The 144,179-nt window shown below is 45.4% G+C and overlaps 1 protein-coding gene across 1 annotated transcript; it reads right to left on the reverse strand.

Annotated features, from left to right (window-relative positions):
• Positions 1–16,701: 16,701 nt before the first annotated feature.
• STK33 (serine/threonine kinase 33) lies at positions 16,702–109,245 on the reverse strand (the record flags this gene model as incomplete). The annotated part of the gene is made up of 13 exons (XM_082270455.1): positions 109,235–109,245; positions 56,417–56,533; positions 48,484–48,597; positions 45,539–45,643; positions 44,601–44,739; positions 43,320–43,408; positions 42,362–42,449; positions 40,085–40,160; positions 30,090–30,202; positions 27,201–27,286; positions 25,930–26,154; positions 23,160–23,243; positions 16,702–16,998 (listed from the first exon to the last, which is right to left on the reverse strand). The coding sequence occupies exons 2-13, from the start codon at positions 56,531–56,533 to the stop codon at positions 16,702–16,704; spliced, it is 1,533 nt and encodes a 510-aa protein (XP_082126581.1). The 5' UTR covers positions 109,235–109,245.
• Between the last annotated feature and the right edge of the window lie 34,934 nt (positions 109,246–144,179).

Here is a 144,179-nt window from a genome sequence, read left to right on the forward strand (position 1 = left end):
ACTGGTAGGTGGCACAGATGAGGTACTGATGGGCATTGGTAGGTGGCACTGGTGGGCACTCAGGAGGCACTGAGGCAGGACTGATAGGTGGCACTGATGGCCGCTGATAGGCAGCACTGATAGGTGGCATGATGGTGAGGCACAGATGGGCACTGGTAGGTGGCACTGATAGGTGGCACAGATGATGAGGTTCTGATGCGCATTGGAAGGTGGCACTGGTGGGCACTAAGGGCAGCACTGAGGCAGGACTGATAGGTGGCACAATGATGAGGCACTTATGGGCACTGGTAGGTGGCACTGATAGGTGGCACAGATGAGGTACTGATGGGCATTGGTAGGTGGCACTGATGGGCACTCAGGCAGCACTGAGGCAGGACTGATAGGTGGCACTGATAGGCAGCACTGATAGGTGGTACGATGATGAGGCACTGATGGGCACTTGTAGGTGGCACTGGTGGGCACTGATGAGGCTGCAGTGACTCTCTGAGTGCAGGGCCAATGTCCCATTTACACTAGCCAGTAATCGGCTTTTCTTTTTTTTCGTGAGGGAAAGAAAAGTCGATGACCGACTTCTGTTTACATCACGTGATCAGCAGTCATTGGCTGACAGCTGATCACATTAGACATGTGCAGTTAGTTTGATTGCGAATAAATATTCGAAGATTTGGATACATCCGAATACCCGAATTGCAGTATAAACAAAGTTTACTGAATGCTCCGAATAACGAAATGAAATTCCTCAGAATTTCGGAAATTCTAATTGAAATTCAAATAGAATTTTAGATGGAATTCCAGTCGAATTCGAACTGTAAAAATATTTCTGAAATCAAAGTCTGTGCGTGTTATTGGAGGAGCATTTGGAAATAATTGCTGTTTTTTGTTACGACAAAGAAGGTTTAAAGAGTCATTGTAATCATTTGATGTAGAATTTTCTTTTGTTTGTTCACTTTGCCACATTTAAATCGGAAAGAAAAAAATCCAAAAAGTTTCAACCGATTCAAAATGTATCCATTGGAATGTTTTAAATGGAAAAAAATGAATAAAATCGGAAGAAGATTCAAAAAAGACATAAAACAAATTCCTAATATGAATACTGAATATGAATTGAACGAATCAACCAAATCTAAACCAAACAAATTTTTTTTCGTCATGCACAGGTCAAGATCAAGATTTGTAAGGGGCTGGAATCGATGGACTCACCGATCACCCACGCCCCACAGGGCGCACAGGCAGCACATGCACGGGAAGATGTATGTGGATACCACCCCCCCCACCCCCCCCCCCCCCCCGAAAGTTTAGGTCTGCGCTATAGCTGTCTTTCGGCTATAGAGCGGGTGCGAAGGGGTTAATATTTAATAAAATATTGGTATCAATTCTAGTAACAATGTAGTGTATTAGTAACAATGTTGCTTTTTTGCCTTTTGGCTAAGGTCAAGTGTAGTATCTGTTCTTATCAGTGTCCAGTAGGGGGCGCTCCACCGTCATTCTGGCTGGGATGTCTGGCTGCAAAGTATTCCTGCTGGTATAATGGCGATCTTGAGAGACCTTCCTCATGGCAAGGAATCCGAATTGAGCGCCCCCTGGGGGTGAGGGTCAGTAACACTTCCCCAGTGTGGAGGAACCTGAGGGACCCAGTGCCTCCTGATTTTAGCAGTGTTGGCCAGGGAACAGGGAGGCAGAGAGCCTGTAGGTGCCCCCAGGAGTGGAGCCCCAAGGGTGATCCTGGTATCACTATGGGTTTAGGACCCCACTGTGAAAAAAGGCACAACACGACCCCCGCGCTATTTTTTTCTTTCTTTATTTTTTCAATACCTGGGGGCAAGCAATTGCATCCACGAGTCATATTAACCACTTGAGGACCAGAACTATTTCTGACATTTGTTGCTTACAAGTTAAAATCAATATTTTTTGCTAGAAAATTACTTAGAACCCCCAATTATTATTATTATATATATATATTTTTAAGCAAAGGCTCTGGAGAATAAAATGGCGGTTGTTGCAATATTTCATGTCACACACAGCAGTCTTTTAAAACGCAATATTTTGGTAAAAAATACACTTCACTGAATTTAAAAAAAAAACTAAACAGTAAAGTTAGCCCAATTATTTGTATAATGTAAAAGATGTTATGCTTAGTAAATGGATACCCAACATGTTACGCTTTAAAATTGCGCACGCTCGTGGAATGGCGACAAACTACGATACTTAAAAATCTCCATAGGCAATGCTTTAAAAATATTAACGGTTACCAGTTTAGATTTACAGAGGAGGTCTTTTTCTAGAATTATTGCTCTCACTCTACCATATGCGGCGATACCTCACATGTGTGATTTGAACGCTGTTTACATTTGTGGACGCGACTACATTTTCTTTGGCGCGTGAGCCTGAAAAAAAACTGATGATTTTTATTGCTGTGAGAAGGAATGTAAACATCCCCTGTGACAGTAATAGGCAGTGACAGGTACTCTTTATGGAGGGATCGGGGGGGAATGTGACAGTAATAGGAGTGACAGGTACTCTTTATGGAGGGATCGGGGGGGGAATGTGACAGTAATAGGAGTGACAGGTACTCTTTATGGAGGGATCGGGGGAATGTGACAGTAATAGGAGTGACAGGTACTCTTTATGGAGGGATCGGGGAGGAATGTGACAGTAATAGGAGTGACAGGTACTCTTTATGGAGGGATCGGGGGAGGAATGTGACAGTAATAGGAGTGACAGGTACTCTTTATGGAGGGATCGGGGGAATGTGACAGTAATAGGAGTGACAGGTACTCTTTATGGAGGGATCGGGGAGGAATGTGACAGTAATATGCAGTGACAGGTACTCTTTATGGAGGGATCGGGGGGAATGTGACAGTAATAGGCAGTGACAGGTACTCTTTATGGAGGGATCGGGGGGAATGTGACAGTAATAGGCAGTGACAGGTACTCTTTATGGAGGGATCGGGAGGAATGTGACAGTAATAGGCAGTGACAGGTACTCTTTATGGAGGGATTGGGGGGAATGTGACAGTAATAGGAGTGACAGGTACTCTTTATGGAGGGATCGGGGGGAATGTGACAGTAATACGAGTGACAGGTACTCTTTATGGAGGGATCGGGGGGAATGTGACAGTAATAGGCAGTGACAGGTATTCTTTATGGAGGGATCGGGGGGAATGTGACAGTAATAGGCAGTGACAGGTACTCTTTATGGAGGGATCGGGGAGGAATGTGACAGTAATATGCAGTGACAGGTACTCTTTATGGAGGGATCGGGGGGAATGTGACAGTAATAGGCAGTGACAGGTACTCTTTATGGAGGGATCGGGGGGAATGTGACAGTAATAGGCAGTGACAGGTACTCTTTATGGAGGGATCGGGGGGAATGTGACAGTAATAGGCAGTGACAGGTACTCTTTATGGAGGGATCGGGGGGAATGTGACAGTAATAGGCAGTGACAGGTACTCTTTATGGAGGGATCGGGGGGGAATGTGACAGTGACAGGTCCTCTTTATGGAGGGATCGGGGGGAATGTGACAGTAATAGCAGTGACAGGTACTCTTTATGGAGGGATCGGGGGGAATGTGACAGTAATAGCAGTGACAGGTACTCTTTATGGAGGGATCAGGGGGAATGTGACAGTAATATGCAGTGACAGGTACTCTTTATGGAGGGATCGGGGAGGAATGTGACAGTAATATGCAGTGACAGGTACTCTTTATGGAGGGATCGGGGGGAATGTGACAGTAATAGGAGTGACAGGTACTCTTTATGGAGAGATCGGGGAGGAATGTGACAGTAATAGGCAGTGACAGGTACTCTTTATGGAGGGATCGGGGGGAATGTGACAGTAATAGGAGTGACAGGTACTCTTTATGGAGAGATCGGGGGGGAATGTGACAGTAATAGGCAGTGACAGGTCCTCTTTATGGAGGGATCGGGGGGAATGTGACAGTAATAGCAGTGACAGGTACTCTTTATGGAGGGATCGGGGGGAATGTGACAGTAATAGCAGTGACAGGTACTCTTTATGGAAGGATCGGGGGGAATGTGACAGTAATAGGAGTGACAGGTACTCTTTATGGAGAGATCGGGGGGAATGTGACAGTAATAGCAGTGACAGGTACTCTTTATGGAGGGATCGGGGGGAATGTGACAGCAATAGGAAGTGACAGGTCCTCTTTATGGAGGGATCGGGGGTCTAAAATACCCCAAACCCCTCCACTGCACTTCAAAGTATTCAAAACGCCAAAATAGGCATTTTTGAATACTTTGAGTTTTTTTTTTAAATTGGAAGTGACGCTGTGGCGTCGCCTTCGGTTCATTACATTGGAGACCCGATCAAAGCCAATTCTGGCTTTGTTCAGGTCTCCGGCCAGCCGGTGCATGGGCTGGCTGGTCGTTCAGGTCTCCCAGTGGGACAGGAGACCCTGGCAGAGCGGCGGAAAGCAGCAGGAGGAAGGGACGTCCCCTCCTGCTGCTTGGGATAATGGCTGAGCAGCTGCTTAGCTGCATTGGTTGTTATCATCTGAAAGCTGTCCACTCTAAATAACGGCACAGGGGTGATGCCTCTAGCTGCAGGCATCACCCCGGTACAACCACTTCTTATGTACGGGTACCTGATTTTGCGGGAAGTGGTAATTGTGATTTTTTTCTTTATAAATTAAATTTTTGCTGCAGCAGGTTCTATACAGAGTACAGATGTGCCACTTTACAGACAGACTAAGGGGACCCCCAGGCACTATTTTTAAAGAAATTTTTCATTTTTATTGTTGCAATTAAAGCATAACTAAAATCACTGCTCCTGAAAAGCGGTAACCCCGAGCCACACTTGGGGTTACCCTGTAGTTAAATTTACATTGTCCCTACAATCCCCCCAATGTCATTCCGCTGTGTCCTCCGGCCGATGCTGGCATCCGTCTTCCGAGTTCCCTTCCCTGCGAGCACCGCAAAGCAGGGGGGGCGGAACCAGGTGGGAAATTAATAAAAAAGTACACAAAACAGCGATGACGTTCAGCTCCCAGGAGTCAATGCAAGCAGGAAGTGACTGCGCGGGCAGCCGCAGAGGGAGGAAGTGGAAGAAAGGTAAGTATATTTTATTCAATAACAAGGTAAGTAATTGAAAAAAATAATTGGGACTATTCATTTTGATTTTCAGCAAGCGGATGGCCCAAAGTGGTTTTTGAGGCCGGATCTCCGCTTTAAGGTAGCGCAGTGCTGATTCTGAATAGCAAAGAATGCCCCGGTCATGAAGGGGGTAACATTTTCTGGAGGTTACATGGTTAATAAAATATCAGTAACCATTTTAGTAACCATGTTGTGAATTAGTAACACTGTAGCGATTTTGACCCTTTGAGGTCAGACTTCGCGGAGTTGCATCGCTATCTCGTAAAAATTCGAAGGCCTAAAAATAACGTGACGTGGAAAGCTCCGCAGACCAATTTTTGTGAAATTACTAGAAATAAACTTAATAACAAAAGAAGAGCGCGGTATTAATTTAAGATAAAAGCGTCTAAGTCCGTTATCTGGATACCGCTAATCCTTTATGCAATAAAAAAAAAAAGAAGAGATTTCCAACTCGCGGTATCTGCGCGGCAGCGGCGGCTCCCCCTCGCCTTCTCATTAATTTAAAGTCAATAATAATGGTTTTCCACTATTGATTATACATAAGTCTTTTGTCTCTCCGTAATGAACTTTTGGCGGAGTCGCTCCCCAAACTATTATTTCAACCTCGTAAAACGGCAGATTTGACAATTGGCGCGGGCGGCTGATAGAGGCGGTAGGGTTATCCTTAATAGCTTTTTGTTTACCTGAGCTCTTGTCATTTACGGGGTTTTTGTTCGCCGCGTTAAACCGTCGCAGATTCGTCCTGAGGAAAATCTCCCAGTGGAATTGTAATCTCCTGTGAATGGGGTTTATAATTCTTCACCTGATTTTTTTTTTTTTTTTTTTAATTTTAGTGTTTTTCAAAATTAGAGAGAAAAAAAAGAATTTGAAGACTTTTCTCCCCAGTTTTGAAGGAGTTTGCAAACGCAGATGGAAATTGTTATAATAAAAAGAATAAATAATTGGGGTTCCCATCCCCCGACTAATTCCTATCCTCCATCGACCATTTTAGTTATAATCCCCTCAGCACTCACTTGTGTCTTTTCCATTGCTTAGCGTTTTGATTTCCCTGCAGTAGTTTGTGTCTTAGCCCCTCCCACAATGGGGAGGTTTCCTGCAGTAATTTGTGTCTTTGCCCATCCCCCAATAGTAATATTTTCCTGCAGTAGTTTGGGTCTCTGCCCCTCCCACAATGGGGAGATTTCCTGCAGTAGTTTGTGCCTCTGCCCCTCCCACAATGCCGATATTTCTTAGAAGTAGTTTGGGTCTCTGCCCCCCCCCCCCCACAATGGTGAGATTTCCTGCAGTAGTTTGTGTCTCTGCCCCTCCCACAATGGTGATATTTCCCGCAGTAGTTTGTCTCTGCCCCTCCCACAATGGGGAAATTTCTTGCAGTAGTTTGTGTCTCTCCCCCTAATACAATGGGCAGATTTCCCACAGTATTTTGTGTCTCTGCCCCTCCCACAATGGTGATATTTCCTGGCAGCAGTTAATGTCTATGCCCCTCCCCCAATGGTAAAATTTTATTGCAGTAGTTTGTGTCTGCCCCTCCCACAATGGGGAGATTTCCCAGCAGTAGTTTGTGTCTCTGCCCCTCCCACAATGGGGAGATTTCCCAGCAGTAGTTTGTGTCTCTGCCCCTCCCACAATGGGGAGATTTCCCAGCAGTAGTTTGTGTCTCTGCCCCTCCAACAATAGGGAAGATCTCCCCACACTAGGTGAGGAAATCTAATCCCTGGATTTCCTGAGAAATATATGAATTCTTATGTCGCTCTTTTTTTTTACCATCATTTTGGGTGGTGCTGCCCTTTAAATCCTGTCCAGATTCTCAGCTGTATAAAGGGGGATGGTGCACTTAGTCTCAGGCAGTGAGGGGTTAATGGAGAATTTGAGTTAATCCTTGCAGTGGGTCTCTGCGATTTCCTCTCCATGAACACGCCATCTTCCATGACAATGATTTGCGGACGCAGCAAACATTTTTTTTTTTCTTGTCGCAGACTCTACACGCATTAGAAATAAAGGCGTCCCCGCAGTGGTGCAGCCGGTTACACATAAAGTCTTTTTCTGCTCTCTCCCGGCTCTTGTCAGTGGCAGCAATTACCTGTCTAGTGGCGTCCCGGGGGGCCGCATCCAGCGTCGCCCCATTAACCGCTGTCGTCTCAAATTACGACAAGGTTTATTCCCCCGCAGGTAGCCTGCGTGCGCCGTGTTCACTGGGAAATGCTGCAACATTGTTCTTCGTTTAGGATTCAATACCGGGACGAGTTCCCGGCTACAATCCAGACAATGAAAAAAAAAATCTGAAGCGGTTATAATGGCCGAGTTTGGGAGGTCGAAGCTCCGACCAGCGCGTTTCTTCCGGGTCAATGTGGCCATAAGTAGTGCAATAAGTGAAGTAATCAATACGCTATACCACTGGCATGGTGTGCAGGACACACAGACACTGAGATATCAGTCACAACATTGGTGTACTTCATAGTGGGCCCAATCAAAGACCACCAAAGGGTGGCGAGAGCAACTAGGGGAGATCTCATGTCCCTAAAAGTTCCCCAAAAAATGTTTGAGTGGTTTTTAGGGGGTGCAACGAGCTTATAATGGCTCCTTGGGGTGAAAGGTAAGGAAGCTCCTTACACCTATACTGGACCTGCTGTTGTGACAAAAAACTTCCCCTTATTGACACTCGAAATAAAGAAAAACAAAACAAAAAATGAAGAAAAAAACAAAATAATTGGAAAAAAAACAAAATAAATATATATAATAATGAAAATAAATAAACTATTCTAAATATACAAAAACCCCAGACCCTCCAAATAAAGAAAAAAAAATTATATATATATATATATATATATATATATATATATATATATATATATATAGAATCTAAATATATAAAAACCCAGACGCTCTAAATGAAGAAAAATTAAACAAAAATAAATATATAGAAAAATTAAATAAACAAATCTAAATATGCAAAAACCCCAGATCCTCTAAATAAAGAAAAACAATATATATATATATATATATATATATATATATATATATATATATATATATATATATATATATATATATATACATATATAAATAAATGAAAATAAACTCATCAAAATAAAGAAAAACAAAACAAAGAAATGATATATGGAAAAATAAAAATAAATAACTCAGAAAAACTCAGACCTTCTAAAGAAAAACAAAACAAAGAAATTATATATATATATATATAGAAAAAAAAAAAATAAACCAATCTACATATACAAAAACCCTAGATCCTCTAAATAAATATAAACCAAAATAAATATATATAAAATGAAAATAAATAAAATTGGCGTACTAAATTGTGGGCTCATACAAAGACCACGAAGGGTGGCGAGAGCAAATAGGAGAGGTCTCATGTCCCTAAAAGTTCCCCAAAAAATGTTTGGGTTGTTTTTAGGGGGTGCAATGAGCTTATAATGGCTCCTTGGGGTGAAGGGTATGGAAGCTCCTTTCACCTATCCTGGACCTGCTGCTGTGACAAAAAAACTTCCCCTTATTGGCTTCAATAAAGGAAATAAACAAAGAAAACAAAATAAAAACCTATGAAAATGGAAAAAAAATAAACTAGACTCATTTAAATGCATAAAAACTCCAGACCATCTAAATAAGGAAAAAAAAAAACAGACCCTAAATGAAGAAAAAGACAAAACTAAATATATATAAAAATAAATAAACTAATCTAAATATACAAAAATCCCAGACCCCTCTAAATAAAGAAAAACTAGATAGATAGATAGATAGATAGATAGATAGATATAGATAGATAGATAGATAGATAGATAGATAGATAGATAGATAGATAGATAGATAGATAGATAGATAGATAGATAGATAGATAGATAGATAGATAGATAGATAGATAGATAGATAGATAGATAGATAGATAGATAGATAGATAGATAGATAGATAGATAGATAGATAGATAGATAGATAGATAGATAGATAGATAGATAGATAGATAGATAGATAGATAGATAGATAGATAGATAGATAGATAGATAAGATAGATAGATAGATAGATAGATAGATAGATAGATAGATAGATAGATAGATAGATAGATAGATAGATAGATAGATAGATAGATAGATAGATAGATAGATAGATAGATAGATAGATAGATAGATAGATAGATAGATAGATAGATAGATAGATAGATAGATAGATAGATAGATAGATAGATAGATAGATAGATAGATAGATAGATAGATAGATAGATAGATAGATAGATAGATAGATAGATAGATAGATAGATAGATAGATAGATAGATAGATAGATAGATAGATAGATAGATAGATAGATAGATAGATAGATAGATAGATAGATAGATAGATAGATAGATAGATAGATAGATAGATAGATAGATAGATAGATAGAGTCCTCTAAATATAGAAAAAACCCAGACCCTCTAAAAACAGAAAAATAAATATATAGAAAATTAAAAATAAATAAACGAATCTAAATATACAATATACAAAAATCCCAGACTCTCTAAAGAAAGACAAACAAAAATAAATACATAAAAAATGAAAATAATAAAATTGGTGTACTCCATTGTGGGCCCCCATACAAAGACCACCAAGGGTCGCGAGAGCAAATAGAAGAGGTCTCAGGGATGGGCTGGATGTTTGAGTCGAGCGTAAGTTCGTGTTCTTTGCCGAACACACAGACAACCGGGGCGTTCGGCAGCAAGTTCGCCTGCCGATGAACGCCCCATTATGCACTGGACAATTGCAGTGCAATAATTGCTTGTGATTGGCAAAAGCATGCACCTAACCTGTGTGCTTTGGCCAATCACAAAACAATGTCCTGTCAGAGCCATGATTGGTCAAAGGCAGGGTGCCTTTACTATACAAGGCTTCTGCTTACACGGCAGCGGTGTATAGTGTGTGATAATAGGGGTTAGGCAGGTAGTTAGTGGATAGTGAGTTGAGTTAGATTAGTGCAGTCAGTGTAGTGTAAAGGCTTATATTCCACTTTTATAATGTATGGATATGTTGTAGTCCTGGGTCCCATCTCTGTGCTCCCCAAGTTTTGTACCCCTGTCACTTATAGTTCGGGAGCAGTGCCATGCCAAGCTGACCAAGATTTCCCATAGACTCCAATGTTAAATACAGGGAGCAGTGCCATGCCAAGCTGACCTAGATTTCCCGTAGACGCCAATGAGTACTGAAAGCTGAAAATTGGTCTAGGCAGGAAGGGGGTGAAAGTGCCCTGTATTTAAGTGGTTAAGGGGAACCCTATGACAGAATTTAAAAAAATATGGCATGGGGTCCCCCCCCCCCCAAAAAAAAATCTATACCAGGCCCTTTGGGTCTGGCACAGTTTTAAGGGGAACTCCACGCCAAAAAAAAAGGTGTGGGGTCCCTCCCCAAAATCCATACCAGACCCTTATCTGAGCATGCAGCCTGGCAGGCCAGGGTGGGGGTGGACGATGAGCAAGTGCCCCCCTTCCTGAACTATACCAGACCGCTTGCCCTCAAAATGCGGAGGGTGCTTTGGGGTGCCAGAGAGTTCTTTGCCATGAGGTGCCATGTTGAACTTCCAGTGACCAGTATGAGAGAGTGAGAGCGATAACACCAAATTTACCCACACCTGCTCCCCATTCACACCTGAGACCTTGTAACACTAACGAGTCACATGACACTGGGGAGGGAAAATGGCGAATTGGGCCCAATTTGGATATTGTCACTTAGGGGTGTACTCACTTTTGTTGCCAGCGGTTTAGACATTAATGGCTGTGTGCTGAGTTATTTTGAGGGGACAGCAAATTTACACTGTTATACAAGCTGTACACTCACTACTTTACATTGTAGCAAAGTGTCATTTCTTCAGTGTTGTCACATGAAAAGATAGAATAAAATATTTACAAAAATGTGAGGGGTGTACTTACTTTTGTGAGATACTGTACATTCCTTGACAGCCGTTGTCATCTTCTCCCCAGCTGCCGGGTTTTCAGCCTCTTGATTGGCAGGTAGGAGATGATGTCACCCTGACATAGGCCTAGGAGTCAGTCACTCCAGTACAGCCCAGTGTGCCGGGAATGCACTCTGAGATGCGCATGCACAGCTCAGTGTACATTCAACAGAAAACTGCGAGCAGGTAAGTGTGTATTATTGTAGAAGAGACGTAGCAAGTTTCTTCTGCAATAAAGAGATACCTGCGCGGCGGAGGCCACTAGATGGAGCTAGGGATCAAAGAAAAAATAAAAACATAGTTCCTGTTATCATCAGCGCCATCTAGTGGCCTTAAAGTAGAATGAAACCCAATTTATTTTTTATGATCCCCAGCTCCATCTAGTGGCCATATTATGGTATCTTCCGGAATGACCCTATTTTTATAAACGAATAACATTCGACCTGGGGAGAAAATAGACTAATAACATTCGATTTTGCTCGATTTGCACAGAACAAATGTACCAGCTTTTCACTTTTTAAAAAAATTAAAAATTCATAGTTTAATGTATTGCTTTCTTTTTATTATCCATTCAACAGGCTGGGGGTGGGGTGGTGACACCACGGCGTGCTTTAATTTTAAGCAAAAAAAGTGAGGCTGTCATGCCGATCCATGGATTCACGCTGGAACAAAAATGAGCACATCGGCTGTCCTGGCGCGTGATTCCATGCCTGTCCCCGATACCGAGGGATGAGGATGACAGCCACAGATTTCCGTCCTTCAGACGGGCGCCGTTGGTGCGGCGTGAATTTGCTTGCGATTATTTCCATCCAGTAATTAGCATTGTTGTGATGCAGCGATTGTCCCCTCCGTCACAGAAATCACATCTTATTTAGAAGACGGCTCAAGGTAAGGCGATGTAGCCGCAGCTGCACCCCCCACCCCTCCCCTCCCCCAATCACGCGGCATTAATATTGTATTAGACAATAGAGATCACTTCTTCATCCTTAATTGGTACTTACATTTTTTTCCTCTGATGAAATTACTGATTGATTTGAAGTTTAAATGAACTCATTTATTATAATTGCGGAAGTCCTGAATACAAAGTAGTTTAAAATAAGGAACGTCACGGCGAGATTGATGGTCCTGCCGCGGAAAAAATGCCATATGTCTTTCCCCGACGGCTCTTAAATTGCGGGAGGAATTAAAAATATAAAAAGAAGTGAAAATCATCTTCATTTAGGTGACGGGACGAGGGGGGGAGACGCGGATAAATATAAACGGCGCCAGCAATCCCAAACGTGACCTTTACTGCTGCCAAAGAATGTCAGATTTGACGCCACGATAAAAGACCGTCATCAGTGAAAGATCAAAATAAGAATTGTTGCAAATTTCCCCACAGGGGGATTTATCCCTCACTTCCTGTCTGGACAGGAAGTGATAGAAAATCTCTTGGATGGGGTCACAGAGAAAAACACATTTTCAGTAGAGTCGGGGGAGGAGATCAGGAACTTCTCTCTGGCTTTTATTTCCATCTGTGTAACTGCTGAGGAGATTTCTTCTGACTTCCTGTCAGGACAGGAAGTCATGAAAATATCTTTAGTAGAGGCAAAAAACACATTTTTATCAGAGTGGGGAAGGTTTAGAATGTGGGGAAATATTTTTTATTTTTTTTGCTGTGCCTTCCTGGTGACAACTGGTCCTTCCATTTCTTGTATTATGGTGTGACAAGGACAGGAAGTGAGAGAAAATCTCCTCATTGGGGGAGGGGAAGGGTCCATAATAGCAGCCATGAATTTCTTACTGTATAGGTTTCACTTTAGGACTTTGAACACAGGAGATACGATCTGAAAAAATACAGCTGACAACATTTTTAGAATGCATTTTCTACATCCAGCTCCTCCCACTGCCACTGATCCCCACCCCCGTCATAATGACAGCCAGGTATTGCTTTGTATTAAACAGCAGCTGTCAAAATGCAGCCACTTATGTGAAAAATGACACTTCTAGATAGTCTACAAGTGTCATCACATAAATACAATGTAACGATGGATTGTTACATTTTATTTACGGTTTCATTCATTTGTAGATCAAAGGTTTGATCTTTAATCTGTGGGTGAAATCACTTAAAGAAACCTTACAACTATATAAAAAAAAGCCTTTTAGTAATTAAATGTAATTTTCCTCTAACCTCTTTTTGACACTGATCAACCCTAATTAAATCCCTCCTCCCTAAAGCTATTACCAGGCCCAGATCTAGGGGAGTGTTTGGGTGTGTTGTGCTCCCCCCCCCCCCCCCCCCCTAGTCTCTAAGAGTACATCCACTGATCCATGAGGCAGTCTGATGGGAACAATTATTGTAAGGGGGCTCTGATGAGGACAGTTGATGTAAGGGGGGCTCTGATGGGGACAGTTGATGTAAGGGGGGCTCTGATGGGGACAGTTGATGTAAGGGAGGCTCTGATAGGGACAGTTAATGTAAGGGGGGCTTTGATGGGGACAGTTGATGTAAGGGAGGCTCTGATAAGGACAGTTGATGTAAGGGGGGCTCTGATGGGGACAGTTGATGTAAGGGAGGCTCTGATAAGGACAGTTGATGTAAGGGGGGCTCTGATGGGGACAGTTGATGTAAGGGGGGGCTCTGCTGGGGACAGTTGATGTAAGGGGTCTCTGATGGGGACAGTTGATGTAAGGGGGCTCTGTTGAGGATAGTTGATGTAAGGGGGGCTCTGATGAGGACAATTGATGCAAGGGGGGGCTCTGATAGGAACAGTTGATGTAAGAGGGGCTCTGATGAAGACAGTTGATATGGGAAGGGCTCTGATGAGGATAGTTGATGTAAGGGGGGCTCTGATAAGGACAGTTGATGTAAGGGGGGCTCTAATGGGGACAGTTGATGTAAGAGGGGACTCTGATGAGGATAGTTGATGTAAGAGGGGCTCTGATAGGTACAGTTGCTGTAAGGGGGGCTCTGATAGGGACAGTTGATGTAAGGGGGGCTCTGATGGGGACAGTTGATGTAAGGGGGGCTCTGATGGGGACAGTTGATGTAAGAGGGGCTCCGATGGGGACAGTTGATGTAAGGGGGGCTCTGATTGGGACAGTTGCTGTAAGGGGGTTCTGATGAGGGCAGTTGATATGGGAAGGGCTCTGATGAGGATCGTTGATGTAAGAGGGGCTCTGATAGGGACAGTTGATGTAAGGGGGGCATTCTGACAGGGACAGTTGATGTAAGAGGTATTCTGATGAAGACCCCTGATGTAAGGGGGGACACTGTAAGTAACACTTGATATAAGGAGGCACAGGGTCTGTTTAATCATCCTAATCTAATGACAACCCAATACACACTACTGTTCTCTGTTCATTCCTGCACCACCTCTGTCTGTCAGATGTTATTTGCTGGTTGTGGCTCATGGTATATAAGTGCGTGGAGTGAATGGGGAATACTGGTTTTCTGCTTCTCTGTCACACATTATGCCCCCTGACTTTATTTACTGCACCCCTATATTAGATAAAGCTAGATCTGTCCCTGGCTTTTACTTTTCTGATTTTATATATTTGTTTTTATTCTTTATATTTTTTTATTTTCATGCCTTTTGCTTGATTATATTTTTAATGCCGCATAAAAAGAAAGTGTTCAAAATAATGAAAAAATGTCTTTTTTTCATTTGCAAAAAACTTTGGCATACAAAAAATGTGACTAATTAGAGAATAAAAGCGTATATTTTTTATTTACAGTAAAACTACATTTTGAAAAACTAACACCAGTTAAAATAGATTTTTTTTCTTTTATCTTTTTTTTTTTTAGAGTTCAAAAAAAAAAAAAAAGTTTTGCAAGACAATACTGCGAATAGAAAGCACAAAAAAAAAAAAAAAAAAAAAAGCCAAAACTATTAGGCCTCATTCACATGGACATATTTAAAGTGATTGTAAAACTTTAATAATTATTTTATTAAAATAAAAACATGTTATACTTACCTGCTCTGTAATGGTTTTGCACAGAGCACCCCTGATCCTCCTCTTCTCAGTGCTTCTGGCTCCTCCTCCTTGCCGAGTGCCCCCATAAGAAGAAGCTTCCTATGGAGGCACTCGTGTGGGCTCGCTCCTGAGCCCCTCTATCTTTGTCCATAGACACAGACAGCAGGGCTTGGCCCCATCCCCTGCGTAGCAGAATTAGATTGACAGTAGCAGGAGCCAATGGCTATTGATCGGCCCTGTGAGGGGGGGGGGAAGAGCAGAGAGCCATTGCTCTCTGGCACAGCACTGGATCGTGATGGTGCTCAGGTAAGTATAAAGGGGGGCTGGGGGGATCCCAGTCACAGAAGGTTTTTTACCGTAATGCATAGAAAGGTTTTACAAACAAACACTTTAAGCGTACACCCAAGGGAGGGTCATATTTGCCAGCACGGGATGCCCATGTGTGCTCCCAATTTGATATCTGTGTGGGTATAGGTCCATCGAACGCAAAGTGTGAATTCTGGGAGACGCATGCGCACAGATGTCAGATTGGCAGCAGCAGGCACTGCGTCACAATTGACATGAATGGGACTGCCTACACCTGTACTGGCAAACATTGGCCCTCACATGGGTGTACAGATGTCCCCACCCCCTGAGCTTTTAATGCGTCCGGTGGCTTCAGTGACCAATAAGAGAAGCTCAGAAGACCAGAGCGGCTTGCCTGAGATTGACTTTCACAAGAAAAGGAGATCCACATATATCTTCAGTTGCCTCTCTCTTAACTTTTCATCAGCTTGACACGTCATGACCTTCGATGACGTATTAATTTATCATATGGTCAGTCTGAATTTCCCAGGTTTGTCTGGATATGCTGGGACTTGTAGTACCCAGAGAGTTATTACGCTGCTGTGTGCCACTGACCATCCCTCCACACCCCACCAACAATCCATCTACTCACAAGATGAAATTCTTTAATGGAGATTAAAATCTGGAAACGGCAACATATCATAACATGCAACTGATTGTAACAAGCAGCGGGTCGAAGGTCAAGCGTTTGCTACAAATGGTTAGTAATCAGAACAATGTTTCAGGAGTAGAAGATAAAAAAAACGCGCAGCGCAACTCATTACAATGTGACGTCAATGGGACAGTAATCCAAAAAGTTGAATAACTAATGTCCACCAACCCATTCATAGATTGGTCTGCAAAGGTCCCAAGATGGGAAAAAAAGTGCTAGGGAAGGCCAGAGGGAGGATTTAATTGTGCAGGTTGAACTTTGAATGTAACTTTTTTTGGGGTAAAATTTATTAAACATGATTGCCCTTCACACCAACCTGAAAAAAAAAAAAACAATTAGATATAATAAGTAGAGTGGACTAGTGAATATAGAATTCAGGAGCCATTCAAGCACCTCCCCAATTTTACATTCAACTAGCAAAGCCTCCAAAAGTCAGGCACCCCTGTGATTTCCTAGGCACGTCGGTATCCCCTCCTTTGATAAACTTTTTGGGTTTTCTGGTCCAGAAATTTCTCCAAGGTGCAGTCCTCTTTTTCTGAGACCTTTAGTTAAAGACCTCAACGTTTTCTCTTCAGTTCAGGGGTTGGTTGTCGGACTTGATAACACTTTACGGAGGAGATTGGATGCCATCTCCCGAGTACACTATGTCTTGGGCTAAGCCCCCAATGTTTTTGGCACAACAATAAAATGTTTCAGACTTTCCCTAAAATGTTTTCTTGACCCGTGGTGTGGCTGGTTGTCCCTGGGAGGGTTTCTGGCCCTGGCTGGTGACTGACTGTCCATGGGGGAGTCTCTGGCCCTGGCTGGTGGCCAGCGGTCCCTGGGAGGGTCTCTGGCCCAGGCTGGCGGCTGGTTGTCCTTGGGAGGGTCTCTGGCTGGCGGCCTGGCACGGTTTCTCACTCCGGCTTGTAGACGGGGCTGATCTGTGCAGCAAGGAGTTATCCTGACTGTCCTGCATCCTGCGAGGCTTGTGCTGTGGAGATGTTTTTCTTTCGGCAGGCTGTGGGTGAGGACACAGAACACACTATTAGGATTGGAAACTCTCTCTCTCCCTCCCTCTCCCTCTCTCTCTCTCTCTCCCTCTTTCTCTCCCCCCTCTCTCTCTCTCCCTCTCTCTCTCTCTCCCTCTCTCTCTCTCTCCCTCTCTCTCTCTCTCCCTCTCTCTCTCCCCCCTCTCTCTCTCCCCCCTCTCTCTCCCTCTCTCTCTCGCCCTCTCTCTCTCGCCCTCTCTCTCTCGCCCTCTCTCTCTCGCCCTCTCTCTCTCGCCCTCTCTCTCTCGCCCTTTCCCTCTCTCTCTCTCTCTCTCTCTCTCTCTCTGAGCCCCAGTGCACTGCATTGCCCGGGGGCCTATAAGGCTCTTAAGATGGCACTGGTGGTGACCAGCACAGGAAGTAAGCCCGATCCCAGAAGACCATGAATACTCATACTAGTGAGAGAGACACAGAATGGAGGGAACCCAATACATAGACCAGAATATGGAAACTGGTCTACCGGATCCATGGGAAGGAGGAGGAGCTAGCAAACAATGGTAGACGTTGCCTGGCACAGCTGAAGACGTCCATCTTTCTAGGACACTAGCAAAAAAGCTGAGCCCTGCTGGGAGTAGGAGGGGTTATCCTACACTGGCCTACAATTTTTTTTTTCTACGCTAGTGTCAAAGCCTCCTTTAGATGGCAGTATAACCCAAAAATATATGACTTCATGTGTCCCTCGATGGACGAGAAATAAAAAAATTTGTATATGAGGTATGGTTAGATGCTCCACAAACATAATTTTCACATTTTAGGTTTTCTTTTTAGACATTTAATGGCTAGGAGCAGCAAATACAGACAACAAAGACATTCACCCGGCTGCCTTTAGTGCCATCAGGAGATGCCAGCCCTGAAGAAGAGGAGAGGGGGTTTCCCCTGAAACGTGTTGGCTGTATCTGATGTTCTTACCCATTAAATGTTTAAAAAAGGTCTTTCAAGGCGCTCCTCTGTACACATCCAGGAATTTATCATCTGGCGAGACCTTCTTGGGGATGTCCCACGTGGGTATAAATACAGGCATGTCACATGTAGGTATAACTAATGGGATTTTTGTACTTACTGCGAAATCCATTTTTTTTAGTTCATACACGGACACAGCTCTCTATAAATCATAACTACTGGGACGTCCAAAAGCAGTGCCAAAAGGAAATTGGGGGGTTGATAATATAACCCAAGGTTAAACATAAAAGAGTCCTTAACCAGGACACAGGAGCCCTAACTGGGTCACAGAAGCCCCATCTGAAAAATAAAAGTTTAAAGAAAAACACCCCTCAAGAGGGAACAGCCCCTCTTAAACCGCAGCCTGCAAAACTTTGAGGCCAAAAGAAGCATCCGCAGATGCCAAAGTATCTGCCTTATAGAATTTTGTGAAGGTATGCGCCGACGACCAAGTGGCCGCCTTGCAAACCTGATGACGGAAGGACCAAGAAGCACTCAGTGCCCGAGTAGAATGCACCAGAGAAAGGTGGAACCTGACCTTTAATGGAATAGGCCTGAGTCACCATCTGTCTGATCCATCTGGAGATGGTAGCCGAAGAAGCGGACAGCCCGTTTCTGGGTCCTTCCATAACCACAAAAAGCTAGTCTGACCTCCGAAAGGACTCAGTAGTTGCCAGATAAACCCGAATCGCGCGAACCACATCCAAGGTATGAAAATCTAATTCCTTGGGATGAGCCGGCTTGGGACACAAGGAAGGCAACACAATGTCCTCATTCAAATGGAAGCCAGAGACAACTTTGGGCAGGAATAATGGACAGGGAGAAAGAACCACTTTATCCCTATGGACCACCAAATAGGGACAGCAACAGGATAATGCCGTCAATTCCGATACCCCACGGGGCGAGGTACTAGCCACCAAGAATGTCACGTTCTGGGAGAAAGTAGACAAGAGAATCTCCCCAATATTCCCAAATGGAGGTTTCTGGAGAAACGAAAGCACTAAATTTTAATCCCATGGCGGCAAAAGAGACCGTACAGGTGGAGCCAAATATCGTACCCCCCTGAATGAAGGTACGAACGAAAGAGTGTGTGGCTAGGGGGGTCGCTGAAAGAAGATTGCCAGGGCAGACAACTGGCCCTTGATGGTACTCAAGGCCAACTTCTGATCAACGCCCCCCCCCCCCCAAATCATACCCTTGATGATGTCATTCAGGGTAGCCCCAAACAGGCGATCCCCTTGAAAGGGCAGATCAATGAGAGCTTTCTTACAGGCTTGGTCTGCGGACCAATTCTTAAGCCACAGCACGCGCCTAACCACCACAGCTGAAACATAAATTTTGGACAGCACAGGAGCTGTATCCAAAGTTGCATCACAAATAGCCCATGGACAAACTGATCCACTAAATCAACATAAGCAGCGGGGACCTGCTCATCCCCCTAGGCCCTGTCGCAAAAGCTTGGCCCATTCAGTTAAGGTCTGAGACACCAGGGCTGAGGCAAAGACTGACTGCAAAGCTGACCCAGCCATAGTAAACATGCCACAGCCTGTGCTTGCCTGTCAGCCGGGTCCTTAAAGGACGGAGAGTCCTCTACTAGGATCATGGTTGCTTTATTCAACCTGAAAACAGGAGATCCACTTTTTTAAAAAGGGGACTCCTCAAAAGAGTATTGTACAGCAAAAAATGTGGGGACCACAAATGACAATGACCTCCCTTGTTTGTTCCACCTTACGGCTCCAGATACTCCATATTTATTTATTTCCCCTTTGGAGTTGGGTCGGTACCCTGATAGTATTAATTTCCAGATTGGGTTTTTGCTTTGATGTCGTTTGATATCGTGACTCAAGTTTTTTGAATTAATTTTGCAAATGGTAGAATGTGATGTAATATAACATATGATCATTAATGTATTGTAAAATTACAGCTCCCTGTATGGACAGGACTCCCTGAAGAAGCTACAAGCGAAACGCGTAGCGATCCTTGTGATTGTTTGAGATACCCATGGAACCTAGATACTTTCATCATTTACTACATGCCATATGTACACACTACGGGTATTTCTATAGGCCTCTCCCTTGTATATTAGGAGAGAGCCTGTTTAACATTGGGGAGATGTTGTATATGTTTTTTGTACTGATTTTATGTAATTTTTTAATGATGTCTAAATAAAATGTATTTTTTACATAAACACTTGAGTCTTTTTCTCCGTGGGGCTATGAGTGGCTACCTTTAAAGTCCCATTTCCTTTTTCTGCTTCTTTTACCATTATGCGTTGGGATGTGGAGCCACAATTAATTGAGTCTTGTCTCATATTTTTTGGATGACCACAAAGGGTAAATTTTGGTTGTTCCCATTCCTTACAGGAAAACCTGTCAAAATAAGGCACATAAAGGAAACACCATTGGGAGTACGAGGCGACTTGTGCGCAGCAAATGACACGGCCACATCAGCCGCAGCCTCCATTTTTAAAGCCTCATGCACTGCGGTGATAAGTGCGTCTACCAACGCTTTTTCATTAGCTTCAGCAACCACGGAGGAATCATGTATTGGATGAATCTGGGGGTGCGATATTAGGTCCCCCTGGACGGGCCGCATCCACGACGGCATCAGGCTCAGAGTCAGATGAGACAGACTGAGCAGGGGATGCTTCCACCTGGGCCTTTGCCCACACGCCACTTCCACCCAGGACACTAAGGGCTGCAGGACCCTCGTCAGTGCAACCATGGAAAGCTGGGGTTCTGGGGAACCTGCCACCTCCATGAGGGGGTCAGTGGGGGAGATGTGACCCTGAGGCTCCATAAGGAACAAAACAAACAAAATGACACCACTAAAGGATTTCCTCAGGGCTCAGGGTACCTTTCACCAGAGAGAGAAATAACATGGACCCCCAAAGACTTACCCTACCGACCAGAGGAGCGCTGAGAATTCGAACCAAACATCATCATGAATGCCATTCCTGTTCATATGACCTGGGCACAAGAAAAGGAAACTGAGGAGGAAGAGGAGGAGGTGCTTCGGCATCCCAACAAGGCTTCGGCCGTCTCCATCATCTCCCGGACTAAGGGAAAATGCCCCCCCTGTGACATCATCAGGCCACACAAACATGGTCGCCAATCGGAGACCAGCCAGACTAAGGGAAAAGGGCCACCATCAGCTACAAACGCTGAAGCATGCTGCCTGGATCTTCCCTGCACCCTCTCCAAGGGGACCCCCCCCCCGAAGGTAGGACACACATTGGGGGAGACTCCGCTGCGCACTCTGCACTGGTCTCTGCATTGGGACCCCCCTGCACTATACCCACACTGAAGTAGGGCATGCACCTAGGGGTCTCCTACACTGGGATCACTCCAGACTATCAGGGCAAGACTCACACTATCCCAGGACCCTTAAAGAGTGGGGATAGCGGGGAGAGATACCAGGGGTCTCCGCTGCATTCTTAGCCCTGGGACCCCCACCAGACTCCAGATTCAGACAGGGGGGAAAGGGAGTGGGGGGAAGCCCAGCTCACTGAGGTATTTAAGGATGGAAGTGAACCTGCAGGCAGGTCTGACCGTCCCTAGAGGTCACCCGCGTCCACCCCAAAAAAACTGCAAAAAGGGGAGAGAGGGGACTGTACTTATCCTTCTATGGTGCGGGAAACGCTCCAGACAGAATCCTCGCCACAAAAGTAGGGGAGCTGTTGGCCAAGGGACCGATGGGACTCAGACCCAAGCCCGGTCCTATGTGACCCTGCAAGATGTTTAACTCCCGGGCTATGTCCTGTCCATGAGGCTATGTCTCGACCAACCTAGAGAGTAGCTGCGGTCTGCAGGCACTCGCTGGTTGGGCTGGGGGGACCACTGGATCAAGATAATCCAGCCCGTCGCCCAGCTGTTGATTGTAGATCCCCCGAGGGAAAAAACAAAAAAGATGTAAGGAAGGAGAAAAAATTGCTAGGACCAGAGAGCCCAGTCGGGAGCCGAGGTCCTTACTCCTGACTAGACAGATTAAAACTGATTATCTAGAGCAAAGAGGGGGGTTTATATGCTGACGGCGGCTCATGGGTGTAGCCAGGTGTTTTTTGTTGTGCCTAGTCTTACTCCTGGAGGAGGCAATATAACCCACAAGTTATGATTTATTGAGTGCTGTGTCCATCGATGAACGAAAGAGAAACTGGGATGTTCCATGTGGGTATAAATACTGGAATGTCCCATGTGGGTATAAATACTGGAATGTCCCATGTAGTTATAAATACTGGAATGTCCCATGTGGGTATAAATACTGGAATGTCCCATGTGGGTATAAATACTGGGATGTCCCATGTGGGTATAAATACTGGAATGTCCCATGTGGGTATAAATACTGGAATGTCCCATGTGGGTATAAATACTGGAATGTCCCATGTGGGTATAAATACTGGAATGTCCCATGTGGGTATAAATACTGGAATGTCCCATGTGGGTATAAATGCTGAGATGTTCCATGTAGGTATAAATACTGGGATGTCCCATGTAGGTATAAATACTGGGATGTTCCATGTGGGTATAAATACTGGAATGTCCCATGTGGGTATAAATACTGGAATGTCCCATGTGGGTATAAATGCTGAGATGTTCCATGTAGGTATAAATACTGGGATGTCCCATGTAGGTATAAATACTGGGATGTCCCATGTGGGTATAAATACTGGGATGTCCCATGTAGGTATAAATACTGGGATGTCCCATGTGGGTATAAATACTGGGATGTCCCATGTGGGTATAAATACTGGGATGTCCCATGTGGGTATAAATACTGGGATGTCCCATGTGGGTATAAATACTGGGATGTCCCATGTGGGTATAAATACTCGGATGTCCCATGTTGGTATAAATACTGGGATGTCCCATGTGGGTATAAATGCTGAGATGTTCCATGTGGGTATAAATACTGGGATGTTCCATGTGGGTATAAATACTGGGATGTTCCATGTGGGTATAAATACTGGGATGTCCCATGTGGGTATAAATACTGGGATGTCCCATGTTGGTATAAATACTGGGATGTTCCATGTGGGTATAAATACTGGGATGTGTTCTGGACACAGTAGAACTGAGGAAATCATTTGAATGATCCGTGACTAAGAATGTTCCGGAACCCTGATCTGTCCTCACATCAGATTTTCTTGTTGATAAATTCTACTATCAATGAAGGATTAATGTGCGTTACGTACAGAGCTGGAAGTCTTCAGCCCGGAGTTCTTCTTCACAGACGTTCCGTTGGGCAAAGAACCAGATGGAACTTTCTTACCGACGGCCTGGAAAACAGAAGAAGAATTTTCCATAAAACAGGTAGCAGTGAATTTAAGGAAAATTTGCATAGCAAAGAAATTGGTACATTTGTTTTTGTGTGATTGGTGCAAAATCAAAAGTTCTCTCACTATTTCCTCTACGGGTCAAATGCTATTTATCAGGAAAAAAAAAAACAGTGGTTTGAGAAAATACTGCATTTTGGCCACTAGATGGAGCTGAGGATCACAGAAAATAAGTATTTACTTCCTACTACCTAAGGCACTGTTCTGCCTAGATGCTCCCCCAGACCGTCCAGGATCCATTCTGAAGGACGAATCCAAGAGTCACCGAGACTTCAGCATTTATTTGTTCAGAACAGTGAAGAGAATATCATCAGTCAAGGAGATTACTGGTTCTAATAATGCGGCTCGCATAAAAACACGGCTACCTTCCAATGGGTATCCAGAAGGTGGCTCAAAGCATCAGGAGCGCCGGATCAAATGGTGAAAGAGTCCAAATAACTAATGATTATTAATGAGTATCACATGCAACACGTTTCAGGGGGCAAACTACCCCTTCATCAGGGCCACAAGAAATATCAATGTATTTTTAAATAAAAAATATGGAGATTATAAAAAGCATGAATGTAAGAGAAGGGAATAAATATCAAAAATAATCTAGACAGTATATGTAACCATGAAACTAAATATAATAAATGTTTTTGGAAAAAAAAAAAAAATAAATGTATCTATATGTAACCAAGGAAATAAATATAATAGATGTAACTACACATAATCATAAAAAAAAATGTTCATGGGAATATATATATATAATAAATATATCTTATAATCATGGAAATGTATATAAAGACTATCTATATGTAACCATGAAAATAAATATAACAAAATGTATCTCTATGTAATCATGGGAAAAAATATAATAAATGTATCTAATATGTAATCATTGAAATAAAAATAATAAAATATAACTTCATAATCATGGAAATACATATAATAAATGTATCTATATGTAACCAAGGAAATAATAATAAATGTCTCTATAGGTAACCATGGAAATAAATATAATAGATGTATCTACGCGTAATCATAAAAAAAAAAGTGTTCATGGGAATATATATAATAAATATATCTTTATAATCATGGAAATGTATATAAAGACTATTTATATGTAACCATGAAAATAAATATAACAAAATGTATCTATGTGTAATCATGGGGAAAAAAATAATAAATATATCTTTAGAATCATGGAAATACATATAATAATTGTGTTTATATGTTATAGAAAAAAATATACAAATGTATCTATATGTAACCATGAAAATAAATATAATCAATGTATCTATATGTAATCATGGGAATAAAAATAAATATATCTTTATAATCACGGAAATACATATAATAAATGCGTTTATATGTAATTATTGAAATAAATATACAAATGTATCTATATGCAATCATGGGAAAATATATAATCAATGTATCGATGTGTAATCATTGAAATAAAAATAATAAATATAACTTCATAAATCATGGAAATACATATAATAAATTTATCTATATGTAATTATAGAAATAAATCTACAAATGTATCTCTATGTAATCATGGGAATAAAATTAATAAATATATCTTATAATCATTGACATGTATATAAAAAGACTATTTATATGTAACCATGAAAATAAATATAACAAAATGTATCTCTATGTAATCATGGGAAAAAATAATAAACATATCTTTATAATCATGGAAATAGATATAATTACATATAGACACATTTATTATAGAAATAAATATAGGAATGTATCTATGTGAGATCACAGAAGGAATTACGATCGTGTTGTATTGATAGTTTGGGTCGGGATGATTTTCGGTCATCTGTCATTTCTCTGCGCAGTAATACATCCAAAAACAGCCCAAATGTGCGTTTACGAGCCGTTGCATCGTCGCCATAAAGTCAGAGCGGGACATTTACAGTCCAGTAAAAAGATATTAAAAATGTCTTTTGGATATATAATCCAGTTAAAGGAAATATTAAATTCCCCAATAAGCTGCAGATAACGATAAAACAAAGAGTTTATGGAACAATCAAAGGAAACATGACTTGTATGTTCAATGAGACCCATCCAGAGTGATATCTCCAGATACAGCGAGCAATAAATCTACGGAATGTTCCAGACCATGGATTGTATGGATGGAGTTTGGGGGAGGGGGGGCTCTTCATAAATGTGACAGTGTTCTCTGTACAGCTCCGCAGTATATGTCAGAGCTATATATGATAATAGTGTGTGACTGTGGGGGAGGGGACATTAGAGTGTAAGCTCCTCTGGTACAGAGACTGATGTGACTGTGGGGGAGGGGACATTAGAGTGTAAGCTCTTCTGGTACAGAGACTGATGTGACTGTGGGGGAGGGGACATTAGAGTGTAAGCTCCTCTGGTACAGGAACTGATGTGACTGTGGGGAAGGGGACATTAGAGTGTAAGCTCCTCTGGTACAGAGACTGATGTGACTGTGGGGAAGGGGACATTAGAGTGTAAGCTCCTCTGGTACAGAGACTGATGTGATTGGCTCAGTGATCTCTGTACAGCACTGCGGTATATGTCAGAGCTATAGTGGGGTCCCATTGCACATTTTGGGGTAACAGCATTTCCTGATATAGCGGACAGAAGACAGGGGGCGCTCTATTACCGGTTTTGTTGGTGTAGACGGTTTGCTGCTGCTGCTGTCGGTCTCGGAGGTTCCGTTGCTGCTGATTGGACTGCAGCGATCTTCCGTCGTGTCCAATGGGTTTCTCTGGACCAAGGAAGGGCCATCAGAGTCCCCATCCACATTGTCATCGCTGTCCACGCTGTTCCTCCAAGTCTTCATCATCTGGACGATGTTGGGGGGGCGCTGGATGGTCCCCGTGTTCCCCTGGGAAGGGAAAGTTTTACATATTAAATCAGAAAGAAGCTTCCAACCCCCTGATAGTGGGTGGGATTTTGACAGGGGGGGGTGGGGTGCTCCGGACATCTAGTCATTAGATACAATAGGCCCTTTGAGGGCAGCCAGAATGCTGTTGTGGCCCGCAATGACATTGTGTTTGACACCCCTGTACTCCTCACAGCTCAGACCAGACTCAGATCTCCTTTAAAGAGGAACTCCGGGCACAAAATCTTCCATTTAAATTCATTCCTCTATGGCCACAAATGATCTAAATCCACTCTGTACACAAAATGACTTTACCAATCCGGATATTACAGTGTAAAAGTAGCAGTGACATCATCACTGTGCTGCACAAAGCCAATGCAGAGAGCAGAGCTGTGGGAGGGGCCCAGCAGGCTCCACCCACTACAGAAAACTACTGGAGGGGCAGAGACAAGACCCCTCACCCTGCTCAAGGAGAGAGCTGTGGGAGGGGCCACTACAGAAAACTGCAGGAGAGGGGCGGAGACAAGACCAGTCACCCTGCCCAAGAAGAGAGAGCAGAGCTGTGGGAGGGGCCACTACAGAAAACTGCAGGAGAGGGGCGGAGACAAGACCAGTCACCCTGCCCAAGAAGAGAGAGAAGAGCTGTGGGAGGGGCCCGGCAGGCTCCACCCACTACAGAAAACTACAGGAGAGGGGCATGGACAAGACCAATGCAGATCGCAAGCAATGTCTGTGCGATGCAGCAAACTATATAGCTGAAATCGCATCAGAATGGTGCAGGACCCTTCTTTTTGTTTTCTGCACTGGAATCGGATCGCATTAGTGTTCACACCTATGCGATCCGATTCCTGCACCATTTCACAGTTCGCACTGCGATCTGCCAACCGATCTGGGAGGGGGCAGCACTGAATCGCAGGGTTTCCCACATGGCACCAGTGTGAAGCAGAATACATTTATTACCCCGGACATAAGATTTAAGGAACGGAGGACTGCAGGTCATTGGAGGACCAATGGGAGGTTAGGAAGTATGAAGGGATCGGAAAACTCACCGTGATCCAGGGGTCATCCAGTAATTCATTGGCTGTGATCCGTTCTGCGGGATCCACTCTGAGGAGTTTCTGCAAAACGTCTTTGGCTTTAAAAAAGGAAAAAAATCATAAAATAAATTGACGGCTTCCTCCAACCAAAATCCCATCAGTCCCGAAATCCCAACATTTCCAACCAATCAGAAGCCGAGCAGGAAAACGTTCTGCGGTGTTTACTCCAATAGTCGCTGATCACACAGAATCATTGCGATTCTGCCAGATCACTTGTTTGGGTGCCATTGTTCTTTAATCGCACCCCAAAAGCAACATGATCGGAACCGTGCGGCAAAACGCGCATTTAAAAATCACGCTACGGCCCCATTCGCATATACGCATTTCTCCTCATGCAGCAAACCGCACAGAAAACGCCCGCTTTGCCATTAAATGTGAAAGGCGCCCCAATCACAGGGAGTGGGCGGGTCTTTGCTGTGTGTTTTCTCATGCGACAAACGCACTAAAAACACACAAATAAGCAAGGTTTAAAAAAATGCACCACGCTCTGCCCCAAAAACAGTACAGCAACTTTGTTGGGGGCGTCTGTCCTGTAAAGGGCACAACAAAAATAGGGTGCTATTCCCCCCACTGACACCAATGATGGGGCACTATTCCCCCCACTGACACCAATGATGGGGCACTATTCCTCCCACTGACACCAATGATGGGACACTATTCCTCCCACTGACACCAATGATGGGGCACTATTCCTCCCACTGACACCAATGATGGGGCACTATTCCTTCCACTGACACCAATTACGGGGCACTATTCCTCCCACTGACACCAATGATGGGACACTATTCCTCCCACTGACACCAATGATGGGGCACTATTCCTCCCACTGACACCAATGATGGGGAGCTATTCCTCCCACTGACACCAATGATGGGGCACTATTCCTTCCACTGACACCAATGATGGGGCACTATTCCTCCCACTGACACCAATGATGGAGCACTATTCCTCCCACTGACACCAATGATGGGGCACTATTCCTCCCACTGACACCAATGATGGGACACTATTCCTCCCACTGACACCAATGATGGGGCACTATTCCTCCCACTGACACCAATGATGGGGCACTATTCCTTCCACTGACACCAATTACGGGGCACTATTCCTCCCACTGACACCAATGATGGGACACTATTCCTCCCACTGACACCAATGATGGGACACTATTCCTCCCACTGACACCAATGATGGGGCACTATTCCTCCCACTGACACCAATGATGGAGCACTATTCCTCCCACTGACACCAATGATGGGGCACTATTCCTCCCACTGACACCAATGATGGGGCACTATTCCTCCCACTGACACCAATGATGGGACACTATTCCTCCCACTGACACCAATGATGGGACACTATTCCTCCCACTGACACCAATGATGGGGCACTATTCCTCCCACTGACACCAATGATGGAGCACTATTCCTCCCACTGACACCAATGATGGGGCACTATTCCTCCCACTGACACCAATGATGGGACACTATTCCTCCCACTGACACCAATGATGGGACACTATTCCTCCCACTGACACCAATGATGGGGCACTATTCCTCCCACTGACACCAATGATGGGGCACTATTCCTCCACTGACACCAATGATGGGGGCACTATTCCTCCCACTGACACCAATGATGGGGCACGATTCTTCCCACTGACACCAATGATGGGGCACTATTCCTCCATTCACACCAATGATGGGGGCACTATTCCTCCCACTGACACCAATGATGGGGGCACTATTCTTCCCACTGACACCAATGATGGGGGCACTATTCCTCCCACTGACACCAATGATGGGACACTATTCCTCCCACTGACACCAATGATGGGGCACTATTCCTCCATTGACACCAATGATGGGGCACTATTCCTCCCACTGACACCAATGATGGGGCACCAGGCTGTCGTATGCATGACGTACATTAATGCATGAAAAAAAGTGCATAAAAACCATGCAAACAGAAATGCGAGTTTCCGCTGTGCACAGATGTGATTGGTGCCTACGCTTGTTGCCCAGGAGCTCCCTAAAAATCACGCGTGGGAAGGTGTAGACGAGGTCTGAATGGGGCCTCAATCTGGTTCCACCATAATATTACAATTTGCCTTCAGCAGACACAATGGTGGGAATGAAGCAAAACTGGAGCCGCTGTGAATGGAAACCAATCAGCTTCCAGCTTTCATTTTCAAACCTTATCTGAACAAGCTGAAGACAGAAGCTGATTGGTCGCCATGCAGAGCGGCTCCAGACTTAGTATTGATCCATTCTCTCCTATGAGGATTCTTCATGTAAGCCACAACATATAAGTAAAGTTTATTGCGGGGGGGGGGGGTCGCTGCGTATTCCTGGCGGAGCGCGGTCGCCCCGGCTGGACGCTGATTTGAGGCGATGGGAAGAAAACTTTCAGATAAAAGCAGGAAAGGTTCTTTTGCTGTGAAGTGCGGCGAGCGGCGTGTAATGTCAGGGAACGCGGAACGCACTTAGGAGGAAAAGGCTGCAGACGTCCCCCCGGAAGGTTGTTTGTGCATTAAAGCCGTGACATTTCCCCGCTATGACACGAGATCGCAGCGCCGCTCCGTATTGTAAAGACAAAAGACTAATGCGAGCGATCAATAGCGGAACCTTTCCTAAAGTACGCTTTCATGTACGCCGAACAATGGCGCCTCCCGCCCCGGCGTGCCGGCTGGTAAAAGGCCTTTTATTTCCCCGCGTCGGCTTTTCCCTGGAGCGCGCTCCGCCGCTCCCATTCCCACGGCTATTAAAAGCCTCTTTCTTCAGAGTCGCACGCTGCGCCCGCCCCTCCGACCCAACGCCAAACAATGCGCCCGCCACTTACCAGCGCTGCTGACGCTCTGCCACGCCGTCTGCGGAAACTTCAACTCTCCTCTCTTTATCAACTCGAAAAGTTTCTCCTCCGAGTTCGCCATGAATGGCGGATCTCCGCACAACCTGCAAAGAGAGGGCGTCACACGCTGCCATGGCAACACAGATAAAGGGGAACTCCAACCTGCAAAGAGAGCGCGTCACACGCTGCCATGGCAACACAGATAAAGGGGAACTCCTTCCTGCAAAGAGAGCGCGTCACACGCTGCCATGGCAACACAGATAAAGGGGAACTCCAACCTGCAAAGAGAGCGCGTCACACGCTGCCATGGCAACACAGATAAAGGGGAACTCCAACCTGCAAAGAGAGCGCGTCACACGCTGCCATGGCAACACAAATAAAGGGGAACTCCAACCTGCAAAGAGAGCGCGTCACACGCTGCCATGGCAACACAGATAAAGGGGAACTCCAACCTGCAAAGAGAGCGCGTCACACGCTGCCATAGCAACACAGATAAAGGGGAACTCCTTCCTGCAAAGAGAGCGCGTCACACGCTGCCATGGCAACACAGATAAAGGGGAACTCCAGCCTGCAAAGAGAGCGCGTCACACGCTGCCATGGCAACACAGATAAAGGGGACCCCTAACCTGAAAAGAGAGCGCGTCACACGCTGCCATGGCAACACAGATAAAGGGGAACTCCAACCTGCAAAGAGAGCGCGTCACACGCTGCCATGGCAACACAGATAAAGGGGAACTCCAGCCTGCAAAGAGAGCGCGTCACACGCTGCCATGGCAACACAGATAAAGGGGACCCCTAACCTGAAAAGAGAGGGCGTCACACGCTGCCTTGGCAACACAGATAAAGGGGAACTCCTTCCTGCAAAGAGAGCGCGTCACACGCTGCCATGGCAACACAGATAAAGGGGAACTCCAACCTGCAAAGAGCGCGCGTCACACGCTGCCATGGCAACACAGATAAAGGGGAACTCCAGCCTGCAAAGAGAGCGCGTCACATGCTGCCATGGCAACACAGATAAAGGGGAACTCCAACCTGCGAAGAGAGCGCGTCACACGCTGCCATGGCAACACAGATAAAGGGGAACCCTAACCTGAAAAGAGAGGGCGTCACACGCTGCCATGGCAACACAGATAAAGGGGAACTCCAACCTGCAAAGAGAGCGCGTCACATGCTGCCATGGCAACACAGATAAAGGGGAACTCCAACCTGCATGTTACCGGTCTATAAAGGGGAACTCCAACCTGCATTTTACTAGTCTATAAAGTGGATCTGTTAGGTATGTATTGATTCAGACTTGTAACGTTACTAACAGGGCTCTCCTCTAGGCTGAGATGATGTCATCAGTCTGCTGCAGGCAGGAGGAGGCATTTCCTCAGTCTCCCCTCCCCCAGTGATCAGACTGTACATTGTAACCTTGCCTAGGCTGAAATGATATCAGTCTGCTGCAGACAGGTGGGAGTATTTCCTCAGTCTCTCCTCCCCCAGAGATCAGGCTGTACATTGTAACTTTGTAGAAGGAGGAGGAAGCATTTCCTCAGTCTCCCCTCCCCCAGTGATCAGACTGTACATTATAACCTTGCCTAGCCTAAGATGACCTCATCAGGCTTCTGCAGGCAGGACAAAGCATTTCCGCAGTCCCCTCCCCCCCCCCCCCCCCCCAGAGATCAGACTGTAAATTGTAACTTTGTAGAAAGAGGAGGGGGCATTTCCTCAGTTTCCCCTCCCCCAGTGATCAGACTATACACTAAAACTTTGCCTAGACTGAGATGATGTCATCAGTCTGCTGCAGGTAGGAGGAACCATTTCCTCACTCCCCCAGTGATCAGACTGTACACTGTAACTTTGTAGCAAGTCACAAGGTGAGAGGATGCAGCAGGGGGCTGATCTGAGTCAGACACAGCCCAGAACTGCACAGGCCCCAGGATTTACATGACTTTGCCATCTCTGAGCCGGCCTCTTAGCCCAGGAAGTAGATGGTGGTGCTGGATGATGCCTGAACAAAGATGGTGCCGTCCTTCTGTAGAGAAACCCAGATATCGCTGTCAGGAGGAGCGCCGGGATCTATGTGAGGTGACAAATACCTGGAAGTGTTCAGCCAGACCATAGAGGATTGGAATATTGGCCAGGGCAGCAGGGAAATCCAAACATGTATGGGAAGGCTGGATGTACCCAAGTTGATCAATGAATCGTCTTTGGTGCAGCCAGCCTATCAGATGTCATATGCGATTATTTCTGGCGACTTTTACAGTCACTGGCAATAATCGCTGCGTTCCCTGGGCTCCCCCAGAACCCCCCCCCCCCCCTGCCCGGAGAACACAACGGCTCCGCAGGAGGTATTCCTGCATCAATACTGTCTGTATTGATGGATTCGTTGTGCGATTTTCTTTGGCAGCAGAAAAAAATAAATAAATAAAATCTCTCCCTCTATGGGCGGCTTTACACATTACTGAGAATGCTGCACAGATAGGTCTGGTGACAGCTCCACTTTAGGTGGCCTTGCTGGGAATGTTAGACTGAGACTTCACTTGGCGCATGCTTGAACCCAACGTCTGATGACAGGTTCGATCTGCTGTTACATTTAGTCAGCCAACCAGGGGCTTTGCCTGGACACAGATTCCTCCCTTTCATGCAGGTCATGTGACCCAGCGCCCATGGCTGGGTTCAGGTAAAAATATAGTCTGCTGTGTTTACAACAGCAGACCGCCGTTCTCTCTTCACGGGGAGCGATCGCGGGTGCCCGGCGGTAATCGTGGCCGCCGGCCCCTTGAATCAGCTTCCCCGCTGGCTAATGGGGGCACCAGGATCGCTCCCACCAATCTCCGTACAGGTACGATGATTTGCGCAGCCGAGCCAGCCTGTCACAGTATATCTCCGGTGGGCGGTCGGCAAGTGGTAATTGGTGACAAAATCAAATACAAATACTCATATTAAAAAAGCATCGAATGTAACTATTGTAGACAAGATAACAAAAAGGGATCAAAAATCCCATCAGTGATATTCAATCAGTCCAAAAGTGAACGAATGAATCCTCACACCTCTGTGAAATGATTATCTGTTCCCCATTAGGGACAATCGGACTCCGGATGGATGGATAGATGGATGGATGGAGGGAGTGATGGATGGAGAGGTGATGCATGGAGGGAGGGATGGATGGAGGGGATGGAGGGGATGGAGGGATGATGGATGGATGGATGGATAGATAATTGTCTCTGGATGTATCAAACTTCCAATGTCTCCTCATACATGACACCCGACCACAGGGAACACAAATGACATATCTGGCGCTCTCTGTAAAAACGTTTATTTTCAGCACAAGTATGAAAAGTTCTCACTGACATAATACAGCACTAAGCTGTGCCGGCTGTAATAGACTCAATCTATAAATCCTCCGTCTCACAGCCCTGAGATCAGCGATGGCCGTGGGTAAAGTCAGAGGTCAGCTCCTGCCTCCCAGACGCGTTGCGTCTTCAAAAAGACTTCTTCAGTGGGGCGGACTCTCTGGTGAAACCGGAGTCAAAGCTGCAGGTGAGCTACTAGGAGTCACTGTTGGTGGATTGATTTGGAGCTCCTGTTCCCGAGATAATCATTTCACAGAGGTGTCAGGATTAATTTGTTCACTTTTGGACTGATTGGATATCACTGATGGGATTTTTGATCCCGGTTTGTTTTGGTTTTGTTTTCTGGTCTCCAATAGTTACATTGTATGCTTTTTAGTATGAGTATTTGTAATTGATTTTGTCACCTAATATTAATATTGATTCACATGTCATGTGTAGCAATTGTTGGATATATTACACAGATTGCGCTGTATTTACAGTATCTCACAAAAGTGAGTACACCCCTCACATGTTTGTAAATACCGTATTTATCGGCGTATAACACGCACGTTTTCCTTTTGTTATACGCCGATATAAAAAAAAAGTCCAGAAAGCAGCACCGAGAGGTAGAAGGGGCGGGCGGCATGGAGGAGAAGGAAGGACACGCTGTCATCGGAAGTCCCGCCTCCTATGCCGACGTCAATCATAGGCGCCGGGACTTCCGATGACAGCGCGTCCTTCCTTCTCCTCGGCGCCGCCCGCCCCTTCTACCTCTCGGCGCTGCTTTCTGGACATTTTTAAAAGTGATTTGTATAGTGGCGCTGGTGAGGCTGCAATTATGGGCACTGGTGAGGCTGCATGTATGGGCACTGCACTGGCGAGGCTGCATTTGTGGGCACTGGTAAGACTACATTTAATTTTAAATAAATGTTCTGAATTCAAATCTGTTTATTTTAGATTTCAGCTTTTTTCCTGAAATTTCTGCCCTAAAATTTAGGTTTGTGTTATACGCCGATAAATACAGTATTTTATTCTATCTTGTTCATGTGACAACACTGAAGAAATGAGACTTTGCTACAATGTAAAGTAGTGAGTGTACAGCTTGCAGGTGTGTAAAATTCTGTGTTATCGCTCTCACTCTCTCATACTGGTCACTGGAAGTTCAACATGGCACCTTATAGCAAAGAACTCTCTGAGGATCTGAAAAAAAAGAATTGTTGCTCTACATAAATATGGCCTAGGCTATAAGAAGGTTGCCAAGACCCTGAAATTGAGCTGCAGCACGGTGGTCAGGACCATAAAGCGGTTTAACAGGACAGGATCCAATCAGAACAGGGCTCACCATGGTCCACCAAAGAAGTTGAGTGCCGTGCTCAGCGTCATATCCAGAGGTTGTCTTTACACTCCCATCACCATGCTTGACTGTAGAAAGACACACTTGTCTTTGTACTCCTCACCTGGTTGCCCCCACACACGCCTGACACCATCTGACACCAAATAAGTTTATCTTGGTCTCATCAGACCACAGGAGATGGTTCCAGTAATCCATGTCCTTAGTCTGCTTGTCTTCAGCAAACTGTTTGCAGGCTTTCTTGTCCATCATCTTTAGAAGAGGCTTCCTTCTGGGACGCAGACCAATGCAGACCAATTTGATGCAGTGTGCGGCGTATGGTCTGAGCACTAACAGGCTGACCCCTCCCCCACCCCTTCAACCTCTGCAGCAATGCTGGCAGCACTCATACGTCTATTTCACAAAGACAACCTCTGGATATGACGCTGAGCACGTGCACTCAACTTCATTGGTCAACCATGACGAGGCCTGTTCTGAGTGGGACCTGTCCTGTTAAACTGCTGTATGGTCTTGGCCACCGTGCTGCAGCTCAGTTTCAGGGTCTTGGCAATCTTCTTATAGCCTAGGCCATCTTTATGTAGAGCAACAATTCTTTTTTTCAGATCCTCAGAGAGTTCTTTGCCATGAGGTGCCATGTTGAACTTCCAGTGACCAGTATGAGAGAGTGAGAGCGATAACACCAAATGTAACACACCTGCCCCCCATTCACACCTGAGACCTTGTAACACTAACGAGTCACATGACACCGGGGAGGGAAAATGGCTGATTGGGCCCAATTTGGACATTGTCACTTAGGGATGTACTGACTTTTGTTGCCAGTGGTTTAGACATTAATGGCTGTGTGTTGAGTTAATTTGAGGGGACAGTAAATTTACACTGTTATACAAGCTGTACACTCACTACTTTACATTGTAGCAAAGTGTCATTTCTTCAGTGTTGTCACATGAAAAGATAGAATAAAATATTTACAGTAATGTGAGGGGTGTACTTACTTTTATATATATATATATATATATATATATATATATATATATATATATATATATATATGATATAGATACAGATACATACATATACACATATATATATATATATATATATATATATATATATATATATACACACACATATATCTGTATCTATATCTATATATATATATATATATATATATATATATATATATATATATATATATATATAGAGAGAGAGAGAGAGAGATATAAAAGTACACCCCTCACATGTTTGTAAATATTTTATTCTATCTTTTCATGTGATCTATATATATATATATATATATATATATATATATATATATATATATATATATATATATATATATATATATTTTTTATTAATTGGAGTGAAGTGAAAACACTTACTTAATACAGGCAACAACCAATGTTGTACTACTTTTTAGCATTTTTTGCACTTTGTGGTTACGGTATTGCGTTAAGACACATTATATTAATAATTTAAATCAGAGTTCAGGTAAAAGTCCACTTTAAGTTTGTAAAATTGAAGATTATATTGAATTAACTTAAAACAATCTTCAATATCTCGATCCGACGCGCTCATGGCGCAGCGCCAGCTGACAGCCTGCAGGGGGCCTCCGGCGCGGCTCTGATTAACTTTATTGACTAATAAACGTTTTGAAGAATGTCGGTTTCCGGTAGTCAATTATGACGCTGTTTGAGTGTAACCCAATTTCCCAACTGTCACTGAAGACGCCGTTACATAATGACAGTCATCAAAATGCAAATTTCTTTTTATTTGCTTTGTGCCGACGTATAAAGATATTACAGTCAGAATAATCAGAGTCGCAATTAGTCAAAGGAAGGAGCGCAGAAACGGGCGGCGATTTATGTTTAATTCCCGCGATATGAGCCACATGGAGAAAAAAAAAAAATATCGCTCTTCAGTGACATGTGGCGCATTGAACGCACGTCTCAGGATAATAGACGGGATACGAGGATTACAAAATAACCACTTCTGGACCGGAAAGTTTTTTGTTTTTTTTTTCCACATAAACAGATCTTTCTTTTGGTGGTATGTAATCATCACTGACTTTTTTATTTTTTTGCGCAATAATTAAAAAAAAAAAAAAGACAAAAAAAAATTTTTTAACCACTTTAAGACCGGAAGGATTTACCCCTTTAATGAGCCATTTTTTGCGATTCGGCACTGCATTATTTTAACTGAAACTTGTGCGGTCGTGCGACGCTGCACCCAAATAAAATGTACGTCCTTTTTTCCCCACAAATAGAGCTTTCTTTTGGTGGTATTTGATCACCTCTGCGATTTTTATTTATTGCGCTATAAACAAAAAAAGAGCGACAATTCTGAGAAAAACATTTTTTACTTTCTGCTATAAAACATTCCCAAAAAAATTATTTAAAAAATCGAATTTTTTCATCTTTTTAGGCCAATTTGTATTCTTCTACATATTTTTGGTAAAAAAAAAAAAAAAAAAATCCCAATAAGCGTATTTTGATTGGTTTGCGCAAAAGTTATTGCATCTACAAACTAGGGGAAAGATTTATGTCATTTTTATTTATTTATTTATTTTTACTAGTAATGGCAGCGATCTGCGATTTTTAGGGGGACTTTGGTAAAAAAAAAAAAAATCCCAATAAGCGTATTTTGATTGGTTTGTGCAAAAGTTATCACGTCTAAAAATTAGGGGAAAGATTTATCTCATTTTTATTTATTTATTTTACTAGTGATGGCGGTGATCTGCGATTTTTAGGGGGACTGCGACATTGCGGTGGACAGATTGGACCCCTGACTGACATTTTTGACACTTTTGGGGGGACCAGTGACATTACTACAGTAATCAGCGCTATAAATATGCACTGTTACTGTAATAATGACACTGGCAGGGAAAGGGGTTAACACCAGGGGCGATCAAATGTGTCCCTAGGGGGTGTTTTCTGGGGGGGGAAATGTATTGCTGAATGAATACAGAGATCTGTGTTCCTAAATTGGAGGATCTCTGTGTTCATTGCTGACAGAACAGCGGTGTGCTGGGTTTACAATGGCAGACCGCCGTTCTGTCTCCACGGGGAGCGATCGTGGGTGCTGGACCCGCTGATCAGCTTCAGCTGTGGTAAATTGGCGCACGCGCGCACCCCCGCTAGCGGTCCCACGAAGCGATGTACAGGTACGTCATTTCACAGGACAGAGCCGACCTGCCGCCGTAAAACGATTGTTGTTAAGCTGCTATTGAGGCTAATGGGGGCCCAACCCAGGATGAAGAACTAGACATGTGCAGAGCGAAAAAATGGGTTTCACTTCGATTCGTTATTTACATAAAATGTGTTAAGTTAAATTAATTGAATTCGTTCAATTTGTTTTGTTTGTTCAAATTTGAATCAATTCAAATTTTCCTAATTCAAATTCCATTAGAAATCATTTTTTGTCCATTCAAAATTAAAAATTTGAATGATGGTTATATTCTTTCTATTCCATTATATTCTATCGTTTTTTTTTTATATTCTTTTCTATTATTTTCTATTCAAATTTATTCTATTGGAAATTCGAATTTTAGAAAACAGTTATAATGTTATATACTTTCTATTCTTTTTCTTTATTCTACTCTATTATTTTCTATTTTATTCTATTTTATATTTCTATTCTTTTCAAATTTGTACTATTTGAAATTCAAATTTCGGAAGATGGTTGTATTCTTTCTATTCTATTTTATTGTTTTTGTCTATTCTATTCTAGTCAATTATCTTCTGTTATTTTTTTATTCTATTACAATCTATTTTTTCTATTCTATTCAAACTGATTCTATTTGAATTTTTGGAAATGGTTATATTCGTTCTATACTGTGTTTTTTTAAATTCTATTCTTTGATTTTCTAGTCTATTCTTTTCTATTGTATTCAAATGTATTCTATTTGATAATCACATTTCAGAAGATGGTTTTATTCTATTCTTTTTTTATTCTTTTCCATTTTATTCTTTTTTATTCTATTTAAATTTTCTATTTCAGAAGATAGTTATATTCTATTATTTATTCTATTTATTTATTCTATTTATTTATTCTATTACATCCCTTTATTTTCTATTCCATTTTATTCTGCTCTTTTATTTTCTATTCTATCCCTTTTTTTTCTATTCTATGACACCGCCCCCTACTGACATCACAGACTGGTGCACGCTGGGAATTTTTTTTTTTTTTATTTATACATGTCCCCCAGGGCAGTACCCCATGCCCAGATCACCATATATTTTCTGAAAGCAGAGGCCCTGTAGAATAAAAAGGTGATATTTTTGTTTCAACTGATATATGCGCAACTGTTTATTAAAACGCAAATTTTCTGGAAAAAAAATATAATAAAATGACTTTTAGTGCAAAACGGCACCATATGCTCATCAGTGCCACCGATCAGTGCCGCCTATCAGTGCCCGCTCATCAGTTATCAGTGCCCGCTCATCAGTGCCTGCTCATCAGTGACGCCAATTAGTGCCCATCAGTGCATGCTCATCAGTGCCACCGATCAGTGCATGCTCATTAGAGCCACCTATCAGTGCTGCCTATCAGTGCCCACTCATCAGTTATCAGTGCCCGCTCATCAGTGCCACCTATCCATGCCGCCAATCAGTGCCTGCCCATTAGTGCTGTCTATCAGTGTCCATCAGTGCTGCTCATCAGTGCCCATCCATGCTGCATTAGTGCCACCTCATCATTGCCCATCAGTGAAGGAGAAAAATTTTAGACCAGAAAATAAGAAAAACTTTTTTTTCCAAAATTTTAGGTTTTTTTTAATTTTTTTAGCAAAAAATAAAAAACCCAGTTGTGATTAAATACCACCAATCGAAAGCTTTATCTGTCACAAAAACAAATGATAGAAATGTAGTTTGTGTACAGAGTAGCATGATTGCGCAATTGTCATTCAAAGTGCGACAACGCAGAAAGCTGAAAATTGTCCTGGGCAGGAAGGGGGTGAGGGCCGCCCAGTGTCATTTTATCATTCTGTAATTGTAAGGAAATCTCCTTAGTTGTAGCAGATGTCCCCACTGGAAGATTTTCCCTCACTTCCTGTTCTGGTGACACTGGTCAATAGGACTATTATAGGGGGATCTCCTCAGCAGTATTCCATAACTGATTGGCTGGAGACGGAATGGTGGGCAGGAAAGGGGGTGTGGTCTTCATTGCTGCAAACTCTGAAGGGTTGTCACCCTCCTTTTGGGGGAACCCACAATAGTACGAGGATTCTTTTCCTGCGTATATTTCTCAGCCGTGTATTTGGATTTTTTTGGATAGAATTTATCCGGCGGATCTATAAATAAAGGCGGGGGCCGGCTACTCACAGCATATACATGATGACTCCGATACTCCAAATATCGCACTGCTGCGTGTATTCGTGAGCGTTGATGATCTCTGGAGCTGACGGAGGAAGCAAAAGAAACCAAATATTAATAATACACAAAACACTTATAAATGCTTAAACCGGCAACGCACGCAACCTGCTGATCCCCCGATTTATTCCCCGATGGGGGGAGGGGAGCAGACAGATGTTTGTATGAATTATGTAGCGGCCCTGCGAGTTCCCCCGCTCAGCGCTCCCAGAAACGATGACTGGATAAATATCCCGATGATCGGTGACTTTTTAATTGTTCCGTGTGACTGTGGAAACAGATGGGGCGCGGGGCGGTGCACACCGCGAGCCTCGCTTGTTAAATCTTTGATGTTCTGGATGCTGAGGCTGCAGGAGACATCGAAACCCACCGGATGAATGACACCGGGAGAGACGGTGCAAACTACCTGCCAGCCAGCAGAAATCGCACCACACAGCGACCATCCGAATCAAATCCTAAACATCAACTTCTCCGCTTTTCCCCTTTCAGTCTGTTAAAGGTGAACTCCGAGCATTAAGATTTTCATTTATAATATGATATTCCTCAGTAAAGGACTTCAATCTATTTTGAGTGCAGAAAATGTCTTTGCAAACCCAGATACTTCATTTTAAAAGTAGCAGTGACATCATCACTGTGCTGTGCATAGCCTGAGCCATAAAAGGGGCCCAGCAGGCTCCACCCACTACAGGCCACGTGCAAAAAACTACAGGAGGGGGGTCTTGCACACCTTTAAAATTATGAGCAGTATCAGCCCCACTTTTGTTTTAGAAAAGTGTTGCCAAGAATATGCTCACACAGTTCTATGATCCCCCCCTCCCCCCATTGCTTATAAACATTGATCGGACAGGAGATAGAGAGATACAAAGTAACATTGTTTATAAAACATTGATCAGACGGGAGATGGAGAGATACAAAGTGACATTGTTTATAAACATTGATCAGACAGGATAGAGAGATACAAAGTAACATTGTGTATAAACATTGATCAGACAGGAGATAGAGAGATACAAAGTAACATTGTTTATAAACATTGATCAGACGGGAGATAGAGAGATACAAAGTAACATTGTTTATAAACATTGATCAGACGGGAGATAGAGAGATACAAAGTAACATTGTGTATAAACATTGATCAGACAGGAGATAGAGAGATACAAAGTAACATTGTTTATAAACATTGATCAGACAGGAGATAGAGAGATACAAAGTAACATTGTTTATAAACATTGATCAGACAGGAGATAGAGAGAAACAAAATAAAATTGTTTATAAACATTGATCAGACGGGAGATGGAGAGATACAAAGTAACATTGTTTATAAACATTGATCAGACGGGAGATAGAGAGATACAAAGTAACATTGTGTATAAACATTGATCAGACAGGAGATAGAGAGATACAAAGTAACATTGTTTATAAACATTGATCAGACAGGAGATAGAGAGATACAAAGTAACATTGTTTATAAACATTGATCAGACAGGAGATAGAGAGATACAAAGTAACATTGTTTATAAACATTGATCAGACAGGAGATAGAGAGATACAAAGTAACATTGTTTATAAACATTGATCAGACGGGAGATAGAGAGATACAAAGTAACATTGTTTATAAACATTGATCAGACGGGAGATGGAGAGATACAAAGTAACATTGTTTATAAACATTGATCAGACGGGAGATAGAGAGATACAAAGTAACATTGTTTATAAACATTGCTCAGGCGGGAGATATAGAGATACAAAGTAAGGTTGTTACTTTTGTATCAACTCTGTTTCATTCATCTGCAGATCAAAAGGATGAACTTCTGTTTGCATTCAATGTCGGCTTTAATCACTACAGGAGGGGGTCTTGCACCCATTTTGATTATAAGGAGCAGCATCTGCCCCACTTTCCTTTTAGAGAAGAGGTGCCAACAATATCCTCACACAATTCAATGATACGCCTGCCATCCCCCCCCCCCCCCCCCCATTGTTTATAAACATTGATCAGACGGGAGATGGAGAGATATAAAGTAACATTGTTTATAAACATTGATCAGACAGGAGATAGAGAGAGAGACACAGTAACATTGTTACTTTTGTATCAACTCTGTTTCATTCATCTGCAGATCAAAGGGATGAGCTTCTGTTTGCATACAATGTCGGTTAAAGCAAACTTATACAGTAAAAAAAAAAAAGTTATAGCCTGGGACTTCCCCTGCCCCCAGGGCCCCCATGCAGACTTACCCATGTATTTAGGAGTGCCACACGTGGCCTGCAACATGTTTTCACTGCCAACTCCGCCCTTCTGCACCGCCAAGCCAAAATCCGTCACCTGCCAACAGGAACAGAAAACCAGAGCGGTGTTCATCATTACTATGCACAGCAGTCAGATTATTGATAGCAGAGGTTGATCTACTTTGTGACATCACACGTGGGACCTGCTAATGCCATCCAGCAATGATTGAAAATGTTCTAAGATCAGAAAGTTCAATAATGCCACCTAAATCTGAGTTATTTGTAATCTGCTGCAGCCAGAATATAGAGAGCACCTCACATGGGCGGTAGGTGGATCTGCTCTTTGGAGTCTAGGCTGGGCAACCTCTCTCATATATACAGAGCTGTCATTAGAAATCTCGGGGCCCCCAGATAAAGCTGCTATCCTTATGGGGAGCACTGGAGCATGTAGCGGAGGAGTGCTGCCAATCAGGTGAGCTGAATGCAGAAGCCACCTACCTAACGCACCAATGACTGAGAGAGCATCTGGAACCAGCCCTGACCTTGGTGGGCTGTGGACCCTTAACTAAGCCACAAAGAAGCCCCTGCTGGGACTGGGCCCCCTGCCAACCCAATGTCTGCACTCCCTCTCAGCAGCCAGCAATCTGATTGGAGCTTCAAGGGCCATTATGACGGACAGCTGTGAGGAACATCTAAACCCTGACTCCTTGATACATCTGATTTTTTGTATGTCAGAGACAACAATGAGCCTGCAGGGGGCGTGTCAGAGTTCATTATTACCACTACAAGCTGGTTTTCCTAGATTACCAGATCTAAATAAATTCTGAGGATAGGCATAACATCCAGGTATCCTGGTTTCTCCTTGGAGGCCTTCCCTTTAAAATCTTACAAACAGATCACATGAGTTGGTGACGGCTCCGCGTTGGGGCGGAGCAGAGTAGGAAAGTGCAGACACAGATGTACTGACCTTAATGTTCACCATCATCCCCTCACCCGGCTGGTTCTCGTTACTCTTCACTAAAATGTTCTCCAGTTTGAGGTCTCTGTGGACGATATCTGTGCGGAGACACAAACACCGGGACTGGAATCTTCTGGATCACAGAACAACATACCGTATGGCACTTCAGATTTATCATAAATGAAACATCAGTGTCATCCCCCATGATAGTCAGAATATGAAATCTAACATCTGATAGGACATTACAGACTAAAAACACACATTAGATCCCTTAAACCCCCCCCTCCCCCCATACTGTATGTCTGAAGCTCTCTCTGGCAGAATTCCTGACTCTGTTCCCACCCATGAGGAGTTCTGGGGGTTCCCACTCACCTTTGTATTCCTCTGCTCCCGCAGACTGTTCCTGTTCACCTTTGGTGTTCCAGCTCCTCCAGTTACATTCTTCATAAACAGAACCCAGGGCCCTGTGGTCCTCAGCAGTGAACAGAGCCCAGGGCCCCAGTGTCCTCAGTAGTGAACAGAGCCCAGGGTCCCGGTGTCCTCAGAAGAGAACAGAGCCCAGGACCCCGGTGTGCTCAGCAGTAAACAGAACCCAGGGCCCCTGTGTCATCAGCAATGACTAGAGCATGGGGGCCCCAATGTCCTCAGCATTGACTAGAGCCCAGGGCCCAGAGTTCACAGCAGTGTCTAGAGCCTGGGCCCAATTGTCCTCAGTGGTGAACAGAGCCCAGGGCCCCGGTGTCCTCAGCAGTGAACAGAGCCCAGGGGCCCCAATGTCTTCAGCACTGACTAGAGCCCAGGGGCCCCAATATCCTCAGCATTGACTAGAGCCGGGGGCCCCAACGTCCTCAGCATTGACTAGAGCCGGGGGCCCCAATGTCCTCAGCATTGACTAGAGCCAGGGGCCCCAATGTCCTCAGCATTGACTAGAGCCGGGGGCCCCAATGTCCTCAGCATTGACTAGAGCCCCGGGGCCCACAGCAGTGTCTAGAGCCTGGGCCCAATTGTCCCCAGCAGTGAACAGAGCCGAGGGCCCCTGGGGCCTCATAAGTGAAAAAAGAGTCAAGGGCCTCAGTGTTCACAGCAGTGAATAGAGCCCGAGGCCCCGGTGTCCCCAGCAGTGAATAGAGCCCGAGGCCCCGGTGTCCCCAGCAGTGAATAGAGCCTCATAAGTGAAAAGAGTCCAGGGCCTCAGTGCCCTCAGCAGTTAATAGAGCCCTAGGCCCCGGTGCCCTCAGCAGTTAATAGAGCCCAAGGGAATCTTTACAATATAAAATGATGCACACTTACCTTTCTTGTGCAGGTAGGTGATGGCAGAGGCCAGGCTGTGAATGATGTGTCTTGTTTCCGTCTCTGAAAACTGCTTTCTGCGCAGGAGGATCTTCTGCAGCTCGCCGCCCTCGCAGAGCTCCATCACCAGGTACATCCGCTGCAAAACAAACCGCCAATCCTGGGATAATGTGACAAAGACTGGCGCAGGTGGCACAACCGCATTTACCAACCATGCCACAACATGTGACAGATATAGAAATGTTCTCAGTGTAATGAATGATACCTTCTTGACCACTGGAAATGGGATTATTAGGTCACCTATGTGTCTCCTACCCCCCCCCCCCCCTCCTGTAAAAATGTCCCCTGTGTTAGACTGCCAGCACAGCATAATGCAGAAAAGCCGGAATTCTCACTCTAACTCAGGGTGCTGTGCAGGGAATTGAGGAATTGATATACAAAAAAAAAACACATTCAGCTTACCTGTATGCAGCAGACTGATGACATCATCTCAATTTAGGTAAAGTTACAATGTTGCAGTCTGATCACTGGGGGAGGGGAGACTGAGGAAATGCTTCCTCCTGCCTGCAGCAGACTGATGACATCATCTCAGCCTAGTCACTGATTGGATCTTAAAGGATGGCTTTTTAATTAAAAATGGTGGAGCTGAACAATGATCCTGTTACTGTATATTATAACCAGTCAGGAATTTATTTATGGAAACTTGTAAAGCACAATAACAACCTATTATCGTCATGTGAATTATCTTCAGTTGATACAAGTTTGCAACATTTACTATGTCTGACCAACAGGTGATCCCTGCAGTGGGCGGAGCCAGAGGGAAGAATCGAGAAATAGAGAACACCCAACAATGGATGCTGTAAATCACATTACTAAGCAATGAGGTTTCCCTTCCCCCCTGGAATAAAGACGATTGACAGACAAGTGGAGAGGCTGACCTTGGGGGTCTCGAAGACTTCCTCCAGGTGGATGATATGTTCATGAATGACTCGCTTCAAGATGGAGACTTCACGTTCCAGCAGCATGACAGTGGAGCTTCCGGCCTGGAGAACCAAAATCATCCCTCAGTAATTCTACTCTTCTGCATATTAAATTATCCCTCCAAGAGGAAGAAGATTGGTGGAGGACACGTCTATCTACACTGAGAGAAGGAAGGGGATTGGTGGAGATCAGGTCTATCTACACTGAGAGAAGGAAGGGGATTGGTGGAGATCAGGTCTATCTACACTGAAAGAAGGAAGGGGATTGGTGGAGGACATGGCTAGCTACACTGAGAGAAGGAAGGGGATTGGTGGAGGACATGGCTAGCTACACTGAGAGAAGGAAGGGGATTGGTGGAGGACATGGCTAGCTACACTGAGAGAAGGAAGGGGATTCGTGGAGGACATGGCTAGCTACACTGAGAGAAGGAAGGGGATTGGTGGAGGGCATGGCTAGCTACACTGAGAGAAGGAAGGGGATTGGTGGAGGACATGGATAGCTACACTGAGAGAAGAAGGGGATTGGTGGAGGGCATGGCTAGCTACACTGAGAGAAGGAAGGGGATTCGTGGAGGACATGGCTAGCTACACTGAGAGAAGGAAGGGGATTCGTGGAGGACATGGCTAGCTACACTGAGAGAAGAAGGGGATTGGTGGAGGGCATGGCTAGCTACACTGAGAGAAGGAAGGGGATTGGTGGAGGACATGGCTAGCTACACTGAGAGAAGAAGGGGATTGGTGGAGGGCATGGCTAGCTACACTGAGAGAAGGAAGGGGATTGGTGGAGGACATGGCTAGCTACACTGAGAGAAGGAAGGGGATTGGTGGAAGGCACGTCAATACACAGAGAAGGAAGTGGATTGGTGGAGGACATGGCTATCTACACTGAGAGAAGAAAGGGGATAGGTGGAGGACACATCTATCTATACTGAGAGAATGAAGGAGATTGGCGGAGGACACAACTATCTGCAATGGGCAAAGAAGAAAGGAGATTAGTAGAGGGCACATCTATCTACACTGAGAGAAGAAAGGAGATTGGTGGAGGACAGGTCTATCTACATTAAGGGAAGAAGGAAATTGGTGGAGAACACGTCTATCTACAGTGAGAGATAGAAGGAGATTGGCGGAGGACACAACTATTCAAAATGGACAAAGAAGAAAGGAGATTAGTAAAGGACATGTCTACCTACACTGAAAGAAGAAAGGATATAGGTGGAGATCACATCTATCTACAATGAGAAAAGGAAGGAGATTGATGGAGGACACGTCTATCTACATTAAGGGAAGGAAGGAGATTGGTGGAGGACACATCTATCTACATTAAGGGAAGGAAGGAGATTGGTGGAGGATACATCTATCTACACTTAGAAAGAAGGGAATTGGTGGAGAACACGTCTATCTACACTGAGAGAAGGAAGGGGATTGGTGGATGACATGTCTATCTACAGTGAGAGAAAGAAGGAGAAAGAAGGATATTGGCGGAGGACACAACTATTCACAATGGGCAAAGAAGAAAGGAGATTAGTAGAGGGTACATCTATCTACACTGAGAGAAGGAAGGAGATTGGTGGAGGACATGTCTATCTACCCTGAGAGAAGGAAGGAGATTGGTAGAGGACATGTCTATCTACACTGAGAGAAGGAAGGAGATTCGTGGAGGACACGTATATCTACACTGAGAGAAGGAAGGGGATTGGTGGATGACATGTCTATCTACAGTGAGAGAAAGAAGGAGATTGGCAGAGGACAGGACTATTCACAATGGGCAGAGAAGAAAGGAGATTAGTAAAGGACATGTCTACCTACACTGAAAGAAGAAAGGATATAGATGGAGGACAATGAGAGAAGGAAGGGGATTGGTGGAGATCACGTCTATCTACACTGAGAGAAGGAAGGGGATTGGTGGAAGACATATCTATCTACACAGAGAGAATGAGGGAGACTGATGGAGGACACGTCTATCTACACTGAGAGAAAGAAGGGGATTAGTGGAGGCCATGTCTAGTCACACTGAGAGAAGGAAGGAAGGAGATTGGCAGAGGACATAACTGTCTGCAATGGGCAAAGAAGGAAGGAGATTAGTAGAGGACACGTCTATCCCCACTAAGGGAAGGAAGGGGATTGGTGGAGGATACATCTATCTACACTGAGAGAAGGAAGGAGATTGGTGGAGGACACGTCTATCTACACAGAGAAGGAAGAGGATTGGTGGAGGACACATCTATCTACACTGAGCAAAGAAGGAACAGGATTGGAAGTGGACATGGCTATGTATGCTAAGAGAAGGAAGGGGATTGGTGGATGACATCTATCTACGGTGAGAGAAAGAAGGAAATTTATGGAGAACACATCTATCTACACAGAGAGAAGGTAGAGGATTGGTGGATGGCATGTCTATCTACAGTGAAAGAAAGAAGGAAATCTGTAGAGAACACGCCTATCTACACTGAGAGAAGGAAGGAGATTGGTGGAGGACATGGCTATTTATCCTGAGAGAAGGAAGGAGTTTAGTGGAGAACAGGTCTATCTACAAGCAGAGAAGGAAGGAGATTGGCAGAGAACACGGCTATCTACAAGCAGAAAAGAAAGGGAATTGGTGGAGGATGCGTCCATCTACAAAAAGCAAAAAAGGGGATTGGAGGAGGACATGGCTATCTATGCTGAGAGAAGGAAGGGAAGGAATTGGTGGAGGACATTTTTCGATCCCCACTGAGCAAAGAATGAAATGGATTGGCAGAGGAAACATCAGATCTGAGCATAGAAAGGAAGGTGATTGGCTGAGGATACGTCTATCTGCACTGAGAGAAAGAAAGATATTGGTGGAGGACACGTCTATCTGCACTGAGCAAAGAGGGAGGGGAGTTAGAGGAGGACACCTCCATCTGGACTGATCTCAGTCTCACCTTTTCTCGGTTGACTTTCTTAATGGCCCACTTCTTTCCACTTTCCTTGTGTGTGGCTTCAATCACAACTCCAAAGCTCCCCTCTCCCAGCTTCTTCCCGAAACTGTAAATTTGCTGAAACAATACACACAATATAATTGGAGTTATGGCCAAATAGAGAAGGGGTAAGGAGAGGAGGGTGATTGGGAGGAAGGGAGAGAGCAAAAGAGGGGAAGGCGAGAGAGAGAGCGAGAGAGAGGGAGGGGGAGAGAGAGAGAGCACGAGAGTGACAAGAGTGCACAAGAGTGACAAGAGAGCAACAAGAGCGTGAGAGAGACAAGAGAGCGACAAGAAAGCAAGAGCGACAAGAGAGACAAGAGAGCGAGAGCGACAAGAGAGACAAGAGAGCGAGAGAGAAAAGAGAGCGAGACAAGAGAAGAGAGCGAGACAAGAGAGCGAGAGAGACAAGAGAGCGAGAGAGACAAGAGAGCAAGAGAGACAAGAGAGCAAGAGAGACAAGAGAGCGAGAGCGACAAGAGAAGAGAGCGAGACAAGAGAGACAAGAGAGCGAGACAGACAAGAGAGCGAGAGAGACAAGAGAGCGACAAGAGAAGAGAGCGAGACAAGAGAGACAAGAGAGCGAGACAGACAAGAGAGCGAGAGAGACAAGAGAGCGAGAGAGACAAGAGAGACAAGAGAGCGAGACAGACAAGAGAAGAGAGCGAGACAAGAGAGCGAGAGAGACAAGAGAGCGAGACAGACAAGAGAGCGAGAGAGACAAGAGAGCCAAGAGAGACAAGAGAGACAAGAGAAGAGAGAGTGAGACAAGAGAGCAAGAGAAGAGAGCAAGACAAGAGAGCGAGAGAGACAAAAGAAGGGGGTCAGAGGAAGAGAACAGGAGAGGCAGAGAACTGTATTATTACTGTCCAGTAATACGAATCAGAGTTTTATGAATTTTGAGGCCATGGCCTGGTAAGTGAATCCAAGAAAGAAGTCTCACTCCTCTTGCGGCACATCCTTTGTAATATAAAGAAAGGGAAATCTTAGGCACAGTGAATTCGGCCATATACAATATCTCATTGAAGGAGATGCTGGGAGTAGTAGTTTCTAAACAAGCCATAAGTATGTGTGTCATCTCTGCAAGTGCACAATTGCAAAAGCCGCAGGCAAAACATAACGAAGCAGAAGAGCTACAAGACCTGTAATCAGGACTAATAACGGGGTTGGACAGCGAGCTGGAATGACAATTATGGCCATCCAGAATGGAGATGAGGAATTTCCATTGTGTGTAATACACCGCTCCACTCCTTATTGCGTGACATTGGCAGCGAGCATCTTGTGTTACTGCGACGACCATCTTGGCCGGGGTGACAGGAAGGTGACAACACAATAGAAGGCAGAGGGACTGAATGCCAACCTGTTATTACAGATGTGGGAAACGTCAAGGTGAGATGTACTAAGACAAGGCTATCGCTTATTACCCCCTGGCTGCTCTGTCACTGTCTGTATCACCCTGGCCAATCACTGTCACTCCACTTCCTCAAACCCAATCTATCCAAAACCAAACTTATCATTTTTTTCTCCCCCCACATGCCCCTTCCCCTGATCAAAATCCATGGCACAACTATCAGCCCATCCCAGCATGCCAAGGTCCTAGGTATAATCCTGGACTCGGATCTATCCTTTGAGCCCCACATCCAATCGCTGTCCAAATCTTACCACCTCAACCTCCGCAACATCTCCAAAACACGCCCCTTCCTAACCAACGACACCACAAAGCTCTTAATTCACTCCCTGGTCATCTCTTGTCTCGACTGATGCAACTCCCTTCTCATTGGCTTATCTTTACTTAGGCTCCTCCCCCTTCAGTCCATCATTAACCACTTAAGCCCCGGAAGATTTTACCCCCTTCCTGACCAGGGCCTATATTGCGATTCGGTACTGCGTGACTTTAACGGACAATTGCGCGGTCGTGCGACGCTGTACCTAAACTAATTTGGCGTCCTTTTTTCCCCACAAACAGAGCTTTCTTTTGGTGGGATTTGATCACCTGAGCGATTTTTTGATCATGCGCTATAAACAAAAAAAGAGCGCCAATTTTGCAAAAATAACAATATTTTTCACATTTTTTTATATGAAATTCCCCAAAAAAAATGTAAAAATCAAAATTTTTTAACATTTTAGGCCAATTTGTTTTCTGCTACATATGTTTGGTAAAAAAAAAATAGCAATAAGCGTATTTTGATTGGTTTGCGCAAAAGTTATTGCGTTTACTAACTAAGGGAAAGATTTTTGTCATTTTTGTTGTTTTTTTTTTAACGAGTAATGGCGGCGATCTGCGATTTTTTTTGCGGGACTGCGACATTGCGGCGGACAGATCGGACCCTTGACTGACATATTTGACACTTTTGGGGTTACCAGTGACATTACTACAGTAATCAGTGCTATACATATGTATGGTTACTGTAAAAATGACACTGGCAGGGAAGGAGTTAACTCTATTGGAGAGGGAGGGATTAAGTGTGTCCCTAGGGGCGTGTTTCTAACTGTGATTGGCTGTGGCTTGAGGTGTAAGAACAGAGATCAACGGTCCTAAAATCTATCCCGTAGTTTGTAGACGCGATAACTTTTGCGCAAACGAATCAATATACGCTTTTTGGGATTTTTTTACCAAAAATATGTAGCAGAATACATATTGGCCTAAACTGATCAAACTTTTTATAGCAAAAAGTAAACAATATTGTGTTTTTTTCAAAAATTGTTGCTCTTTTTTTTTTTTGTTTATAGCGCAAAATTTTAAAACTGCAGGAGGTGATCAAATACCACCAAAAGAAAGTTCTATTTGTGGGGAAAAAAGGAAATCATTTTATTTGGGTACAGCGTCGCACGACTGCGCAATTGTCAGTTACAGTAACGCAGTGCCGAATCTCAAAAAAAAATTGCCTGATCATGAAGGGGGAAAATCTCGGAGGTAAAGTGGTTAAAAAGTTGACTTTTTTTACTTTAACCAATTGTGGACATTACACATGCTACACACACCCACAAACCCCGCCCGGTCCCATGCTACACACACCCACAAACCCCGCCCGGTCCCATGCTACACACACCCACAAACCCCGCCCGGTCCCATGCGTCACACACCCACAAACCCCGCCCAGTCCCATGCTACACACACCCACAAACCCCGCCCGGTCCCATGCTACACACACCCACAAACCCCGCCCGGTCCCATGCTACACACACCCACAAACCCCGCCCGGTCCCATGCTGCACACACCCACAAACCCCGCCCGGTCCCATGCTACACACACCCACAAACCCCGCCCGGTCCCATGCTACACACACCCACAAACCCCGCCCGGTCCCATGCTGCACACACCCACAAACCCCGCCCGGTCCCATGCTGCACACACCCACAAACCCCGCCCGGTCCCATGCTGCACACACCCACAAACCCCGCCCGGTCCCATGCTGCACACACCCACAAACCCCGCCCGGTCCCATGCTACACACACCCACAAACCCCGCCCGGTCCCATGCTGCACACACCCACAAACCCCGCCCGGTCCCATGCTACACACACCCACAAACCCCGCCCGGTCCCATGCTACACACACCCACAAACCCCGCCCGGTCCCATGCTACACACACCCACAAACCCCGCCCGGTCCCATGCTGCACACACCCACAAACCCCGCCCGGTCCCATGCTGCACACACCCACAAACCCCGCCCGGTCCCATGCTGCACACACCCACAAACCCCGCCCGGTCCCATGCTACACACACCCACAAACCCCGCCCGGTCCCATGCTGCACACACCCACAAACCCCGCCCAGTCCCATGCTACACACACCCACAAACCCCGCCCGGTCCCATGCTACACACACCCACAAACCCCGCCCGGTCCCATGCGTCACACACCCACAAACCCCGCCCGGTCCCATGCTACACACACCCACAAACCCCGCCCGGTCCCATGCTACACACACCCACAAACCCCGCCCGGTCCCATGCTACACACACCCACAAACCCCGCCCGGTCCCATGCTACACACACCCACAAACCCCGCCCGGTCCCATGCTGCACACACCCACAAACCCCGCCCGGTCCCATGCTACACACACCCACAAACCCCGCCCGGTCCCATGCTGCACACACCCACAAACCCCGCCCGGTCCCATGCTGCACACACCCACAAACCCCGCCCGGTCCCATGCTGCACACACCCACAAACCCCGCCCGGTCCCATGCTGCACACACCCACAAACCCCGCCCGGTCCCATGCTACACACACCCACAAACCCCGCCCGGTCCCATGCTACACACACCCACAAACCCCGCCCGGTCCCATGCTACACACACCCACAAACCCCGCCCGGTCCCATGCTACACACACCCACAAACCCCGCCCGGTCCCATGCTGCACACACCCACAAACCCCGCCCGGTCCCATGCTACACACACCCACAAACCCCGCCCGGTCCCATGCTACACACACCCACAAACCCCGCCCGGTCCCATGCTGCACACACCCACAAACCCCGCCCGGTCCCATGCTGCACACACCCACAAACCCCGCCCGGTCCCATGCTGCACACACCCACAAACCCCGCCCGGTCCCATGCTACACACACCCACAAACCCCGCCCGGTCCCATGCTGCACACACCCACAAACCCCGCCCGGTCCCATGCTACACAAACCCCGCCCGGTCCCATGCTGCACACACCCACAAACCCCGCCCTGTCCCATGCTACACAAACCCCGCCCGGTCCCATGCTGCACACACCCACAAACCCCGCCCGGTACCTATTCCTGCACACACTCACTGGCCGATTTATTAGGCACACCTGTTCAGTTGCTTGGTAACACAAATTGCTAATCAGCCAATCACATGGTAGCGACTCAATGTATTTAGGCATCTAGACGTGGTGAAGACGACTTGCTGAAGTTCAAACCGAGCATCAGAATGAGGAAGAAAGGGGATGGAAGTGACTTTGAACGTGGCATGGTTGTTGGTGGCAGACGGGCTGGTCTGAGTATTTCTGGGATTTTCACACACAACCATCTCTCGGGATTACAGAGAATGGTGGGGAAAAGAGAAAATATCCAGTGAGCGGCAGTTGTGTGGAGGAAAATGCCATGTTGAGGTCAGAGGAGAATGGACAGACTGGTTCCAGATGATAGAAAGGCAACAGTAACTCAAATACACACTCGTTATACCCAAGGTATGCAGAATACCATCTCTGAATGCACAACACATCCAACCTTGAAGCAGATGGGCTCCAGCACCGGGTGCCACTTTGTCAGCTAAGAACAGGAAACTGAGGCTACAATTGGCACAGGATCACCAATATTGGCCAATAGAAGATTGGAAAAGCGTTGCCTGGTCTGAGGAGTCTGGATTTCAGCTGCGACATTCAGATGGGAGAGATGGGAGGGTCAGAATTGGCCCAGTATGGGAGTGGCTAATGTTCCTATGTGAAATGATCTCATACATATGGAGGATGTGAACGGAAAACACTTTTTTGTATATTCATTTTTTCACATTTCTTTGGTATTTCTTCCCCATGAGGATCACACTAAATAGGCAGCGCCACCGATATGCCACCAACACCTCTTCCCTAGATTCAGATTTTATTTCTGTGAATGAGTAGAGGTACTACCAATCCCTTACTCCTTCACATAGGGGGGAGGGGTTACATCTGGGGGCCCCCTTATTGTTAAAGGGGCTTCCAGATTCTGACAAGCTCCCTGCTTGCAGATCACCACAACCACTGGACCCTGGGGTGTGGGGGAAGAGGTTCTTCTCCTCCTCAACAAAGAGACAAGGAGCTGTGCCAGCAAGGTAACCTAACCCTAACATTCACAAAGGACCTGGCGGGGATTTTCCTCTTCTCAACAAATAAAGCAGGGTTTCTCAACCAGGGTTCCTCCTGGGGTTGCTGGGGGTTCCTCCTGGGGTTGCTGGGGGTTCCTCCTGGGGTTGCTAGGGGTTCCTCCTGGGGTTGCTAGGGGTTCCTCCTGGGGTTGCTGGGGGTTCCTCCTGGGGTTGCTTAGGATTCCTCCTGAGGTTGCTGGGGGTTCCTCCTAGGGTTGCTGGGGGTTCCTCCCGGGGTTGCTGGGGGTTCCTCCTGGGGTTGCTGGGGGTTCCTCCTGGGGTTGCTGGGGGTTCCTCCCGGGGTTGCTAGGGGTTCCTCCTGGGGTTGCTAGGGGTTCCTCCTGGGGTTGCTAGGGGTTCCTCCCGAGGTTGCTGGGGGTTCCTCCCGAGGTTGCTGGGGGTTCCTCCTGGGGTTGCTGGGGGTTCCTCCTGGGGTTGCTGGGGGTTCCTCCTGGGGTTGCTGGGGGTTTCTCCTGGGGTTGCTGGGGGTTCCTCCTGAGGTTGCTGGGGGTTCCTCCTGGGGTTGCTGGGGGTTCCTCCTGGGGTTGTTGGGGGTTCCTCCTGGGGTTGCTGGGGGTTCCTCCTGGGGTTGTTGGGGGGTTCCTCCTGGGGTTGCTGGGGGTTCCTCCAGGGGTTTCTAGGGGTTCCTCAAGCAATGGGCCATTTCTGCCTCTCAGATAAGTTGCCAATGACACCATTGTTCCTTTTAGCTATCTGTAAGGGAGTAATTCTTCCCAATGGTGACAAGAGTAATGTGTCATGAGTTGTAGATTTTTCATTTTTAGCCGGGGTTCCCCGAGACCAGAAATTTATTTTAAGGGTTCCTCTCTGTTGAAATGGTTGAGAAAGACTGAAAATAGACGTTCAATCAGATTGTGGAAAGGGTGGACCGTGTATTGGAGAGAGCGGATTGGGTGATCTCCACAGGTTGGAATGTAGTCAAGGTTAGAGAACTCATTAGATGGTCAGGGTGATGGACACTGACCTAACAGGCAGACAATACGATACATTATAAGAGATCACAACCCCCCCTCCCTACCTTATAGGAGATCACAGCCCCCCCCCACCTTATAGGAGATCACAGCCCCCCCCTCCCCACCTTATAGGAGATCACAGCCCCCCCCCCTCCCTACCTTATAGGAGATCACAGCCCCCCCTCCCTACCTTATAGGAGATCACAACCCCCACCTTGTAGGAGATCAAAGCCCCCCCCCTCCCTACCTTATAGGAGATCACAGCCCCTCCCCCCCCCACCTTATAGGAGATCACAGCCCCCCCTCCCTACCTTATAGGAGATCACAGCCCCCCCCCCCTCCCTACCTTATAGGAGATCACAGCCCCCCCTCTCCCTACCTTATAGCAGATCACAGCCCCCCCTCCCTACCTTATAGGAGATCACAGCCCCCCCCCCTCCCTACCTTATAGAAGATCACAACCCCCCCCCTCCCTACCTTATAGAAGATCACAGCCCCCCCCCCACCTTATAGAAGATCACAGCCCCCCCCCACCTTATAGAAGATCACTGCCCCCCCACCCACCTTATAGGAGATCACAGCCTCCCCCCCCCCTCCCTACCTTATAGGAGATCACAGCCCCCCCTCCCTACCTTATAGGAGATCACAGCCCCCCCCTCCCTAACTTATAGAAGATCACAGCCCCCCCCCACCTTATAGAAGATCACAGCCCCCCCCCCACCTTATAGAAGATCACAGCCCCCCCCCCACCTTATAGAAGATCACAGCCCCCCCCCACCTTATAGAAGATCACAGCCCCCCCCCACCTTATAGAAGATCACAGCCCCCCCCCACCCACCTTATAGGAGATCACAGCCCCCCCTCCCTACCTTATAGGAGATCACAGCCCCCCCCCCCCACCTTATAGGAGATCACAGTCCCCCCCCCACCTTATAGGAGATCACAGCCCCCCCACCTTATAGGAGATCACAGCCCCCCCACCTTAAAACAGATCACAGCCCCCCCCCCACCTTATAGGAGATCACAGCCCCCCCCCCCACCTTATAGGAGATCACAGCCCACCCCCACCTTATAGGAGATCACAGCCCCCCCAATACCTGGATTGCAGCTTCATCGTCCATGCGAGTGTGTGGGACTTTGTTCTCTGCGCTGTTGTTGCGCGACCACTGTGACGCCATCTTCCTACTTGCATCACTGCTCTCTGGACTCAGCATCTGGAACACAAAAAGTAGCTTAGTACAAATTCTACTGACCTATAGAGCTGAGAAATTAGATATGTGAAAGAAAAAACTGATTGTTGGAAACATTTCTAACGAGAACTATTATTATTATTATACATTTATATAGCTCTGACATATACTGCAGTACTGTACAGAGATCACTGAGCCAATCACATCAGTCTCTGTACCAGAGGAGCTTACCCTCTAATGTCCCCTCCCCCACAGTCACATCAGCCTCTGTACCAGAGGAGCTTACACTCTAATGTCCCCTCCCCCCCAGTCACATCAGTCTCTGTACCAGAGGAGCTTACACTCTAATGTCCCCTCCCCCACAGTCACATTCGTCTCTGTACCAGAGGAGCTTACACTCTAATGTTCCCTCCCCCCCCAGTCACATCAGTCTCTGTACCAGAGGAGCTTGCACTCTAATGTCCCCTCCCCCACAGTCACATCAGTCTCTGTACCAGAGGAGCTTACACTCTACAAATATAATAATGGAATCCCTCCTCCTAGTCTTCAGCCAATAATGAAAAGTTCTCGGTGTTCAGGACATAAACTTTGGGGACATTGTAATTGGATTCTTCTCTCTAACAGATTACAGATATGAAGGAAGTGTGAAATTCTTCATAAAAAGTAATATAAAACGCCATCTGGACGCTGGGCGGCCGCTGGAATTCGCATCGCCTTCTGCTGAGGAGAACGCGGCCAACACTCTGCAATTCCAACCAATATGAAGACCTGAGAGACCCGCTAGGAGAAGATCTCTTCTCTCCGCAGTTAGGATAAAGTTTCTGTGAATCAAATAAAATTAATAGGAATGGAGGCCGATGGGCCCTCGGGGAGGACGATACAGATGGGCCCTCGGGGAGGACGATACAGATGGGCCCTCGGGGAGGACGATACAGATGGGCCCTCGGGGAGGAAGTTACACATGGGCCCTCGGGGAGGACGTTACACATGGGCCCTCGGGGAGGACGTTACACATGGGCCCTCGGGGAGGACGTTACACATGGGCCCTCAGGGAGGATGATACACATGAGCCGTCGGGGAGGACGTTACACATGGGTCCTCGGGGAGGACGTTACACATGGGCCCTCGGGGAGGACGTTACACATGGGCCGTCGGGGAGGATACAGATGGGCTCTAGGGGGGGGGAGAAATATGGACCCCTGGGGGGAGGGGGGGAGAGAAAGATGGACCCCCCGAGGAGGAATTAGATGGACCCCCCGAGGAGGAATTAGATGGACTCCCCCGGGGAGGACATAGATGGACCCGCCAGGAGAGGACATAGACGGACCCACCCGGGGAGGACATAGACAGACCCCCCCGGGGAGGACATAGACTGACCCCCCCCGGGGAGGACATAGATGGACCCGCCCGGGGAGGACATAGACAGACCCCCCCGGGGAGGACAAAGACTGACCCCCCCGGGGAGGACATAGATGGACCCGCCTGGGGAGGACATAGACGGACCCGCCCGGGGAGGACATAGACGGACCCGCCCGGGGAGGACATAGACGGACCCGCCCGGGGAGGACATTAAAAAAAAAAAAAAAAAAGTGCTTTGAGGGTCGTAGCTCACAGAGAGCCCTGAAGTCCTATCCCACCACTGGTGAAAATTTGGGGCTCCTAGCACCTATTGTTCCGGAGATACAGGGCTCCTTGCACAGCCTATCAGAATGTGTTTGCAGCAGACAGAGAGGATGAGCTCACAGTGCCGCTCATTTCTTGTCAGAGGCACTGAGCTCAATGGACAGCTTGGAGCCTTGGACCAATGGTAAAGCACCATCAGTCCAAGCTGTCCAATAAAAATGCTGCAGTGGAGGCTTTCCTCTCACCGCAGTGTCATAGAAGGGGGCGTGCTCACTTTCCGCCCAGCCCTCTTACTACAAGGAAAAAAACATAGGTTTACCCACAATCCCATGTTTTTCTCACACAGTTAAGAGGGAGAATCTGCTGCTGAAAATGTACTTCAAAGCAAAATAATAAATTAGCATAATAAATGTATCTATTTACTGTGAATTCACTGGTTTAAAGTTACAACTTCAGTAATTTGGCCATTAAGCCACCTGTACATTTTTATTTTTTTTAATATATATATACACACACAGTATCTCAAAAAAAGTAAGTACACCCCTCCCATTCTAGCTTTTCATGTGACAACACTGAAGAAATGACACTTTGCTACAATGTAAAGTAGTGAGTGTACAGCTTGTATAACAGTGTAAATTTACTGTCCCCTCAAAATAACTCAACACACAGCCATTAATGTCTAAACCGCTGGCAACAAAAGTCAGTACACCCCTAAGTGAAAATGTCCAAATTGGGCCCAATTAGCCATTTTCCCTCCCCGGTGTCATGTAACTCGTTAGTGTCACAAGGTCTCAGGTGTGAATGGGGAGCAGGTGTGTTACATTTGGTGTTATCGCTCTCACTCTCTCATACTGGTCACTGGAAGTTCAACATGGCACCTCATGGCAAAGAACTCTCTGAGGATCTGAAAAAAAGAATTGTTGCTCTACATAAAGATGGCCTAGGCTATAAGAAGATTGCCAAGACCCTGGAACTGAGCTGCAGCACGGTGGCCAAGACCATACAGTGGTATAACAGGACAGGTTCCACTCAGAACAGGCCTCACCATGGTCCACCAAAGAAGTTGAGTGCACGTGCTCAGCGTCATATCCAAAAGTTGTCTTTGGTAAATAGACGTATGAGTGCTGCCAGCATTGCTGCAGAGGTTGAATGGGTGGGGGAGGGGTCAGCCTGTCAGTGCTCAGACCATACGCCGCACACTGCATCAAAGTGGTCTGCATGGCTGTCATCCCAGAAGGAAGCCTCTTCTAAAGATGATGGACAAGAAAGCCCACAAACAGTTTGCTGAAGACAAGAAGACTAAGAACATGGATTACTGGAACCATCTCCTGTGGTCTGATGAGACCAAGATAAACTTATTTGGTGTCAGATGGTGTCAGGCGTGTGTGGCGGCAACCAGGTGAGGAGTACAAAGTACATAGTCATTCACTTATGCAAAAAAACCTTCAGGGATCGTAAAATGTTAGTCAGATGGAAAATTCTGGCTGATTCCCTGTTGCTCCTGGCAGTCTGATAACTTTACAAAGAAGCAAAAAAAAAATGTTTACAAATCTGCAACTTCTCCAAGCTTTCCACAAGGGGGCAGCAGCGCTCCGCTGAGTCCCCACAAAAAAAATCCCATCAAGCGGATCGTCAAATAAAAATGACAATGGGGATTAATTAGATGGAGTTGTGATAAAGGTCATTCAATATTAGCAGAAGATTAAGTGTCTGCCGGCTACAAACAGACAAATGTTCTTTTCTCTTCTCGTCTTTGCCGAAATTTAAACAATTTATTCATTAAAACTTCAACTCAGCAAATCAGAAAATGGAACAATTTGTCCTTCTCTTCACTGGAGGCAGAAAAACCGATTTGTGGGTTATGGAAAGGATTCGGCGTGGAAGGAATGAGGCATAAAGGTGAGGGCGAGGCGTTCCTGCACCCCAAATCTACAGATCAGTGCGAGGACAATCAATGGAACCCCAAATCTACAGATCAGTGTGAGGACAATCAATGGAACCCCAAATCTAAAGATCAGTGTGAGGACAATCAATGGCACCCCAAATCTACAGATCAGTGCGAGGACAATCAATGGAACCCCAAATCTACAGATGAGTGTAAGGACAATCAATGGAACCCCAAATCTACAGATCAGTGTCAGGACAATCAATGGAACCCCAAATCTACAGATCAGTGTGAGGACAATCAATGGCACCCCAAATCTACAGATCAGTGTGAGGACAATCAATGGCACCCCAAATCTACAGATCAGTGCGAGGACAATCAATGGCACCCCAAATCTACAGATCAGTGTGAGGACAATCAATGGCACCCCAAATCTACAGATCAGTGTGAGGACAATCAATGGCACCCCAAATCTACAGATCAGTGTGAGGACAATCAATGGAACCCCAAATCTAAAGATCAGTGTCAGGACAATCAATGGAACCCCAAATCTACAGATGAGTGTAAGGACAATCAATGGAACCCCAAATCTACAGATCAGTGTCAGGACAATCAATGGAACCCCAAATCTACAGATCAGTGTAAGGACAATCATTTACCGGAGCCGTCGGTAGCGGGGAAAACATTCCGGTCCTTTCCCCTCCTAGGCAGGAAGTTGAGTGAGGGCAAGATGGCCCCCACTGCACTCTATGGCCTTTTTTTTTTTTGCTTTTTAGTATAGATGTGAGGTGTGAGGTCTTTTTGACCCCGGATCTCACATTAAAGAGGACCTCTCCTGATTATTTCTAATACAAGGGATGTTTACATTCCTTGTAATAGGAACAAAAGTGATCAAAAAACATTTTTTAAAGAGAGTGTAAAAATAAAAAATAAAAGATAAAATAAATAGGACAAAAATGAAGGCGCCCTGTCCCTGTTAGTTTGCGCGCAGAAGCGAACGCATATGCAAGTTGCACCCACATATGTGAACTCTCTGCAGGATCTGAAAAAAAGAATTGTTGCTCTACATAAAGATGGCCTAGGCCAGTGATGGTGAACCTTGGCACCCCAGATGTTTTGGAACTACATTTCCCATGATGCTCATGTACTCTGCAGTGAACTTGAGCATCATGGGAAATCTAGTTCAAAAACATCTGAGGTGCCAAGGTTTGGCATCACTGGCCTAGGCTATAAGAAGATTGCCAAGACTCTGAAACTGAGCCGCAGCACGGTGGCCAAGACCATACAGTGGTTTACCAGGACAGGTTCCACTCAGAACAGGCCTCTCCATGGTCCACCAAAGAAGTTGAGTGCCGTGCTCAGCGTCATATCCAGAGGTTGTCTTTGGTAAATAGACGTATGAGTGCTGCCAGCATTGCTGCAGAGGTTGAAGGGGTGGGGGAGGGGTCAGCCTGTCAGTGCTCAGACCATACGCCGCACACTGCATCAAATTGGTCTGCATGGCTGTCATCCCAGAAGGAAGCCTCTTCTAAAGATGATGCACAAGAAAGCCTGCAAACAGTTTGCTGAAGACAAGCAGACTAAGGACATGGATTACTGGAACCATCTCCTGTGCTCTGATGAGACCAAGATAAACTTATTTGGTGTCAGATGGTGTCAGGCGTGTGTGGGGGCAACCAGGTGAGGAGTACAAAGACAAGTGTGTCTTCCTACAGTCAAGCATGGTGGTGGGAGTGTCATGGTCTGGGGCTGCATGAGTGCTGCCGGCACTGGGGAGCTACAGTTCATTGAGGGAACCATGAATGCCAACATGTACTGTGACATACTGAAGCAGAGCATGATCCCCTCCCTTCAGAGACTGGGGGGGCAGGGCAGTATTCCAACATAACGACCCCAAACACCTCCAAGATGACCACTGCCTTGCTAAAGAAGCTGAGGGTAAAGGTGATGGACTGGCCAAGCATGTCTCCAGACCTAAACCCTATTGAGCATCTGTGGGGATCCTCAAACAGAAGGGGGAGGAGCGCAAGGTCTCTAACATCCACCAGCTCTGTGATGTCATCATGGAGGAGGGGAAGAGGACTCCAGTGACAACCTGTGAATCTCTGGTGACCTCCATGCCCAAGAGGGTTAAGGCAGTGCTGGAAAATAATGGTGGCCACACAAAATATTGACACTTTGAGCCCAATTTGGACATTGTCACTTAGGGGTGTACTGACTTTTGTTGCCAGCGGTTTAGACATTAATGGCTGTGTGTTGAGTTATTTTGAGGGGACAGCAAATTTACACTGTTATACAAGCTGTACACTCACTACTTTACATTGTAGCAAAGTCTCATTTCTTCAGTGTTGTCACATGAAAAGATAGAATGTGAGGGGTGTACTTACTTTTGTCAGATACTGTATATACAGACACAGAATAGCCTACATAAATTATGCAGCAAAAAAGGGAACCAACAATGTATTCTGTAAAACAAAGCCCTTCATCTGACATGTTTCAGACCCCGGGTGCCTTCATCAGAGGTGCCCCCAGGAGGATCAGTTCATGGTTTGTAAATCCGACTTTCATCATTTTATTTATGAAAAGTTTTATCTGCACTTTAGGTTTTCTTTTACCTGAACTGGAAGTTTTATAAAACTATTTCAGACATTTTATAGGATTGAAGGGCAGATGAGGAACACGAGCGACGTCTGACTCAACGCACAAACATGTTTACCAACAAATCCGATGTTACATAACCGCCCATAATAAACACGCCGAGTAATCCCAAAAACAAGACCTGGGATCAGAGTGAATGGGATCGGCACAATGAGCGGCATTAGGAGATCAGAAAAGACAACGCCGGGTCACCGAGTCACATGTCTGCGCCATGCCGTCCCATCACCCCGAGGGTTCAAAATCAACTCCAGGGGAAGGATACAACGCAAACAATCTTCATCAGATCGGAGGGGACAGTCAACCAGTCTGGCTGTTCCCAGGGTGACGATCAGTCGGCCAATTAGAAAAGTTGTTACAAAGTCTCCTCCATCCCATAATAGACAACTCCAGAACTCCAGACTTCAATGCAAAAACGGCCCTTAGTGACAGCAATGGAAAATCGCATCCAATGGACTTCAATGCAAAAAACGCCTCCCATTCACATCAATGCAAAATTATGTCCTATTGACTTCAATACAAAATCACTGAAGTCAATAGGACATAATTGTCACCTCCCACTGACCAGTAATGCAAAAAGGCCTCTAATTGACCTCAATGCAAAAACGACTTCCATGCAAAAAACGCCTCCCATTGCCTTCAATGCAAAAACACCTCCCATTGACCTCAATGCAAAAACTACTTCCATGCAAAAAACGCCTCCCATTGCCTTCAATGCAAAAACACCTCCCATTGACCTCAATGCAAAAACTACTTCCATGCAAAAAACGCCTCCCATTGCCTTCAATGCAAAAACACCTCCCATTGACCTCAATGCAAAAACTACTTCCATGCAAGACCCCCCCCCCCCCCATTGACTTCCATGCAAAAACATCTCCCACTGCCTTCCATGCAAAAAAGCCTTCAATTGACCTCAATGCAAAAACGCCTCCCATTGACTTCAATACAAAAACACCTCCCATTGACCTCAATGCAAAAACTACTTCCATGCAAAAAAAACCCTCCCCTCCCCCCCATTGACTTCCATGCAAAAACATCTCCCACTGCCTTCCATGCAAAAAACAGCCTCCCACTGACCTCAATTCAAAATCGCCAGCCAGATAAATTTATTTATTTTAATTATCCGTTTCGGATAATTAGGAGCCAATCAGCTGTGCTGCAGTGATCACATGCTATCAAGAAACACGCTGATAGGAGGAGGGAGGAGAGAGCAGAGTGACGTATAAATGAGCTCATCACTGGCCAGTCACAGGCGGTTGTTGTTGGGGAGGATCTATTATCTATTCAGTGTTACTGAACTGCAGCAGAGACATATAAGGACTCCAACACGACCAAACAAGGCTGTGCTATATGGCAGAGCTGTGTAAATCTCAGGACTGGATGGCCAGAAATACATATGAATGGACGGTATTTCCTGTAGGGGTATCTTGGCCAGTTCTCAGGTGTGTTCAGTTCAGGACAGATGACCACCAGCTGGATCAGCCCTGAGGTTACCCGCGCTCTGCAGTGCTATTTGACTTTATCTGCAGGTCACAGCTTTCCCCCAAGAGATCATCCGGGGTCTGATACGGGGGAGGGGTACACCCCAGGAGCGCTCAGTCCATGGAAAGACGCTAATATTGAAGAATTTTCAGGGAGCAGGTGAAGACTCCTTGGTGGCCAACCATTGGTCCACTATGGAGGTGTTCAGGGGCTCTGATTGGCTGGACTCTTCTTCAAATCTAGAATTTTACGGGGCAGGGGCAGGTCAGGTTTGGCGGTAAGGGTCGGTGTCAATGTCAGGTGTAGCGGTACTGGTCAGTGTCAATGTCAGGTGTAGCGGTACCGGTCAGTGTCAATGTCAGGTGTAGCGGTAATGGTCAGTGTCAATGTCAGGTGTAGCGGTACTAGTCGGTGTCAATGTCAGGTGTAGCGGTACCGGTCAGTGTCAATGTCAGGTGTAGCGGTAATGGTCAGTGTCAATGTCAGGTGTAGCGGTACTAGTCGGTGTCAATGTCAGGTGTAGCGGTACCGGTCAGTGTCAATGTCAGGTGTGGCGGTACCGGTCAGTGTCAGGTGTAGCGGTACCGGTCAGTGTCAATGTCAGGTGAGGCGGTACCGGTCAGTGTCAATGTCAGGTGAGGCGGTACCGGTCAGTGTCAATGTCAGGTGGGGCGGTACCGGTCAGTGTCAATGTCAGGTGGGGCGGTACCGGTCAGTGTCAATGTCAGGTGGGGCGGTACCGGTCAGTGTCAATGTCAGGTGGGGCGGTACCGGTCAGTGTCAATGTCAGGTGGGGCGGTACCGGTCAGTGTCAATGTCAGGTGGGGCGGTACCGGTCAGTGTCAATGTCAGGTGGGGCGGTACCGGTCAGTGTCAATGTCAGGTGGGGTGGTACCGGTCAGTGTCAATGTCAGGTGGGGCGGTACTGGTCAGTGTCAATGTCAGGTGGGGCGGTACCGGTCAGTGTCAGTGTCAGGTGGGGCGGTACTGGTCAGTGTCAATGTCAGGTGTAGCGGTACTGGTCAGTGTCAATGTCAGTATGGTGGTACCGGTCAGGGTCAGGTCCAGTGTTATGGTACGGGTCGGTGTCAGGTAAGATATGGCGGATCGGGTCAGTGTCAGGTCCAGTGTTACGGTACAGGTTGGTGTCAGGTCCAGTGTTACAGTACGGGTCGGTGTCAGGTCCAGTGTTACGGTATGGGTCGGTGTCAGGTAAGATATGGTGGAATGGGTCAGTGTCAGGTCCAGTGTTACGGTACAGGTTGGTGTCAGGTCCAGTGTTACGGTATGGGTCGGTGTCAGGTCCAGTGTTACGGTACGGGTCAGTGTCAGGTCCAGTGTTACGGTACATGTCGGTGGCAGGGCAGATATGGCGGTACGGGTCGGTGGCAGGTCCAGTGTTGCAGTACGGGTCGGTGGCAGGTCCAGTGTTACGGTACAGGTCGGTATCCGGTCAGATATGGCGGTACGGGTCGGTGGCAGGTCCAGTGTTGCAGTATGGGTCGGTGGCAGGTCCAGTGTTACGGTACAGGTCGGTATCAGGTCAGATATGGCGGTACGGGTCGGTGGCAGGTCCAGTGTTGCAGTACGGGTCGGTGGCAGGTCCAGTGTTACGGTACAGGTCGGTATCAGGTCAGATATGGCGGTACGGGTCGGTGGCAGGTCCAGTGTTGCAGTACGGGTCGGTGGCAGGTCCAGTGTTGTGGTACAGGTCGGTATCAGGTCAGATATGGCGGTACAGGTCGGTGGCAGGTCCAGTGTTACGGTACAGGTCGGTATCAGGTCAGATATGGCGGTACGGGTCGGTGGCAGGTCCAGTGTTGCAGTACGGGTCGGTGGCAGGTCCAGTGTTGTGGTACAGGTCGGTATCAGGTCAGATATGGCGGTACAGGTCGGTGGCAGGTCCAGTGTTGCAGTACAGGTCGGTGGCAGGTCCAGTGTTGCAGTACGGGTTGGTGTCATGTCCATTGTTGTGGTATGGGTTGGTGTCAGGTCAGGTGTCCAGCGGCCTTGGCGTTCTCTCCATGTTTGCGTTGCCATACATCATTATTTATTCTCACGGACATTTTATCCCGAATGACGTCAGAGAGAATATCAGACCAAACAGAACGCCGCCTCCACCTGGGCTAATATTTGTAGACGTGACAATACAATATCTGCAGAGACTGGAAGGCAGACATGTCTGAGATTTTATATATATATTCCTTTTAGTATTTTTTACTTTATTATTATTATTATGTATTCTTGTAATGGTAACATAATTAATAAATACAATGTATATATACACACACGTGTGTGTGTGTGTGTGTGTGTGTATGTATATATATATATATATTTTTTTTTTTTTTTGTGATGCTCTATAAAAAAAAAAAAAAAAAAAATCCTAACATATAATTACTGTCCCAAAGCCCATTCTAATGTGAGAATGAAACACAATTTTGTGGAGAATTCGATCAATGATGATTCCATGAGCATTCTCAGCATTCTCAGCATATACCAAAGAATTGTTCCATAATCATCCAGAGACCTAAAACTCCAAAATCCATTCCGAACAAAAAACTGATTTCAGCTCCAAATATATAAAACATAAAAACAGTAAAAGAACAGCACTAAAATCACACCGGAACATTCTTTAAATCTCCACATACAGTAGTAGAATTCCTTTGATTTTTTTTTTGGTTTTGTTTTAAGAACATTTGCTGGATTTTCTAATCACTTGTGGGGTCATTTCGGTGTTTTGTTTTTTTTTTACCGCAGTGCGAAAATTCAAAGGAGCAGGATGGAAAATATTTCTTAAGCGGAGGAAGTTCTAAGAAAGCCCATACATTATTTTTTTTTTTCAACCAGCAAGTTGGAAAAAAAAAAAAAAAAAAAAAGACCCCAAATCCCCCATCCACATCAAGTTCTTCCCATTGAGCTGGTGTATTCGGATGCCATCATCAAAACACACAAGCTCAATGGGAAGAAACATAGAAACATAGAATGTGTCGGCAGATAAGAACCATTTGGCCCATCTAGTCTGCCCAATATATCTGAATCCTATGAATAGTCCCTGGCCCTATCTTATATGAAGGATAGCCTTATGCCTATCCCATGCATGCTTAAACTCCTTCACTGTATTTGCAGCTACCACTTCTGCAGGAAGGTTATTCCATGCATCCACTACTCTCTCAGTAAAGTAATACTTCCTCATATTACTTTTAGACCTTTGCCCCTCTAATTTAAAACTGTGTCCTCTTGTGGTAGTTTTTCTTCTTTTAAATATGCTCTCCTCCTTTACCGAGTTGATTCCCTTTATGTATTTAAAAGTTTCTATCATATCCCCTCTGTCTCTTCTTTCTTCCAAGCTATACATGTTAAGGTCCTTTAACCTTTCCTGGTAAGTTTTTTCCTGCAATCCATGTACTAGTTTAGTAGCTCTTCTCTGAACTCTCTCTAGAGTATCTATATCCTTCTGGAGATATGGCCTCCAGTACTGCGCACAATACTCCAAGTGAGGTCTCACCAGTAGTGTTGAGCGAACACGGACTGTATTATTCGTGTTCGTACCGAATAATTGGATTTTTTGTACCCGAACACGGACACGGACACTTTACTGTATGTTCGGGTAAAAATCCGTGTTCGGTCGTTTTATTTCCGGGTTTTGCATGCTTTGGCGCTCTTTTCATGGCGGGCTTTCAACAGCCAATCAACAATCGTTTAACTGGTGTGCCTTAAGCCATCCCAGCCATGCCTGCAAATGTCTCAGTAGCTGTGATTGGCCGTCTGAAGCATGTGACCAAGTCTTTATAAGTTCGAGGCAGCCGCAGCGGCGTCATTATGCTGCTTAGATTCAGGGACAGAGCACACATCAACGTGCTGGCTGCTGATTAGGGAAAGATAGGCAGGAAAAAACCATTTGTGTCCGGATAGAATTGAGGGACAGGTCGGAGTGTTTAGGCAGGGCGAGTTGTAGGCATTTTAGGGATAGAGTCTGCTGAATTATATAGGGTCAGTGTCTTCTACAAACTACAATCGATATTGCTGTGTGGGGGGTGGGGTCTGCACTCAATCCTGATCTACGATCTCTTCTCAATCCTGTTAGGGACAGAGTCTGCTGAATTTTAGGGAAACTGTGTTCTACAAACTACAATCGATATTGCTGTGTGGTGTGGGATTGGAGATAGGCAGGTGTCAGTGATCCACATCCATTTTTCTGTGTGTGAGCTGCAGTGAACACAATCTTTTTGGGCTGCAGTGAACACAATCTTTTTGGGCTGCAGTGAACACAATCTTTTTGGGCTGCAGTGAACACAATCTTTTTGGGGTGCAGTGAACAAAATCTTTTTGGGGTGCAGTGAACACAATCTTTTTGGGGTGCAGTGAACACAATCTTTGTGGGGTGCAGTGAACAAAATCCTTTGTGGGGTGCAGTGAACACAATCTTTTTGGGGTGCAGTGAACAAAATCCTTTTTGGGGTGCAGTGAACAACATCCTTTTTGGGGTGCAGTGAACACAATCTTTTTGGGGTGCAGTGAACAAAATCCTTTGTGGGGTGCAGTGAACACAATCTTTTTGGGCTGCAGTGAACACAATCTTTTTGGGCTGCAGTGAACACAATCTTTTTGGGCTGCAGTGAACACAATCTTTTTGGGCTGCAGTGAACACAATCTTTTTGGGCTGCAGTGAACACAATCTTTTTGGGGTGCAGTGAACAAAATCTTTTTGGGGTGCAGTGAACACAATCCTTTTTGGTGTGCAGTGAACACAATCTTTGTGGGGTGCAGTGAACAAAATCCTTTGTGGGGTGCAGTGAACACAATCTTTTTGGGGTGCAGTGAACAAAATCCTTTTTGGGGTGCAGTGAACAACATCCTTTTTGGGGTGCAGTGAACACAATCTTTTTGGGGTGCAGTGAACAAAATCCTTTGTGGGGTGCAGTGAACACAATCTTTTTGGGGTGCAGTGAACACAATCTTTTTGGGGTGGAGTGAACAACATCCTTTTTGGGGTGCAGTGAACAAAATCCTTTTTGGGGTGCAGTGAACAAAATCATTTTTGGGGTGCAGTGAACACAATCTTTTTGGGGTGCAGTGAACACAATCTTTGTGGGGTGCAGTGAACACAATCTTTTTGGGGTGGAGTGAACAACATCCTTTTTGGGGTGCAGTGAACAACATCCTTTTTGGGGTGCAGTGAACACAATCTTTTTGGGGTGCAGTGAACACAATCTTTGTGGGGTACAGTGAACAGAATCTTTGTGGGGTGCAGTGAACACAATCTTTGGGGGGTACAGTGAACACAATCTTTGTGAGGTGCAGTGAACACAATCTTTGTGGGGTGCAGTGAACACAATCATTGTGGGGTGCAGTGAACTCAATCTTTGTGGGGTACAGTGAACACAATCTCATACTGAAGGTTTGAGGGTGCTGCCTGTTCCATACTCCCCCTACTCCTCATCTAGCCTTTTAGGGGTACAAACAATAGTAATTGGGGCCTAGTGTGGTTGTGTACGTGTGATATACATACACTTTTTTGGGATCATATTTTCTATTCCGCTATTTAATCAAAAACCTTTGGGGATCAGTTAAATTGGGGGATAGTCTGTGTTGGTACGTGTGAGAGAGATCCACCTTTCCAAGTTGTTGGGGTTCATCTCATACTTCTGAAGGTTTGAGGGTGCTGCCTGTTCCATACTCCCCCTACTCCTAGCCTTTTAGGGGTACAAACAATAGTAATTGGGGCCTAGTGTGGTTGTGTACGTGTGATATACATACACTTTTTTGGGATCATATTTTCTATTCCGCTATTTAATCAAAAACCTTTGGGGATCAGTTAAATTGGGGGATAGTCTGTGTTGGTACGTGTGAGAGAGATCCACCTTTCCAAGTTGTTGGGGTTCATCTCATACTTCTGAAGGTTTGAGGGTGCTGCCTGTTCCATACTCCCCCTACTCCTAGCCTTTTAGGGGTACAAACAATAGTAATTGGGGCCTAGTGTGGTTGTGTACGTGTGATATACATACACTTTTTTGGGATCATATTTTCTATTCCGCTATTTAATCAAAAACCTCTGGGGATCAGTTAAATTGGGGGATAGTCTGTGTTGGTACGTGTGAGAGAGATCCACCTTTCCAAGTTGTTGGGGTTCATCTCATACTTCTGAAGGTTTGAGGGTGCTGCCTGTTCCATACTCCCCCTACTCCTAGCCTTTTAGGGGTACAAACAATAGTAATTGGGGCCCAGTGTGGTTGTGTACGTGTGATATACATACACTTTTTTGGGATCATATTTTCTATTCCGCTATTTAATCAAAAACCTTTGGGGATCAGTTAAATTGCGGGATAGTCTGTGTCGGTACGTGTGAGAGAGATCCACCTTTCCAAGTTGTTGGGGTTCATCTCATACTTCTGAAGGTTTGAGGGTGCTGCCTGTTCCATACCCCCCCTACTCCTCATCTAGCCTTTTAGGGGTACAAACAATAGTAATTGGGGCCTAGTGTGGTTGTGTACGTGCGAGATACATACACTTTTTTTGATCATATTTCCTATTCCGCTATTCAATAAAAACCTTTGAGGATCAATTGAATTGCGGGATAGTCTGTGTCGGTACGTGTGAGAGAGATCCACCTTTCCAAGTTGTTGGGGTTCATCTCATACTTCTGAAGGTTTGAGGGTGCTGCCTGTTCCATACTCCCCCTACTCCTCATCTAGCCTTTTAGGGGTACAAACAATAGTAATTGGGGCCCAGTGTGGTTGTGTACGTGTGATATACATACACTTTTTTTGGATCATATTTTCTATTCCGCTATTTAATTTAACTGGGCCTCCATGCGAGACCTGTGTGCCTTGTTGCGCTGTTTTGAGTACTCCACCAACATGGCCAGTGGCAATGACGCCGTTCTCAGCTTAACTATCCCACTTCTATGCCTCCTTGAAAAAACAATTCGGGCGATGATGGAAGAGGATGTGGCACAGGATGAGGAGGAGGAGGAGGATGAAGAGGTAACATTTCCAAGGCTTTCAGGGCAGTCATTCGCAAGGGGCTCCGAGGGTGGGTTCCTGCACACGCAAACGCCAGGGACGCAATTGTCCAGCAGGGGCACAGTTCTGGAGGATGAGGAGGATGAGGAGGAGGAGGAGCTGGAGGAGGAGATGGAACCATGTTCACAGCAGGGTGGCACCCAGGCCAGCTCATGGCCATCACTGGTGCGTGGCTGGGGGGATACAGAGGACACGGACCATACACCTCCCACAGAGGACAGCCTTTCGTTGCCTCTGGGCAGCCTGGCACACATGAGCGATTACATGCTGCAGTGTCTCCACAACGACCGCCGAGTTGCCCACATTCTAACTTGTGCTGATTACTGGGTGGCCACGCTGCTGGATCCCCGTTACAAGGACAACGTACCGTCCTTAATTCACTCACTGGAGCGCGATCGCAAGATGCGCGAGTACAAGCGCACGCTGGTAGACGCCATGCTGCTGGCATTCCCATCTGACAGCGGGGCCACAGTGGAAGCACAAGGCAGAGGAGGAGGAGGAGGAGGTCGCCAACGCAACCAGGGCACCGCCAGCACCTCAGAAGGCAGGGTTAGCATGGCCGAAATGTGGAAAAGCTTTGTCAGCACGCCACAACAAACAGCAGCACCAGCAGCTCAGATGGAACGTCTTAGCAGGAGGCAGCATTTTACCAACATGGTGGAGCAGTATGTGTGCACACGCCTACATGTAGTGAATGACGGGTCTGCCCCCTTCAACTTCTGGGTCTCCAAATTGGGCACATGGCCTGAGCTTGCCCTTTACGCCTTGGAGGTGCTGGCGTGCCCTGCAGCCAGTGTATTATCTGAACGGGTATTTAGCACGGCTGGGGGCGTTATAACAGACAAGCGCAGCCGCCTGTCCAGAGACAATGTGGACAAGCTCACGTTCATTAAAATGAACCAGGCATGGATCCCACGGGACTTTTCCGTACCTTATGCAGAATAGCAATGGATACCGACCTTACCCACCCATTGTTCCATTTTTGCTCTTTCTCACTCTTTTGGGGTGTACCCTCATTTAAAATTTGTGAAAAGAAGCAGTGTTGGCTACCTCGTCCTCCTCCTCAGGGCCAGATTAATGTAGGGGCTATTGGAGCTGCAGCTCCAGGCCCCTACCTTTTATATAGGCCCCGGGTTGGCCATATTCACTGTTACCGCTCTTCTGTCACTTGTAAACACAGAAGTCTGGCTTCTATGCTCGCTTCCCCAGGCAGCACCCTCAGAACCTCCCCACACAGCGTGAAGGCCGGACAAGGAGGGACAGTTGGCGATGCATGGATGTGTTTATGGGCTTCAGAGACAGCATCCCATGTTGAATTAGGCATGCATGGCTGCACCCTTCCTCCTCTGGGTGCATGGCAAGGCACGGCCCTAAGGCCCTTCAAAATCCTCAGCACCAAGCCCATGATGCTGTTAATCCGGCCCTGGTCCTCCTCCACCGCCGCTTCCACCTACACCGCCCATAGGTGTGCGCAGCCTATTGCATTAAGGTGTGCACCCCAAAGTTGAAATACACATGCATGTGTTTGCCAGCAGGGAGAGTAATGTATCGGGGCCATGTACCTGTAGGCAAGGAGAAATAGAGCAGAGCAGGTCCCAGGGAGATCTTTCCCATCTCCTCACTGGCAATGCTATGTGCCCTAGGTGATTAGGGTGTGCCCAGGCACACCCAGCACACCCTGTGCGCACGCCTATGTCACCGCCACATCCACCACCACCTTAACCTCCCTCCTACTCCATATGGGCCTCGTCCTTCAGAGATGAAGAAGAACATTGTTTTATTTTTCTGTTTTTTTTTGTTGTTTTAAGTTATTTCCCTATCCACATTTGTTTGCAGAGCACTTGCCATGCTCTTAATTACGTTTTGCTGCCATTTGCAGCACTCTAGCCCTTTCCTTTGGTGTTTTAGAGCCATTTTAGTGCCTTAAAGTTCGGGTCCCCATTGACTTCAATGGGGTTCGGTGTCCGGGAAAAGTTCGGTAAAAGTCCGGGACACGGACCCGGACTTTTTTTTAAAGTTCGGCCGAACCCGTCGAACACGGACATCTAGGTGTTCGCTCAACCCTACTCACCAGTGTTCTGTACAGCGGCATAAGCACTTCTCTCTTTCTACTGCTTATACCTCTCCCTATACATCCAAGCATTCTGCTGGCATTTCGTGCTGCTCTTGAGGACTCTTGAGGACTCTTGAGGACAGCATCAATCAAAAAGGACAGATCCTGCACATGCTGATATACAACAAGTACAAAGAGGAGTACTTCAGGATACACCGATCAGTGCTGCCGACTACAGCCGACGACGCTAATCGATCGATAAAAACCCTGACAGAGTACTTGTACAGATATCGATAGGCAGAACAACTTATGATCAACCAGCCTGCCCATACATGGATCAAGATTTCAATCCAAGTACAGTATGGCCGACTTAACAGTGTAGGAAGGAATTTCTAACAGTGTATGTGATTTTCGTTGAGTAAAGTCCATTCTTTCCAAAACTGGATGAAACAAATGAAATTTTGAAGTACTTTTTAATGTCAAGCTTTCAAATGTTTCTACAAACATTCGTTCAAAAATATACTGCATTTCCAACTTTATAAGACTCATATCTAACATCAGCTATACAAGACTCAAGGTATACATTCAGACCGGCCAGATCCTTCAAGAAGATCTCAGCACCCTGGACACTAAAAAGAGAAAGAGAAACTCCACAACGGGGAGACGGAGAACCTTCTACCAGGAAACTATGAATGCAATCACACCATGTGTCTTCCCTGAAATATGTGACTAACAATACAACAGAATACACAAAACTTCAACATCATCTAATCTCTCATCAGCTTGAATGTCCTTGTGGTCTCCAATACATGGGAAGGACACAAAACCGAGAAACCGAATCAACCAGCACAGAGGTACCATTGTACAAGGCTTGATGAAACGTGAAGTATCTGAGCACTCCCACCGTATTCTATGAGAAATCTGAAATGTAACAAATATTACACCCAGAGAACATATCGGGGCTTCAGAGGAGGAGAACACATACAGAAGAAGAAATACGGGAACCTTCTAGAGATTTACATTAAGACTTTCCATCCAAAAGGCCTCAACCAAAATCAGGAATGTGATTGAACCCAGAACTTCCCAATATACACATTCATATTTACCAAAATATCCTTTTATATGTCTTCATAACCAGGAGGAAATAATTCTGCCAATCAAAGTGTTTCTTTTTGCTTTTTATTTACATGTTTTGTTTCTATACAGTATATATACACTGAACAAAATTATAAAAATGCAACACTTTTTGTTTTTGCCCCCATTTTTCATGAACTGAACTCAAAGATCTCAGACTTTTTCTATGTACACAAAAGGCCGATTTCTCTCCAATATTCTTCACAAATCTGTGTAAATCTGTGTTAGTGATCACTTCTCCTTTGCCGAGATAATCCGTCCCCCTCACAGGTGTGGCATATCAAGATGCTGATTGGACGGCATGATTATTGCACAGGTGTGCCTTAGGCTGCACACAATAAAAGGCCGCTCTAAAATGTGCAGTTTTACTGTATTAGGGAGTCCTGGGGGGGGGGGGGGGTCTGAAAACCAGTCAGTATCTGGTGTGACCACCATTTGCCTCACGCAGTGAACACATCTCCTTGGCATAGAGTTGATCAGGTTGGTGATTGGTTCCTGTGGAATGTTGGTCCTCTCCTCTTCAATGGCTGTGTGAAGTTGCTGGATATTGGCAGGACCTGGAACACGCTGTCCTATACGCCAATCCGGAGCATCCCAAACATGCCCAATGGGTGACATGTCCAGTGCTGGCCATGCAAGAACTGGGATGTTTTCAGCTTCCAGGAATTGTGTACAGATCCTTGCACCATGGGGCCGTGCATTATCATGCTGCAACATGAGGTGATGGACGTGGATGAATGGCACAACAATGGGCCTCAGGATCTCCTCACGGTATCTCTGTGCATTCAAAATGCCATCAGTAAAATGTACCTGTGTTCCTTGTCCATAACATACGCCTGCCCATACCATAACCCCACCGCCACCATGGGCCACTCCATCCACAACCTACGCCTGCCCATACCATAACCCCACTGCCACCATGGGCCACTCCATCCACAACCTACGCCTGCCCATACCATAACCCCACCGCCACCATGGGCCACTCCATCCACAACCTACGCCTGCCCATACCATAACCCCACCCCCACCATGGGCCACTCCATCCACAACCTACGCCTGCCCATACCATGTGCCTTTTGTGTACATAGAAAAAGTCTGAGATCTTTGAGTTCAACTCATGAAAAATGGGGGCAAAAACGAAAGTGTTGCGTTTATAATTTTGTCCAGTGTAGGTAATGACTGGTTATTATAACGAATTTACAACGTATTATGGGGTGGTTTCCACACAACATTATTTTTTTTTTCCCTTTATGCATTCATTTATTATTATGATTTCACAATGTTTAGTGGATTTGGTTGTCTCTCATTCAATCCATTGTATATCATTTATTTACTTTCACTTGCATCTTTTCAAGCCTAACTCAAGGCGTTACCTTAAAAAGTTTGTTTGGGACACTTGTAAAGTTATTAAAATGTCCACTTTAAGGATACATTAGAAAGAATGATGGGGGGGGGGGGGGGGGATGGTATTAAAGTCAACATAGGTTATGTGACCGGCCGCAGCAGTGCTTGGCCAAATTATGCCAATTCAATTGAATGGGGCAGTGCCACAAAAACCAGAGACCAAGTGCAATGCACACAGTTCTGGGATTCTCGGGGATAAAGTAGGCATTGAGGAGGCAACAAAACACTACCTCAAAGCTTATTTGATGCCCTCTGAAAAACAATCCACCACTGAACAAATGCAAGAGTGAACGAGTCTTTAGAGAAACTGTATGACATAAAAACCGATGGTCTGACAGGTTGACTTTAAAGCCCAATTCCAGAAATATCAAAAATTCATCCTTACACTGGACTCCCCCCTTCCCATGGACTGCAAGGGTTACTGTTAAATTATGTCCAGGGGGGTGCACTGCTGACTGTATTACTTATCTGTTCAGCTGGCTCTGGAGCTCTCCTCCTCTGCCACATTAACCCTGTATTGTATGCCAAGGAGGCTGCATGTAACCAATGTTGGTCATAGCTCATGCTGTGAAGGACCGGTCACGGAACTGGAGGGACCCTGCTGAAGTGAGCGATAACATGATTATTCCTTATCCTCTACCCCTAGACATAATGAGCATCTACCCTTGGTGCGAGTGTGCGTGTGTGAGATCCCTGGAGTTGGCTTTTAGGACATGCTCCTCTCTTGCCTAACCTTGGCTCATACTCATGCCTAGGAAAGACGCCAGCACCTTTTCCCAACAATTCTCCCCCAGTGTTGGAATTCCCCCAATTTTTGTCAGGGAGCTTTAAACACACCCAGCACTGGAAACACATCTAAAGAGAGCCAACCATGGCCAACACTGAGATGGTCCTGGTGATTCCCTTCCCTGTCAAAGGCCTTGGCCTTGTAGAAAAAGACCGGACGCCTTAGGGACGTACACTGGGCACTAGAACCCAGCAATGTCACTCATTCTGCCAGGGATCCCACTGGCACCAGGTCCCAGCAATGCCCCTAATTCTACCCCAGATCCAACTAGGCACCAGAACCCAGCACTGCCACCCATTCTACCACAGTTCCAATTGGGCACCAGCACCCACCAATGCCCCCTATTCTACCACAGATCCAACTGGGCACCAGAACCCAGCAATGGCCCCAATTCTACCACAGATCCAACTAGGCACCAGAACCCTGCAATGTTACCTATTCTAAAGTGGATCCAACAAGGCACCAGAACCCATCAATGCCACCCATTCTATCATTGAGTCAACTGGGCACCAGAACCCAGCAATGCTATCAATTCTAGCATAGATCCAACTGGGCACAAGTACCCTGCAATGTCACCCATTCTATCAAGGATCCAACTGGACACCAGAACCCAGCAATGCCCCCCATTCTACCACAAATCCAACTGGGCACCAGACCCAGAACCCAGCATTGCTTCCCATTGTACCACGGTTCCAATTGGGCACCAGAACCCAGCAATGCCACCCATTCGATCATAGATCCAACTGGGCACCAGAACTTAGCAATACTTCCCATTCTACCATGGTTCCAATTGGGCACCAGAACCCAGCAATGCTACTCATTCTATCAAGGATATAACTGGGCGCCAGAACCCAGAAATGCCGCCCATTCTACCACTGACCCAACTGGGCACCAGAACCTAGCAATGCCCCCATTCTACCACAAATCCAACTGGGCACCAGAACCTTGCAATGCTACCTATTCTATCATGGATCCAACTGGGCACCAGTACCCTGCAATGCCACCCATTCTAACAAGGATCCAACTGGGCGCCAGAACCCAGAAAGGCCCCTGATTCTACCACGGTTCAAATTGGGCACCAGAACCCAGCAATGCTCCCCATGCTATCATGGATCCAACTGAGCACCAGAATTTACCAATGCCCCCCCCCCCCACCATTCTATCACAGACCCCCACTGTATTTCCTCAAGTTCCATGTCAGTTACAAGCTAATAGCCTTCCAGCACTAATCCCCATCTATGATTCATGATAACTGCAGGTACAATGTCCGTCTCCAGGCCGATCAATGACCTGAACACATTCCACACAGCCATTGTTAACAGATCTTCCCCCTAATTATGAGTGACGGCTGACAGCCATGATGGATAGCGCACCATATAAATGTGAAGTATGTCTAAAAAGAGAATTGAACCTCTTAACATCGCCCACAACAAAACATAACCAGGTAACCGCTGACTCCGGAGAGTTTAGAGAAGACGGAACAATAAAACAAAGAACTATATATAGAGTCACCTATAGAGTCATTTTCATTTCACTGATCCACCCGGCCAGTAAATCACAGAAACATCGAAAGAAAAGCTAAGCGCTCCCTTTTCAGGGTGTCCAAGTCCAAATCTCAGGTTTTTGCAATGAGTTTGATCCTTCACATCACAGCTCCCACCCTCCTTTTACATCATAGTCCCCCCCCCCCCATCACAGCCACCCCCCCCTATCACAGTACCCCCTTCTATTTCAAAATACTCCCCTTTACATAATAGACCCCCCTCCATTTTACTTCACAGTCCCCCCCTCCACATCACAGCTCCCCCTTTACATCATAGCCCCCACCCATTTTACATGGATAAGTCCAAATCTCAGGATTTTGCAATGAGTCTGACCCTTCACATCACAGCTCCCACCCTTCTTTTACATCATAGACCCCCCTCCCATCACAGCCCCCCCCCCCTATCACAGTACCCCCTTCTATTTCAAAATCCTTCCCTTTACAAAATAGACCCCCTCCATTTTACTTCACAGTCTTCTCTTCCACATCACAGCTCCCTCTTTACATCATAGTCCCCAATCATTTTACATCACAGTCAACCATCCACACTACAGTCTCCCCTCTACATCATAGCCCCCACCCATTTTACATGGAGAAGTCCAAATCTCAGGTTTTTTGCAATGATTCCGATCCTTCACATCACAGCTTCATTCCTCCTTTTACACTATAGTCTCCTTCCCCCTTCCATTAGGATCCCACTTTACATCATAGTCTCCACCCATTTTACATCACAGTGCCCCCTTTACATCATAGTCCCCACCCATTTTACATCACAGTGCCCCCTTTACATCACAGTGCCCCATTTACATCATAGTCCCCACCCATTTTACATCACAGTGCCCCCTTTACATCACAGTGCCCCATTTACATCATAATCCCCACCCATTTTACATCACAGTGCCCCCTTTACATCCTAGTCCCCACCCATTTAACATCACAGTGCCCCCTTTACATCATAGTCCCCACCCATTTTACATCATAGTCCCCACCCATTTTACATTAGGACCCCCCCTCTATTTACATCATAGTCCCCATCCACTTTACATCACAGTGCCTCCTCTAAATTAAGATCTCCTTTTACATCATAGCCCTCTACCCTTCCATCTTTATCACAGTCCCCCCTCTACATTAAGATCCCCCTTTACATCATAGTCCCCACCCATTTTACATTATAGTGCCCCCTCTACATTTGGACCCCCCTTTACAACATAGTACCCTCCCATTTTACATCACAGTACCCCCTTTACATTAAGATCACCCTTTTAATCATAGTCCCCTTCCACATCACGGTCCCCCCTCTATATAATGATCACTCCCTTTACAACATAGTCCTCCCTCCACCATTTTATATAACAGTCCCCCCCTTCTTTATAAAGATCACTCCTTTTACATCAAAGCCCCCTTCCATATCCTAATCCCTCCCCATACCTTCCATTTTACATCACTGCCCCCCTCCACATCACCTCTGTCTCATAATGGGCATTTAACCCTTGCTTACAGTGGCTGGGGGGGGGGGTTGGGTGGTGTGAGGTATTTTTTTTTTTTGTATATCCTTTGAGTTGGGCTTTAGGACATACTCCTCTCTATACTAACCTTGGCTAATAATCATGCCTAGCAGCTTTTCCAAACAATTCTCCCCCAGTGTTGGTGTTCCCCTAATTTCTATCAGGAAGCTTTAAACACACCCAGCACTGGAAGCGTATCTGAAGAGAGCCAACTATGGCCAACACAGAAGGTCCCGGTGATTGCCTTTGCTGTCAATGTCCTTGTAGAAATAGACCTGACACCCCAAAATGTACACTGGGCACCAGAACCCAGCAATGCCATCCATTCTACCACAGATTCAACTGGAAACCAGAACGCAGCAATGCCCCCCATTCTACCATGGATCCAACTAGGCACCAGATTCCAGCAATGCCCCCGTTCTATCATGGATCCAACTGGGCACCAGATGCCAGAAATGCCCCCATTATACAATGGATCTAACTGGACACCAGATCCCAGCAATGTCACTCATTCAATCACAGATTTAACAAGGCACAAGATCCCAGCAATGCCACCCATTGTACCACTGATTCAACTGGGCACCAGATCCCAGCAATGCCACCCATTCTACCATGGATCCTACTGGGAACCGAATCCCAGCACTGCCACCCATTCTACCATTGATTCAACTGGGAACTAGAACCCAGCAATGCCACCCATTCTACCATGGATCCAACTGGGAACCGGATCCCAGCACTGCCATCCATTCTACCATGGATCCAACTGGGAACTAGAACCCAGCAATGCCACCCGTTCTATGAATCCAACTGGGCACTAGATCCCAGCAATGCCACCCATGTTATCATTGATCCAACTGGGCAGTAGAACCCAGCAATGCCAACCATTCTACCATGGATCCAACTGGGCACCAGATCCCAGCAATGCCACCCATTTCATCATTGATCAAACTGGGCACCAGATCCCAGCAATGCCCCCCCCCCCCCCCCATGCTACCATGCATCCAACTGGGCACCAGATTCAAGCAATGCCTCTCATTTTATCATTGATCAAACTGGGCACCAGATCCCAGCAATGCCCCCCCCCATTCTACCGCAAATCTAACTGGGCACCAGATCCCAGCAATGCCACCCATTTTATCATAGATCCAACTGGGCACCAGTACGCAGCAATCCTAACCATTCTACCATGAATGCAACTGGGCACCAGATCCCAGCAATGCCACCCTTTCTACCATGGATCCAGAGGCACTGGAAGCCAGCAATGCCCCCCAGATTTACCCTTTACATCATAGTCCCCACCCTTTTTACACCACAGTCCTCCTCCACATCACAGTCCCCCTTGTAAGATCACAAGATCACTCCCTATAAATATTCACAGTCCCCTCTCATCAGACACCCCTTTACATCACAGTCTCTTCCAATTTACATCAGTGCCCCCCTTAGCATCACCCCTCCCTCTCTCTCTCCCCCCCCCTCCCTGCTGCAGCTGGGGGCTGATCTATGATAGACATTTGTGATCACGGCCAATAACTGCACAGGCACCAGGATTTATACGATTGAGTCCTCTTTGAGCGGACATCTCAGTCCAGGAAGTATATGGTGACCCTAGGTCCTTCAATGGGAGTGCAGACTCATCCATACAATGAGGATAGGACAGAGTGGAACAAAGTCCGACAGGGACTGTTTGGCATGAAAGCTTCCATGGCACCAGGCAGACCTTTGAAAATGCAGCCAGCATGCCCTCTGGTGAAAAGCCTGCTGAATTCATCTGATGGGGTTATATAAAATTTAGATAAAAAGGTAAACTGAGTGAACTTTCTGACTTTAGCACAGTTGTGGTGTTTGCTGGATAGCACTTTTCTATCACACCTGCAGCAGGACATTGACAAGCAGACAGGTGGCAGCACAATGGCGCCATTTAATTGGGCCACCAAACAATTCTCCTAACGCCGAGCAACAGGATAAAATAAAAAAATTGTTGCAGAAACATCAACTCTGGTTGCTACATGTGTAACCTGAGAGAGCGGCGTTCAATCACAGCGGATGTTAGAAAATAACAGGCATCACATTGCCGGCATTGACAGCCAATGAGCCGGATCAACGAACGCAATAAACACCGCGCAACGATCTGTCACCCTGACACCGTGAATGAGCACACAGGTGGTCACACAATGCTGGGGGACAAAGACCTGGAGGACCCTGCGCTGTGCACCGAGCTTAGTATAAGCCAGCAGTGTATTGAGGTACCGGGGTCCTGGTATCAACTGACACAAACCTCCACCTGCTTCATTCACACCAATAATAACAGTGTGTGACTGTGGGGGAGGGGACATTAGAGTGTAAGCTCCTCTGGTACAGAGACTGATGTGACTGTGGGGGAGGGGACATTAGAGGGTAAGCTCCTCTGGTACAGAGACTGATGTGACTGTGGGGGAGGGGACATTAGAGTGTAAGCTCCTCTGGTACAGAGACTGATGTGACTGTGGGGGAGAGGACATTAGAGTGTAAGCTCCTCTGGTACAGAGACTGATGTGACTGTGGGGGAGGAGACATTAGAATGTAAGCTCCTCTGGTACAGAGACTGATGTGACTGTGGGGGGGGGGGAGGATTAGAGTGTAAGCTCCTCTGGTACAGAGACTGATGTGATTGGCTCAGTGACCTCTGTACAGCACTGCAGTATATGTCAGAGCTATATAAATGTATAATAATAATAGTGTGTGACTGTGGGGGAGGGGGCATTAGAGTGTAAGCTCCTCTGGTACAGAGACTGATGTGACTGTGGGGGAGGGGGCATTAGAGTGTAAGCTCCTCAGGTACAGAGACTGATGTGACTGTGGGGGAGGGGACATTAGAATGTAAGCTCCTCTGGTACAGACTGATGTGATTGGCTCACATATGGTCAGACATATACCGCAGTGCTGTACAGAGATCACTGAGCCAATCACATCAGTCTCTGTACCAGAGGAGCTTACACTCTAATGTCCCCTCCCCCACAGTCACATCAGTCTCTGTACCAGAGGAGCTTACATTCTAGTGTCCCCCCCACCCACAGTCCCACATTATTATTATTATTATTTTTATTATTAGCAGCGTGGGACTGTGGGGGGAGGGGACATTAGAGTGTAAGCTCCTCTGGTACAGAGACTGATGTGATTGGCTCAGTGATCTCTGTACAGCACTGCGGTATATGTCAGAGCTATATAAATGTATAATAATAATAATAATAATAGTGTGTGACTGGGGGAGGGGACATTAGAGTGTAAGCTCCTCTGGTACAGAGACTGATGTGACTGTGGGGGAGGGGACATTAGAGTGTAAGCTCCTCTGGTACAGAGACTGATGTGACTGTGGGGGAGGGGACATTAGAGTGTAAGCTCCTCTGGTACAGAGACTGATGTGACTGTGGGGGAGGGGACATTAGAGTGTAAGCTCCTCTGGTACAGAGACTGATGTGACTGGCTCAGTGATCTCTGTACAGCTCTGCGGTATATGTCAGAGCTATATAAATGTATAATAATAATAATAAATAGCATGTGACTGTGGGGGGACATTAGAGTGTAAGCTCCTCTGGGATGGTAGTAGAGTAGGTCAGTACTTAGTAGTGTATTGTACCACATTAACCATTGATAAAAGCAGGAAAGTTTGGGGTGCAGGTGATCCCCTTTATTAGCTGACCTAAGTTACTTTCTGGGTAATATCGATCCCTTCTGTATGGTTTTCTATAAAACCAGAGGAAGAAATCCAAGTCATCCCCAAAAGTTTGAACCTTTAATATTGTAAATCATCCAATAAAGGGGATCACTTACACCCCAGAATTTCTGTGGAAGAAGATCATGGAGATCAGGATTCCCCATAGACTGTCTATCCTGGAGGAGATGTTACGGGGAGGACGCACACAGAATGTCTGGACGCAGACCAATGACGGTTATTATCTACCTGTAGAGACGTTTCACTTGGATACAAAGTTACTGAGGAGGAAAGTTACAAGTTCCAACATGAATTGCCGCTACTTGAGCAATGGAGCACTCTGAGGACACTTTGTGACGTCAAGAGCAGTGAAGGCCAAAAATTAGTAAGAGTCAACGAGATTTTTACAGATCATCGCACAAAATGATAGGCGGAGACCTCAAACAACCAAACATTCCATTTCTCCGACAAAGACCGGAGCGGAGTACCAAGTCAGGAGAGCAATGAGCTGGAATGAGTGAGAGTTAATATCAGAATGGGCGAGGTTCAATCCCTCTCACTGGGCTTTACATGACCTTTCCTGAACTATTTCTACAATAAAAGTGCGGAATTCTCCCCATCTAGATGTCACATTCCTACAAGCCCCCGGCGTTTATCAAAGATCCATAATCAGAGGTTACTGTTTGTAAAGCCAGAATGAGGAGACAAGACCAAGGCCAAATCCACAGACCGGAGGATGAACAAGAAAAGATTGTGTGTATGTTGGCTATCGTATGCAAGAGCCACCACAATTCTCACCGCCTGACCACCCAAATAGTGACTGCATCTGATAGGACATTGTTAGTCAAGAATTTTCCAGGACAGAAGATAGAGAGATACAAAGTAACATTGTTTATAAACATTGATCAGACGGGAGATAGAGAGATACAAAGTAACATTGTTTATAAACATTGATCAGACAGGAGATAGAGAGATACAAAGTAACATTGTTTATAAACATTGATCAGACGGGAGATAGAGAGATACAAAGTAACATTGTTTATAAACATTGATCAGACAGGAGATAGAGGGATACAAAGTAACATTGTTTATAAACATTGATCAGACAGAAGATAGAGAGATACAAAATAACATTGTTTATAAACATTAATCAGACAGGAGATAGAGAGATACAAAGTAACATAACATTGTTTATAAACATTGATCAGACAGGAGCTAGGGTACTTTCACACGGCCGCTCCGTGTGTCCGCAAATCATCCCATCCGTTTGCGGATGATTTGCGGACATAATGTAAGTGAATGGCACTGCGGGTGTCAGCAGAATACCATCCGCTGACATCCGATTTTCCTCCTTTCAGTTCTGTTCCGTTTTTTCGAATGGAACAGAACCCTATTTTTTCTTCCGTGTAAAAAACGGAAAGGAAGGAAAATCGGATGTCAGCGGTGTCATCCGCTGACATCCGCAGTGCCATATACTTACATTATGTCCGCATATCATCCGCAAACAGATGGGATGATATGCGGGCACACGGAGCGGATGACAGAAATGTCATCCACTCCGTGGAAAAAAAAAAAGTCCAGCAGCGGACCTTTCACACGGAGCGGCCGTGTGAAAGGACCCATAGAGAGATACAAATTGACATTGTTTATAAACATTAATCAGACTGGAGATAGAGAGATACAAAGTAACATTGTTTATAAACATTGATCAGATGGGATAGAGAGATACAAAGTAACATTGTTTATAAGTCCCGGTTCACACTTGTGCGATGCGGGAAGGCTGCGAATTCACAGCCTGTTCCCGCATCGCAAACGCACCTCTGGCAGTTCACACTGCCATATGCGATACGCAGGGGGTGTCAATTAAATGTTAACGACACCCCCAGTTTGATCGCATATCGCAGTGCGATCTGACAGTTCGCACAGGATCGGATCGCACAAGTGTGAACCACTGTGCGATCCGATCCTGATGCGGCTGGAAAAAAGGGTCCTGTGCGTGTTTGGTGCAGATACAGTGCAAATTCAGCCATACAAAGTGTATGGCTGAATTCGCATCCGCACCTCCGATCGCATGTAATGAAGGAGCAGTGCGCTCCAAATTACATGCGATCGCCGCACTCACACAAATGTGAACCGGCCCTTAACATTGATCAGACGGGAGATAGAGAGATACAAAGTAACATTGTTTATAAACATTGATCAGACGGGAGATAGAGAGATACAAAGTAACATTGTTTATAAACATTGATCAGACGGGAGATAGAGAGATACAAAGTAACATTGTTTATAAACATTGATCAGACGGGAGATAGAGAGATACAAAGTAACATTGTTTATAAACATTGATCAGACGGGAGATAGAGAGATACAAAGTAACATTGTTTATAAACATTAATCAGACTGGAGATAGAGAGATACAAAGTAACATTGTTTATAAACATTAATCAGACTGGAGATAGAGAGATACAAAGTAACATTGTTTATAAACATTGATCAGACGGGAGATAGAGAGATACAAAGTAACATTGTTTATAAACATTGATCAGACGGGAGATAGAGAGATACAAAGTAACATTGTTTATAAACATTGATCAGACGGGAGATAGAGAGATACAAAGTAACATTGTTTATAAACATTAATCAGACTGGAGATAGAGAGATACAAAGTAACATTGTTTATAAACATTAATCAGACTGGAGATAGAGAGATACAAAGTAACATTGTTTATAAACATTGATCAGACGAGAGATAGAGAGATACAAAGTAACATTGTTTATAAACATTGATCAGACGGGATAGAGAGATACAAAGTAACATTGTTTATAAAACGTTGTTCAGACCGCAGATAAGAGTAATACATTGGCATTGCTTTACTCAAATTGTAGAGTGCAAAATCTGGTGCAGCTCTGCATATAAACCAATCAGCTTCCAGGTTTTATTGCCAAAACTTCATAGAAGAAGCTGAAGTTAGAAGCTGATTGGCTACCATTCACAGCGGCTCCACATTTTGCATTCTCCAGTTTTAATAAATTAACCCCAAAGTAACATTCAGCATTTTCTTTTCTCTCACTGGAGTTCCCAATAGCAATAATTCAGCACTTTATTATGTGGCCGTTATATGAATTATTGTTCACAGCAAGTTGATTATTATTATTTTATTATTTATTTATTTATTTTTTTAGGTATTTATAGTGCTCTGCAGATTTTTTTGTTTTTTGTTGTAAGTTTTTTTGCAATCATATTATCCCAGTCACCGATACATATTCAGATATAAAAGATTAGCGCAGAATGTATACATAGTTCAGTCTTTCTCAAGCGATTCTTGAAAAGTGTTTTCAGGTCTTCAGGAAACACCTGAAATAATTTTCTAATCAGCAGCTGACCGTATGTAAATATGATGCAATCAGCGAGGTGTTCGTGTAATAATAAATAAAAGAATACATGATAAGATGTACCTCTTTAACCACTTAAGCCCCGGAAGATTTTACCCCCTTCCTGACCAGGGGGTATTTTGCGATTCGGCACTGCGTGACTTAAACGGACAATTGCGCGGCCGTGCGACGCTGTACCTAAACGAATTTGACGTCCTTTTTTCCCCACAAACAGAGCTTTCTTTTGGTGGTATTTGATCACCTGTGCGATTTTTTTATCATGCGCTATAAACAAAAAAAGAGCGTCAATTTTGCAAAAATAACAATATTTTTCACATTTTTTCACATGAAATTCCCCCCCCAAAAAAAATGTAAAAATCTAAATTTTTTAACATTTTAGGCCAATTTGTTTTCTGCTACATATGTTTGGTAAAAAAAAAAAAAAAAAATTGCAATAAGCGTATTTTGATTGGTTTGCGCAAAAGTTATTGTGTTTACTAACTAAGGGAAAGATTTTTGTCATTTTTATTTATTTATTTTTTTTTAATGAGTAATGGTGGCGATCTGCGATTTTTTTTGCGGGACTGCGACATTGCGGCGGACAGATCGGACCCTTGACTGACATTTTTTACACTTTTGGGGTTACCAGTGACATTACTACAGTAATCAGTGCTATACATATGCACTGTTACTGTAAAAATGACACTGGCAGGGAAGGGGTTAACTTTATTGGAGAGGGAGGGATTAGGTGTGTCCCTAGGGGCGTGATTCTAACTGTGCAGGGATGTGGCTGTTCATGTAACAGCAGAGATCAACGGTCCTACATAGCAGGACCGTATGATCTCTGCTGTTACACAGGGGAGAATGACAGGCGGCTTTGTTTACATCAGCTGCCTGCCTTTCTCCCGCTGTAACCGACGATTGCAAGTGACTGGCGGACATCGGGTCCGCCGGTCACACGCGCGGGGATCAGAGTGAGCGAGCGGGGGCGGGAGTGCGCCCCCTATTGGATCGCAGGCGAGTGACGTACTGGTATACTTGCGGCGGTCGGCAAGTGGTTAATGTGAGATCTGGAATTGCTTTAGTGCTCAGTGATAACACTCAGTGAACGCTTTGCATTCGTTGAGAAAAATGGAAAGTGTTCTGTGAATGGCGCCCCCGCTGAGCGAGCGATGAGCCTCCTGTGTTCACTAAGCAGAGCAGGGCAGCCAGTTGGTACAGGACCAGCAAACTAGTGGAGATCGCTGTAGTAGTGGTGCAGTAGCAGTGTCTATACAGTGATTTCCAGCTTCCAAGGGGATCCCACAGGTATGGCACGTACATACATACATACATTCATACATACATACATACATACATACATACATTCATTGGTCCAAGCTGGTAATGAAAAAATTGCCATCCCTGAACTTCAGCTTTAGAGCCGGTTCACACTACCGTGACCAGAAAGTCACCCCATGAAGGAGCGACTTTTTAGCGTGACTTTGAAGAGACATGTAAGAGAGGCAACTTTGTCTGTGGGGAATGCCTGGGTAATCTTTTTCTTCTTCCTGGAAAGTCTGATCACAGTCGCTTGAAAATAGATAAGGATCCGACTTAGTCGCGTCCCAAGTCGGAGTAGTGTGAACCAGGTCTTAAAGTGAATGTTACGTAAAATGTTTATTTTTTAAAAAATAATAAACGTTTCATATTTACCTGCTCTGTGTAAGCCCCCGTTCACATAGGGGCGACGCTACTTCGCACCGCGACCTCGGAGCGGCCGCCACGGACTTCATAACATTGAAGTCTATGGCGGTCGCCTCCTGGTCGCCCCAAAGAAGCTCCGGACCCTTTTTCTAAGTCGGAGCGACTTGTATCGCTCCTATTAGAACGGGTCCACAGCTTCCCTATGGGAGGCGACCTACGGCGACCTGTGAGGCGACCAGGTCGCCTCACAGGTCGCCTTAGTGTGAACGGGGGCTTATAGTTTTACACAAAGCAACCCCAATTCTACTCTTCTGGGGTCCCCCACCAGTGCTGCTGGTTCCTCCTCCCAGATTTATAGCAGGTCACTTTCTATGGGGGCACTCATGCAGGCTTGATCCCAAGCCATGATGTGTATTGTCCATAGACACGCACAGCGCTGCTCTCTCCTCACAGGCTGTGCTTGACAGCAGCTGAAGAAATGTTCTGGAGGGAGGGAGAGGGAGAGAGGGTGGGAGAGGGAGAGAGGGTGAGAGGGTGAGAGGGAGGGGGAGAGAGGGTGAGAGGGAGAGAGAGGAAGAGAGGGAGAGAGGGTGAGAGAGGGAGAGAGGGTGAGAGGGAGAGAGGGTGAGAGGGAGGGGGAGAGAGGGTGAGAGGGAGGGGGAGAGAGGGTGAGAGGGAGAGAGGGTGAGAGGGAGGGGGAGGGAGGACACAGTGCTGGATTGAGATGGGGGTCAGGTGTGTATCTGGGGTTGGGGGTCTGGTGAGGGGATCCTATGCTCAGAAGGTTTTATTTTACCTAAAAAAAATATTCTAAAATGTTTGAATGTAAAAAAATAAATAACAAACATGTTATACTTAGTCCCCGTTCACACTAAGGTGACCTGTGAGGCGACCTGGTTGCCTCACAGGTCGCCTTCCATAGGGAAGCTGTGGACCCGTTCTAATAGGAGCGACACAAGTCGCTCCGACTTAGAAAAAGGGTCCGGAGCTTCTTTGGGGCGACCAGGAGGCGACCGCCATAGACTTCAATGTTATGAAGTCCGTGGCGGCCGCTCCGAGGTCGCCCCCCCGAGTCGGATCGCCCCTATGTGAACGGGGCCTTACCTGCTCTGTGTAATGGTTTTGCACAGAGCAGTCCCAATCCTCCTCTTTTTGAGTCCCATACTGGCGCTCCTGGCTCCTCCCTCCTACGAGTGCCCACCATAGTTTGCTTGCTATGGTAGCACTTGTGCAGGCTTGTAAACATTGACACACAGAGTGTGGCTCAGCCCTGCCCCCCCTCTACCTCCTCACTGGCTGTGATTGACAGCAAGGGGAGCCAATGGCTGCAGCTGCTGTCTCTTAACCTATGAGGGAGAGAGCCGAGAGAGTGGGTGCTCTCATGTACATCTCTGGATTGACATCAGGCTCACTCAGGTTCACATCTATGTGTTTTTTAGTGCTTTTTTCAGGAACACACAACAATCCATTTAACATGGTTTCCTATGGAACACATTCACATCTATGCTTTTTTCAGCTGCTGCGTTTTTGGAAAAGTAAAGCAGTGCTTAATGGTTTTAATGACTTTTTTGGAGAAGCTGTGGATGAACATGTAGTACATTTTTTGTGGCGATTTTTTTTTTTTTTTAAATCTGCCCAACAAAAAATTGCCCCAAAACAAAAAAAAAAAAAAAAAAAAAAAGCAAAAATGCATGAAAAACGCATTTAAAAATTGCACCTCAAAACAGCACTGAAGAAATGGATGAAAAGCAAACTGCATTAGTGTGAACTGGACCTAAGCCTAAGTGTGGGCGGGGCAGCATACTGAAGGTTTTTTACCCTATTGCAAATATATATTAAATAAAAAAAGATTTTTTAAAACCGAGTCTCATACACTCCACCCTCATACACCAAATAGAAGCCACACTGCTGTCCCCCCATTGTATGGAATGGTGGAAGCTCTTCCTACTTTATCTTACATCTGCAGGAATGTATCTTAAAAAAAAAAAAATGGTTTATGGCATCTTTAAAAAAACTGTCCAATCTCACACAGAAACCTGAACTTCAAGTCGTTATATCAGGTGAAATCATTTAACGGAAAACAATTATTCTAATTATGGAAGAAAAAAGCCTCATCTCCGTCCTGTGTAATGCCTCTTCCTGGTGCCGGCTGAGGGGGGTAATAATCCTAAGGGCTCTTTCACACGGGCGGTCCGATCAGATCCACCTGTCAGTTTTTTAGGCGGATCTTATCGGATCCTCCATGCAGCTCTATGGGGCAGCGGGTGTCAGCGGAGGTCACCTCCACTGACACCCGCTGCCATCCGCATCCGATTCTGTGCTGAAATCTGGACGGATGGAAACCCTATTTTTCCATCCGTTCAGTAATCGGAGCGGAGCGGATCTGATGAGAGCGGACAAGCGGTCCGCTCTCCTCCGATCCCGCATAGAGGGCAGCGGGTGCTGAGACACCTCCCTCTCCGCTCTGCAAGCGGAGACGGAGCTGTCATCCGCCCGGCTCAGCGGGGATCGCGGATCGATCCCCGCTGAGCAACACGGATCCGCCTGCGGAGGCGGACCGTGTGAAAGAAGCCTAATAAAGGTTTTGTTCTAGTTCACAACCTGGTGTTAATTAGATTAGAATGATAAGAGAAGTCCGTGTTCCTCCACACACCGGTGTATGTTTATGAAACAGAGAAAAGCCGTGATCCCGGAGATTTGTAGTGCTTTATGTAGCGGAGATGAGGAGCAAAGAAAACGTTCTCCACCACTCATCACAGTACAGGACCATTCTGTCCTAAGCGGCCAGTTTATAAAAGTGAGATCCGAAAATCCAACTGGCCGTTACACTGAAAGATCTCCATCCCAGATTCTGCCGCTCAGGAGGTGGAGAACCTGGGAGAGAAGCTGCTGCAATTAGAGGAAGAAGACTTCTTTCTTACTATAGATCAGCACCAGCAGGTTGAAAATGTTATAAAATAAATATATATATATATATATATATATATATATATATATATATATATATATATATATATATATATTAGTACAGACCAAAAGTTTGGACACACCTTCTCATTCAAAGAGTTTTCTTTATTTTCATGACTATGAAAATTGTAGAGTCACTTCAAGAGGAAGTCACCTGAAATGGTTTTCACTTCACAGGTGTGCCCTGTCAGGTTTAATAAGTGAGATTTCTTGCCTTATAAATGGGGTTGGGACCATCAGAAGTCAGGTGGATACAAAGCTGATCGTCCTACTGAATAGACTGTTAGAATTTGTATTATGGAAGGAAAAAGCAGCTAAGTCCAGGAAAACGAGTGGCCATCATTACTTTAATGAAGGTCAGTCAGTCCGAAAAATTGGGAAAACTTTGAAAGTGTCCCAAGTGCAGTCACAAAAACCATCAAGTGCTACAAAGAAACTGTCTGACATGCGGAGCGCCCTAGGAAAGGAAGACCAAGAGTCACCTCTGCTGCGGAGGATAAGTTCATCCGAGTCACCAGCCTCAGAAATCGCTGAGATTAGAGACCAGGTGAATGGCACACGGAGTTCTAGCAGCAGACACATCTCTAGAACAACTGTTAGAGGAGACTGTGTGAATCCGGCCTTCATGGTAGAATATCTGCTAGGAAACCACTGCTAAAGAAAAGCAACAAGCAGAAGAGACCACAAGGAATGGACATTAGACCGGTGGAAATCTGTGCTTTGGTCTGATGAGTCCAAATTTGAGATCTTTGTTTCCAACCACCGTGTCTTTGTGCGACGCAGAAAAGGTGAACGGATGGACTCTACATGCCTGGTTCCCACCGTGAAGCATGGAGGAGGAGGTGTGATGGTGTGGGGGTGCTTTGCTGGTGACGCTGTTGGGGATTTATTCAAAATTGAAGGCATACTGAACCAGCATGGCTACCACAGCATCTTGCAGCGGCATGCTATTCCATCCGGTTTGCGTTTAGTTGGACCATCATTTATTTTTCAACAGGACAATGACCCCAAACACACCTCCAGGCTGTGTAAGGGCTATTTGACCAAGAAGGAGAGTGATGGGGTGCTGCGCCAGATGACCTCCGCAGTCACCGGACCTCAACCCAGTTTTTTGGTTTGGGGTGAGCTGGACCGCAGAGTGAAGGCAAAAGGGCCAACAAGTGCTGAGCATCTCTGGGAACTCCTTCAAGACTGTTGGAAGACCATTTCAGGTGACTCCACAATTTCCATAGTCATAAAAATAAAGAAAACTCTTTGAATGAGAAGGTGTGTCCAAACTTTTGGTCTGTACTGTATGTATGTGTGTGTGTGTGTGTGTGTGTGTGTGTGTGTGTATATATATATATATATATATGCGCAATATTATGTTATTGAACTAATGACACTGGCAGGGAAGAGGTTAACACTAGGGGCGATCAAAGGGTTAAGTGTGCTCCTAGGGAGTGCTTTCTAATAATAATAGTAGGGAAAAAAAAATAGGAAAAAAAAGTTTTCACTTTTTGATATAAAACACAGCCACATTTAAAAAAAGATAGAAAATCAAAGTTTTCATCAATTTAGGCCAATATGTATTCTGCTACATATTTGGTACAGCTATATATATATATTATATTTATTATTTTTTTTTTTTTTTGCTTCAAATGTGACATGAAACGGTATAAAGTAAACATTACGATCAATAAATATACATAATAATAATAATATTTCTTATAATGCAGAATATATATATATATATATATATATATATATATATATATATATATATATATATATATATATATATATATATATATATATATATATATATATAATGTGTGTGTGTGTGTGTGTATGTAGAGCTTTATATTGGGCAGGAAATGGTAGAAGGTAAACATTACAATAAATATATTACCATTACATATTATTATATTATATAGACTACTACCATTTCATTATATATATATATATATATATATATATATATATATATATATATATATATATATACACATACATACACATACTATATTATAGTAAGAACAATTATTATGTTACATTATTATGTACAGTAGTGTTTACCTTCTACCATTACATGTCTGATATAAAACAGTATAAATATATCCTGTGTTATAGAAATAAGAAGTATTATTATTATATTATTAAGTTATATTGTAAAATACATTTTCTGATGAGATGCATAGTAAACAAATTCCATTTTCTGGGTAGATTTGGGGGAATTGGAGGATCGCTGACATTTTATATGATCCGCCCTCTGGCTTTCCTTGCTCCCTTTTTTGCCTGGAATCTTTTATCCAGATTTAGTAATAAGTGATCAGAGCAAAAAGTCATTCCAGTTTATAAATAATGACAATAAAAACCTGAAAAGGAGGAGAAGAGAATGGAAAGGAAGAAATGCAACTTTGTTTCTTTTGTAAATAAACCAGAAACAAAATAAAACATTGAAAGATATGAGAAGATAAACATAAAATGAAATCATTCTTCCTGTAAAGTTCCCTTTGATTCTATCAGAAGATAAAATGAATCCAGAGGCTCAGCATTGTGCGCTCTCACCCATAGCTGTGCGTCTCACAGCGACACCGTACACAGCCCGGGGACCCGTGTCACCGCCAGCGTCATCTCCCTGCCCGAGGTCTGACAAGGTGATGAACCAGCCGTCCCTTCTGCAGTGTCCCAGCTCTAAGCACCTCCCACTTCTGTCCTACCTGTCTAAGCTCCACCCATCCAAAGCTACAAAAGGGCATGAAAACTCAAAAGTCACAAAGGGGGGGGAGGGGGGCGGATTTACTAAAACTGGAGAGTTCAGAATCTGGTGCAGCTCTGCATGGGAGCCAATCGGCTTTTAACGTCAGCTTGTTCAGTTAAGCTTTGACAATAAGCCCCCATTCACATCGGCACAACTTAACAGGTCAAATCGCAGCATATTGCCAGCAACGGCCCTGTCCCAATCGGGGCGATGCCAACTTTGCTGCACCGCACGGATTTCCTGCGCTACTTTTGGCGACTTTGGGGGCGATTTTCAATAGACATCAATGTATGAAGCTGTACAGATGTCTGTCAAATCGCCCCCCAAAGTCGCACTGAAATGCTGAACTCGCACAATTACAAACCCGTGTTCAATGTGAATGGGGGCTAAAATCTGGAAGCTGATTGGTTTCTATGCACAGCTGCACCATGCAGCTTTAGTATATCAACCCCCAATGTATTACTCTCATCCCCCATCTGATCAATGTTTATAAACAATGTTACTTTGTATCTCTCTATCTCCAGTCTGATCAATGTTTATAAACAATGTTACTTTGTATCTCTCTATCTCCCGTCTGATCAATGTTACTTTGTATCTCTCTATCTTCCGTCTGATCAATGTTTATAAACAATGTTACTTTGTATCTCTCTATCTTCCGTCTGATCAATGTTTATAAACAATGTTACTTTGTATCTCTCTATCTCCCGTCTGATCAATGTTTATAAACAATGTTACTTTGTAACTCTCTATCTCCAGTCTGATCTGATCTATGTTTATAAACAATGTTACTTTGTAACTCTCTCTCTAGTGGGTGGGGGTGTATACACACACACTCTATATATACAGAATACAGATTACGTTTTTCATTTAACATGCAGCTAATGTAATTTAAAAACTGCCAATAAAATGTAAATGTCACTTTTTTGCAGGTCATTCCCAAAAACTCGAATTTCCTGTGCGTGTAATTGTTTATCTCAGACAACTTCACAGAGCTCAAAAATCAATGTATACACTGCGTATTGTAAATATCTCCCCTCCCCCCACCAGGAAATGACACACTTTTACCCCAAAAAAAGTCACTTTGACAATTCAGACTGGACAGCAGACAGATCAAACCAAAACCATGAATTGGGGGGGGGGGAGGGCACATCTGTAATTAATAAACCACTGTACGACCACCCGCCACAGATGTATTGGGGCCGGCAGCCGCTCCTAGGCGAGACGCCGTACAGGTCACCTGTGCCGCTCCTTCAGAGCCCTGTGCCGTGAACGGCGGTTCCCACGCGCATGAGTGACGTAATCACGCCTCCGGCCAATCAGATGGCCGGAAGGACGCGAACCAGGAAGCAGGATGGCCAAACATTATTATTATTATACAGGATTTATATAGCACCAACAGTTTGCACAGCGCTTTACAAAGTGGGGGAAATGTCGGCCGTCCTGTCGCTAAGCGGGCGGCACTGCGGGGGCTTCGTTCTAAGTTAAGTATTTCATAATGAGCTAGTATGAGATGCATACTAGCTCATTATGCCTTTGTCTTGCAGGGGTTTTTTTTTTCCATTTTTTTTTGAGGGGTTTACTTCCTATTTAATGGTAATGCACTTTTTTTTACACTTTTTGTGAGGCAAAAATGGAAAAAAAAAAACTGATCAGTGTAGAGTCCTTAGTGCGTTGGGGGTCCATGTAAAATTTACCTGCGTATTACCACCCAGCCTTAACCCTTCCCTGCTCTATCCACACTGAAATGGCTGTACATACACATCACGTTAGACCGAGACATAGAAGCCGGACAAGGAATAACATTTCATCAGACCCCCAAGCATTGACAGTTGCTGGTAACATCTGAGCAGGGTGGATAAAAAATCGAATTAAAAAAAAATTTAAAAAAATTAAAAATCGAATTACAAAAAAAAAAATGATTTTTTTTATTTAAATCAGATTTTTTTTTCTTTCTTTTTTTTTTTTTAATATGATTTTTATTTTAATTAAATTTATTTTAAATAAAATGCTTTTGGAGTAAAAATCTATCTAAATATAGTTTTATATTTAAGAAACATTATTATTTTAGTTTATTCCGCATGAAATGGAGCTTAGTTATGTAATACTGTATGTATGTATATATATATATATATATATATATATATACATATACAGTATCTAACAAAAGTAGGTACACCCCTCACATTTTTTGTAAATATTTTATTCTATCTTTTCATGTGACAACACTGAAGAAATGACACTTTGCTACAATGTAAAGTAGTGAGTGTACAGCTTGTATAACAGTGTAAATTTGCTGTCCCCTCAAAATAACTCAACACACAGCCATTAATGTCTAAACCTCTGGCAACAAAAGTCAGTACACCCCTAAGTGACAATCTCCAAATTGGGCCCAAAGTGACAATATTTTGTGTGGTCACCATTATTTTCCAGCACTGCCTTAACCCTCTTGGGCATGGAGTTCACCAGAGCTTCACAGGTTGCCACTGGAGTCCTCTTCCCCCTCCTCCATGATGACATCACAGTGCTTGTGGATGTTAGAGATCTTGCGCTCCTCCACCTTCCATTTGAGGATCCCCACAGATGCTCAATAGGGTTCAGGTCTGGAGACATGCTTGGCCAGTCCATCACCTTTACCCTCAGCTTCTTTAGCAAGGCAGTGGTCGTTTTGGAGGTGTTTGGGGTTGTTATGTTGGAATACTGCCCTGCAGCCCAGTCTCTGAAGGGAGGGGATCATGCTCTGCTTCAGTATGTCACAGTACATGTTGGCATTCATGGTTCCCTCAATGAACTGTATCTCCCCAGTGCCGGCAGCACTCATGCAGCCCCAGACCATGACACTCCCACCACCATACCTGACTGTAGGAAGACACACTTGTCTTTGTACTCCTCACCTGGTTGCCCCCACACACGCCTGACACCATCTGACACCAAATAAGTTTATCTTGGTCTCATCAGAGCACAGGAGACGGTTCCAGTAATCCATGTCCTTAGTCTGCTTGTCTTCAGCAAACTGTTTGCAGGCTTTCTTGTGCATCATCTTTAGAAGAGGATTCCTTGTGGGATGACAGCCATGCAGACCAATTTGATGCAGTGTGCGGCGTATGGTCTGAGCACTGACAGGCTGACCCCTCCCCCACCCCTTCAACCTCTGCAGCAATGCTGGCAGCACTCATACATCTATTTCCCAAAGACAACCTCTGGATAGGACGCTGAACACGTGCACTCAACTTCTTTGGTCGACCATGGCGAGGCCTGTTCTGAGTGGAACCTGTCCTGGTAAACCGCTGTATGGTTTTGGCCACCGTGCTGCAGCTCAGTTTCAGGGTCTTGGCAATCTTCTTATACCCTAGGCCATCTTTATGTAGAGCAACATGTTTTTTTTTTTTTTTTTTTTCAGATCCTCAGAGAGTTCTTTGCCATGAGGTGCCATGTTGAACTTCCAGTGACCAGTATGAGAGAGTGAGAGCGATAACACCAAATTTAACACACCTGCTCCCCATTCACACCTGAGACCTTATAACACTAACGAGTCACATGACACCAGGGAGGGAAAATGGCTAATTGGGCCCAATTTGGACATTGTCCCTTAGGGGTGTACTGACTTTTGTTGCCAGCGGTTTAGACATTAATGGCTGTGTGTTGAGTTATTTTGAGGGGACAGTAAATTTACACTGTTATACAAGCTGTACACTCACTACTTTACATTGTAGCAAAGTGTCATTTCTTCAGTGTTGTCACATGAAAAGATAGAAATAAAATATTTACAGAAATGTGAGGGGTGTACTTACTTTTCTGAGATACTGTATAATTTTATATATATATATACACACACACACACTGCATATGTGTATATTCTGTAATATTTACATTTTTGGTAATCTCAGTCATTGAATCCAGGCTCTGCACGCAGAGATATCATGCGCTGCATTGATGCATTCACACTACCTATCAGCAGGAATGAGTCCTTACATGTAAAGAGCACCGGTCATTTCAGATCCATCATGGCAGCGCCTATTAGCGGGCATCCACTCACCTGCTCCCGCCACGTCCCTCACCTTGGTGTGTCACTGCCGCATCACCAGCTGTCCCATTAAAGTGAATAGGAATGTCGGTGAGTGAATGGCGGGTCAGAGGAGGATCCGCTGGGGACAGAGATGACCGTTGCTCTTTAAAAATGATAATTAAATCCAAGCGTTTTTAGTAGTGATAAATGCGATCCATGCTGCATCTCAGTAAGGTAAAAGGGTCAGCTATGACCCCTCGGAGAGCGCTCGCTGCGCAAACAGACGCAAAGGCTCGGCGCAGCGTTCAGAAAAGCTCTTGTGGACTTTGGCTGCATCACAAGAGGGAAACGTTCCAACTGGAGAGCCATCAAACCACAGGAAAGATGGAGAACGCATGGCGATGGGGAATGTATACCGGATCCTCCAATCACAGTCCATCCAAATCTCACAGCAAACAATGGCGTAAGAGCGCTGACATTTAATAGCACACAAGTCACCTTTCCACCTACAAACCGATGCGGGGGGTTATATATTCCCCACACCCGCCTCGTACACCGAGGGGGGGGCACCTGCTGAACAACCATTTACAGACATGGTGCCGCTTACCACTGATGCCATTTTAGAAGGCTATAAATAAATATGGGCTCCGTTCACAAGGCGATATTCTTATCTTATAAAGGAATGTCCGCAAATTGCACTGCAAGGAATCGGATGCAATTTGAAGAGGAATGCGGTGCATGCGGTTTCCTGCACCGCTCCTGAAATCACTATAAGCTGCCAGTGCGTGAGGAGAGGAGAGCCGATAACCGGCAAATCCACACAGGGGACATCTACACTGATAATCAGGGCACTGCCCATCAGTGCAGCCCCAAAAGTTCCCACCAGTGCTGCCTGTCAGTTCCGCTCCATCAGTGCCACTCCATCAGTGCAGCCCCATCAGTGACGCTTCGTCAGCGCAGCCCCGTCAGTGACGCTTCGTCAGCGCAGCCCCGTCAGTGACGCTTCATCAGCGCAGCCCCGTCAGTGACGCTTCATCAGCGCAGCCCCGTCAGTGACGCTTCATCAGTGACCTTCGTCAGTGCAGCCCCGTCAGTGCAGCCCCGTCAGTGACCTTCGTCAGTGCGGCCTCGTCAGTGCACCCCCATCAGTGCAGCCCCGTCAGTGACCTTCGTCAGTGCAGCCCCGTCAGTGCAGCCCCGTCAGTGCAGCCCCGTCAGTGCAGCCCCGTCAGTGCAGTCCCGTCAGTGACGCTTCGTTAGTGCAGAATTCGTTTTTCCAGAATTGTCACTCTTTTTTTGTTTTTAACGCAAAAAATAAATACCACAGAGGTGATCAAATGCCACCAAAAGAAATCTCTATTTGTGGGTAAAAAAGGACATCAATTTTTTTGGCTACAGTATTCGCACGACCGCGCAATTGTCAGTTAGATTAACGCAGTGCCGTATCGCAAAAAATGGCCTGGTCATTAAGGGGGTAAATACCACCAAAAGAAAGCTCTATCTGTCTAAAAAAAAAATTATAAAATTATTATCCTACAGCGCTGCATGACCGCGTAATTGTCATTCAAAGAGTGAGAGCGCTGAAAGCTGAGAATTTTCACTGGGCAGGAAGGGGGTGAAAGTGCCTGGTAAGCAAGTGGTTAAAGTGCGACAAAAATGCAAAAAAAAAAATAAAAAACCTCAGGAAGGGGGTGAATACTTTGTCACAGCGCTGTATATATATATGACTACAATCAGACTTTTCCCCGGTTCCCTGCGAGGATTGCAGCGGCTTTGTTTGCGGATAATTAATGCGATATCTCCAGCAACCGGCCAGGTAAACGTTAGGAAACCCGATCGCTGTGTACTTTACCTGTCAGACGGCCAATTAACATTCCACAGACACTGAAATTCCAGACAGATACCTCCAGCCAAACATTAATTAGCTGAGAAGCTTTATGAACGCCGGCCAAATTAAATACCAGATGGCGGCCAAGAGAAAACCGCCATGGCGGCGGGGACTGGTACGAGCGTCCACCGCTAGCCAGGCAGTACAAGGGACCCGATCCATTGTTACCTGTATAGAAGTAGGTTTTACAGAGTCCCCCACAGTGCAGAGTATTTCAGGAGAGGAGAGTTACAGAGGAGGGAGCAGAGTCCCCCACAGTGCAGAGTATTTCAGGAGAGGAGAGTTATAGAGGAAGGAGCAGAGTCCTCCAGCAGTGCAGAGTATTTCAGGAGAGGAGAGTTACAGAGGAGGGAGCAGAGTCCTCCAGCAGTGCAGAGTATTTCAGGAGAGGAGAGTTATAGAGGAAGGAGCAGAGTCCTCCAGCAGTGCAGAGTATTTCAGGAGAGGAGAGTTATAGAGGAAGGAGCAGAGTCCTCCAGCAGTGCAGAGTATTTCAGGAGAGGAGAGTTATAGAGGAAGGAGCAGAGTCCTCCAGCAGTGCAGAGTATTTCAGGAGAGGAGAGTTAAGCTGGCCATTGATGGATCAAATCTTGGCCAGGTCACCAGGGACTTCAGCACTTCTTGAAGCCTGCTAACAGCTAGCTTAACCACCTCAATACCGGCCCTTTCACCCCCTTACTTTCCAGGCCAATGTTCAGCTTTCAGCGCTCTCACACTTTGAATGACAATTGCACGGTCATGCTACACTGTACCCATATTAAATTTTTATCATTTTTTCCATGCAAATAGAACTTTCTTTTGGTGGTATTTAATCACCTCTGGGATTTTATTTTATTTTTTGCTAAATAAACAATAAATAAAAGACCACAATTTATTTTAAAACAGGTTTTTCTTTGTTTCTGTTACAACATTTTGCAAATAAATAATTTTCCTTCATAAAGTGCGGCCAAAATGTATTCTGCTCCATTTCTTTGGTGAAAATAACCCAATCAGTGTATATAATTATTCAGGAAAGTCATAGAGTGCACAAACTATGAGATAAATATCTGAGAATTAATCAATCCTAATGTACTGACGGCCGATCTCATTTCTGAAGGCCTGAAAATGTCAGAATAGTACAAATACTCTCCCCCCCCCCCCCCCCCCAAATCACCCCTTTTGGAAAGCAGTCCGAGGTATTTAATAAGAGGCATGGCAGAGTTGTATTATGGTAATAAATTCTCTCCTCAATAGAACTCCAGATTTTGAGGATTGTCCTGATAAAGGCAGCAGAAATTTGACTTCAGTATATCAGAGTTGCTGGATTGGATTTATGGATGAAGAAAGATAACTCATATGGAGGAGGACAAAAATAGAGCAAACAAAACCCTGGACGTCTTTTTGGCGACACGCGTCCTGCGATTCCGCCCGCGATTTAGAATGCCCAGGTGTGAATGGAGCCAAAAGCATCGACAAAAAAAACTGCAAGCTGATTGGTTTCTAGGCACAGCTGCACCAGATTCTGTGTGCTCCAGTTTTAGTATATTAACCACTTAAGCCCCAGAAGATTTTACCCCCTTCCTGACGAGGGGGTATTTTGCGATTCGGCACTGCGTGACTTTAACAGACAATTGCGCGGTCGTGCAAAGCTGTACCCAAATTAAATTGATGTCCTTTTTTTCCCATAAACAGAGCTTTCTTTTGGTGGTATTTGATCATCTGTGCGATTTTTACTTTTTGCGCTATAAACAAAAAAAAGAGCAACAATATTGCAAAAAAAAACAATATTTTTCATATTTTTTTTATATGAAATTCCCCAAAAAAATGTAAAAATCTAAATTTTTTAACATTTCAGGCCAATTTGTTCTCCGCTACATATGTTTGGTAAAAAAAAAAAAAAAAAAAAATCACAATAAGCGTATTTTGATTGGTTTGCGCAAAAGTTATTGCGTTTACTAACTAAGGGAAAGATTTCTGTCATTTTTGTTGTTTTTTTTTTTTTAACGAGTAATGGCGGCGATCTGCGATTTTTTTTTTTGCGGAACTGCGACATTGCGGTGGACAGATCGGACCCTTGACTGACATTTTTGACACTTTTGGGGGGTACCAGTGACATTACTACAGTAATCGGTGCTAAAAATATGCACTGTCACTGTACTAATGACACTGGCAGGGAAAGGGGTTAACTTTATTGGAGAAGGAGGGGTTAAGTGTGTCCCTAGGGGCGTGTTTCTTACTGTGCAGGGATGTGGCTTTTCATGTAACAGCACAGATCAATGATCCTACATAGCAGGGCCGTATGATCTCTGCTGTTACACAGGGGAGAATGACAAACGGCTTTGTTTACATTAGCCGCCTGCCTTTCCCCCTCTGTAACCAACAATCGCAAGTGACCGGCAGACATCGGGTCCGCCGGTCACACGCGCGGGGATCCCAGTGAGGGGGCGGGAGAGCGCCTCCGGCGGTGCGTGCTCACCCCCTATTGGCTCACAGGCTAGTGACGTACCGATACGTCACTTTGCCTGCACGGGGCTGACTGCCGCAGTATATGTACTTGCAGCGGTCGGCAAGCTGTTTACCCAATTATGCAATTAAAAGCTCCTATCTGTTCACAAAAGTTTTTTTGTTTTTTGAGTATGCTTCCTATTTTTTTATTTATTTTTTAAATTCATTCTTTATTTTCCCCACAAAAACAAAAGATCCTTAAATTCACAAAACAGTTAAAAGACAACCGACTAGAAGCCTGGGTTCACACTGGGGTGACTTCAAAGTCACCTGACTCTGAAGCCCACCCCGTGCAGCACAACTTCAGCGGGCCTTGCATACGACTTCTCTAATAGAAGTCGCCCCCAAAGTAGTGCAGAAACCTTTCTCTAAGTCGGGGCGACTTGAGTTGCTCCAATTAGAACGGTTCCATTGCACTGAATGGAGCGCGACTTGTCAGGCGGCTAAGTTGTCTGACAAGTTGTCCCAGTGTGAACCGGGACTTAGGGTTGCACCGATATTGGTGAGGATACGAAGCATTTGCATGAGTATCAGTACATGTGTAAATGCTCCAATACCTGAAACCGATACTTTCAGGCTCGGTTCTTTCAGCTGTCAGCAGGATTCCCCACTGACAGCTGAAACGTAAAAAAAAAAAAAAAAAAAAAAAAAAGCAGTCGGCATTTACCAGTTGTTAACCACTTCTGAATTTCCCTCCTTAATGGCCAGGCAAATTTTTGCGATACGGCACTGCGTTACTTTAATGGACAATTGCGCGGTTGTGCGACACTGTACCCAAATAAAATTTACGTCCTTTTTTTTTTCCCCCACACACAGAGCTTTCTTTCGGTGGTATTTATTCACCTCTGCGATTTTAATTTTTTTGCGCAATAAACAAAAATAAAAAGAGTGACGATTCTGAAAAAAATATATATATTTTTTTTTTTACTTTCTGCTATATAACATCCCCAATAAAAAAATATAAATATATATATATACACACACACACACAAATCAATTTTATTTTCATCATTTTAGGTCAAGTTGTATTCTGCTACATATTTATGGTAAAATCAAAAAATCCCAAAGGATGTATATTGATTGGTTATCGTGTCTACAAACTAGGGGAAAGATTTAGGTCAGTTTTATTTTTTCTTACTAGTAATGGCGGTGATCTGCGATTTTTAGTGGGACTGCAATATTGCGGCGAACAGATTCGACACCTAACTGACATTTGACACGTTTGGGGGGGACCAGTGACATTACTACAGTAATCAGTGCTAAAAATATGTGCCGTTACTGTACTAATGACACTGGCAGGGAAGGGGTTAACACCAGGGGTGATCAAGGGGTTAAGTGTCCCTAGGGAGTGTTTTCTAACTGTGTGGGGGGATGGGCTCGCTGGATTAACAGAGATCCATGTTCTTAAATAAGAGGATCCCTGTGTTCATTACTGACAGAACAGCAGTCTGCCGTGTTTACAATGGCAGACCGCCATTCTGTCTCCATGGGGAGCCATCGTGGGTGCCTGGCGGACATTGCGGCCGCCGGACCCGCTGATTAAATCCCCCTATGGCCAATCAGCGTGTGCCCGCCCGCACTAGCTGCCCCGCGAAACAAAGTGCAGGTACATAGTTTTGCGGGACAGAGTCAACCTGCTGCAATATATGTAGGCCGGCTGGTGGGCAAGTGGTTAAGGAAAGGGGGCACCTCAACAACTAACGACTCAATCAGCTGACAGCGGGATTCCCCTTTGACAGCTAAAGTGTAAACAAAGTCCCAGCAATTTCAGCTGTCAAAAAAAAAAAAGCCGGACAATGTTTATTAACAACATTGCTAAGCCAGTTAGCCCTGGTTCACACTTATGCGATGCGGGAAGGCTGCGAATTCGCAGCCTGTTCCCGCATCGCAAACGCACCCCTGGCAGTTCACACTGCCATATGCGATACGCTGGGGGTGTCAATGAAATCTTAACGACACCCCCAGTTTGATCACATATCGCAGTGCGATCTGACAGTATGCACAGGATCAGATCGCACAAGTGTGAACCACTATGCGATCCGATCCTGATGCGGCTGCAAAAAAGGGTCCTGTGCGTCTTTTGTGCGGGTGCAGTGCGAATTTCAGCCATACAAAGTGTATGGCTGATTCGCATCCGCACATCCGATCGCATGTAATGAAGGAGCAGTGCGCTCCGACATTACATGCGATCGCCGCACTCGCAAGAGTGTGAACCGGCCCTAAAACAGAAAGAAAAAAAGAAACATTGTTAACTTTGTATCTTTCTGTTTATTCATCTTCAGATCAAAGGGATGAACTTCCATCTTGCAAATGAAGTCAGTTTAAAGTGATATTTAAAAAAAAATACATAAAAAAGAGATTTTTAAAAACAAACATATTATATATCCCTCCTCTGTGCAGTTGGTTTTGCACAGAACAGCCCAGTTGCTCCTCTTCTCAGGTCCCTCTTCCTGCTCCTGGCCCCTCCCTCCTGTCGAGAGCCCCCACAGCAAGCAGCTTGCTATGGGGGCAGCTGAGCTGCAGCTCCGTGTGTCCATTCAGACACGGAGCTGTGGTTCAGTCCCGCCCCCTCTTTCTCCTTAATGGCTAACTGACTTTGATTGACAGCCACAGGAGCCAATGGCTATGTCTTTGCCAAGGGACTCGTGGACATCGCTGGACAGAGATGGGACTAAGGTAAGTATTAGGGGGCTAGGGAGGCTGCTATAATAAACAGAAGGCTTTTTATCTTAATGCATAGAATGCACCTTCCGCCTTTACAACTCCTTTAAAAGCAACCTGTCAAGTAAAATAAAATGTATTATTTTTTTTTAATGAAAATGTTCCTCTTTAGAACCCCTTATTAACCCCTTAACTTACTCTAATCAGCCCCAATTAACTCCTTATTCTCCGTCTTCATGTTATTATTATTTTCCTGTTGATTTTTCTTTTCGTTAATCTCTATTTTATAAACTGTTAATAATTAAAACATGTTTTTGTTTGCTTTTGTTCATTAATATTTTTACACCTTTAACTTATATTACACGTTTCACATTTTAAAAAAAAAGTGCACAATTAAAAAAAATAAATACATTTATTACGGAAGAAAAAAATAAATAAATACATTTATTACGGAAGAAAAAAATAAATAAATACATTTATTTCATTTTTAAATACATTTTCAATGGTTTGTACCATTGCTGACAGCTGAAATGTAAACAAAACAGTTTCCGGCAGGTATTTGTATCGGCGAGTACTAAAGCAAAAAGTGTCGATAATGATTATTTAGGAAAATGGGGGTCGGTGCATCCCTACCTACTGACATTACAGCAACAAATAGCCGGATACAAAAGTTCCACTTAATTGCTTTCCAACCGCCCGCCGCAGTTATACTATATATTGGGACATGGACACAATTCTAATCTTTTTGGCTCTATACACCACATTGGATTTGAAATGAAACAAACAAGATGTGCTTTAACTGCAGACTTTCAGCTTTAATTTGAGGGTATTTACATCCAAATCAGGAGAACGGTGTAGGAATTACAGCAGTTTGTATATGTGCCTCCCACTTTTTAAGGGACCAAAAGTAATGGGACAATTGGCTGCTCAGCTGTTCCATGGCCAGGTGTGTGTTATTCCCTCATTATCCCATTTACAAGGAGCAGATAAAAGGTCCAGAGTTCATTTCAAGTGTGCTATTTGCATTTGGAATCTGTTGCTGTCAACTCTCAATATGAGATCCAAAGAGCTGTCACTATCAGTGAAGCAAGCCATCATTAGGCTGAAAAAACAAAACAAACCCATCAGAGAGATAGCAAAAATATTAGGTGTGACCAAATCAACTGTTTGGAACATCCTTAAAAAGAAAGAACGCACCGGTGAGCTCAGCAACACCAAAAGACCCGGAAGACCACGGAAAACAACTGTGGTGGATGACCGAAGAATTCTTTCCCTGGTGAAGAAAACGCCCTACACAACAGTAGGCCAGATCAAGATCGCTCTCCAGGAGGTAGGTGTATGTGTGTCAGATCAGGAACACTCTCCAGGAGGTAGGTGTATGTGTGCCAGATCAAGATCACTCTCCAGGAGGTAGGTGTATGTGTGCCAGATCAGGAACACTCTCCAGGAGGTAGGTGTATGTGTGTCAAAGTCAACAATCAAGAGAAGACTTCACCAGAGTGAATACAGAGGGTTCACCACAAGATGTAAACCATTGGTGAGCCTCAAAAACAGGAAGGCCAGATTAGAGTTTGCCAAACAACATCTAAAAAAGCCTTCACAGTTCTGGAACAACATCCTATGGACAGATGAGACCAAGATCAACTTGTACCAGAGTGATGGGAAGAGAAGAGTATGGAGAAGGAAAGGAACTGCTCATGATCCAAAGCATACCACCTCATCAGTGAAGCATGGTGGTGGTAGTGTCATGGCGTGGGCATGTATGGCTGCCAATGGAACTGGTTCTCTTGTATTTATTGATGATGTGACTGCTGACAAAAGCAGCAGGATGAATTCTGAAGTGTTTCGGGAATATTATCTGCTCATATTCAGCCAAATGTTTCAGAACTCATTGGACGGCGCTTCACAGTGCAGATGGACAATGACCCGAAGCATACTGCGAAAGCAACCAAAGAGTTTTTTAAGGGAAAGAAGTGGAATGTTATGCAATGGCCAAGTCAATCACCTGACCTGAATCCGATTGAGCATGCATTTCACTTGCTGAAGACGAAAACTGAAGGGAAAATGCCCCAAGAACAAGCAGGAACTGAAGACAGTTGCAGTAGAGGCCTGGCAGAGCATCACCAGGGATGAAACCCAGCGTCTGGTGATGTCTATGCCTTCCAGACTTCAGGCTGTAATTGACTGCAAAGGATTTGCAACCAAGTAATAAAAAGTGAAAGTTTAACAATTATGATTAACAATCATAAATCAATTGTTGATTGTGAATTACCCCCCCCCTCCCCGAGAAGCACGGGGAGCCGCCCAACACCCCCCCCCGCAGAATACAATGATCACTGCTGGCGGGACTGTAAATGTTAAATTAGGAGCCTAAGTGGCGGCTCAGATCTGTGATCCTCTCTTTACAAACCTAACTAAATAGATTAACGTTTAACCTCGCACGCCATCATTCCCTGCGGTCAAAGTTGTGCATGATTTGGGATGATCACAGAAGCGCGCTGATATGTTAAGCTGGCCCCGCCCCTCTCGACAAATATACAGAGCAGAACAAATAATAGAAAGTCCCCACAGAAAACCGCCATTATTTCTAATCACAGCTGAAGTTCAAACAGGATTATTTACCCGGGAATGAAATCTGAGGATCAAAGGCGATCACCGCCCGACTACAGCCAACACTGCGTCAGAGACATCGTCATCGCATACCACCGCGCCAGAGACATCTCCATTGCATACCACCGCGCCAGAGACATCGCCATCGCATACCACCGCGCCAGAGACATCGCCATCATATACCACCGCGCCAGAGACATCGCCATCATATACCACCGCACCAGAGACATCTCCATCGCATACCACCGCTCCAGAGACATCGCCATCTTATACCACCGCGCCAGAGACATCGCCATCATATACCACGGCGCCAGAGACATCGCCATCATATACCACCGCGCCAGAGACATCTCCATCGCATACCACCGCGCCAGAGACATCGCCATCATATACCACCGCACCAGAGACATCGCCATCATATACCACCGCGCCAGAGACATCGCCATCATATACCACCATGCCAGAGACATCTCCATCGCATACCACCGCGCCAGAGACATCGCCATCTTATACCACCGCGCCAGAGACATCGCCATCATATACCACCACGCCAGAGACATCGCCATCGCAAACCACCGCGCCAGAGACATCTCCATCGCATACCACCGCGCCAGAGACATCGCCATTGCATACCACCGCGCCAGAGACATCGCCATCGCAAACCACTGCGCCAGAGACATCGCCATTGCATACCACCGCGCCAGAGACATCGCCATCGCAAACCACTGCGCCAGAGACATCGCCATCGCATACCACCGCGCCAGAGACATCGCCATCGCATACCACCGCGCCAGAGATATCGCCATCATATACCACCACACTGTACTGACAGAGGAGGCGTCACATTCTATGAGAGGGCGCAAAACCAGACCTAACACTTACTAATAGTGTGTGACTGTTAGGGAGGGGACATTAGAGTGTAAGCTCCTCTGGTACAGAGACTGATGTGACTGTGGGGGAGGGGACATTAGAGTGTAAGCTCCTCTGGTACAGAAACTGATGTGACTGTGGGGGGGGAGGGGACATTAGAGTGTAAGCTCCTCTGCTACAGATACTGATGTGACTGTGGGGAAGGGGACATTAGAGTGTAAGCTCCTCTGGTTCAGAGACTGATATGACTGTGGGTGAGGAGACATTAGAGTGTAAGCTCCTCTGGAACAGAGACTGATGTGACTGTGGGTGAGGAGACATTAGAGTGTAAGCTCCTCTGGTACAGAGACTGATGTGACTGTGGGGGAGGGGACATTAGAGTGTAAGCTCCTCTGGTACAGAGACTGATGTGATTGGCTCAGTGATCTCTGTACAGCATATATATCAATGTATAATAATAGAGATGTTACATTGTATAATGGGGGGCGGGCCGGGAAGTCAGGTTGTTACATTGTATCCTCTGAGGAGGTCACGTGGTCCTCAGGGCTGCAGAGTGGGGACCGGGGTCACGTGGTGCGGCTCTCTGCCTCCCTCTATGGGTTGCCATGACAACCACAGAACGCACACATCGCCCCTCCTCCCGGCACTCTCCCCGCTTACCGTCCGCCAGTCCCGGGTGGTCTCAGTCGGGTGTCCCGGTTCCCAGATCGGCTTTCCCCTTCCCCCCCGAAGTTTCGAACAGTTCTTACCGGAGAGACTCCGGTGCGGCGTCTCTCCTCCTCCAATCCCCGACCACCAAGGAGGGCCCGGCTCCTCCCACCGCCCAATCACAGAACTGCTAGGCGGTCTCTGGCGGAGACTGACTGCGCAGAGGTCCAATCCCGGCGTGAGGGGCGGGGCTGTGCAGTGCACAGAGTGACAGTGAGGAGTTCTCAGAGATAGAACTCTAATGATGCCCCCGGTGTTCTCCTCCATTCCATAGGATGGCGCTATAATGTTTTATTTCATTGAGGAAATCAAAACACAGATGTGATATTAATGCGAAACACGACCAATGGCAAAAAAATGGGAGGGATTTCGCTAAAGCGCTGTGGGTGTGGTTTACAAAAAGTAGCAACCGGGTATTTTTTTAGTGCAAATTTTTATTCTGTCCCGTAAAATAATGAAAAATGGGAAATTTGGGTTTCTGGTACAAAAGCGCAAAGGCGTTACGCAAACGAAAATTTTTATTTCTTATTATTTAACGGGACAGAATCGAAAATTTGGGTTTCTGGTACAAAGCGCGCTCAAGCGCCACAAAAATGTAATTGATCCCCAAAAATTAAATAAACTTGTGAAGGCAGCGTTCACACCTTCGCGTTTCCTGGACGCACGACACAATGCTTTGTCGTGCTTTTCGCAAATACGTGTCACGCTTACAGCGCCATCAGTTGTTATTGGAACCTCAAACTCAGTTAGGCCGCCGCACGTTTTGTCGCACAACAAACATGTTATAAATGCTCCAATGCACGCAAAGCTAGGCGCAAAAAAATAGCTCAGGAGCTTCTTTGGCGCATTTGTGAAGGATAGGGCAGCCCTACGTATGACGCATGAAAAACGCGTGAAAAAAACGTGGGCGGGAATGTTCTGTGTGACGGGTGAATCCGGATAGACACCGTATACTATATACTGTATATATATATATATATTACAGCGCATCTGGAAAGACACTGTATACTATATACTGTATATATATATATTACAGGGCATCCGGAAAAACACTGTATACTATATACTGTATATATATATTACAGGGCATCCGGAAAAACACTGTATACTATATACTGTATATATATATATATATATATATATATATATATATTACAGCGCATCCGGAAAGACACCATATACTATATACTGTATATATATATATATATATATATATATATATATATATATTACAGCGCATCCGGAAAGACACCATATACTATATACTGTGTGTGTATATATATATATATATTACAGCGCATCCGGAAAAACACTGTATACTATATACTGTATATATATATATATATATATATATATATATATATATATATATATATATATATATATTACAGCGCATCTGGAAAGACACCGTATACTATATACTGTATATATATATATTACAGGGCATCCGGAAATACGCCATATTCTATATACTGTATATATATATATATATTACAGCGCAGTATTTACAGCGCTTCACTTTTTCCACATTTTGTTATGTTACGGCCTTATTCCAAAATGGATTAAATTCATTATTTTCCTCAAAATTCTACAAACAATCCCCCATAATGACGTTTGTTTGAAATCTTTGCAGTTTTATTCAAAATAAATAAATAAATAAATCCCATATACATAAGTATTCACACCCTTTGCCACAACACTCAAAACTCAAAAACAGCTCAAGTGCATCCTGCTTCCCCTGATCATCCTTGAGATGTTTCTACAACTTGATTGGAGTCCACCTGTGGTAAATTTAGTTGATTGGCCATGATTTGGAAAGGCACACACCTGTCTATATAAGATCCCACAGGTAACAGTGCATGTCAGAGCACAAACCAAGCCATGAAGTCCAAGGAATTGTCTGTAGACCTCGGAGACAGGATTATATGAAGGCACAGATCGGGGGAAGGGTACAGAAACATTTCTGCAGCATTGATGCTCCCAATGAGCACAGTGGCCTCCATCATCTGTAAATGGGAGAAGTTTGGAACCACCAGGACTCTTCCTAGAGCGGGCCGCCCGGCCAAACTGAGCGATCGGGGGAGGGGGGCCTTAGTCAGGGAGGTGACCAAGAACCCGATGGTCACTCTGACAGAGCTCCAGCATTTCTCTGTGGAGAGAGGAGAACCTTCCAGAAGAACAACCATCTCTGCAGCACTCCACCAATCAGGCCTGTATGGGTGTGGCCAGACAGAAGCCACTCCTCAGTAAAAGTCACATGACAGCCCGCCTGGAGTTTCCCAAAAGGCACCCGAAGGACTCTCAGACCATGAGAAACAAAATTCTCTGGTGTGATGAAACAAAAATTGAACTCTTTGGCCTGAATGGCAAGCGTCAACCAGGCACCACTCATCACCTGGCCAATACCATCCCTACAGTGAAGCATGGTGGTGGAAGGAGCAATACATGGGCAACGAATGGGCCATAGTGATAATAAAATGGCAACAAATAGAAATCCTTGCAATACAGGGGCTAATCTGACAATAAATGAGCAACAAATGAGAAACCTTGACAGTAAATGAGAAATTCTGACAATACATGGGCAATAAATGTAAAATCCTGACATTAAATGGGCAACTAACGGGAATTATGGACAAAATATAAGACAACAAAAGGGAAATTCGTACAAATGGGCAATAGTGAAAATACAATAGTAACAAATGGAAATCCCTGATAATACATGGGGAACATATAGGACATTCTGGCAAAACAGGGGCAAAAAAATGGGAAATTCTGACAATGCATGGGCAAAAAATGGGAAATTCTGACAATGCTTGGGCAACAAATGGGAAATTCTGATAAAACATGGGCAACAAATGGGACATTCTAACAATAGATGGGCAACAAATGAAAAGTTCTGACAAAACATGGGCAACAAATAGGGAATTCTATCAAAACATGGGCAATAAAAGGGAAATTCTGACAATGCATGGCCAACAAATGGGAAATTCCGACAAAACATGGGCAACAAAAGGGAAATTCTGACAATACATGGGCAACAAATGGGAAATCCTGACAATGCATGGGCAACAAATGGGGAATTCTGACAATGCATGGGCAACAAATGGGGAATTCTGACAAAACATAGGCAACAGATGGGAAATTCTGACAATGCATGGGCAAAAAAAATGGGAAATTCTGACAATGCATGGGAAGCAAATGGAAAATTATGACAAAACATGGGCAAAAAATGGGACATTCTGACAATACATGGGCAACAAATGAAAAGTTCTGACAAAACATGGGCAACAAATAGGGAATTCTATCAAAACATGGGCAATAAAAGGGAAATTCTGACAATGCATGGCCAACAAATGGGAAATTCCGACAAAACATGGGCAACAAAAGGGAAATTCTGACAATACATGGGCAACAAATGGGAAATCCTGACAATGCATGGGCAACAAATGGGGAATTCTGACAATGCATGGGCAACAAATGGGGAATTCTGACAAAACATAGGCAACAGATGGGAAATTCTGACAATGCATGGGCAAAAAAAATGGGAAATTCTGACAATGCATGGGAAGCAAATGGAAAATTATGACAAAACATGGGCAAAAAATGGGACATTCTGACAATACATGGTCAACAAAGGGGACATTCTGACAATAGATGGGCAACAATTGGGAAATTCTGACAATACATGGCCAACAAATGGGAAATTCTGACAATACATGGCCAACAAATGAGAAATTCTTACAAAACATGGGAAATTCTGACAGGGGCTTATCTGACAATAAATGAGCAACAAATGAGAAACCTTGACAGTAAATGAGAAATTCTGACAATACATGAGCAATAAATGTAAAATCCTGACATTAAATGGGCAACTAACGGGAATAATGGACAAAATATAAGACAACAAAAGGGAAATCCGTACAAATGGGCAATAGTGAAAATACAATAGTAACAAATGGAAATCCCTGATAATACATGGGGAACATATAGGACATTCTGACAAAACATGGGCAACAAATAGGGAATTCTATCAAAACATGGGCAACAAATGGGAAATTCTGACAATACATGGCCAACAAATAGGAAAATTCTAAAAATAGATGGGCAACGAATGGGAATTCTGACAAATCATGGGCAACAAATGGTAATTTCAGACAATACATGGGCAACAAATCGGGAAATTCTGACAATAGATGGGCAACGAATGGGAATTCTGACAAAACATTGGCAACTAATAGGGAATTCTGACAAAACATGGGCAACAAATGGGAAATTCTGATAGGTGACAAATATGAAATTCAAACAATACATGGGCCACAAATGAGCAAGTTCAGCAGGAATTGATCAGAATTCAAGCCGTCTATAGCCAGTTTAATGGGACAATATTATGAATTATTTAATAATTAAATTATTACTATTATTAATATTCGTATATAAGACAAACTACACACACCACACTCCAGGTATGATCATAAAATATCAATATTTTTTATTTATTTTTTTATTAGAGACATTGTAATATACAGTACATCTCTCTCTCTCTCTCTCTCCTCCCTCTCTCTCTTTCTTTCTCCCTCTTTCCTACTCTCTCTATCTATCTGTCTGTCTCCCTCTTTCTCTCTCTCTCTCTCTCTCTTTAGGGTAGAGTATAGAGCTTAGTTTGCAATATAGTGATAAGTTGTATTATACATTGCAGTGCTGCCATCCAGTGGCTGATTCAGGCCCTTGCCATACATCACTATTATTTCAAATTTTTATATCTATATATCTATATATCTATATATCTCTATATATATATATATATATATATATATATATATATATATATATATATATATAAATGTATATTATTGTTTCTATATCATTTATATTATTATTATTTCTGTTTTATTTATGTTATTACTATAATTATTATTTTTACTATTATTATTTATTATTTCTATTTTATTTTTATTATTATTATTTCTATTTTATTCTTTTTATTACTATTAATATTATTATTATACATTGGGAGTACCTTTCATCCCCAGTGTATTAATAGTTAATGATATAACTTTAGATACAAAAATAGGTCAGTGAATTGCAAGTCAAAATGGATCTGAGCTCTACCAGCATGACATTTAGTTTGCTCTGTGATCTGTGTGATCTTTTTTTTTTTTTTTTTTTAATCCACCTTGCACCTTTATAAAACAATGAATGTGACTTTCACTAAACCTTTACTACAGGTGACTTCAGTACATGTGTTATAAATGACAGTGATTGATGAATGTTTGGCCCCCGTTTGATAAATACGCCTTTTAAAGCATTATATTTAGACTCCATTCACACTAGCACGACTTGTCAGGCGACTTGGTCGCCTGACAAGTCGCGGTGGGTCGCCCGCCATTGATTAGCACAGGACCCGTTCTAATAGGAGCGACACAAGTCGCTCCGACTTTGAAAAAGGGTCCTGTACTACTTTGGGGCGACCTGGAGGCGACTTGCATTGACTTCAATTATATGAAGTCCGTGCAAGTCGCGCCGAGGTCTTCACAGGCCGCCCCAGCAAGTCGTGTCGCCCCTGTCTGAACGGGGTCTAAACATTTACAGATATAGTTCTATTTAGCAATAATAATGAATCCCTATGTGCCTATTATTTAATATCTTTTGTCCCAATTCCTATGTGATCCCGCCATTATCTTCTACTTCCTTCCTGATAACGACCACGGGATTTGGATACTTCCTATTTTTTTTGCTTGTCAAGCTGTCCAGCTCTTCTTTAGCGTCAGTGTACAGGGCGCCGTGCGTCCATATGGCGTCCTGTACACTCTAGTAGTCTGCCTGTGATTATACAGGCGGCCACGCCAGCTGGAGACTGGCAGCGGCTCCTGCAGGGAGTGTAGGGAGTGTTGTCAGGGAGTGTCACAGATGTCAATCATCCCCACAGCCTGAGGATGCTTCTTCCTGTCTCCATGGAGCTAAAGAACATCAGAGATGTGTTGCGTCACATTCTTGCGCCCAGTATCGGTATGAGACTCCGCCCTCAGCCCTCCCCAGCTAGGAAGAGAAGAGCAGAGGCAGCGGTGACTGCTCCGAAAAGGACCTATAAAAAGGTATATTTATATTTCTGAAAACTTTTATTGAAAACTGTATGCTTAAAGTGGAAGTTTAGTTAGATAAATTTGCCCTAATCGATGACTTCAGGCCGGCCCCTTTTGCAGGTATAGCTATGTAAAACATTAAAAATAAGCGCCTATACCGTGTAAGATCCAGCAATACACTGCCTCACCCTGCTCTGCACATGCTCAGTTGCTCTCTATTCTCTGCACTGTGCCTAAAATCAGAGCTATCAGAGGCCAATCAGCTGACAGCTTTAATATTTATTGCTGCTGAAGGGAGAAGAAAGCGACAGGAATAACACAGACTGTGTGGAGGAAACACAAGGAGGGAGAAAAGAAAAGCAGGAGAGATGGCAGGACAAACTCTGCTGGAAGGGGATACAAAAAAGTTAAACGTACAAGAATAGTGTCTTATCTCCTTGATTCTTTATCTCTTTTCCCTCATTGACAGCCTATGAACTTCATAATTGTAAAGCTTGTTAGGAACGGGTTCACCTGCTGGTGGCACTGTGGCTCCCAGACCTATAGGTTGTAGTTCCAGTGTCCACCAGCAGGTGTCTCTCAACAGCCAGCAGTTCCTAGCAATTAGTCCTCACCTGGCGCTGACTGCTGTGATCATATTTAGTCCTGCCTCTGTTACTCCATTTTGCCTTGGTGTTTTGTCCATGTGCCCCTGACCAGTGTTCCTGCATCCTGATCCTGACCCTGCATCCTAAACCTGACCCTGCATCCTGATCCTGACCTTGCAGCCTGATCCTGACCCTGTATCCTGATCCTGACCCTGCAGCCTGATCCTGACCCTGCATCCTGATCCTGACCCTGCATCCTGATCCTGACCCTGCATCCTGATCCTGACCCTGCATCCTTATCCTGCATCCTAAACCTGACCCTGCAGCCTGACCCCTTACCTGCCTGCTTGTTCCTTCTTCCGTTTACCATCTCCCTGTCCTGGCTTGGTTCCTCTGCCTGATCCCCTGTATATGACCCTGGCTCTGACACTGAATACACTTCACATATTCTGCTATCTGTATATATTTGGTGTGGGCAGATATTCATTGTTTTCTCCCTCACAATTAGATTGTCTGGTTTGATTTATACAGCTTTGGTATATTGGAGGTGCAATTATATATTTGTTATCTACTTATTCTTAGTAAATCAAATTATTTTACATTAAACTTGTGCCTGGTATTCTCTGAGCAAGTCCACATATTTCTGGTCACACCTGTTTCACAGGATACCAGCACTCAGTATCCCTGACAAAGCTTCTGTCCTCCTTCCTCTCTAGCTGAGCCAAGCCATACAATCAAGGCCGGAAATGTACATACACTATATTACCAAAAGCATTGGGACGCCTGCCTTTACACGCACATGAACTTTAATGGCATCCCAGTCTTAGTCCGTAGGGTTCAATATTGAGTTGCCCCACCCTTTTCAGCTATAACAGCTTCAACTCTTCTGGGAAGGCCGTCCACAAGGTTTAGGAGAGTGTCTATGGGAATGTTTGACCATTCTTCCAGAAGTGCATTTGTGAGGTCAGGCACTCTCTGCTCTAATTCATCCCAAAGGTGTTCTATCGGGTTGAGGTCAGGACTCTGTGCCGGCCAGTCACATTCCTCCACCCCAAACTCGCTCATCCATGTCTTTATGGACCTTGCTTTGTGCACTGGTCATGTTGGAACAGGAAGGGGCCATCCTCAAACTGTTCCCACAAAGTTGAGAGCATGAAATTGTCCAAAATGTCTTGCTATGCTGACACCTTAAAAGTGTCCTTCGCTGGAACTAAGGGGCCAAGCCCAACCCCTGAACACAACCCCACACCCTAATCCCCCTCCACCAAATTATTTGGACCAGTACACAAAGCAAGGTCCATTAAGACACGGATGAGCGTGTTCACTCCTTGCTGCAGTGACCAATTACAGGTGAGGGCAGTACCCACTTTTTTGTACTATGAATTATATTGGCCAGGCAACGCACTGACACCTTTGCTGCCATAGGGCTATGGGCTGGGTGTTAAGTGTGCCCCTGTGCCTTTAAGAAGGGTAAACAGGACAAATAGAGAGGAGGAATCTCCATAATCGATGCACAGACAGCAATAGAAACTGACAGGCATTCTAATCCCTCTCCACTCCATCCAGAACTAAAAAAAAAAAAGTTTTGCCTTTAGTTATACTTTAACCTCCCTGGTGGTAATCCCGAGTGTGGCTCGCGGTTAATTTTTAGTACCAAAACAAGTAAACCCGAGTAACACTCGGGGTTACCCTGTAGTGAAACTTACCTTGCCCCTACGATCCCCCCAGGGCCGGCCCTACTATTGGTCCCGCTGGGTCCATTGGACCCAGGCAGCACTTAGAGAGGGGCAGCAAATTGACTCCCAAGATTTTTTTTTTGCAGCAGTTTTGTGTCATACGTTTGTGGCGTGCTACAGGCGGCATTTCCCCATCTCATACTGCCGCCCGTAGTGCAAACTGACGAGTATGAGGAGGTGGAGCATCTCTGGGGAATGTCCCTCACGTGATCGTGGTGTGGGCAATGACGTCAGACATCAGCGCTCTCCATCTCATGCACTGCAGGCTGGATCTTCTAGGGCAGTAGGCGCAGCAGGCACAGGAGTGACATGAGGACTGAGGACAGACAGTGGGTGTTTGGTGGACCGGTCCGGTGGTGACTTATGGAAGAAGATAACAGTATATATACAGTAATATGTTCTAAGTTTTATATTTATAAAAAATAATGGATGTGGGGGGCCTTTTGTTAGGCATGATTTATTTTTGAGGGGGGGGCAACATTTCAATCTTGGGCCCAGGCAGCGCAATGTCAGTCCTGGATCCCCCAAAGTCCTCCTGCTGTGTCCTCCGGCCATAGGTGTGCACAGCATTAGGGTGTGCACCTCAAAGCTCAAACACATATGTCTGTATGTGCATACTGTCTATCAGGGGCGGCCCGTCCATTGGGGGCGCAGGGGCGCCGCCCCCCAACCAATGTGTCCGGCCCCCTAATCTACATGCAAGGTGCCGGACGCATGGATTCCAATAGGGATTTCTTTTTTTTTTATTGAAACACGTGATTACAGCCAGAGGCTCTAATAGGCTTCAAAAAAGGGAGGGCTCTGGTATAATTTCTAGTATAACATGCATACTCTAGTTGTGAACTTAGTCTAATCCAGCCTTTTTCAACCAGGGTGCCTTGAAGGTTCTTCAGGTGTGCCTTGGCAAAGTGTCTAATAATTGCCCAACAATTGTGTACAAGATGGCATGTTGATAAGGGCTCCCCTTTTAGTTACACTAAGTCACAGGCTTTCATTGTGCACCATTAGAACCTTCTAGCTGCCAGCGTCCTAATGACCAATGGCGTCATCAGTTGATAAGGAGGATGTCAGTCACCTGCATTGCATCCTTGTTTGACCCTCCTCTGCCCCTCTCCATCAGCGTTGGGTTCACATTAGCTGAGTGATGGAGAAAAACTGAGGGAGAAGAGAAACACTGGAATGCTAATCAGTACCAGTTTGCAAAAATATATTTGCTTTGGAAGAATAAATCGCCTCTAACATTGGGTGTCCTATTTAGTCTTGTGGCTACATGCCAGGGGCGTAACTACAGGGGTTGCAGGGGTTGCAATTGCAACCGGGCCCCATGCTCCAGGGGGCCTGTGTGGCTCCCCTGTACACCTGGATAGGAGGGGCGGCGGGGGCAGCATGTAGAGACATCACTGTCCTTCTCTTTCCTCCTGTAGCTGCAGGAGGAAAATGGAGGAGATTGGTTCCTCTGTATGCTGCCCCCGCCACTCCTCCTATCCAGTTCACTTGTGTTCTGCTGTCTCTGGGCTCCTTTGTGCTCCCCTGGTCCCCCCCCCTACTGTGCTCCCTCCCCTCTCCTGCCGGCTGCTGCAGGGGAGGTGTCACAATAGAGAACCAGGAAGGGGTCGGTAAATATGTAATTTACCAGCTCCTTCCTTTTCTGAATGGACAGAGTCATAGTCAGTCACATTGTAAAACAAATTAAATAAAATGATAAAAAGTAATACAATTAAAATAGCAAAAAATAAAAACTACTGACACCAGTGGGTGACCTTCCAGGATCTCAAAGGTCACACTTGCGACCGGGCCCTGGCATTCCACCACCCACTGCAGAACTTGTGAAAGGGTCCCGCTGCGGGACCGCAATAAAGGGCCCCGCAAGGAGAGTAAAGGGCCCCAGGATCAGTGGGAAGAGCCCCAGGCTTGAACAGAAGGGCCCCGGCCAGGGGTCTGGGGGACCCTTCATGGTTTCTTGCACCGGGGCCCTGAAGGTTCTAGTTACGCCTCTGCTACATGCTGCTGCATTATGTAAGACTATTGGAATAGCTTTTACATTTTAGAATGGGGTGTCTCGAGATTCTCCATAATTTATAAAGGGTGCTTTGACTGAAAAGAGGTTGAGAAACACTGGTCTAATCTAAGTGCAAGCTGCAACATTGTTGCTAGTGTAACAAATAAACAATGATTCACAATTCATGTTCCTGTGGAATGTGACATGTGTGGCAGAAATTGGGGATTCCCCTTTTTGTGATGTGTGACGGAAATGTGCTCCATAGAACTGAAAGATCACATTTTAGAGGGGGGGGGGGAGGAAATAGGCGCATTATCGCACTGAGCAGCAGGTGAGCTCCAATGAATTATGGTCGCTGCAACATATTAGATCATTTGTATCAATCTGTGACTTTGCTGCTACATAATTTCTCAGTCTGAATTTCTCGCTCTACCCCACCCATACTTTATCGGGCCCATTTATTTGAAGGAATGGCGGAACCCTCTGTATGTGACCAGAGACTGTACTGAGCCTGAGGCTGACAGCAAAGCTGGAATGATTGGAATGGGGAAGTGACACTGTGTGCAGAGCAGGTTCATATCAAGGAAGGGGGGGCACGTTGAAATAGGAGGAACAGACAGAGAACATGGTAATGGGAAGCTGCACTAATCAGATGGTATTTTTTTTTTTTTTGTAGCATTTGCTGATCATTTTAAAGGCATAGGTCCACCTTTTGCAAAAAATCCACCGGCGAAAAGACCCAATTCATTAGAGCCTTTAACCTTTAGAGGTATGTGTCCAACTTTGTGTGCAAGCATTCAACATTGAAAGACTGTAGCTGCGTTTCTAGACTTTGTTTTTAATGTGGTATGTGTATTTGTTTATCCAGCTGTATACTGGTGCTGCTATATACTTTCTTACCTTAAATTTATAACCATTAGAGCCTTTAACATTTAGAGGTATCCCCCGGTTATCTGTAGATCTTTCTGAAGTGAAACCTAGTGCTACTGAAGCAGCCCTAATTTATCAATTCCTGATTGTTTAATTGGATAAACCCCCACCCCAGGTCTAAGAGTATATAAGTGCAGCATCACTTGGGGGGGGCACATTTGCTTTTGGGGGGCTCTCTTCTCTAAGTGGGGGACGATTTCTACAAGTGGCATGCACTTTTGATTCTGCACTTCAGAGAATGCACAAAGTGAAGGAACACAGGAAAGGCTGAGATATACACCACTGAAACTGTAGATGATCTCTTTTTTTTTTTCCCTTTTTTCCCCCTTCAACTCTCTCCTTGTAAAATGCACTCTCTGCCACTTCTTCTGACAGCCCTGTCCTCTATCCTTAAATTCTCTCTACTTCACCCCTCTTCTCCACCCACAGCTTATATACATCACCCTCACTTCTGTCCTCACCTTATTACTGCACTCACCATCTCCTGCTATTCCTAAATCCACATGCACACAAATCCTCCAGGACACTGAGGCATGTCCCTTCACATAAATCACACTCTCATATTACCACCCTCACCTTTCTGCTTCTCCTGGCCTCTGGAGACATATCCCCAAACCCTGGGCCTCCATCTACCCATGCTCAATACACCACCTACCCTACACCCTCTGGCCGCAGTCGCAGTCAGCACAATCTAGTTCAAATCTCTCTTTTTCCCAAGACCAGACTCCCTTTCTCTTGCGCCCTTTGGAACGCCCGCTCTGTCTGTAATAAACTCACCTCTATCCATGACCTTTTCATCGCTAATTCATTTAATCTACTTGCCATCACCGAAACCTGGCTGCACGAATCCGACACTGCGTCTTCTGCTGCCCTATCCCAAGGTGGTCTTCTATGGACTCACTCCCCTAGACCCAACGGACGCAAGGGAGGGGGTGTCGGGATCCTTCTAGCCCCACATAGCTCCTTTCAGGTACTTCAGCCGCCTCCCTCTCTGTCACTCTCCTCATTTGAGGTACACTGCATTCGTCTTTTCTCCCCTCTCTCTCTAAGGGTAGCTGTGATCTACCGCCCACCTGGACCAGTATCAACCTTTCTTGATGACTTCTCCACCTGGCTACCCTACTTTCTCTCTTCTGAAATCCCCACAATCATTCTCGGCGACTTCAACATCCCTATTAATACTAACACTCCTACCACTTCCAAACTTCTCAATCTAACCGCCTCCTTTGACCTGAAGCAATGGATACACGCTTCTACTCACTCTGAAGGCAATATCCTTGACCTTGTTTTCTCCCACCTATGCACCCCGCACAACCTTTCCAACAATCCTTTCCCTCTCTCTGATCACTACCTTATTAGTTTCACTCTCTCCCTCTCCTCCACCTCCTCTCCCTCCAGCTACCATACAGTTACCCGCAGAAACCTACACCATCTCAACCCTTCTCTTCTCTACTCCGCTACCGACCATCTCTACGACAAAATTGCACCCCTGTCCTGCGCCAACCTAGCCACTTCTGTCTACAACACTTCACTCTTAGCCTCCCTGGACACATTGGCCCCCCTCACCACACACCAAATCAGGCCCCGACCCCTTCAACCTTGGTAAACCGATAATACTAGAAGTCTGAAAAAGCAGAGCCGTGGTCTTGAGCGCCTATGGCATAAGACTCGGTCTCAGAAGGATTTCAACCAATATAAATCTGCCCTCCAAAAATACAATTCCAGTCTCCACACTGCCAAACAGACCTATTTTATCACTCTCATTAACAGCCTGTCATCACGCCCCGGGCAACTCTTCGCTACCTTTAACTCTCTACTCCGTCCTCCACTACCCCCTCCCACCGACTCACTCACTGCCCAGGAGATTGCCAACCACTTCAAACAGAAGATTGACACAATTCATAAGGAGATCGTTGCTGTTCAGATACCTTCCTCCATACCTTTCACTTCACGCCCACAAGTGCGATCATTACTTCCCTCATTCAAACCCGCCACTACAGACGAGGTTGCTAAACTACTTGCTAACGTCCACTTAACCACCTGCCCTCTGGATCCCGTTCCCTCGCAAATGCTACGTTCACCTTCTGGCCCTATTCTACACTCTCTAACCCACATCTTCAATCTCTCCCTCTCTTCTGGCATCTTCCCCAACTCTCTAAAACATGCAATAGTCAGCCGCATACTTAAAAAGCCCTCACTGGACCCAACCGATCTGAACAACCTACGCCCTATTTCCTTGCTCCCCTTTTCATCCAAACTCCTCGAACGTCTAGTCTACAACCGACTGTGCGACCACCTTGCCGAGAATAGCCTCCTTGATCCCCTTCAGTCTGGATTTCGGCCTCAACACTCCACTGAAACTGCACTCCTAAAGCTGCCAAACGATCTGCTAATGGCCAAAATCAATGGACACTATTCTGTACTCCTACTTCTGGACCTTTCTGCTGCCTTTGATACAGTTGACCATCCCCTCCTCCTCAAAAAACTCCATGCCTTTGGTCTCCGTGACCGTACTCTTCAATGGTTATCTTCCTACTTATCTAACAGCACCTTTAGCGTTACCTACAATTCTACTTCCTCCTCTCATCTTCCCTTCTCTGTTGGGGTCCCCCAAGGCTCTGTTCTTGGACCCCTCCTATTTTCAATCTACACCTCCTCTCTAGGTCAATTGATAGCCTCCCACGGCTTCCAATACCATCTCTACGCTGACGATACCCAAATCTATCTATCCACTCCTCAGCTCTCTCCCTCAGTCTCCTCACGCATCACTAATTTACTATCAGATATATCGGTCTGGATGTCTCACTACTTCCTCAAACTCAATCCATCCAAAACCGAGCTTATAATTTTTCATCCACCGCATGCCCCTTCCCCTGATTTCTCCGTCAATATCAATGGCATTACCATCAACCCATCCCCACATGCCAAGGTCTTAGGTGTCGTCCTGGACTCTGAACTTTCCTTCAAACCCCACATCCAATCGCTATCCAAATCTTGCCGCCTAAGCCTCCGCAACATCTCCAAAATACGCCCCTTTCTAACCAAAGACACAACAAAACTCCTAGTTCACTCCCTGGTCATCTCGCGCCTCGACTACTGCAACTCCCTTCTCATTGGCTTACCTCTACACAGGCTATCCCCCTTCAATCCATCATGAATGCTGCCGCCAGACTCATCCACCTCACCAATCGCTCAGTGTCCGCTGCTCCTCTCTGTCAAGCCCTCCACTGGCTTCCGCTCACCCAACGAATTAAATTCAAAATACTTACAACATCTTACAAAGCAATCCACAGCCTAGCCCCCAGCTACATCACCAGCCTCATCTCAAAATACCAACCTAATCGCTCTCTTCGTTCCTCTCAAAACCTCCTGCTCTCTAGCTCACTCATCACCTCCTCCCATGCTCGCCTCCAGGACTTTTCCAGAGCCTCTCCAATCCTATGGAACTCCTTACCCTTATCTGTCCTAACATCTCCCACTCTATTAGCTTTTAGGCGATCTCTGAAAACCCTCCTTTTCAGAGAAGCCTATCCTACCCACACCTAACAAATATACCTCCATTTTCTCCATCAACCCATCCCCCAAGGTTATTGCCTTTTGTTTCACTTGACCCTCCCTTCTAGATTGTAAGCTCTAACGAGCAGGGCCCTCTAGTTCCTCCTGTTTTGAACTGTATTGTAACTGTATTGTCTTCCTTCACATTGTAAAGCGCTGCGCAAACTGTTGGCGCTATATAAATCCTGTATAATAATAATAATAATTCATACCTTGGCGTCCCAGGAACCGGCACAGAAATGCCATTTGCAAAGTGAATGGGTTGCCCTATGTTGTCGCCAGTGGCGGCCCATCCTTTAGGGGAGCAGGGGCACCGCCCCCCTATCCATGCGTGCGGCTCCCTAATCTACATGCAGGGCACCGGACGCATGGATTCCAATGGGTTTTTTTTTTTTTTAAGCACCTGATTACAGCCAGAGGCTCTAATAGGCTTCAACAAAGGGTGGGCTCGGGGCGCAGAGCACTGCCCCCCTGAGCCCACCCAGTTGTGTGAAAATAGCAAATGAATATTCACTATTGCTACACTGATTCTCCTCCATGCCAATCAGGAAGAGGGTCCTGAGACCTGTTTCCTAATTGGCCGAAAGGAGAAGGCATGCTATTGGCCAAAAAGGGGGAGGAGACGGCCGCCGAGAAGGGACATAAAAGAACCTGAGGGGGAAGTCGCAGCCTGTCATTCCGGAGGAACAAGGTAAGTAAACTGACGGGGGCGGGGGGGAGAGCTGTGGTGGTGCAGGCTGGAGTGATATGGAGGGGCGGGTCCATCTAAAGCCCCCCCCCCGACTGATGGAGGACCAGTCGCCACTGGTTGTTTCGCAACAAACAAGCAAAAAAAAGACAAAAAGTGCACGTACACGTCGCACAGTTGGGAATGGGGCCTTGTAGGATAAAAAATGTGCACTGATTACATTTTTGCATTCAGCCATGAAGAGCACTGCATCAAAAGCAAAAGGCTAAGGTATTGGTATTGGCGTTCGCTTTTAGGGTTGGGAGGGGGTGAGGTAGCTTACGAACCACACACCAATACCTTTTACATTTTGAATCGGGATGTAGGTACCTGAGATTTCTTGAGTATCATCAGACACAGCCACACATAGTCAAAAGCAAAAGGCTGCTGGAAGGAAAACCTCGCCGGTAAAGGGTGGGGGGTTTGGAGAATGCTACAATTTTTCATGATACACCCTAAATTACTATTATTATAACAACAGTTTGCACAGCACTGTACAATATAAAGGGAGCCAGAACTGATACAATACAATTTGATAAAAGAAGGTTAGTGAGAGCTTACAATGTAATGGGTGGGGGTGGGGGATAACTGTGAGGGATGAGATGACGGAATAAGTAAAAGTTCAAGTTTTAGGTGGAGGTGGGATAGGCTTCCCTAAAAATATGAGTTTTCAGGGATCACCCAAAGGGGGACAGAATAGGAGATAGTTGGACAGATTGGGACAGGGAGCTCCAGAAGATGGGACAGGCTCGGGAGAAGTCCTGGAAGTGAGCATGGAAGGTGGCGAGGAAAGAGCTAGAGAGCAGGAGGTTTTGGAGAGAGCAGAGAGGAAGATTTGGGTGATATTTTGAGACGGTTGGTGATGTAGCTCAGGAATTGTGGATGACTTTGTATAATATTGTTAATGTTTTGAATTATATTAATTGGGCAAGCAGAAGGCAGTGGAGGGATTGGCACAGGGTAGTGGTGGACACTCCAAAAGACAATAAGGTGTGACACCCTTTCTCCTGCGCTTGGTATCCCAGCCCCTCTACCACACTCCTCACGAGACTCACACCTGGCTTCTCCGATGGCTAGGTTCTTGCTGCCCAAAACGGACTGGGGTAGTCCACCGATACTAAAAGCAAAGAAAACAAAGAAAGGGCGCACCGACCTAGCGCATTATCCTCAAAAACACGGCTTTATTGTGTAAATATTTATTTGAGGATAATGCGCTAGGTCGGTGCACCCTTTCTTTGTTTTCTTTGCTTTTAGTGGTGGACACTGAATGGAAGGCAGTGGAGGGATTGTCAGAAAGGGTGGTGGACTCTGAATGGAGGCTAGTAAAGGGATTGGCAGAGAGGAGTGGTGGACACTGAATGGAGGTCAGTGGAGGGATTGGCAGAGAGTAGTGGTGGACACTGAATGGAGGTCAGTGGAGGGATTGGCAGAGAGTAGTGGTGGACACTGAATGGAGGCTAGTAAAGGGATTGGCAGAGAGGAGTGGTGGACACTGAATGGAGGTCAGTGGAGGGATTGGCAGAGAGTAGTGGTGGACACTGAATGGAGGTCAGTGGAGGGATTGGCAGAGAGTAGTGGTGGACACTGAATGGAGGTCAGTGGAGGGATTGGCAGAGAGTAGTGGTGGACACTGAATGGAGGTCAGTGGAGGGATTGGCAGAGAGTAGTGGTGGACACTGAATGGAGGTCAGTGGAGGGATTGGCAGAGAGGGGTGGTGGACACTGAATGGAGGTCAGTGGAGGGATTGGCAGAGAGTAGTGGTGGACACTGAATGGAGGTTAGTGGAGGGATTGGCAAAGAGGGGTGGAGGACACTGAATGGAGGTCAGTGAAGGGATTGGCAGAGAGGGGTGGAGGACACTGAATGGAGGTCAGTGGAGGGATTGGCAGAGAGGGGTGGTGGACACTGAATGGAGGCCAGTAAAGGGATTGGCAGAGAGGAGTGGTGGACACTGAATGGAGACTGATGGAAGGATTGGCAGAGAGGGGTGGAGGACACTGAACAGTTGGTGAGGTATATGAGCCGAAGGACTTTGCTAGTAACAGAGCGCACTGTCTGCATGTCGCAAGGGGCGCGAGGGCAGTGCAAGCAAGGGATGACGTCCATGGATGCCCTCCTGGCAAAATAAACCCCCCCTGTAGCCGTCTTTGGCTATAGTGTGGGTGGGAAGAGGTTAAAGCGGAGTTCCGGGCACAGAAGTCATTTTTTACTAAACATACCCCCGGGACAGTCAGGGCTAGCACATTCCACAATGGCTAGCCTCTGATCTGTCCCGGTTCGCACTTACCTTTTAGAAGAAATACTTACTTAAAATTTCTTCCACAGCGTTTCCATCTTTCTTGTGGGCAGCTGAAGCCGGCGCGGTCCTCTTCTGTGTCGTCTTCCGCGTCTTCTTGTCCCAGAATGCGCCGCACCGGCCCCTCTCGTCACTTCCGGTGCGGCGCTGCATTCCTCCACAGCTTCTGGGCATGCCCAGAAGCTGTTTAGCAGGGGAATGCGGCGTCGCCCGGAAATGACGAGCGGGCCGGTGCCGTCGCATTGATTCCTGGGAGCTATGACGTTCAGCCCCCAGGAATCATAGCGAGACAGGAAGTGACGGGGTGAGCCGCGGCTCCGAGGTAGGAAGTACTCTGAGGTGAGTATCTTTGATCTCCAATTACAAGGTAAGTAAACAAAAAAAAAATAAAAATAACTATCCAATTCCTTTTCAGGTGAGGTCTACCTAGCGGATATATCGTTTTTGTGCCCGGAACTCCGCTTTAAGAAAGGACACATTTTAAAGATGTTACAGAGATGAAGGTGGAAAGATTTGGACAGTGATTGGATGTGGGGCTGAATGGAGATGCCAGAATCTGGGATTACACCTAACACCCTGGCAGGAGGATTAGTTATGCTATTGATCTCAATGGAGAAGTCGGGGGTGGTGTTAAGTGAGAAAAATTATGAGCTCAGATTAAGAAAGAAAGTGTTGCGATGTCCATATTGATATGTTGGTTAGTAAATTAGTAATGCATGAGGAGACAATCACGGTGAGTTGAGGAGTACAGAATTAGATTTGGGTGTTGTTAGCATAGAGATGGTATTGGAAACCATTTTAGTTTATCAACTGTATCAACTGACCAGAGAATGAAGAGTAGATAGAGAATAGAAAGGGTCCAAGGGAAGAGCCTTGAGGGATCACAACTGAAGGAGGAAGAGGAGAGGGGGGAGGGGGGAGAGGGGGAGGTAGAGTTGTAGATTGGGAGCTGAGAAGTAGAGAGCTAGGTTTAGGTGTAGTGATGAGCCGAACATACCCCTCATCGGTTCGCACAGAACACTGCGAACATCGGAAAAGTTTGCCGAACTCGAACTTTTGAACTCCATTGAAGTCTATGGGAATTCGAACTTCTAAAATCAAAATAACTAATTTTAACGCCTTAAATGCAAGTCCCCCCCCCCCCCCCCAAAAAAGGGAATGGGGACCTGGGTAATGCCCTAAAGAACATATATCAATGAAAAAAAAAAGCATTTTTAAAGGAACAGTGATTTTAATGAAATTTAATGTAAAACAATAAAAATGAAAAATTACTTTAACCACTTTAGAACCGCTCACAGTAATACTACTGCGGCAGAGTGGTTCGTTATCGTCCAGCGACGTAGTATTAACGTCGTTGGACACTCCCCCTTCTGGGCGGCGCTTGCGCGCCGCCGGAGGCTCGCTCCCGCTGTTTTCATTCACAGCGGGAGTCGGGCCAGGGGAGGAGCAGCGGCGATCGCCGCTGCTCTTACCCGATCGTCTGGGATCGAGTCTGGAGATCCGCCCGCTGTGTGTAAACACAGCGGGCGGATCTCCATAGTGACAGGGAGTGACAGATCGGGCTGTTCAGCATAGCTGGACATCCGATCTGTCCATGACTCACTCAGTCACCTCCCCCCCTACACGTCAGTAAGCACCAGGCATACATTAACCCCTCCCTCTCCAATAAAATTAACCCCTTCCCTGCCAGTGTCATTTTTACAGTAACAGTGCATATGTATAGCACTGATTACTGCAGTAATGTCACTGGTACCCCCAAAAGTGTCAAAATGTCAGTCAAGGGTCCGATCTGTCCGCCGCAATGTCGCAGTCCCACAAAAAAAATCGCAGATCGCCGCCATTATGCGTTAAAAAAAAAACACCAAAAATGACAGAAATCTTTCCCTTTGTTAGTAAACGCAATAACTTTTGCGCAAACCAATCAAAATACGCTTATTGCGAATTTTTTTACCAAACATATGTAGCATAAAACAAATTGGCCAAAATTTTTAAAAAAAATTGTTTTTTACATCTTTTTTGGGGGGAATTTCATATAAAAAAATGTTAAAAATATTGTTATTTTTTCAAAATAAACGCTCTTTTTTTGTTTATAGCGCAAAAAGTAAAAATCGCACAGGTGATCAAATACCACCAAAAGAAATCTCTGTTTGTGGGAAAAAAAGGACGTAAATTTCGTTTGGGTACGGCGTCGCACGACCGCGCAATTGTCAGTTGAAGTCGCACAGCGCCGAATCGCAAAAAGTGGCCTGGACGGAAGACAGCAAAATCCTCCGGTGGTAAAGTGGTTAAATATTGTGGGGGGTCCCCGCAATGTGCCTGTAAAATTTTGGATCTGTAGCATGGATAGATCTTTCTACAGCAAAAAATACTTTTGTAAAGGAAAAAATGTAATTTAAACTTGCATTAAAAGTTAGGGTTAGAGTTGAGGTTAGGGTTAAGGTAACCCTAACTAACCCTAACTCTAACCCTAACCCTAAGCCTAACCCTTAACTTAGGGTTAGGGTTAGAGTTGGAGTTAGGGTTAACCATGTAAAACATTTAGAACATCAGTTTAATTAGGGTTAGAGTTAGTGTTGGAGTTAGGGTTAGGGTTAACCATGTAGAACATCAGTTTGATTAGGGTTAGTGTTAGGGTTAAGGCCAACTCTAACCCTAACGCTAACCCTAACCCTAACTCTAACCCTTAGAGTTACCCTAACTCTAACCCTAACCCTAACCCTTAGAGTTAACCCTAACCCTAACTCCAACCCTAACCCTTAGAGTTACCTTAACCCTAACTCTAACCCTACTCTCAACCCAAACCCTACCCCTAACTCTAACCCTAACCCTAACCCTTAGAATTAAGGGTATTAATATTGTATTCTATCTTTTCATGTGACAACACTGAAGAAATGACACTTTGCTACAATGTAAAGTAGTGAGTGTACAGCTTGTATAACAGTGTAAATTTACTGTCCCCTCAAAATAACTCAACACACAGCCATTAATGTGTAAACCGCTGGCAACAAAAGTGAGTACACCCCTAAGTGACAATGTCCAAATTGAGCCCAAAGTGTCAATATTTTGTGGCCACCATTATTTTCCAGCACTGCCTTAACCCTCTTGGGCATGGAGTTCACCAGAGCTTCACAGGTTCCCACTGGAGTCCTCTTCCATTCCTCCATGATGACATCACAGAGCTGGTGGATGTTAGAGACCTTGCGCTCCTCCACCTTCCATTTGGGGATTCCCACAGATGGTCAATAGGGTTTAGGTCTGGAGACATGCTTGGCCAGTCCATCACCTTTACCCTCAGCTTCTTTAGCAAGGCAGTGGTCATCTTGGAGGTGTTTGGGGTCGTTATGTTGGAATACTGCCCTGCGGCCCAGTCTCTGAAGGGAGGGGATCATGCTCTGCTTCAGTATGTCACAGTACATGTTGGCATTCATGGTTCCCTCAATGATCTGTAGCTCCCCAGTGCCAGCAGTACTCATGGAGCCTCAGACCATGACACTCCCACCACCATGCTTGACTGTAGGAAGACACACTTGTCTTTGTACTCCTCACCTGGTTGCCGCCACACACGCCTGACACCATCTGAACCAAATAAGTTTGTCTTGGTCTCATCAGAGCACAGGAGATGGTTCCAGTAATCCATGTCCTTAGTCTGCTTGTCTTCAGCAATCTGTTTGCGGCTTTCTTGTGCATCATCTTAAGAAGAGACTTCCTTCTGGGATGACAGCCATGCAGACCAATTTGATGCAGTGTGCGGCGTATGGTCTGAGCACTGACAGGCTGACCCCCCACCCCTTCAACCTCTGCAGCAATGCTGGCAGCACTCATACGTCTATTTCCCAAAGACAACCTCTGGATATGACGCTGAGCACGTGCACTCAACTTCTTTGGTGGACCATGGTGAGGTCTGTTCTGAGTGGAACCTGTCCTGTTAAACTGCTGTATGGTCTTGGCCACCGTGCTGCAGCTCAGTTTCAAGGTCTTGGCAATCTTCTTATAGCCTAGGCCATATTTATATAGAGCAACAATTCTTTTTTTCAGATTCTCAGAGAGTTCTTTGCCATGAGGTGCCATGTTGAACTTCCAGTGATCAGTATGAGAGAGTGAGAGCGATAACACCAAATTGAACACACCTGCTCTCCATTCACACCTGAGACCTTGTAACACTAATGAGTCACATGACACCGGGGAGAGAAAATGGCTAATTGGGCCCAATTTGGACATTGTCACTTAGGAGTGTACTCACTTTTGCTGCCAGTGGTTTAGACATTAATTGCTGTGTGTTGAGTTATTTTGAGGGGACAGCAAATTTACACTGTTATACAAGCTGTACACTCACTACTTTACATTGTAGCAAAGTGTCATTTCTTCAGTGTTGTCACATGAAAAGATAGAATAAAATATTTACAGAAATGTGAAGGGTGTACTCATATGTATGCATACTGTATATACATATAGATTTATATATATATATAGATAGATATATATATAGATAGATATATCTCTATATATATTAATAATATTTACAGAAATGTGAGGGTGTACTTACTTTAGTGAGATACTGTATGTATATATATATATATATAAAATGTTTGGGGGTTCTAAGTAATTTTCTAGCAAAAAATACAGATTTTTTTCTGGTAAACAAAAAGTGCCAGAAAAGGGCGGGTCTAGGGACGCCCCCTGCTGTGTGAATAAGGAGCTTAGGTAAGACTGTGCAGTCATCTGACTGTCTAATAAAATAACACAAAAAGTAATACATATTTTTTATATAAATTGGAGCAATTATGGGACACAATATTTCATAAATAATGACATGAGGTCAATTCACTGCGTGAATCTTTGATTTAAAATAACGCATGCAATATTTATCTCAAAAGTTTTCAATTCACCTAAAGACTGCGTTATTTCCTGAATGCAATAAATATTTTATATTTATGTCTTGCAATATTAAGAGCTTTAATTTTGCTTTATTTTTTGGCATTTTTATAAAAAAAAATTGTAACCGCTACTTGTAACCGCATACATACTGCGGCAGGGCGGCCCTTCACCGCAAAATCACGTACCTGTGCCGGCGACCCGCTCCCGCTGTGATTGGACACAGCAGGAGCCAATCAGCGGGTCTGGCCAACCCGATGTTTGCCGGCACCTGGCGATCGTTTCCCGAGAGAGGCAGAACGGTGGTCTGTCAGATGGGAAGATGGAGATCCTGTGTTTCTGCTAACCAGGAACATAGACCTCTGTCTTCCCCCAATCAAAGCACCTCCCCCACACAGTTAGAAAGCACTCCCTAGGAGCACATTTAACCCTTTGATCGATCCTGGTGTTAACCCCTTCCCTGGCAGTGTCATTAGTACAGTGACAGTGCATTTATTTTAGCACTTATCACTGTATTGGTGTCACTGGTCCCAAAAGGGCTCAGATTTGTCCACTGCAATGTCGCAGTCCCCGGTAAAAATCACTGATCGCCGCCATTACTAGTAAAAACATTTAAAAATAAAATTCAGTAAATCTATCCCATAGTTTGTAGGCACTATAACTTCAGCACAAACCAATCAGTATAGGCTTTTTGGGATTTTTTTTACCAAAAGCATGTAGCAGTCGCTCTTTTTTTGTTTATAGCACAAAAAATAAAATTGCAGAGGTGATCAAATACCACCAAAAGAAATCTCTATTTGTGGGGGAAAAAAGGACATCAATTTTATTTTGGTACAGCGTCGCACGACCGCGCAATTGTCAGTTAAAATAATGCCCTATACCAAAAAATGGCCTGGTCATAAAGGGGGGGGGGGTAAATCTTCCGGGGCTGAAGTGGTTAATGAAGGCACACAGCAATATTGTGAAACTATAAAAACATTCTAGGGAGATTTCATTCATAAAACCGTCTCCCTCTGAGGAAATGTTACAACTTATTTATATTCCTGAGCTCAGAGGAGACATTTTTTACACCGATACATTGTATACTCATCACACCGATACATTGTATACTCATCACACTGATACATTGTATACTCATCACACTAATACATTGTATACTCATCACACCGATACATTGTATACTCATCACACCGATACATTGTATACTCATCACACTGATACATTGTATACTCATCACACTAATACATTTTATACTCATCACATTGATACTGTACATTGTATACTCATCACACCGATACATTGTATACTCATCACACCGATACATTGTACACTCATCACACTGATACATTGTATACTCATCACACCGATACATTGTACACTCATCACACTGATACATTGTACACTCATCACAAAGATACATTGTATACTCATCACACCGATACATTGTACACTCATCACACCGATACATTGTATACTCATCACACCGATACATTGTACACTCATCACACTGATACATTGTACACTCATCACACTGATACATTGTATACTCATCACACCGATACATTGTACACTCATCACACCGATACATTGTATACTCATCACACCGATACATTGTACACTCATCACACCGATACATTGTATACTCATCACACCGATACATTGTACACTCATCACACTGATACATTGTATACTCATCACACCGATACATTGTACACTCATCACACCGATACATTGTACACTCATCACACCGATACATTGTACACTCATCACAAAGATACATTGTATACTCATCACACCGATACATTGTACACTCATCACACTGATACATTGTACACTCATCACACCGATACATTGTATACTCATCACACCGATACATTGTACACTCATCACACCGATACATTGTACACTCATCACACTGATACATTGTACACTCATCACAAAGATACATTGTATACTCATCATACCGATACATTGTATACTCATCATACCGATACATTGTATACAGCCCCTGTATGGCCCCCATGGTTGTCTGAACACCTGCAGAGTGACTGCACTTGGTAGGGCACATTCACTGCTCAATGGATGTATTTTCTTAGATTTTTAGCTTAACTTTTGTTGAGCCAAGTGGTGCCAACATGGCCACCCATGGCTCCAATTTGAGCAGTCTATGGAGGTTTATGGAAGTCTATGGAGGTCTATGGAGGTCTATGGAGGTCTATGGAAGTCTATGGAGGTCTATGGAGGTCTATGGAAGTCTATGGAGGTCCATGGAAGTCTATGGAGGTCCATGGAAGTCAATAGAGGTCTATGGAGGTCTATGGAAGTCTATGCAGGTCTATGGAGGTCTGTGGAGTTTTATGGAGGTCTATGGAAGTCTATGGAGGTCTATGGAAGTCTATGGAAGTCTATGGAAGTCTATGGAAGTCTATGGAGGTCTATGGAAGTCCATGGAAGTCCATGGAAGTCCATGGAAGTCTATGGAGGTCTATGGAAGTCTATGGAGGTCTATGGAAGTCTATGGAGGTCTATGGAGGTGTATGGAGGTCTATGGAGGTCTATGAAAGTCCATGGAAGTCCATGGAAGTCTATGGAGGTCTATGGAAGTCCATGGAAGTCTATGGAGGTCTATGGAAGTCCATGGAAGTCTATGGAGGTCTATGGAATTCTAGGGAGGTCTATGGAGGTCTTAGGTCTTCTGTTTCTTTGACGTGTTTTTCTAACAAGGACTTTTATCCCTACAGATGACTCATCCACTAAGGTGAATATGTAGCACGTACAGTCCTGTGTTCAATAAACATCAAGATGAAGGAAGTCCATTATGATCTGAAGGACGATGTGAAGCTCTGAGACCTTCAGGATGAAGCTTGGAAGTCTCATAGAAGGGCTCAGAGGAGCATTCTTGTGAATATATACTGAAAGCCATACTAAATTGGAGAAAGGACAGGAAGTCGGAGTGGACCTCCTTGTAGTTACCTCACAAATGGCAGGACTTTATAGGGTGTGGAGTTGTCACATATTGATGAGCACCAAAATTAGATAAAAAATCCAAATTTTATTAATATAAATTTTAAAAATATTGATCATAGAAATGTATAAAAAGAATCTATTTCATCAACATTAACAATGATAATACATGCTGGATCTGTTAGGAAACATATTAAGCTGGTTCAACGCGTTTCACAGAACACATTGTTCATTAATTGTTTCATCGGGAACTCCGAATTGGCTACCTTGTTTCTACAAGCATTATCACCATCATGTTTGATTTGTGAATAACAGACGGGATGGGCACAGCAGCACCATACAACGGCCAACTCCCCCCACAGCAGCATGGGACTACCAACGGTGGAAAAGATCTTGATGCACGCCGGACCAAGCCAGGACAGCAAGACGAATAAAAGCACTAATTCAATTCTTGTGAATATAGTTTGAGCACATTATTTATTTTGGACAACTGCTTGGTGCCGATGGTTTTTAAGAGTCTCTGTAAAAAGATCTGGAACATACCATTGGCTGCAATATATTCATCCATTACATTAGGTGAGCGCTGCCTTGAGGTTGTGTCTGCGCTGGAGATATGTGCACAACGCCATATAAGTATGAGTTCTCCTTGTGGCACACTGAACACGACACAGACATTGCTCTGCATGTTGCCGGTATTTTGGAGCAGAATGGCTACCGTGGCTTTGTTGAGCACCGCGATCAAGCCGGAGGAGTGCAGGCCATTTCAGCGGCTGACGCCATCATCCAGTCCAGCAGGGCGTCCTTCCTTCTCCTGTCCTCTCAATTCCTGGAAGAGTCCTGGTGCAGATGGGTCTCTGAATGGTGTCTCGTCAATTCTATAGAGCAAGATACCGCCAGGGTGATCCCAGTTTATATCAATCTGAAGAAGAACCGAATCCCGGAAGTTTTAAGATTCCTCACTGGTCTCAATTACAACAGCAAATTCTTTAAAAAGAAACTCTTAGATACTATGAAGTCTAAAACACGATTGTGATCAGTAACAGGGCTGCTGATAAGGCAGTACAGCCAGCCCTCTTGTACCGGGCCCAGCCCCATCAATTCAAAAGGGGGGGGGGGCCTGGATACCTGCCAAGCAGTAGGGGCGGCTGTACTGCCTTATTGCTAAGCCTTGTGACCAGTGGCGACCCATCCATTGGGGGCGCAGGGGCGCCGCCCCCCGTTCATGCATCCGGCCCCCTAATCTACATGCAGGGCGCCTGATGCATGGATTTCAATAGGGTTTTTTTTAATCACCTGGTTACTCTAATAGGCTTCAAAAAAGGGTGGGCTCAGGGTGCAGAGCACTACGCCCTGACCCCACCCAGTTGTATGACAATAGCGAATAAATATTCACTATTATCACACTGATTCTCCTCCCAGTAATCAGAAAGCGGGTCATGAGACCCCTTTCCTGATTGGCTGAAAAGAGAAGCGATTTTACTAACCATTGGTCAGGAAGAGGGAGGAGACGCACGGCTGGAGAAGGTAAGAATGCTGGCTGTCTGTCCGTCCCGCTGGGGGGGGGGGGTGATGCATTTGCCTGCCTGCCGGCCAGCCATCCCCCTAGGGGGGGGGGTGTATTTGCCTCCTGGCCGTCAGTCCCGCTGGGGGGGGGGGCTGGTGGATTTGCCACCCCCCCCCCCCACCTAAATTTTTATGCACCAGCCGCCACTGCTTGTGACTGCTGTAGATCCCCCTGCAGTGCTGCTGGCTTCCACTTTTCTTTCTCTCGGCTGCACTGCAGGGGGATTGGTTCTCGTATCTGCACCCCCTGCTGTCTGGGACAGTGCTGCCCCTTTCCCTACTCTCCACTCCTGCCGGAAGCTGCTGAGGGCACACAGGGGGGTTATTTCAGGATAGTGGGCAGGGGGCTCACCATCCTGAATGAACATACCTTTCCTGAATGAACACAGAGGGCGATCGGTACTGATCGCTCACAGTGGGAGTGCAGATATTGGCTCCTTGTCGCCTGCTTTGCATGCAGCTGCGGGGCGCTTGCAGAGCAGTGCTTTTTTACTTGAATGGGTCTTGTTTGACTGGGGTATCATTTCTGCCATGGCTGCGAAGCATAGCATCGCGCTCATGGCATTTTTACAAAAATGCAATTTGATATTTTTGGAGGAGGACCCTGTCAGGTAGGCTCTACGGGGCCCCATGATTTCTATCAGCGGCCCTGATCAGTTACATACGAGTTCCACACTATAGTGTTCTTGACTGTATTTATTAGGATTCTGGGAAAATATGAAAGCTAACTCCACTAACCCTAACCCTAAGTGGTTGTAAACCCAAAATGAAGCTGTTACAGATCTAGGTTGGGAATCCCCCCCCCCCCACAAATTAAATTGCCCCCTTGAGGACTGCTGGATTATTCACCTTGGGGCCCCCCTGGGTTACCGTTAGCAACTGCAGCATGCACATTTAACTCTTTACTTCTTGGCTCAGTCAATAAACAGTCTAGGGGTTGTAGTTGTTCTTGTGGTTTTTATTTAATTTAGGGATGGGAGAAGGGAAGAGTGGGAAACTCCAAATTGAACTATTCACATTGGATGAGGACTCCTGTCTGAAGATGCAGTCAGGCTGCAGATCCACCTTGCCACTAGATGAATCAGGATTAGGTTTCTGTAAAATCACTTGTAAGGAAGACTACCTTTGGGATACCCGCCTAGTATCCCCTTTCATTCCACCCACTGACACCCGTCCTCTGACTATCCTACACCAGGGTGGCCCCCTCTCCGGTCAGGCCCTTAGACACAATCCCCTTTACTCATGATACTGTTTTTCGAGGGTCTCCAGTGTCTCAACCCCTTCCAGTCAGCTCTACTGAACCTCTGGGTTCAGACAGCTCTTCTGGACCTCTGGGCTCAGCTCCTTTCCTACTGGTCCCCAGGCGGACTGGCTGTGCCACCAATGCAGAAGAGGAGACAGCCGTCCCCCTCCTTCCGGGACTCTGCTCACCAGCCAAAGACCCCATAGCACATGTGCTCCTGGCTTTTTTTTACCACATCTCAGAATGCACCTAGACCACTAGTCTGTGCCAATCACTAAAGCTGTATCAAAGCCTGTGTACCCATTGGTCAGGTTTCCTCCACTGTCCAATGTGCCTCCCCATTGGACCAGCCTGGAACACTCCCCAGTCAGATGAATTACACACTGAGCACCATCAGCAGATCTAACTCACAGATCCTGCTCTCTGTTAAACAGAAAGCAATATAGAATTTACCTGCTGCTCCTCTGATAGGCAGACAGAGCCACAACTATACTCTCTCTCTAGCACCTACCTAGGAGGGTGCTACACTCACCCCCCACCAAACTGAGCCATGTCCTCACTAGCACCTACCTAGGAGGGTGCTACACTCACCCCCCACCAAACCGAGCCATGTCCTCACTAGAACCTACCTAGGAGGGTGCTACAAAATCCAAGAGCAGGGTGTAATAAAATGCCTGCAATACCTTTACCTAGAAAAAAGTTTCTGACCCTCCCTCACTTACTGGTGTACTAAAGATACAGGACAAGGAGGGTGTAGGTAGGTGCCCCCCAAGAGGGTTTTTACTCTCTGTGCTCATGCCCTCAAGCTAATTGAGCCAGCCTGGTGCAATGTTGCACTGTGTGCTTAGGTTGACCTGCTGAGCTGGTGGTGACGGAGCAGGAAGGGTCAACGTTTTCCCAACACTTTTCAGAAAGGTTGCCGCCCCCCCTGCAGGTCATATCATATAAATAAGACTCACTAAATGCTCTAGGATTTCGCGATTAGGAAAAGCCTGCCAAAATGTTGCTGTTACTCTGTTGGAGTGGATTGCCCCCTTGGGGGGTTGATGGGAGCACAATCGGGTCCCCCAGGGGGGAATTCGGGAGCCTATAGACTCTCATGGACTTACAAATGCCAGTTATGGACTTTATTGCCTTTGTGGATTAGCACCAGATCATAGACTCTAAGGTACTATTGTGGATTGCTTTAATGGACTTGCCTGCCACCTGCCTAGAGTACAGTCACTTTTTGTGGCACTAGAGAGCTCTGTATAGGAACTGTGTGAGGATGTCCGTGGGAACTGTTACTTGTGATCTGCAACTACCTCAGTAAAAACCCTTTATTTATTCACACGATGTGCCTGTTCTGAAGTCTCTTCAAGGGGTGCATGCATGCTGTATCAAAAGAATTGGGTTTACAAGTAGGGGAATGAGTTAGGAAATATACATTACATGGGTAGAATGCTGTCCAGCGGAGACTAGAATGTTGTTAACAATGACTAAAGTGTCTCTGTCACTGTCAAGGCCTTGCCCTCCTGTTGGCAGCCATCTTTGACATGTGCAAACTGCTGCCCCTTATAAACTCTGATTGCATCATCACTTACCTGCTGCCTGGGTGTTGCACAGTGATGATGCTGCACACCTGACTATATCTACCACCTGATGGGTTGCAGTCCATGCCCTTGTGTTTGTGCTCCAAGGTACATCTCTGCTAGCAGTCTTCTGTTCTCCGTGTTCCTCCGTGTATGACCTGGCTTGGCTGACGACTCTCCTGGGTCTCGACCCTGCATCAGCAGACGACCCCGCATCAGCAGACTACCCGCTTCTGGATTCGACCCCAGCTTGGATGACCACCCACTTCTGGACTTGATCCCGGATTGTGGACTGGATCCTGGCTTGTTTCTGATCTCGCTTCCTCACTCTTGCTGTGCGTTTATTGTTGTTTGCTCCAAAAAAACTGCTTTATTTTACCTGCATTTCCATGTGGTCTGGTATCCTGCCCCCCTTACAGTCACATGCCAAATCAGCCAACCAGCCAGGAAGTGGGTGACATGGCCAGGGTGACAGTTACTCTGATAGTGTAGGGTGTTATGTGCTCAGCGTTACTCTGATAGTGTAGGGTGTTATGTGCTCGGCGTTACTCTGATAGTGTAGGGTGTTATGGGCTTGGCGTTACTCTGATAGTGTAGGGTGTTATGTGCTTGGCACCTTCACTAGCACCTGGCTTCCCACTTCCTGGGACCGGATCCATGGCACAAAGTGTATGGAGTCATGGGAGAAGGAGTTGAAGTAGCAAGGCCTTGGGATGAGAAAGCAAGCACAGAGAATGAAGAAAGTGTGTTTTCTGTATCCAGTAGTAACAGCGGGATTAGTCACTACTACTAGTAGTGAAATGACGGAATAGCTGTGTTGGTAATGACTGGTCCGCAGCACCGGCTCAGAAATGCTTAGAGGATATAAGCTAAGGGGTAATATATAGGGGTACTGTACCATTTATAGTAGGAATGCCCCAAGATCGGGAGACATTTGGAATAGGATTAACAGCAACAAAATTATCTACACAGCAACAGTCCCACATAGCCTTGGACCAGTCCCTCACACTCCTCGGAATCTTTTCCATTCCAAAATTTTGATTGCAAGAGCAAAGAAGAAGCCCTGTGTATCTTTAAACACAAAATCTGGTAGATTATGCTCAATAAAAAGATCTTTATTGTTATAATGATAGGGTACTGCAGTATGAGAAGACTTGGGATCCCCGGACCCAATATGTACATTCAGCTGATGTTTTCTCCCGTGGCAGGTTAAGCTATTGTTGGAGCTCTCTAGGTTAGTTTTTCTTCTCTCTTTTCCATTTCTTATTTTTCTCTTTCGGATTCCCTATCTTTCTCCTCTTGGTGGGGTAAGGATCTCCTAGGTCTTCACATTGACAAGGATTGTTGGTTCTCATGCACACTACATGTTTGAGAGGGTAGGAGTAGGATGTGATATTTGAGGAGTCTCTAGGTACTGTGCTATGACTCTCCTCTCTAGATCCTTGGTTCTCAGCTTGTGAATAGCCCCCCAGCTAAGCCTATCTGGGACCTTGGTGTCTTCCTCACAGATTCTTCCAGATAGCTGCCTTAGGGGCAGAGCCCCTGCACAGGGGTTTCCTCCAGCAGGACTGGACTCAAGAACTCTGCTACTGCTACTGCTTCGGCCTCAGACTATTTATGGGCACTCCCTCTACCTTCTGGGCACACCTCCCCAGGGATTGGCTGGAGTTCCATAAATATTCAGACTGCCTGCTCCATTCTTCCTCCCACTATACTTCTAGAATCCTCTAGAACAGGGGTCTCCAAACGTTCTAAACAAAGGGCCAGGTTACTGTCCTTCAGGTTTCAGGGGGGACCGGACCATGGCCATTGAAAGTAGAAAATGTCCTGGCATCCAGTGGAGTGAACAAAGGAAAATTGCCATTTCATTGGTGTCAGTGGGAGGAATAGTGCCCCATCATTGGTGTCAGTGGGACGAATTGTGCCCTATTGTTGGTGTCAGTGGGAGGAATGATGCCCCATCGTTGGTGCCAGAGCGAGGAATAGTGCCTCATCATTGGTGTCAGTGGCCATTGAGGGTAGAAAATGTCCTAGTGTCCAGTGGTAGTGGACATTGCAATCTTTGTTGTCAGTGGGAGGATGAAAGGAATTCTGCCCCATTGTTGGTGTCAGTGGGAGAAGTAGTTTCCCATAATTGGTGTCAGTGGGAGGAATAGTGCCCCCATCATTGGTGTCAGTGGGAGGAATAGTGCCCCATCATTGGGGTCAGTGGGAGGAATAGTGCCCCATCATTGGTGTCAGTGGGGGGAATAGTGTCCCATCATTGGTATCAGTGGGAGGAATAGTGCCCCAATGTTGGTGTCAGTGGAAGGAATTGTGCCCCATTAGTGGTGTCAGTTGGGAGGAATAGTGATCCATCATTGGGGTCAGTGGGAGGAATAGTGCCCCATCACTGGTGTCAGTGGAAGGAATAGTGCCCCATCATTGTTGTCAGTGGGAGGAATAGTGTCCCATCATTGGTGTCAGTTGGGAGGAATAGTGCCCCATCATTGGTGTCAGTGGAAGGAATAGTGCCCTATCATTGGTGTCAGTGGGAGGAATAGTGTCCCATCATTGGTGTTAGTAGGAGGCATAGTGCCCCATCATTGGTGTCAGTTGGGAGGAATAGTGCCCCATCATTGGTGTCAGTTTGGAGGAATAGTGCCCCACCATTGGTGTCAGTTGGGAGGAATAGTGCCCCATCATTGGTGTCAGTGGGAGGAATAGTGCCCCATCATTGGTGTCAGTGGGAGGAATAGTGCCCATCATTGGTGTCAGTGGGAGGAATAGTGCCCCACCATTGGTGTCAGTGGGAGGAATAGTGTCCCATCATTGGTGTCAGTGGGAGGAATAGTATCCCATCATTGGTGTCATTGGGAGGAATAGTGCCCCATCATTGGTGTCAGTGTGAGGAATAGTGCCCCATCATTGGTGTCAGTGGGAGAAATAGTATCCCATCATTGGTGTCATTGGGAGGAATAGTGCCCCATCATTGGTGTCAGTGGGAGGAATAGTGCCCCATCATTGGTGTCAGTGGGAGGAATAGTGCCCCATCATTGGTGTCATTGGGAGGAATAGTGCCCCATTGTTGGTGTCAGTGGGAGGAATAGTGCCCCATTGTTGGTGTCATTTGAAGGAATTGTGCCCCATTAGATACAATTTAAAAATCTTCTGCAATAAACATAATTGAATTAGTCATTTTTTTTTTCAGCCTTTGCTGAATTTATCCACTTCTGGACCGGAAGGTTTACCACCCATCATGACCAGGCCATTTTTTGCAATTCGGCACTGCGTTACTTTAACTGACAATTGCGCGGTCATGCAACGCTGTACCCAAATAAAATTTATGTCCTTTTTTTCCCACAAATAGAGATTTCTTTTGGAGGTATTTGATCACCTGTGCGATTTTTATTTTTTGCGTTATAAACAAAAAAAAGAGCGACAATGAAAGTTTACTTTCTGCTATAAAACATCCAATAAAAAAAATTTAAAAAATCTGATTTTTTGAAATAATTTAGGCCAATATTTATTCTGCTACATATTTTTCGGTAAAAAAAATATCCCAATAAGTGTATATTGATTGGTTTGTACAATAGTTTTCGCATCTACAACCTAGGGGAAAGATTTATGTAATTTTTATTTTTTTACTAGTAATGGCGGCGATCTGCGATTTTTAGTGGGACTGCGACATTGCGGCGGACAGATTGGACCCCTAACTGACACTTTTGAGGGGACCGTTGACACCAATACAGTGATCGGTGCTACAAATATGCACTGTCACTGTACTAATGACACTGGCAGGGAGGGGGGTTAACACCAGGTGGCGATTAAAGGGCTAAGTGTGTCCCTAGGGGGTGCTTTCTAACTGTGTGGGGGATGGACTCGCTGGATGAACATAGAGATCCGTGTTCCTAAATAGCGGGAACACAGGATCACTGTGTTCATCTCTGACAGAACAGCGGTCTGCCTTGTTTACATTGGCAAAGCGCTGTTCTGTCTCCGTGAGGAGCGATCGCGGGCAGACATCGCGTCCGCCGGACCTGCTGATTGAATCCCCCTCTGGGTAATTGGCGCGCGTGCGTGGCGTGTGCGCGGTGCTTGCGCCCCCTACTATCTGTTACACGAAGTGATGTACAGGTACGCCGTTTCGCGTAATAGAGCCGACCTGTCTCAGTAAAACTACGCCGGCTGGTCGGCAAGTGGTTAAATATATTTATTTGTTGACGGCGGAGGGCGGCGCCGATGGGTGAACTCGCGCTCTTGTTTCATCTGCCAGCAAAATAGAATTTTAATTGATTTTTCTACTCAAGGTTGGAAAACATCCGTGTGCTTACAATGGCTTTGTCTCCGGAGATTGGTTTGAAGAAAACGCTGGGCGCTCTTCTAATTACGTTGTTAAGTGAAGCATCGGAAACCTTCCGAAAATCAACCTGTTCAATAAACTGGAGAGATCCCGAAATCCGCAGCTGAGGACTCATTATTATCACCACAAAGAAAACTGGAATGTATGTCAGTAATGGCAGGAAAAATTATAAAATGTGATCGGCTGATTCAAAATCAATATTTCATCTCTCACTGTATACAGATTTCCTAAAACTGAAGTTGAATCTGCTTATATTTTTGCTTTCCCTGGATGCCCCCCCCCCCCCCTCATCAACATACTAACTTTTTTTTTTTTTAAATAAAACCTTTCCATTTTTATTACATGATTTCTTACACACAGTCATGTCATCACCGAGTCTCTGTGATCCTCTAGAAAAGGCAGGCAGATCATGGCTGGTGGGAGGGGCCAGC

The sequence above is a fragment of the Pelophylax lessonae genome, assembly GCF_965119305.1.
Source record: "Pelophylax lessonae genome assembly, chromosome: 10".
NCBI lineage: Eukaryota > Metazoa > Chordata > Amphibia > Anura > Ranidae > Pelophylax > Pelophylax lessonae.